Here is a 144,179-nt window from a genome sequence, read left to right on the forward strand (position 1 = left end):
AACATTCTCATTCACATATAAATACAAAATTACAGTGATGGAAAACTCATCACTATAGTGATTGGTGGTTGCTAGAGGTTAGAGTTGGTGGGAGTGAGGGAAAGAAGTGGGTGTGACTTTATGGGTAGCATGAGGGAGAGACCTTCGTAGTGATGGAATAGTTCTTTATCTTGATTGTAGTGGTGACTATAGGAATACACACATGTGATAAAATGACCTCAAAATATACATCCACATTATATCAAAATCAATTCTGTGGTTTTGGTATCGTACTATAACTATGTAAGGAGTAATCATTGAGGGAAACTGGGTGAAGGGCACAGGGACTTCTCCATATTCTTTGTGCGATTTCCTATGAGTCTATAATTATTACAAAAGAACAACCATTCATTCATTAAGTCCTTGCTCTATCTCATTTAGTCCTAACAACAGCATTATGAGGTGGGTATTTTTACCTGTCTTACATGTGAGGAAACTAAGGATTTGAAAGGTGAAATAATAGCAAAGGCCAGGTGCTAGAAAGTGACAGAGCTAGGATTCAGGTGAGTTTATCTGCTTCCACAGATCCTGTTCTGCATACCTATCCATACCTCTACATTTTATATATTAAAAAATAGTTTTTGGTACCATTTGGTTAATGGATTTTGACAAGAAAGCAAAAGAAAAACAGCAGAACTTAAAACCATTTTATGCCAGCAGGAGCTCTAGATGACACTTAATTAAGTAAAAATGGGAGGCTAATTGGCATCAGGTCCAGAATGTCTCCACAGCTCAGCGTTCCACAATAAAAACAGAACACATTTGCTCAGTCAAATTTAAGAATATTTGCTAATTAATTACGGCCCAGCTTTCCTCATCTAATATGTACATTCTGAATTTCCTTCCCTAACATGGAATTGATTTTATTTTTGCTTTACTTTTCTAGCCATATTTTATATCCAGAAGAGCACATGAATCATCTTTTTTCATAAATTTCAACAGAAAGATCATGAGAATTCAAAACAATTTCACTTCAAAAAATTATTCAAAGAAATATATTTGAGAATATAAAATGGGCTATGGGGATTGTGTGGTTTGGACATCTGAGGAGAGCTCCCCTCCGGCCCACTTGATTAGCTAGACTGGATCTGGGGGGTTTTGAAACTACATCCCATACACAGCATTAGCTGCTTCATGCTGGGCCCCAGTGCTGCCATTTGGGGGAACCCTGTGGAGTTTGGGGAGAGCTAAGCGGACTTGTTTCCAAGAGCCCCACAGAGTAAGCGATGCTGATTTTGATCATTTGCAGAGTGTAGCTATGCTGCAAGCGACAAAAATGAACAGTTACAAGGCTGAGGGCAAAAATCTACAGTAACCAAGAAATGGTGGTTTATAATTTTTAGGGAGAATAAATAAGGAGAACAACCTGCCCAGAATCCTTGCCTTTTTGTTCTGAAATTCAAAGGCCCTTTCTTGATTCTGTCCTTATTTTTTTTAACCTCTACAACTAATTTGTTAGCAAGATCCATTATTTCTATCTCTAATTTTATACGTATTTTTGAGATATTTATTTCTGTTTTCATGATCCTGGTCCATAATGTCCAGTCTGGTCTATTAATTGTTCTCCCTGCCATGACTCTTTGTCTACCTCTAATTTGTGCTACAACGTATAGCCAAAGTGGTTTTCTTAGAATGGAATTTAGTCAAATAATTCTCCTATTAAAAATCTTCCAGTGATGTCTCATTTCATTTTAAATACAATTCAAGCTTTTCTTTTTTTTTCTTTTTTTTCTTTTTTTTTTTTTTATTATACTTTAGATTTTAGGGTACATGTGCACAATGTGCAGGTTTGTTACATATGTATCCATGTGCCATGTTGATTTCCTGCACCCATTAACTCGTCATTTAGCATTAGGTATATCTCCTAATGCTCTCCATTCCCCCTCCCCCAACCCCACAACAGTCCCCAGAGTGTGATGTTCCCCTTCCTGTGTCCATGAGTTCTCATTGTTCAATTCCAACCTATGAGTGAGAACATGCAGTGTTTGGTTTTTTGTCCTTGTGATAGTTTACTGAGAATGATGTTTTCCAGTTTCATCCATGTCCCTACAAAGGACATGAACTCATCATTTTTTATGGCTGCATAGTATTCCATGGTGTATATGTGCCACATTTTCTTAATCCAGCCTATCGTTGTTGGACATTTGGGTTGGTTCCAACTCTTTGCTATTGTGAATAGTGCCGCAATAAACATACGTGTGCATGTGTCTTTATAGCAGCATGATTTATAGTCCTTTGGGTATATACCCAGTAATGGGGTGGCTGGGTCAAATGGTATTTCTAGTTCTAGATCCCTGAGGAAGCGCCACACTGACTTCCACAATGGTTGAACTAGTTTACCGTCCCACCAACAGTGTAAAAGTGTTCCTATTTCTCCACATCCTCTCCAGCACCTGTTGTGTCCTGATTTTTTAATGATGGCCATTCTAACTGGTGTGAGATGGTATCTCACTGTGGTTTTGATTTGCATTTCTCTGATGGCCAGTGATGATGAGCATTTCTTCATGTGTTTTTTTGGCTGCATAAATGTCTTCTTTTGAGAAGTGTCTGTTCATGTCCTTTGCCCACTTTTTGATGGGGTTGTTTGTTTTTTTCTTGTAAATTTGTTTAAGTTCATTGTAGATTCTGGATATTAGCCCTTTGTCAGATGAGTAGGTTGCAAAAATTTTCTCCCATTCTGTAGGTTGCCTGTTCACTCTGATGGTAGTTTCTTTTGCTGTGCAGAAGCTCTTTAGTTTAATGAGATCCCATTTGTCAATTTTGGCTTTTGTTGCCATTGCTTTTGGTGTTTTAGACATGAAGTCCTTGCCCACCCCTATGTTCTGAATGGTATTGCCTAGGTTTTCTTGTAGGATTTTAATGGTTTTAGGTCTAACATTTAAGTCTTTAATCCATCTTGAATTAATTTTTGTATAAGGTGTAAGGAAGGACCAGGGCCTGGAAGGCCCTGAAACCTGCCTGCTGCCTCTCTTCAAACTCATTGCCTGCCGGCTTCTCCTCTTGCTCAACCTGTTCTTGGCACACTGACGTTCTTGCTGTTTCTCAGTCATGCCAAACTGTTCCACCACTGGGCCTTCGCACATGCTGCTCTCCCTGAGAACTGCTCCGTGGGATCTTTACATAGAAGATTCCCTGGTTTTAATCAGCTCCCCCCAACTCAAATTTTTTCTCATAGATGCTGTCCCTCAAATATGATAAGCATACTTAAAGTGGCTTTCTTTTCATTATCTCCATCTTGTGGTTCTTATTCAGCTTTCTTTTTAGCATTTATTACTTCCTGAAATTATACACTGCTTTATTTGTTACGTATTTATTATCCAGAACTCTCAATCAAAACGAGTTCTTAATGGACAGGGACACTGTCTATTTTGTTCTCTGCTGTATCTTCAGCACGTGGTGTCTGGCTCTGTCGCCCAGGCGGGAGTGCACTGGCATGATCTCAGCTCACTGCTACCTCCACCTCCTGGGTTCAAGTGATTCTCATGCCTCAGCCTCTTGAGTAGCTGGGATTACCAGTGTGTGCCACCACACCTGGCTAATTTTTGGATTTTTAGTGGAGATAGGGTTTCACCATGTTGGCCAGGCTGGTCTTGAACTTCTGGCCTCAAGTAATCTGCCCACCTTGGCCTCCCAAAGTGCTGGGATTATAGGTGTGAGCCACTGCACCCGCCCTGAACCCCACTCTTCACTGCACACCTGGCTGATGTTGCAGTGTGGCCTTGTCCCCCTGCTCACGTGGAGTGGTCATCCTGAGCCCTTAGCTTTCATCCAAATGTTCAGTCCAGCCTTGCCCCAAGTTCATCCGCCACAGTGCTCTATCCTCCCGACTTGACTCAGCCCCTTCCCAGGGGAAGCTCTCAGACAGCGTTTGTTAAAATTTAATTTGAGCCACAAAACCTAGTGTCAGAGCAGAACAAATAAACACTGCACAGGAAAACATGACCTTATCAGCCATTGCATTCTATCAGATTTCCTTTTACTGTTTGAAAGTGAGCCTGTTGCTCTAGGCCTATGGAGATACAGCCTCCGGAGATTGTCAAATCTAATCGCAAAACCCATCTGAGGGAAATGTATGGGAAAATACCCAGATCTGAATACCGGCCCCACCCTTCAAGCTTACCCTGCTCACCAGGCTTCTCAATTCATTGCTTGAAATCAAGAATGTTGAGCTTTCCAAACCCAGGTTTCTGAAACTGAAATTTTCCATGGAAAGCTGGAAGGGTGCTCCTGGGAATATTAAGTACTGTGATGGATTAGGTAACAATGGGATTATCCATACACTTCAGACAGCCTTAGAAAATCATAATGATGAAAGACATTCAGGCAGCATGGACTCTTTTTATTACATAAGAAGGCGTGGGAACATGTGAGAGACATATTTTGGTTCCTGTCCAGAGCTCCTTCCAGAGCTTGCCAGGCCTCACCAACCGACTTACATTTGTTAAAATATTTCAGATCTTGATAATGAAGCAAAACTACAAAGTAGTTTTATTTCTACTGTAGGAACATTCTGCCAGTGATCTGTTCTGAAAGCATAAAAGTTGAAGCTGTCGCAAAGAAAAAAGGGACAGAGAATGACTGTGGAATTGTTGTAAAAGAGGCAGTTTATGCAGTGCCATTGATTTCAGTTTATTTAAATAGACTTGGGCTTTAAACTTTGAAATGAAAATAGCTTAACATGTTTAAGCCTACAATTAGGCAATTAAAAGTTATACAATATTGTCTGCTTATGAAGCTTAAATCCAATTGCTCTGATCTGGGGAATTTTTAGAAGTTATTGAATCTAAGCTCTTATTTCTAGATTTAGACAGGATTAGACCTACGGTGTGTTGGTGATAAGTGTCTACTCAAAACAAATGAGGAACAGGCCCCTGTCCCCTTTGCCATTTTCTTTATGATTCTAAAGGATTCTGACAATCCAGCTCCTTCTGGTATCAATGGAAAGTCAGAGGAAAATCACCATTCACTTTGCAATTTATATTTTTAAAGGTGATTTTCATTTCATGATGCAATACATTTTTTTCAGAGAATGAATTTAAATGGTTACCTTAAGGAGAGATTTGTCCATCATTTAGATAGCATTTTGAGATATAAAAATTTAGATGAAAAGATCTGGTCTTTAAAGTCTAAACTCTAATTATGATTTGAGAGACAAAAAAAAAATACCTGAAATTAGTAATAGTAGTCATTAGAGCAAACATCTACTGAGCACCCCATAAAAACCATTATAAGGTAGGTACAATAATCATTGCTATTTTACAGATAAAACCAAATGTCTTATTGCAGGTCAAAGGACCAGTAAGTGGAGAAGCAAGATTTGAACTTGGGTCGCCTGTGTTCCTCCTGCTGATGGGGACTGTAACAACTTTCCCCACGTGCACTCGCGTGGGAAGTGAGCCGTGAGAGACTTAAAGGCATTTAGAGCCATGGTTTTCAGACTTTATATTTTATAGACTAACATGATTTTTTTTAAAAAGTAGGGAGGAAATCAATATATAGTTGCCAGGTATTTGTTGTGCCAAGTAAAGATATTTTTAAAACTACCATCCATTTTTGCCATCTTCCCACTAAAAATAAGGATATTTTAACCTCAAAATGTATGAGGACATAATTTGAGTAAAAACCAAAAGGTTTATACAAGCTGAAGAGAAACCAAAATGAAGGACATAATTTTAGAATAAAAGAAAACCCTTCAAATTGAGAAGTTTAATTTTATGAAAACCTCACAAGAAATATGAATTTTTCTTTTTCTTTTTTTTTTTTTGAGACGGAGTTTCTCTCCTGTTGCCCAGACTGGAGTGCAATGGCGCAATCTCGGCTCACTGCAACCTCCACCTCCAGGGTTCGAGCAATTCTCCTGCCTCAGCCTCCTGAGTAGCTGGGATTACAGGCATGTGCCACCATGCCATGCTAATTTTGCATTTTTAGTAGAGACGGGGGTTTCTCCATGTTCGTCAGGCTGGTCTTGAACTTCCGACCTCAAGTGATCTGCACATCTTGGCCTCCCAAAGTGCTGGAATTACAGGCATGAGCCACTTCGTACACCCTATTTTTTTAATTCTTTGATATGACTACAGATCAGTGAAAATGTCACAGATCAGCACTGCTCTATTGACTGGCATTTGGAAAACACTAGCTCAAGGATAGTGAAGAAATTTCTGATGAAAGATGTAAAACATCTGGACAAGATAAGGACAGAAACAATTCAGCAACCACATCCAGTTCAGTGTTTGCCCGATTCTTTTGTTTGGAGTCTCTCCAGCCCTGCAAAACCTCTTCAGATGATCCCTTGAAGCACTCATCTTTAGCCACTAGAAATGCTCTGGAAGGCAGAAAAACAAGAAATAAACCACCTTAATTATATTCAGAGCTTTAACTGCACTAGATGCTCTAAGTCTTTCAAACCCAATTCATTTTACTCTCTATTTTTCAGTCTCTCACTTTTGCTCATTCTCTTGTTTCATGTTGTGCTTTAGAGTTCAATGGCTCTGTCTCTCCATCTAGAATTTGGCATCCTTCCACCGCTATTCAAATTTTCCTACAGTCTCAAATAATATAGATTGCTTTGGGCAATCCACCCCTCCCAGCTCAAACATTCCAGGAATCCTTATCTCAGGGTCACATCCTTAGCAGGCAGCTCTCTACCTATTTTACTTCTATCTCACTGGAGTGAACTAGATAATAACAAAAGCTTTTCTACATCCTGTACAAACACTGCAGAGTCTGTGTAATCTATAGCTTGTGATAAAATGATATGTAGAGAACATCTGCTGTTTTTACCTGTAAAGCATTCCTTACTCCTTGTTTTGACAGCAGCACTCCAATTTTACTGAGGGGATAACCCATACCATGTGAATATATTCTTGAAGAAACTGTCAATCAAGGTGGTGCAGACCTGCAAGCCACCTTTGCCACCATGCCAAAGGGTTGGCATAAAATTACCCATACTAGGCAGATAAGACTCTCTTCCATGAATCTGGAATTTGAACATCTAACCTAGCAGCACAGGGCAGAAAAATCATCAGAGGTGAATCATTCTGATTATGGCACTTTGAGTAGATTTTTTAATTTGTGAAATGTAGTTTCCCAGAGCATCCTTGCTTCCTATTTTTCCTGATTCAGTCTTCCTTTCTGTTCTCTGCTGCTTTATAGCTTCTGTAACTCACCTTCCTTCCCCTCTTGTTTGCTTAAGTTAATCGGAATCTATTTCTGATGCTTATAATAAAACACACTAGCTAACACATTTTGTTTATTACTATTATTCCTAATAAAAATTGCTAAGGATCTCCACCATTACCTCAGGGGATAGTTAGATTTATTGCCAATTTACCCCTGAGCACAGTTAGACTTAGCAAGACTAAGTAGTTTGCCTGAGATTATGCTACCAGGTAGAGGAGGCAGGGTTTGAACCCCAGGTCTGTTTGACCTCTCAAACTGCCTCTAGTCATGACAAGTACAGTATATATTGTTTCAATACTGTGGGTTAAGCACAGATCTTCTCAAGGAAATATATAAAGCCTGCAGTTGAAGACAATTCTGATCTTTGTATAGATAGCAATCTGAATATCTGAACTCTCCAAGTTTTGAGACACACTGAGAAAATATGCATGCAGAATTCCTTTTAAGCATTTTCATTTTTCTTTTTGCTGGATATGCCATATGTTAAATAAGGAACATATCTAGACATCTAATGCAGTCAGCTAGTGGAAAGAACGGGAGGGAAGAGGTGCGTGGTGAGCCCTGACTGTTCAGTCAACAAGTGCTAACTGAGCATCTGTTCTTTGCTATGTGCTATGCTAGGCACTAGAAGTACAGAGCAGAAAAGACACAGCTCTTGTTGCCTGCTAAATGAGAACATTATCCAAACACTTGTTAAAGATGGTAAGGCAGACTTTATTCAAGAGAACTATGGTGATAGGGTCACCACCATGGGATCTTGCAGCGGAGAGATCGGACGACTCCAACTCCAACAAGGATAAGTGGGAATTTATAACCAAGGGTGGGGTCAGTGGATGGAAAATTACTAGAGGAAACATCAAGGATAAGGAGTTCCTGATTAAAGTGACTGGATAGGATTACTCCTGAAGGCAGGCCGTGATGATAAGATATCAAAGTGGTCAGATACCAAGGGTGGGAGATTTTTTTCACTAATCTGATTTAGCAGGATTTCTGCTCAAACTAGATTCTATAAGGACACAAAGTTTCAATCCTAGTTCTCTATTTTTCTGTTCAGTAGGCTGTTATAACTCTGTATATTTTTTAAAAGTTGATTCTAACCTTGCCCCATGTATTTTACTCTAGAATAGCTCTAGTTCTGTCCAATAGAAATAAAATGCAAGCAGCAGCATGTATAATTCTAAATGTTCTAGTAGCCACTTTGTAAAAAGTGAAAACTGAAAGGTAAAATTAATGTTAACATAAACTATTTAACTCAATATAAAGTATTTTTATTTATCATGTAATCAAAATGAAAATTATTGACTATATTTTATGTTTTTTAAACAAAATCTTCAAAACCCAGTGTGTATTTTATACTTACAATATGCCTCAATTCAGATGCTAAATTTTCATCAAAATATTTTATTGGTACTTGGTTTTCATAAACTTTGGATTTGAAAAAATAGATGTACATACCCAAATTATTTGAAACGTAAGCTTTCCAATAACTGAATGAGCACCAAAAATCATTATCCTTCACATTTGCATCCCTATTGACAAAACTGGTTCATCATTTTTCAAAAAATGAATTTGATTTCAAAGCAAAAGCAGGCCAAGTTCAGGACTCAGAGTAGCCTCAGATTTTGGTCAAAGGAGAGGGTCTTTGTCAAGCCCAAAGAGCCTAAAAGATAAACAATCTGGAAAAATGTTTTAATTGTGAGATAATTAAAATAATAAATATTTCAAATTAATTACTAATTTTAATTTAGATAGATACCACTGTAACTTGTGCTCCACATATAAAATATTCTAATAAATATGTTACAATGTTACACCAGTGCATAAAAAATAAGCATTCAAACTGAATCAACCCTTTGACAATAACAAGAAATGATGCAGATGCTCAACACACACTATATAGTGACACAGGATTTTCTTCTTGGTCACTTTGCAAGCTGGGAACCTCCAGCCAGTGACACCCTGCCTGGGCACATTACCCACTGCAGGAGATGGCCCACCCACTCGGCTGCCAGGGCCAAGTCTGTCTTGCACACCAGTCCCCAAGTTCTTATCCTGCACCCAAGAAGAATGAGAATGTGTTGACAGTCTAAGAGTGAGCAAGGCAGGTTTTTAAATTTAATTTAATTTAATTTCAAGTTCCAGAATACATGTGCAGGATGTGTAGGTTTGTTACATAGGTAAACATGTGCCATGGTGGTTTGTTGCACCTATCAACCCATTGCCTAGGTATTAAGCCCAAGGCAGGGGTTTTTATTGAGTGATGAAACAGCTTTCAGCAAAGAGGGGACATGGGAGTGGTCCCCCTACCTAAAGGTGGGAAAGTGCCCCTCAATGTGACAGAGTCCTGGGCTTTCATGGGCTCAGAATGGGGGAGGGGCAGGCCATAGGTAGTTTTTGAAAAGGCAACATTCGATTGGTTAAAAGGCATTATTCAGAAAATTTAATCAGGAAAGGGTGGGCAAACAGGAACAAAAGTTCTCACTCTGGGTTGCAGGTTTCATCCAGGACCAGCGGTCTGGTCTTTCAGCCTTCAGGCTGTTTTGGGCTTGAAGGTGGGGTTTCACCAGAGACCCACCCCTATCTGCTTAGGCATTTGGCTGCCTCCTGTTGCTACAAACAGAATAAAGATGGTGTCTTACATGTTGCAGTGCTTGTAAAACTTAGAAACAATAAAGTTATATTTAACAGAAAAATAGTTTACCTAGCCTTGGTTTTAAAATTTAAATGTAAAATAATTAAAATAAAATAAAATTAAAAATTTGTCTCCTCAGATGCACTAACCACATTTCAAGTACCCAGTAACCATGAAAGGAATGCTTGCTACAGTGTCAATAATCAGTACTAAGAGGGAAGTTTATAAGTGCTTACATCAAAAAAGAAGAAAAACTTCAAATAAATAACCTAATGATGCATCTTAAAGAACTAGAAAAGCAAGAGCAAACCAAACCCAAAATTAGTAGAAGAAAAGAAATAATAAACATAAGAGAAGAAATAAAATTGAAATGAAAACAATACAAAAGATCGATGAAATAAAATGTTGGCTTTTGAAAACTTAAAATGGAGAAAACTTTAGCCAGACTAAATAAAAAAGAGAGATGATCCAAAATAAATAAAATCAGAGTTGAAAAAGGAGATATTACCAATGAGCAAAATTTTAAGTGCCAAGGAAAAGAAAAGCTTATTTATGACTTAGCTAAGACAGGTATGATCATTTATGTTGAAATTGAAACTTTCTACAATACAAACCAAAAAAACAATTTTACATGTTTTTACAATATGAATCAATACGTACAAGCTTTTAATTGTAATTGACAGAATTGTGTATATTGGCTATAAGAACCATAAGAATAATTTAAGGAATGCTTTGTTTATAATAGTATATATAGAGCTGCTTTTCAATGTCTGCAATATACCTTTGAATTTCATGTTAATAACACCGAGTTGACATAAGAATTAGCAAATTTACTAAGCTTGGACAGCTATGCTTTTGCTTCAATGTCAAATCCATTCTTTGAAAAATGATGAACTGGTTTTGTCAATATGGATGTAAATATGAAAACATAGTGATTTTTGGTGTGCATTCAATTATTAGAAAGCTTACATTTCAAACAATTTGGGTATGTATATCTACTTTTTCAAGTCCAAAGTTTATGAATCCAAGCACCAATAAAATATTTTGATGAAAATTTAGCAGATACTAAATTGAGACATATTGTAAGTATAAAATACACACTGGATTTTGAAGATTTTGTTTAAAAAACATAAAATACAGTTATTAATAATTTTCATTTTGATTACATGATAAAAAATACCTTAGCTATATTGGGTTAGACAGTATATGTTACAAAGTTAATTTTACCTTTCAATTTTCACTTTTCACAATGTGGCTACTAGAACATTTAAAATTATATATGCTGCTTGCATTATATTTCTGTTGAACAGAGCTGGAGCTACTCTAGAGTAAAATACATGGGGCAAGGTTAGAATCAACTTTTAAAAAATATGCAAAGCAATAAAAGCCTTCCAAATAGAAGAATAGAGAACTGAGATTGAAATCAAGAGAGAAAGGTGTCAGAGGAGGAAAACATTTCAGAGAAAGAATTATCAAAATGTCAAAAGCCATGGAGAGGTTGTAAGATGTAATGGAGGAAAAAATATGTGTAAAACCCCAATTGCCTTAGAAGGAGGACTTGAATTTGCCAAACAGAAATCTTTGTGGTTCTGCCAAGCTAGACTTGCGAAGCTTAATTAAGTGGGCCTAGTTTAGTGTTTGGGAGTAGAACTTGGAGAGAACTGAATGACTTTGCCTAATAGAATGAGAAGAATTTGGGATCCTAAGTGTGGAGAGGGGACAAGGACAAACTTAGGAATGAGGTAAAAGGGAGGCATCAGAGGAGAAGGAAGAAAGAGGAGCCAGCGATATGTCTTGATGCTAAACACCAAGTGGGATGAAGGAGTGAGGGGGAGGCTGAAGAGCTGCTGAAAAGTGGGATGACTAATGCCATGTTTGAAGTTGTTGAGTTTGCCTCAGCATAATTCATCTCCTCTGTATCTACCAAACTATAGTAAATTCTGCTGCCCACACACAGACCTTTCTGAGTGTAGTTTGTATAAATAATGGAAAAGGATTAAATGGCAAGTATGGATTGTTGTGGGGTAGGACAACATGCATGGGCTGTAAAATAATCCACTGCAGAACTGATAGAGTGGAGCTGTGGACCCAAGTTTGGGGTAACCATGGAAAGATTGGAAAGTGCCTTATGCTCCCACATGTCCTAGGTGGCGGCATGTAGTTTAGATCTGATCTAAATCTCCAGGGTGAAAGTAACTCAAGTTAACATTTCAGTTACAAAGATAAAGTCAGAAGAACATTCTTTGGGTTCAGCAACAAGAAGGTACTTGGGGACCTTGGAGAGTGGTGGACGGTCCTGATTCGGGAGGTGAGGAGGCAGACACAGTGAGCTTGGAGTCCTCTCTTTGGAGCTTTGCTGTGAGGGGAAGGAAGGAGAGTAAAGTGTCTAGAAAGGTTTTATTTTTCTTAAGGATTGGAGGTTGGAGCACCTCTGCATGCTAAATAGAGCAGTAGAAAGTCTATTGTTTCTATAAAATGGCTTCATATTGAGAGTACATTTATAAGGCCTTCTAATAACAAAGCAGAAGTGGCAGTGATACAAATTGGAGCAGCAGAAAGTGAATTTCAAAATTTCAGTGTGGTGCTGGTGCAAACGATGTTAATCAAGAAACTAAGACTGGTTAGCTGTGGACTCGAATGTTATATAACCTGGCTTGCACCAGGAACTGAAGGTCAGTGACACAGGGATGATTGTGAGTTGTGAGCCAGCACTGAACCAACTGGTAGATCCAAGATAGTAATATTCCCCTTCCAATCAATGCTTAGCAGGTCCTTATTAGCACCTCTTAGCCTTTGCACAGTACCTTTCCAATACAGGTGATCCTTGAACTGTATGGGTCTACTTATATGTGTTTTTTTTTTCAATAGAAGTTATACCAAGTGTGCCTTCCTCTTCTGCCTTGCCTTCTACCTCTTCCATGTGTTGCACCTCTGCTACCCTGAGACAGCAAGACCAACCCTTCCTCTTCCTCCTCCTCAGCCTACTCAATGTGAAGACAATGAGGACGAAGACCTTTATGATGATCCATTTCCACTTAATGAATAGTAAATATATTTTCTCTTCCTTATGATTTTCTTAACAACATTTTCTTTTCTCCAGCTTATTTTATTGTAAGGCTACAGTGTATAATACATGTACAAAATTCGTGTTAATGGACTGTTTCTTATTCCTAAGGCTTCTGGTCAATAATAGGCTATTTGTGGTTAAGTTTTGAGGAAGTCAAAAGTTATACATGGATTTTTTTTACTGTGCAAGGGTCAGTACACCAACCCCTGAGTTATTCAAGGGTCAACTGTGTTATTTTTATCATCTCATTTAGTAAAATACAGACTGGATGGATGGATAGATGGATGGTGTGATGGTTAATTTTAGGGGTCAGCTTGACTGAACAGACAGATGCCTGGTTGGCTGGTAAAACATTGTTTTTGGGTGTGTCTGTGAGAGTGTTTCCAGAAGAGATTGATGTGTGAGTCAATGGACTAGGAGAAGACCAGTCCTCAGTGCAGGCAGGCACCATCCTATTTGTTGGAGGTTAGGACAAATGGGCAGAAGAAGGAGGATTGCTCTCTCTCTGCTCTCTCTCTCTGCTTTCTGGAGAGGTGTGTTTCTTCTTTTCCTGCCTTTGGACATAAGACTCCAGGTTTTTCATCTTTTGGATTCTGAGACTTGCACACACAGCCTCCTGGAGGCTCTTAGGGGTCTGGTCTCAGACTGGAGGCTGCACTATCAGATTCCTTGGTTCTGAGGCTTCAGACTTGAACTGAGCCATGCTAATGGCTTTTCTGTTTCTCTAGCTTACAGACCAGCCTATCATAGAACTTCTCTGCCTCTCTGATTGTGTGAGCCAATTTTTCCCTAATAAATCTTTTTTCATATATCCTACTGGTTCTGTCTCTCTGGAGAACCCTGACTAATACAGATGGGTAATGGGGTAATGGATAGATAAAAACAGAAATATTGGGGAAAAATAACAGTGACCTTCAGGTTTGTAGGAGCTCTGTCTTAGTCCATTTGTGTTGCTATAAAGGAAGACCTAAGGCTGAGTAGTTATAAAGATAAGAGGCTTATTTAGCTCACAGTTCTGCAGGCTATACAGAAAGCATGGCACTAGCGTCTGCTTCTGGTGACGGCTCAGGCTATTCTCAGTGGAACACCAATGGCAGAGAGTGAAGGGGAGCTGGCATGCAGAGATCACATGGCAAGAGAAGAAGCAAGAGAGAGGGGAGGGAGGTGCCAGGCTTTACCAACCAGTTCTTGTGGGAATTAATAGAGCAAAAACTCACTCCTGAGATAATGGCACCAAGCCATTCATGAGAGATCCACCCCCATGACCCAAACACCTCCCACTAGGTCCCATCTCCAACACTGGAGATCAAATTTTAACATGAAGTTTGTAGGGAACAAATATCTAAACCATAGCTAGCTCCTACATGAATGATAACACAGGCTTCCATGTTCCCCAAAGGCAGAGTTAGAGGAGGCTTTGTTAACCCACAGCATAGAGTTATGGATTAGAGAGGACACAAATCCTTGTATATTAAAAATTATATACTACAGCAAATCATATAGCAAGATTTGTTTTGTTTTTATATGGAGGTCTTAAAAACGTGATAGAAATGGATATTTCTTTTTTTTTTTTTTTTTTTTTTTGAGACAGAGTCTCGCTCTGTCGCCCAGGCTGGAGTGCAGTGGCGCAATCTTGGCTCACTGCAAGCTCCGCCTCCCGGGTTCACGCCATTCTCCTGCCTCAGCCTCTCCGAGTAGCTGGGACTACAGGCACCCGCCACCATGCCCGGCTGATTTTTTTGTTTTTTTTTTTTTTTTAGTAGAGACGGGGTTTCACCATGGTCTCGATCTCCTGACCTCGTGATCTGCCCGCCTCAGCCTCCCAAAGTGCTGGGATTACAAGCATGAGCCACCGCGCCCGGCCAGAAATGGATATTTCTAAGATGTTTAAATTGTGGACCTAAAGAAACATATAGACTAGTCATCAGGGGCTGGCAACTATTAGGTTCACACACTAGTACTTACCCCCTCCACTCTCCTTTCACAAATACACATGTTAAACATTACTTACATGTCAGAGCATTTTCGTCCTTTGTGCATGGCCACAGAATCCCTAATGTAGTATCCCAGGCAGCCTCCACCAAACAATTACTATAAGCATAAGAGTTGAAATCATACTGAGATTAGATGATTTTTCAAGTCATTTCCACTACTACATTTTATAATAATTCTAGTTAATGAAAAGAATCAACTCCACTCACCCTCACCCTCACATCACCTGCATAATCCGCTGATTAGCTACATCGCCAAAGTACTTCCACAAGTATCATGTAATCTGATATATCTGCATGGATTCTAGGCATCAATTATACCTATTTTAGATTACAATGTGCCTTAATCATGAATTCTTATGCAGTTTGATTTATTTAAATAGACATTATTGATCACTTCCTGTGTGCTACATGATAGAGAAATAAAGATACATAGAAGGTAGGCAGACCCATTGAACATTAAATCAGTGGCAAGTGTTCTAGTGGTTGTTAAAAAGTTATATAATTTCAGAAAAACGGTATTCTTGCTTGGGAAGTTGTGAGCAGGCTTCACTGAGGAAGTATGGGCCAAAAGAACCTTGAAAATAAATAGAACCTTGTGGAACTAAAGATGAAAGGGCTTTATGGATAGTGGCAATATTAGGAACAAAGACCAGAGAAAAGGAACATGAATGGCACATTGGGGGAATGGTATTTAAGTCTGGAGCATGGGGCACATTGTTGAGCTGGAGGCATTGATGAGAGAGAAGATTTTTAAGGACTTAGAATGAAGTTAAGTTTGGATATTATCTTACTTGTAATGGGAATCCACTTAGGGTTTCTGAGCATTGATTTGACAAGTTAACTTACAGCAGCAGTATTGAGGATGAACCGCAGAAGGAAAAGAATAAGGGTCAAGAGATAAGACTATCAGGAATGTCCAGGCAAGAGATAAGCAGGCATGCATTAGAAGCTTGTAAGTTGAACTGAGAGTAGATAACAGATTTTGGGTGAAAGGAATCATAAATTGATTGCATGCTGAGATTGAGGGTAAGAAGGAAGAGTCAAGAATTTATTCACTATCATAAAAGAAAACAAATCCTGCCTTTCTTCACTTTTTCCTTTATCTATTTTTAGAAATTATTTTTCCCTCTTTTCAGAACCAAATCAAACCACCGAAGTGCCACTTGATTTTTCCAGCTGCAGCCCATCAGCTGACACCTGGACCCTTGCACATCCCAACCCTGATCTCTAGCAGCCTCCCACTTTTGATAAAGAGATGGGGAGGTAGACAAGTAAATAAATAATTCTGAGTCCCAACACTGAAGGTACAAAGTGTACTTAGGATCACCAACTCCTAATTTTTGCCTTTGAATTTTAGAATTATATTACCTTGCTATCAACTTACCCAAACATTCACTGACCAGTAAAAACTTGAATTCTTATTAAGAAGTAGGTGAGAAATCATATTAGGCCTATCAAAACTACTGGACCTACTCTTTGCAGGGTTCTGCAAAACTCAGTCTGTCAATTCAGAGATTCAAAGGTGAGACCCCAAAAGCCAGCCCAGTCCTGATTCTCAATTACTTGCCATTGTCGTAGACAAATGGGTTGAATTTAAGGACCTTCTGAAGGGTATGGTCTATATGAGGGTCAGAAGGACATAGGTCACTCTTTTGGTTATCCGTTAGCCTGATCAGACTTCTTTTTTTTTTTTTTGAGACAGAGTCTCGCTCTGTCGCCCAAGCTGGAGTGCAGTGGCGCGATCTGGGCTCACTGCGAGCTCCGCCTCCCGGGTTCACACCATTTTCCTGCCTCAGCCTCCCGAGTAGCTGGGACTACAGGCACCCGCTACCATGCCCGGCTAATTTTTTGTGTATTTAGTAGAGACGGGGCTTCACCATGTTGGCCAGGATGGTCTCGATCTCTTGACCTCGTGATCCACCCGCCTCGGCCTCCCAAAGTGCTGGGATTACAGGCATGAGCCAGTGCGCCCGGCCAGACTTTTTTATTTAAAAAAAAAAAAAAAAAAGTAGAGGTGATATCTTCCAAGCCTAGACTCAAGAGGAAGTCTAGTAGACTACCAAGCTATTACTGGGAATGAGGCTTGGGTGGGTCTTCCTGCCGTTTAAAAGCATGGATTGTTATAGAACTAAGATAGTCTTTGTGGACCACAGTTTCCCCAGAACATTTCCTAGGATGGAATAAGTTTGATTTCTTGTTAAGGATTATGGGCTGTTGAAGATCTTGTCAGTTTCTATTATAGACAGAATTTTGGACAAAGACTTAGAATACTTCTCTGATATTAATTATTTGTGTATCAATGAGCAAATAACAACTTTACTAAGCTGTAGTTTTCTTTTTGATAAACTGATAACTTTGGGCTATGTAAGATACAATGAATTTCTCCGAGTTTCTCTCCAAAAATTTATCCTGCTAACTTCGTCGTCTTTTGTTCTCAAACTCAACTTTCCTGTTCCTCCTTGCCCCAGTTACCTTAAAAGAGCCTATCCCTTTCCCGTCAGCTCTAATCAATAACGCACATCTGTTCCCTTGGTTACCTGCACCCATTGTTCCCCTGAAACTGCACGTCTCACATGCTCCACCTCTGTACCTCATGTCCCCCTCCCCTTCTATATTTAGAAAAATATGTACAAGTAGCCAATCAGGTCAGCTCAGATTGTGCGGTCTGACCCCAGCCCACGCCGGAAGGGACACAGAGGTAGGGATTGCATTAAGAATATAAAAACCACCTAGTCTCCTTTGTTCCCTGTGCTCTTGTGATCTTGATTGATGCAAGTGGCACCCTTCTGCAGAAATAAATTCCCTTGCTGAGAGAATTAAACTTTTGCCTGAGTGCTGGTTTTACTTTGTGGCACTGAGCATTTATTCCTGAAGTATTTTATGTCCAACAGGCTATATGCTTTATCTCGGTTCCCTTCTGAGCACAACTTTTAGAATTGTTCTCCCCCCAGTTTGTGTTCATTGTGTTGCCTCTTGCGGCTTCTCCAAGGCCTTTGCTGGGCTTCTCTTGCTACTCTTTCTCATTCCCTTAGTAAAGTGAATCAATGTGATCATCCTCAGGACTAAGCTCTGCTTTTTGTTTTTTTGTTTTTTGTTTTTTTGTTTTCTATCTTGCCCAGATTCCTATCTAAGGGGTCTGGGGAGTCATGCCCTACAAACTGTAAATTCTCATCAAGGAGGTTTTATTTAACCTTATATGTCATGACTTACCTTCCAATCTGACTCTGGTATAACATTATGTGGCAAAGAAGAAAGTCAAAATATTTTACCCCAAAACACGTTTCTTTGCCATATTTTGAAATGGCCCTGCAAAGCTGTCCTTTGTGGGGGAAAATTTGCAGCTGTAAAGAATCTCTATTAACATAGCTAGATCTTTTTCTCCTAGGCCCACCCAGTCCTCAAGAGATTAACTAAGAGTCTAGCAACTTTTAAAGGTCTGAATAGGAAACAATTTGTTGTCTCTAAGGGCAGTCAGTATAAGACTTCAAAAGAACCTTGGTCTCCGTAATCTTTCGTCTTAACCTGAACATTTCCTATCTATGGATCCCAGGTCTTTAGACAAACTCAACCAATTGTCAACCAGAAAATGTTAAATTTACCTATAGCCTGGAAACCCACACCACCCCACCCCCACTTTGAGCTGTCCTGCCTTTCTAGACCAAACCAATGTATTTCTTTCTTTCTTTCTTTTTTTATTTTTGAGACGGGGTCTCACTCAGTCACCCAGGCTGGAGTGCAGTGGCATGATCTTGGCTCACTGCAACCTCTGCCTCCCAGGTTCAAGCAATTCTGCCTCAGCCTCCCGAGTAGCTGGGATTACAGACATGCACCACCACACCTGGCTAATTTTTGTATTTTTAGTAGAGATGGGGTTTCACCAATTTGGCCAGGTTGGTCTCAAACTCCTGACCTCAAGTGATCCACCTGCTTTGACCTCCCAAAGTGCTGGAATTACAGACATAAGCCACTGTGCCTGCCCCATTGTGTTTCTTAAATGTATTTGATTGATGTCTCATGCCTCCCTAAAATGGATAAAACCAAGCTGCACCCCTACCACCTTGGGCACATGTGCTCAGGACCTCCTGAAGGCTTTGTTTAGGGTCACTCATATTTGGCTTATAATAAATCTCTTCAAATATTTTACAGAGTTTGACTTTTTTCATCGACAGTCCACTGGTAAATTATGTCAGGGCTGCCTCCTCGCAGGTCTGACTTGGAAAAACAAAAGCCAAAATTGTAGCAAAGTAGAGTCTAAGCTTCAACCATGGCAGAATAAATGGTATTGGGCTTGCCCTCTCTTCATAAACAGTTTGAAAATTTGACAAAATACATGAAACAACAGTGTTCAGACATTGGACAACACGCAGCACAAGACTATGATCCCTGAGGAAATGAAATGAAGTGAGTCATTTATTACTTGGCTTTCTGCCTTGGGACACTTTCTAGAAAGTAGTGCAGGAAGGGAGAATTTGGGGAGGGCATGGAGTTTTAAGTGTATTGAGAAGATAGAGATTAGAGTCCCAGGCTTCTGAGGGCATTAAAATTTGCAGGACGGAGGGAGTACACAGAAACAAAGAAATCTTCATGGCATCTCTTGATTCTGCTGTTGAATTCTAGGCTGTGCATACATAGACAAAGTCCACAAAGTTAGACAAAAACGGAGCTCACTAAGGCCTGATAGACCTTAAAACTACAGCCATCCAGAATGAAGAGACTTAGTTAAATAGCCAAGGCATTCAACAGAGCTCTGAAAGGGTTAGGTTTTGTAGTGGAGCTCAAATAGCTCTAGATTAAAGACTCTACCAGACTACCGCTGCAAATCTTCAAAACAAGCTTCCAAAGGATTAAGTTGATCCAGAAGTTACCTGCCACTTCAAACAAAGTCAGTACTGTTAAAATAACAAATACCTGAATTCAAACACTCAATAATGTAACACTAGTACATGTAGTACTAGGCATGTGAAGAAGGAAAATATGACCAGAAGAGAAATGAATCAAGAGACCTGAAAATGACAGAAATAATGGAATGATCAGACAAGAACTTTAAATAGTTATTAAGAATATGCTTAAGAATTTAAATAAATCAACACAATGAGGAGAAATGGAAGATAAACAAATAAATGGAATGCTTAGATATGAAAAAGTTAATGTTCAACATAAAGTTCACAGAAAAAGACACTCCAGAAGAAAATCAATTAACTTGATTATAGACAATAGAAACTGCCCAAAAATAGAAAAAAGAAAAGACTGGGAAAAATAAAAAAAGAATAGAGCCTTACTGAACTTTAGGATAACAGCAAATCTTCTAATATGTGTAAAATTAGAACCTTGAAAGAAGGGGGAGTAACAGAAAAAAAAAAGAAGACAAAATGGTCACAACATTTTTCAAGTTTGTTGGAAACCAGAAATCCACATATCCAAAAAGCTCGAGCATGAAAAACACAAAGAAAATGAACCCATGGTACATCATAATCATCAAATTGCTGAAAAGGAAAAATAAAGAAATCTTAAAAGCAGACAGATAATATCAGACATTATATACAGAGGAACAAATATAAGAATAAACTCAGAACTTCACATCAGAAACACTGTAGCCAGGAAACTATGAAACCAGCTTTAAATAACTGAAAGTAAAATAATTGCAGCTTAGAATTCTATATTCAGTGAAAATATCCTATAAAATGATAGTGAAATAAAAACACTTTTTGGATAAACAAAAGGTGAGAGACGGTTGTTTTTTTTTTTTTTTACCATAAGACCTGCCTGTAAGAGATGTCTGGAACTTTTTGGACTCAAGAAAGGCTATACCATTTGAAAACTTGAATCTACACAAAGGAATGAAGAGTGTTTAAAATAGCTGAAAGATGGGTAGACACAAAAGAATATTTTCCTTTAAATTAAAAAAAAGATCTCTTTGACTTCAAGAAAAAATTAACAAGCGTATTGAAGGGTTTCTAACATATGTTGAAGCAACATGTATAGCAACAATAGCACAAAGAGTGAGAAGAGGGAAAGGAACCACTATTTTTGTGAGTTGCTTACAATATACAGAAACTGATACGATATCATTTGAAGGTAGATGATGATAATTTGAAGAGGTATATTGTAAACCCTAGAGTAAACAATGGAAAATATAACAAGTCATAGCTAATAAGCCAATAGTAGAGATCAAATACTAAAAATTAAAAAGTACTAAATCCAAGAAGTCAGGCAGGAAGGAACCAAACAGATGGGATCAATAGGAAAAAATGGCAAGATGGTCTTGGAACCAGTCATTGAATAATTGATAATTGATAATTCCATTGAATAAAAGTGGTCTAAACACTCTAATTAGCAGACAGAGATTTATAGATGGAATAAAAAAGCAAAACCTAACTACAGATGAACAATGTGGGGGTCAGGGCCACCAACCCTCATGCAGTAAAACATCCGAACATAACTTTTCACTCCCCAAAGACTTAACTACTAATATCTTACTGTTGACCAAAGCCTTATAGATAACATAGTCAATTAACACATATTTTGTATGTTATATGTGTTATATACTGTTCTCTTAAAGTCAGCTAGAGAAAAGAAAATGTTATTAAGAAAGTCATAAGGAAGAGTACTATACTGTATTGATACTGTAAGCTCTATGCTCTGTTTACAGGATGAATTGTCTGTCTGAACTGGTGGCAACCACTGGCGGCAACCACAGCTGCAGACGTCAATCTACAGTATCTATCAAGCAATTCAACTTCTTGTAATGTCATGACTTTTCTTAGGAGCACTGCCAGCATCCCTGGTGGCACTTTGTATGGGTCCCATGATGTTACTAAAGGTTTAAGATATTGCACAAAACATGATTTAAGAAATGCACAAGGACCATGAAAGACCACTTTTTTTTTTTTTTTTTTTTTTTTTGAGACGGAGTCTCGCTCTGTCGCCCAGGCTGGAGTGCAGTGGCGCAATCTAGGCTCACTGCAAGCTCCGCCTCCCGGGTTCACGCCATTCTCCTGCCTCAGCCTCTCCGAGTAGCTGGGACTACAGGCGCCCGCCACCATGCCCAGCTAATTTTTTGTATTTTTTAGTAGAGACGGGGTTTCACTGTGGTCTCGATCTCCTGACCTCGTGATCTGCCCGCCTCGGCCTCCCAAAGTGCTGGGATTACAAGCGTGAGCCACCGCGCCTGGCCTAAAAGACCACTTTTTATTGTGATATGCTCTTTACTAGAGAGATTAAGTTGCTCAGGTGGAGTTGATTACATCACATGGCATTTTAAGCAGAGATCTACAACACTTGAGCTCGCCACAACAGCAATAGCAGGTGGCTAGGAAATTATTACAGTATGAACTACAGTTAATTTCATACACTTATGATTTAATACTGAATCTTTAAATTGTTTACATTTCTTTTGACTGCAAATGGCACCATGTATGGTCTGTGTTTGTGTAAGTTTTGATAAATTTTAATTTTTATTACAGATATGTGTATACTTTGTGGTAGTAAATGATAAAATAGGCTAATATATCTACACATATTTTAGCCACTCATGATGTACCTAACTTTTTCTTTTTTTTTTTTCAGACGGAGTCTCACTCTGTCGCCCAGGCTGGAGTGCAGTGGCGAGATCTCGGCTCACTGCAAGCTCCGCCTCCCTGGTTCACACCATTCTCCTGCCTCAGCCTCTCAGAGTAGCTGGGACTACAGGCGCCCGCCACCACGCCCGGCTAATTGTTTTGTATTTTTAGTAGAGACGGGGTTTCACCGTGGTCTCGATCTCCTGACCTCGTGATCCGCCCGCCTCGGCCTCCCAAAGTGCTGGGATTACAAGCGTGAGCCACCGCGCCTGGCCGAACTTTTTCTTAATTTTTAAAATATTTCTAGGCTATGTGTTTCACCAGTGAGTTTTTTCAAATTGTCACAAATCTTCAAAAAAAATTTCCAATAGATTTATTGAAAAAACTCCATGTATTAGTGCACCTATGTAGTTCAAATCCACATTGTTCAAGGCTCAACTGTATATGCTATCTGCAAGAAATGCACTTTAAAAAACAGTTCGATTTAGGCCGGGCGCGGTGGCTCACGCTTGTAATCCCAGCACTTTGGGAGGCCGAGGCGGGCGGATCACGAGGTCAGGAGATCGAGACCATGGTGAAACCCCGTCTCTACTAAAAATATAAAAAATTAGCCGGGCGTGGTGGCGGGCGCCTGTAGTCCCAGCTACTCAGAGAGGCTGAGGCAGGAGAATGGTGTGAACCTGGGAGGCGGAGCTTGCAGTGAGCCGAGATCGCGCCACTGCACTCCAGCCTGGGCGACAGAGCGAGACTCCGTCTCAAAAAAAAAAATAAATAAATAAATAAATAAAAATAAAAATAAAAATAAAAAACAGTTCGATTTAAAATAATGATAGAAGAATGTTGGGATTCAATCAGTATGGTGGCAGAAATATTAAAGAGAAATATTAGGGAAAGTTATAGGGAATAGTCACAGACCTTTTGGAAGGCCGAAAAGTTACATAGCTTGTAATAATTGAACAGGCTGAAGGCAGCTGGTTCTTACCTTAGAGTATTAGGTCATAGGGTAAATACTAGGGACAACAAAGGCTTCCCCAGTTAAGTCTGTTTACTCGACCTCCATTAACTAACCTTTGACCCAGATGGCCCTCTAGGGAGGAAGTCGACTAGGCATATTGCCCCCTAATGGTATTTACTTTAGACCACGGTACCTGAGCTTTAATCATTGGTAGAACTACTCTCTTAACCGTGTTAATTATCCACAAGTGTGTTGGCTCAGCTTCTGTTGTTAATTGTATATGAAATTAATGCCTGGAGTGTGAGCTGCTCAGGGCCAGCCGCAGTGACAAGCCTCTTTTGGTGTGCAGGCAGTCGGACATTCAGCTGGACTGGAAAAACAGAATATCTGTGTGTCAGTGTACGTTTTATTCATCCTTCGTTTGGGTCAAGGTCTGCGGGCAGATCCCCGCAGCTAATGCCCTGAAACGTGAGGAGCCTTACCTCAGAAGAATATATACCATGTAAATATTTATCACAAGAAAACTGGAGGGGTTATATTCCTATTATGCAAAGTGGAACTCAAGACAAGAAATATTATCCATAATAAAGAAGGACATTTTATAATGGTAAAAAGTTAATTCCTTAAGAAGACATAACAATCCTAAATATGTATGCACCTAATTAAAGACCATTAGTATGTGTGGAATAAAAACTGGAAGAACTAAAAAAAAGACAAATTTATGAGTAGATGAAGATTTTGACACCCGTCTGTCCGTCATTGTTAGAATAAGTAGACAAAAAAATGAGGAAATACATAAAATATTTGAACAATAATATTAATGAGCTAGACTTAGTTGACATTTATAGAACGCTCCACCCAATAAGGCAGATAACATCATATTTTTCAGTGCACTTAGACTGTTAACCAAGATAGACCATTTGCTAGACCATAAAACTAACTAAAAAAATCTGTGGATTTCAAAAGTGTGGAATCATGCAGAACATGTACTCAGACCACAACAAAATTAAACAAGAAATAAATTTTTAAAAATCTGGAAACTCTCCAAGTATTTTGGAATTAAATGATACTTCTCTCATTAACACATGGGTTAAAAAGTAAACAGAAGGGAAATTGGAAAATATTTTGAACTAAATAAAAAGAAAAAATACACAGAGAAATTTATGTGATAGCATTGAGACAGAAAATTGAAAGTTTTAAATGATTACATTAGAAAACACAAAAGATCTAAAATCAATCACCCAAGAAAGTTAGCAAATGAAGAGCAATATAAATCCTAAAAAAGAAAGCAAGAAATAGGAATACAAAATAAAGAACACTAATGAAACAAGAAGTTAGTTCTTTTAAAAGATCAATAAAATTGATAAATGATAGACTAGTAGTGCGAAAAAGAGGAGACATAAATTGGTAATATCGGAAATCTAAAAGGAGATATCACTACAGATCTTGCAAATATTACAAGGTTAATAGAGGCATTATGAGCAATTTTATGCTGTTTTATACACTCAATCACTTGGATGAAATGAAATTATCTAAAGACATATATTGCCCAAATTCAGAAAAGAAGAAATAAAACATCTGAATAAACTTATAGCCACTACAAAGAACAACACAGGCTGAGATGGCTTCATCTGTAAATGTTACTAATCCTACACAAACAGCTTTAAGTAAAAGAAGAACCCATCCCTACTCATTTAATAAGGACAGATTTATCATGATAGCAAAACTAGACAAAGACACTACAGCCTAAACATATGAAAATCTTTAACACAATGTGAAAATCTTTAACAAAATGAATCCAGCAACATATTAAAAGGTTAAAAAATCATTAAGAAGTAGAGTGTATCTCACAAATATAAAGTTGGTTTAACATTTGAAAATTAATCAGTGTAATTCACCATATTAGCAGAATAAAGGGAAAATATATGAATATCTTAATGGATGCAAATTAAAACCACACTGAAATACCAGAATACACCCATTAGGATTGCTAGAATTGAAAAGGCAATATCAAGTGTTGGCAAGAATATAAGGCAACTAGAACTCTCATGTTATTGGAGGGAATGTCTACGTTACAAGCACATTGGAAAATGTTTTGGTCATTTCTTATACAATTAAATATACAGCTGAACAAGTGGTCTCTTAGATATTTATATTTATGCAAAAAAGAAACACATACCCACACAAAATTTGTTTTTAAATATTCATACAAATATTATTTATAATAGCTACAATCTTTCAGTTTTTTACAACTCAAAAATCCATCAAATGGGAATTTATCACAAAAACTATTGGGTATCTTCACAATGGAAGACTATGCAGCAATAAAATGCAATAAACTGCCAATATATGCAAAAGTATAGATAAATTTCAAAAAATTAATTAAGCAAAAAAAGTCAGACTTAAAAAAAGTACATACTGTATGAGTCTTTTTACATATTAGGACAGGAAAAATGAATCTATAAGTACTGAAAGCTGATCAGAAAATGATTGGTGGCCATAGTAGAGAAAGGGGTTGAATGGAAAGGGTCATAGGAGGATTTTTGGGGGTGATGTGTCTTAAATCTTGATTCCGGCTGTGGTTACACAGATGTACATTATACAGCTGTTAAACTAATTACATGGTACATTTAAAATGAGTGCAATTCATCAATAAAGTTAACTTTAAAGATCAAAACAAAGCAGAGAGAAGGCACTAGTAGACAAATAAAAACAAGAAGATCAGGCCCGGCGCAGTGGCTCACGCTTGTAATCCCAGCACTTTGGGAGGCCGAGGCGGGCAGATCACCAGGTCAGGAGATCGAGACCACGGTGAAACCCCGTCGCTACTAAAAATACAAAAAAATTAGCCGGGCGTGGTGGTGGGTGCCTGTAGTCCCAGCTACTCGGAGAGGCTGAGGCAGGAGAATGGCGTGAACCCCGGAGGCAGAGCTTGCAGTGAGCCAAGATTGCGCCACTGCACTCCAGCCTGGGCGACAGAGCGAGACTCTGTCTCAAAAAAAAAAAAAAAAGATCTTGTCAAAGAACTTTCTGAGGAAATATAAGCTCAATTTACATTTTTAAAAAATTCACCTCTGTCAACACAAATGTAAAGGCAGAAACTTCCAGGGACTGCCTCAGCAGCAGATTTGCTCTGCATTGTTCTTCTACTTCATCTTTCCTTTGTTGATCTCTTTTATATTTCAGGTTGGAAGTTAAACTCATTTGAATTAGTGACATATATTGTTCTAAATGATGGCAGAAAAAGGAATTATGTGAAATATACAGATGGCAAACCTGCATTGTAGCTTGGTATTTATAAAAGAAACACATATTCATTGTGAAGAATTTTAGAAAAACATAAAAAATAAGAAAATAATCTTATGTATCTCATTAATCATAAATCTCAGTAATCTCATTACCAGGGAGGGAAATATACACTATATACGAACAAATATTTACTCATTGACTACGATGTGCCAGGCATTGTACTGGACATAATGAACAAAATGAAGTTTTTTCCCAGGTGGGAGAGACAGCCATTACTCCAATAATACATGAGTGCACATAGTATTTTATATAGTGTTTTGTCACATGCTTGTATACTTAATAATGTATTGCAAATATATTTCCATGTCATTTAAGCTTTTGTTCAATAGTTTTTTTCTTTTTTTTTTTCTTGAACATGGTCTCACCCTGTCACCCAGGCTGCAGTGCAGTGGCTTGGTTTCCGTTCACAGCAACCTCTGCTTCCCGGGTTCAAGCGATTCTCCTGCCTCAGTCTCCTAAGTAGCTGGGATTACAGGCACCTGCCACCACGCCCGGCTAATTTTTGTATTTTTAGTAGAGACAGGTTTCGCCATGTTGGCCAGGCTAGTCTTGAGCTCCTGACCTCAAGTGATCCACCTGCCTCGGCCTCCCAAAGTGCTGGGATTACAGGCGTGAGCCACCGTGCCCGGCCTGTTCAGTAAGTTTTAACGTATACATAGTATTCCAATGTACAGTTTTACTACTTTCTTCTTTAGCCAAATTTTCTTTTATTAACACTTTAGATAATTCTCCCTACTTCCTATTTTTATTAATAACAATACTAATGTAGCAAAATATTTGGACCTAGTTCCTGAGGATTATAAATTCTAAGAAATGAAATTCTTTTAAAAATATAGATGCTATATAATTTGAAATGTGTTGATAGATCTGTAAAAAGTTAGACATTTTCTTCACCTAGATGTTTAGGTGATTGGGTTGCCAGTGGTCTTATTGAATGCAGTAAGAAAAAATTTAATTGTTTACTGTGATTCTGCCTCCTCTAAATTTTATTCTTATAAAATATTGAAATGTCAGGGAATAAAATACAGAATCACAGGTTGTCCTAGTTTTGAATTTTCTCAATTTAACCTTTAAAACTTTACATTGTTGCAAACTAGCCCAAGTAAACAAATGTATATCCCAGAGAGTATTGTGAAAACACAATTCTGACATGAATTCTTCTTTCAACGATTCACATTCTCCATAATTTAATCTAGGGGACTACAAATGCAAAAAAATAAGAGGCTGAACTGGCTGTGACTTTTAATTCCAAAACTGGTTTCCCAGAGCTTGCTGTGGATTATTCTTGGCAAGTATTTCTATGCTAAATCTGTTCCTTAGAAAACTCATGGAGGTGATCTCATTCTGTCTATGCAATTCTTTTTGGCATTAATGGGACACTACATAAAGATTAAATACATAAAACATCAGCTAAAACACTTGCAGCAATAGAAACAGCAGTTTACACAAATATAATTTATATGAGTTCTTTCTGCCATGTTTCCAACAAATAAAGCTATAAAGCTTTCAATAGCTGAGGCATTCTAACTCATTGAAGAAAAGCAGTTTACCATAAAGGGGATTGTTTTCTTCTCTACCTCTGAAGGTAATTTCTTTTGAGATTGATAGGGGTTCTATAACACCTTAAAGAAAGGAAATTATCCTTTTTCAAAAGGTGTTTAGCCTTAAATGTAGTTAACAAGTCTTCTTTTACAAGACTGTAAAGGGCATTCTGAAGATTGCAATATGTTCACAATTATAATGCTCTATCCAACATCAGAAACTCAATAGAGCTAGGTGGTAGTAGCCAAGTGTGCTAGGAAACCGCACTAGTCCAGGGTTTTTTGTAGTTGTTGTTATAAGTTTCTTTATCCCCACTCCCGCAATCCCCACAAGTATTTAATCTAAAATTAAAGGCATGTAGGCTTAGAGAAATATTGATCTTCTGTGAAATCCACAGCGATCCCTATATTTCAATAACGATGATTTACTCGTAGCAGAGAAACAGGAAAGGATTGTGGAAAAATACAATTGTTCTTTAATAGCAGCTCAACATCATAGGCTATGTTCCTGCAACTTTAGATCTTAAGCTTAGTGATCTCTGGCAATTATAATTTCAATAATAATGTCTTCCTTAAAACAATTATAAGTAAAAGTATTTCACACGTATATCTCTCCTCTATTCAAATTATTACTTTCAGCTATAGAATGCATGCATATATATATTGAGTGAATTTAGGGTATGTTAATATTAGACCTTGTGTGACATACTATGAAATTTAAAGGTAGAATACTAACAATTCAAGAGTAAATTAGATTTTCTATTTATATAATGTAGAAGAATTCGAAGTATTTAAACCATTTGCCTTACTCTGTCTCAACATTTAAAAGAACAATATAATTGTGATGTTGGTCTATTATATGTTCCGAATATCACTGGTTGTGGCCTAATTTCCTAATTTATCTACCTATAGCCACATTTTGTATCTGCTTGGATGCTTTGGTTTCAAGTAAAAGAACACTGAGTTAAAAGTGGTTAAAGGTCAATAAAACTAAAGTAACACAATTCCAGGACAGAGGTGTCAGCAGGTTCACAGTGCAGATCTCTGGATCCACTGAGTCTGCACAGTCTCTGCTTCTACTCACCTTTGTGAGGTGGCTGTCACAGCCACACCCCGCACCCCACGTCACAGAATTCAAAGGCCACAAGACAGGAGCAGGCACTTCTCCTAGAGCATCTCCCTCTGATCAATGAAGAAAATAATTCCAAGAAGAGTCCCACCCCCGAGAATGGATTTCTTTTCCGGTCTCCTTGGCCAAAACAGATAATAAGCAAAGACTTAGTTGAAAGAAAGACTAGTAGGAAAGCAAGTTTCTGGAATTTCAGCACCAGTAGTGGGAGGCAAGCTTAGGTCTAAAAACGAAGAAAGCCTGGGCCAGAGAAAGGCTGTTGGCCAGGCAGCCACAGCACTTTATGTGTAAAGCGAGAAACGATCATCTCACTTGTGAGTCTTATTATCCTGGGACTTTGATAGTGGTTGTAGTGATAGAGAACAAAGCATTTCCTTTGCCAATTTGCTTTCCCACTTTCTAAGACAACTATTTTACAATGTCTCTTTTCCTCAAACTTCTAAAAGCTTCCTTCTCTTCGTCACTCTCAGTTTATGGCCTGGCCCCTTACCTCAGTTTAAAATCTAGAAGCATTCCTGAGAAAATTTCCAGGTGTCTCTGCCATTAACCTACTATCCTACTGGGACCCGAAGCCCTAGACTGCATTCCTCATGCAGCTGATGGACTGCCAATCTCATGCCATGTACAGGGACCCTTGCCTACTCAAGGTCTCGAGTCTCCAAATTACCTTAGTCTCTCTCCTGTATCATCATTCTTCTCTCTGTTGGAGTAATCCCGTCCACCTGCCCATATGCTGCAATCTCTCCCTACTGTCAAAGATAAACAAGGTCAGTCATTAGTCAAAACAGTGAAAACAGATCTTCTTCAGTAATTGCTGACAATAGGTGAAAGGGCTGAGCTCGATTCCAGTTTGTGCAGAGGTAACTGGGTATTGTGAAGGGAGTAGGGAGGGGGCGAGAAGATGCTCAGTAGAGTCAGGGAAGTAAAAAATTACAAGAGGTTGATCAGTGGAAGTGAGATTGAGCCAGCTGTGCACTCCACCTGGCAATTATCAAAGTTAGGATTCCATCCTCCCACAAACACTGGGAGACAGAGGCTCCATCCTTCCTGAGGGACGTTCTTGTCTTTGAGAAAGACACTCCTGAGTTATGGGAGACATATATACATCTTACAGAGAAGAGGAAGGATTCTCAGTTGTAACCCCTTTTAAGAAAAGCAGGCATTTTAATGGGGACGGGGAGGGAGCATCCAGGAGACAGGGCCTTATGCTGCTAGGAGCCGTGCTAGAGTTGGGCTGTCTCTTAGTGCAGACGTTTGGATGGAGTAATTACGTGCTGAGAGTTCTGCAGTCTTCCCTTCTTAATAAAGCAAAATAAAAGAAAACTATCCTTAACTCTTAATACCCCTCCAGGAATCACACTTTTTGCAGTCCATTGTTCTAGCCAAACATCTTGGAACAGCTGGTTCTGCTAGCTGCTCCTTCTTCACCTCTTATTTTATCTTCAGCGCATTCCTGTCAGGGTTTCCAACCCACCACTTCACTTCACCATTCTCATTATCACTGTTTACCTTGACAAATTTAGAAACAACGTCTATTTTTTTTCATTTACCCAAAATATAGTTTTTGATACAGCCGAACAATCTCTTCATCTTGAAACAATTCCTTCCCTTGGTTTCCAGGGCACTGTGCCTAATTTGGCTCCTACCCAGTGGCAGCTCCTGATCCTCTCAATGTAGAAGCATCCTGGGGCCCCGGCTGGTTGTGTTCTCTTTTTTCTCTACCAGAGGCCTGTGTTTCTCTTCAAATTTTATAGATTTAAATACTCTGACCTCCTCACCAGTTTCCAGACTTGTATATCTACCTGCCCACCTGACATATCTTCTGACAGGCAACTTAGAATCCTAAGTACAGCTATTGATTGTCCCCATGTCTTAGTTCATTTTCTGTCGCTTACAACAGAACTGAAACTGGGTAATTTATAAAGAAAGGACTGGATTTTTTTTTTTTTTACAATTATGGATACTGAGAAGTCTAAGGTTGAGGGGCCACATCTAGTGAGGGACTTGTTGTTGGTGGGAACTCTCTGCAGTGTCCTGAGGTGGGTGCAGGCCATCTCATGCTGAGGGGACTGCATGTGCTCACGTGCTAGCTCAGGTCTCTCTTCATCTTCCTATAAAACAAGCAGTTCCATTCTCATGATAACCATTCACTCATTGATCCATAAATGAGCCCTCATGAATGAATCACCTCCTAAAGGCCCCCCACTCTCAATATTGCCACATTGGGGATTAAATTTCAACATGAGTTTTGGAGGGGATATCTAACCATAGCAACCTTCACAATCAGCTCCTTCCCCAGTCTTTTCCATCTCAGTAAAGGTCATCTCTATTCATCCAGTTGTACAGGTCAGAAACAGTATTCATTCTTTCCTTTCCCTCACTCTCTGCAGCTAATCTATTAGCAAGTTCTGTCATCTCTGTTTTCAAAATGTATCCCAACCTTTTTACTTTTTCTCACTTCCATTGCTGCCTACCACCCCCTTTAGCTTCGATTATGCACTGGCCTCCTAGATGGTTTTGCTTCCACTCTTGCCTACCTATAGTATAGCGTCCACATGACTTCCTGTTTCACTCATAATAAAATCCCAAATCATGCCTGCCCTGTGTAAGACCTGCATGATGTGGCCCTTGCCTGACTCTGAACGTATCTCCTATGTGCTTCCTTTAAAGCACTTGGTTGCAGACACCAAGTCTCTTGACTGTTCTTGAAATAAAACATATTTGTATTCTCAGCATTTACTCAGTTGCTGTTCATCTTGCCAAGAAAAATGTACTTCCAGCAGACCCTCACATAACTTACCCCACTTAATTCACAACTTTATTCAGATATTGAGTACAGGAGTCTTCAAGGATCATCCTATTTAAAAGAGCATCTCTCGCCGGGCGCAGTGGCTCACACCTGTAATCCCAGCACTTTGGGAGGCCGAGGTGGGCGGCTCCCAAGGTCAGGAGATTGAGACCATCCTGGCCAACATGGTGAAACCCCATCTCTACTAAAAATACAAAAATTAGCCGGGTGTGGTGGCGCACTCCCGTAGTCCCAGCTACTCAGGAGGCTGAGGCACGAGAATCACTTGAACCCAGGAGGCGGAGGCTGCAGTGAGCCGAGATCATGTCATTGCACTCCAGCCTGGGTGACAGCGTGAGACTCTGTCTCAAAAAAAAAAAAAAAAAAGCATCTCTCACTGTCACTCCCACATCAATTTGTATTTCCCTATTCCATTGTATTTTTTCATGCCATTAACTATTAATGTCTACCTGACCTATTTAAATGACATTGTATTAAATCTAATATATTAAATTATATTAATATTAAATGACATTAAATGCTGTATTTTTCATGTCACTCATCTCTACCTTGACAATATAATAAATCACTACCTAATATTATATTAATTTGTTGTGCATATATGATATGTACTTGCTTACTAGTATGTAAGCTCTCTTGCCTATCCCCATCACTAAAACAGTGTTGACACATAGCAACAAGTACTATATCTTTGTTGAATGAATGAAAATAGTGTAATCCCTTTAACACTGTGGAAGAGAAAAGGGTGGCTTTGAGGGTATAAAATCCCTGCATTATATAAACTTTTTAATTTTAAATAATAATTACACTGGGTGATGTAATATGACCAGAGCTGTGGTGCTGTCAGGAGACTGTTGTATTTGGCAAATCTAGATAATTGACAATAAGTATGTATAGAGTCTAATTATAAACTTTTAGGATAATAGGGATCACGTCTATTTTACTCAATTTTCCTAGCTTTTGCAGAGCTAGGTCTGAGAGCCTCCTAACGGTGGTAAGGAGGACATCATTGTTATATGGCTGAACAGCAAATACTTCTTCAATACTTTATTAAGTGGTTTGCCCTGAAAATACATACTGAAACTGAATCAGGAAATATACAGATCTGGGTAAAGAAAACATCTAGATGTTCATCCAGTTGAAACTGAATGAAGTTTCTATTGGAAAGCTATTTTATCAGATGAAAACATGTCAAAAAAAAAGAAAGCTATTTTAAATATGTTTTATGTTTATATCATACAAGCATAGACAAGTAATTTTTGTCTTTATATACTAACAGGCCAGCAAGTTTTGTTCTATATGAAGCACAATACATACTTATAGCATCTCCTGCACTAACTCAAACTGAACACTGCCTTCATCACATTTTCCAAAATTACGTATCGTGAATAGCAAGGTACAGTATTACGATTTTCTTTCTAAATTCTGACTCAAATGGAAATATTTACATCGTACTTATGGTGCTTATACATCACATCCTTTCATTTTAGCAATTAGTAGCAACATTGCATAAAAAAACAGAACCAAAACTCTGGCTTAGATCTTTGCGATTTTACTAGGAGCATTTTCACTGAAAAAACAACCTCACCGCCATTAAAACAGCATTAGAATTCTTTCAAGTTCAGGCACTGACCTCAGAAATAGTAATGGGAGAGGGGGATAAATTAACCGAGCTGTAGATCATTGGACTTCAAATCCTCTTCCGCGGAACTTTACAAGATGTCCCTGGGTTGCTGGAGTGGAGCCTCACCCTTTCACTCCGTTTCAGCCAGGACAACTCCACTTTCCTCCATTTCAAACTTTGGCATGTCATGTATGATTTGGTGCTGAATTTTTTAAAAATTGAAAATCTCTGTTATCACTGTTAAATGCCTATGACAAGGTTAAGTGAAAGCCACAAGTAGAATGAAGTGGAGGAGATAAAGAATGTTTTCTGATATGCTCTTTTCCTTATGGATTTCAGAATAAAGATATTTATTCCAGCATTAATTCTTTGATTCATAAATATTTGTTGAGCATAAACTATAAACTTGGCACTCTGAGCATCCTTAGTATTAACAAAAATAGAAAAGAAAATCTGAATGTTCATCAACATGGAGATGGTTGAATATGTTGTGGTACAACAAATCTCTGGAAAACTATGCAACTTTAAAAAATTGTAAGTTGAAACTGTTGGTATTAACTTAAACACATGTTCAAAATATGTTCAATGAAAAACAAGTTATAGAGACTATGTATATATTCATATGCTCATATGTGTATATTATATATGTATATGATATAGAGAATATGACTTCATTTTTATAAACAAAGGGAAAAAATAGGAAAGAAAATCTGGATGTTCATCGACATGGAGATGGTTGAATATGTTGTGGTACAACCAGTCTCTGGAAAACTATGCAACTTTAAAAAATTGTAAGTTGAATCTGTTAATATTAACTTAAACTTTTTTATTTTAAATAATAATTACATTGCATGTGCTCACATGCTAGCTCAGGTCTCTCTTCCTTTCTTAATATAAATGGGTGTTCGTATGTGTTGACATAACAGAGAGAGGGGATGGCAGAATACATAGAAAATTGCTTCTGTTGTTTTTCTAAAAGTTTGGGAATGGGGAGGGAGGGTTGGACACACATACAGGAGAGTTAGGGACTATTTATATATGTATACATTTCTGTATTGTTTGGCTTGTCATGATGAGCACACATTATTATATTAAATCCACAATGCAGATGCCAACTTTTAAGCTAGTTTATTGTTTAGTGTTGTCATGTGAAGCTTTAAAAATTAACTGTGTGACCTTAAATAATAGATAAGAATTACTAAATAAACTTACAGTCTTTATGCTGAGGACATTAATGCATCAAATATAAAGAAAAAGTGTGATCATGTTCTCTCCACTTACTGGGCTCTAATCAGATTTGTTTGCTTGTCTTGATTAAATATTTTTCAACATTGAAAACAGCATCTATTTTTGTTTTAAATAAAATATGAGATATAGTTTACATACAATAAAATGTGATTTAGGTTTACAGTTCAATGATTTTTTAAAATAAAATATATATACTCATAGAACCTTAATCAACATGTAGTACATTTCTATAACTCCAAAAGTTCCTTTTATGCCCCTTTGCAGACAACAACCCTCTACTCTCAGATCTAAGCAATCACTGATCTGATTTCTCCATCACGGATTACTATTGCCTGTTCTATAATGCCATATAAATGAAATTATACACTATACAATCTATTGTTTCTGGCTTTTTGCTCAGTATGTTTTTGAGACTCATTCGTATTGTGATGCCATTTCTTTTTATTTCTAAGTAGTGGTCCATTGTGTAAATATATCATAATTTTTATCCATTCACCAGTTAATGGATATTTGTATTATTTTCAGTTACTAGTTACGAATAAAATGGCTATAAATGTTTGTGTCCATGTCTTTTGATGTCAACATAAGTTTTTACTTATTTGGGGCAAATATCTAGGAGTGAAATTACTGGTAAGTATGTATTTAACTTTGTAAGAATCTGCCAAAATCTTGTCCAAGGTGGTTATAACATTTTACACTTCTACCAGCAGTGTATGAGTCCTAATTGCTCCACATCTTTTCCAACACTTAGTATTATCATTTTCTATTTCTTTTTAATGTTTCCCAGTCTAGAGAGCCTGTAGCGAGTCTAGAGAGTGTCTCATGGTAGTCTGAATTTGCATTTCTCTAATGACTAATGCTATTAAACATCTTTTCATGAGCTTATTGGGCATTCTCTTCTTTTGTAAAATTGCTACTCAAATATTTTATATATTTTTTAAAAAATTAGTTTGTAATCTGGATTGAATTATTGGAGTTTTTTATATATTCTGAATATAAGAACTTTGTCAGATATATGTATTTCAAATATTAATAGTTGTTTCTCTAGGTGTGTGGCTTGCTTTTCTGCTTTTTTAACATTCTGTTTTGCAGAGCAGGTTTTAGTTTTGATAAAATTTATCAATTTATTTGTTTTATGGTTTGTGTTTATTGTGTCATAAGAAATCATTGCCTGTCATAAGAAATCATTGCCTTTCATAAGATTGTGAAAATTTATTCCAGGAATTTTCTAGTTTTAGTTTTTGTGTGTAAGACTATGATTTAAGTCAAATTTATTTCTTTGTACCGCATTCCATACAATTCAGTTGTTTTAGCACCATTTGTTGAAAGGCTATTTTGCCCCACTAAATTATATTTTGGCAATTTTGTAAAAATTTGATTGACAAAATAGTGTAGAGCAACTTAAAGATTCTTTATTTGGATTCATTGGCTTATATGTTTACTATAATGACCATATCACAGTGACCTGATTAGTGTAGCCATATAAGAAGTCTTGAAGTCAGGCAGTCACAGTCCTCAAATTTTGTTATTAAGTTCTTTCTGCTTTTTTCAAAATTCTTTTAGCTTTATTAGGTTCTTTGCATTTTCTACATAAATTTTAAAGTCAGCTTGTCAATTTCTATGAAAATATTCCATTGAGAGTTTGATTGAGATTGCACTGAATCTATAGATCAATTTAGAAAACACTGACGTTAGAACAATGCCAAGACTTCCGATCAATGAGCATGGTATATCTCTCCATTTATTTAGATCTTTCATAATTTTTCTCAGGAATATTTTGGCTGGGTGCAGTGGCTCACGCCTGTAATCCCAGCATTTTGGGAGGCCGAGGTGGGCAGACTACCTGAGGTCAGGAGTTCAAGACCAGCCTGGCCAACATGGTGAAACCCCGCTTCTACTAAAAATACAAAAATTAGCCAGGCATGGTGGCGCATGCCTGTAGTCTCAGCTACTCAGGAGGCTGAGGCAGGAGAATCACTTGAACCGGGGAGGTGGAGGTTGCAGTGAGCTGAGATGCGCCACTGCACTTCAGCCTAGGTGACAAGAGCAAGACTGTCTCAAAAAAAAAAAAAAGAAAAAAGAAATATTTTGTAGATTTTAGCATACAGATCTTGACCATATTTTGTTAAGTTTATGTAAATTTATATTGATTTTTTGAAGTTATTGAGAATATGTTATTTCTTAAATTTTTTTTCCCAATCATTTCCAGTATATAGGCATACCATTAATTCTTCTGCATTTTGATGTTTCTGTAAAGTTGCTAAATTCATTAATTAGATATAGTTGTTGTTTTGTAAATTCTTTAGAATTTTCTAATATATAATTATATCATCTGCCAATAGCTTTTTTTCTTTCTTTTTAATCTGTAAGTCTTTTATTTATTCTCTTTGCCATATTTAACTGGCCAAGAACCCTAGGACAATATTTATTAGAAGTGTTAGTAGACATTCTTGTTTTGTTCCCAATTTTAAAGGAAAAAATATTATATTTTACCAAGAAGTGTTTTTTTTTAAATTTTAATTTAGAGATGATGTTTTGCTATTTTGGCCAGGCTGGTCTCAAACTCTTGGCCTCAAGTGATCTGCCTGCCTCAGCCTACCAAGAAGTATTATATCAGCTGTAGATTTTTCATATATGGCCTTCATCAATTTGAAGTTGCTTGGGTTTTTGACAGTTTGTGACAAAGTAGGAAATTAATTTTGCCAAATGCATTTTCTTCCTATATTGAAAAAATCATATGATTTTCTTTATATTTCATTAATATATAAATTATATTGCTTGATTTTCCAATGTTGTAACAACCTCTCACTTCTTTCACAAATTCTACTTAGTTATAATATATAATCATCTATACATATTACTGGATTCTCCATGACAACTTTGTTAAGGACTATTTTGTCCATGTTCATCAGTGGTATTGTTCATAATTTTCCTTTCTTGCAATGCCTTTGTCTGATTTTGCTATCAGAGTCATGATGGATTCATAAAATGAGTCTGAAAGTGTCAAGTTATATTTTCTGAAGGAGTTTATAGAATTATATCATTTCAATTTTAAAATTGTATTGATTTTAGCTTCTACATTTATTAGTTCCTTCTTTTACTTATTTTTAAATTCAAATTGTTGTTTCTTCTAGTTCATGAAGTCAGAAGCTTAGATTATTAATGTTAGTCTTTTTTCTAACAGTAATTTAAAGCTATAAATTTTGCTTTATACTCTGCTCTACCTATCTCTCACATGTTTTGATATATTGTGCTTTCTTATCATTCAGTTTGAAATATTTTTTAATGTTTCTTGTGATTATTTGACCCATGTGTTATTAAGAAGTGTGTGTGTGTGTTTGTGTGTGTGTAACATGCTAGTGTTTCGATATATTCCATGGATCTTTTGGTTACTGATTTTTCATTTGAATCTGGTATAATCCAAAAACATTGCCTGTTTAATTTCAATCTTCTTAAATTTAGTGAAAATTTTATTTCTTTCTTCATGATTTTAATGTTTCCTTTAGACTGCTAATTCCATCACCTGTCATTCTTGGTCTGACTCTATTAACTGATTTTTCTCTTCTGTATGTGACATTTTTCTGCTTCTTCACCTCTCTACTAATTTTAATTGGGTGCTTATTATTGTTAATATAATGTTGTTTGTCTAGTTTTGTTAACTTCCTTTAAAAATTGTCACATTTTTTTCCAGTAGGCAGTTAATTTAGTTGCAGAACAACTTGACTCTTTTGAAACTTGTTTTTAAGGTTTGTTAGGATGAGTTTGGATTAGCCTTTACTCTAAAACTACTTTGGTTCTCCTCTTTTTTTTTTTTTTTTTTTGAGACGGAGTCTCGCTCTGTCGCCCAGGCTGGAGTGCAGTGGGGCGATCTCGGCTCACTGCAAGCTCCGCCTCCCGGGTTCACGCCATTCTCCTGCCTCAGCCTCTCCGAGTAGCTGGGACTACCGGCGCCCGCCACCACGCCCGGCTAATTTTTTATATTTTTAGTAGAGATGGGGTTTCACCGTGGTCTCGATCTCCTGACCTCGTGATCCGCCCCCCTCGGCCTCCCAAAGTGCTGGGATTACAAGCGTGAGCCACCGCGCCCGGCCTACTTTGGTTCTCCTCTTAAGCAATGACAGTTCTTGGGTCTCTACTGAATGTTCTGGTTGTTCAGCATGGTTGCTTTAGCTGGTTGGCTAGAACTCAATATCCACAACCAGCCCTATGTTATCTACAGTAACGTTCTGCCCTGTATAATGTCTCCTTTCTCATTCACTTGGGGTCACTCTATACCTGCAGAACTTAGTAATCAGTCAGAAAAGGAGACTCAGTGCAGATATCTGTAACTGTTTTTCTTCATCGTCTCTTTTACTTTGGACTCTTTCTTATGAATTCCTGCCACCTAACCTTCCCCAGCTCAAGGAGGACTCCACATTCTTCTTCCTCTGGGCTAACTCTGTGCCTGCATGACCCCGGCAGCAAGCATCTCTCTAAATTTTGCATCTTCTGGACCTCACTCGACTTTCCCTCATATGGCCCTATTCCTGCTTCACTCCTTCCTATGCCAAAATTCACTAAATGCCTGCAGCAGAAAACAGAGATGACTGCAAGCCTTACCTTGCTTACTTCCCTTCTTTTGGGAGTCAGGGTCATGAGCTTCTTCTTGTTGAATGTCTGAAAAGTATTATTTTTATATATTTTGTCCAGCTTTTTTTGTTGTTTAGGCAGGAGTGTGAATTAGTCCCTGTTATTCAATCTTGGCCAGAATAAATGTCTCCTAAACCCTATCTTAAAAATCTAAATCAATGATCCAAAGATTTTTCAAATGATGTTAATGAAATCTAGAAAAGCAAAATACAAAAGCATCAATAGAAACTCAAGCAATCATGAAACAAGATAAATTCTTCAAACTTATCCCCAGTCAGTAATATATAAATTTTTGTTTTAAATCCTTAATGTATTTAAACATACGTTTAATAGCAAAATTATGCAGGCATAGTTTTATCTATTTTATAACATCATTTTATGTAGCCATTATGATACTCATATAGTCTAATTTCAGTGCACTTTAACATATGTTACTTCTTGTGATCCTAATATAAAACCCATGAGATAGGTAGAGTATCGCTAAACCTGGAAAATAGGTATCTTAATTCCAAATCATTATCAGACTAAACAAATACAATAGATTTAAATGGCTCTAAAGTCTTTCTGGTTCATATAAATTACCATACTTTGCAGAAACTGCAAATAATAGGGAAAACCAGTAAAACTGAAAGAGGCAGCTGAGGGTTTACATTGAAATAATACTTGAATATCTGCCAGTTTAGGGGGTTTGTCACTTTTCAAATATAAATATAAATGCAGGACATGAGAGTAGATGAGGCTTTACAGGGAAAAACAAAAAGGGGAGTTGTCTAACACCTTAATTCATCTTTTGCAATATTCCTAAGTCAGAAAACATAATAAACATAATAAAAATAATGCTAGCTTTTAATTAGGTACCTGCTGTATGATCAGCTCTGTATTAAGCGCTCGTTATAGAATTTAATTCTCACATCAATGCACGTGGTAGCTATTATTATTAGCCACTTTTACAGATGCACAAACTAAAGCTTAGAGGGATTAAGAACCCAACTGAAGTTTATGTAGTTTAAAACTGAGTGAGCCTTCACGTGATCCAACTTGAATTTCTGACTTTAAAGCCCACACTCTTAACCATAATTATATCACTACCTCATTAGAAACAAAACAAAACAAAACCCTGCCTTATGGCTTCATGTTGAGACAGAGGTTCTTAATTTTTTCTTTGCCACATTCCTGTTTATTTTAAAGATCATAGGGTTTATCATGAAGCTCATATGACCCAAGCAATATTAAGCTGATTTTAAAAACTATCTCATGGAAAACTTGGCAAAGGGTGAAAGAAAAGTAGCCAATTCAAATGCATAAGGATATGTGTTTCACAGATTTGAAAAGATAAAAGTGATTTCTGGTTTCAATAATTTCTGAGCATGCCAATTCCCAAACCCTTATATTGTAAAGCCCCCCAGAGTTGAATAAAATATAACAATGACCTTTAATGCATATCTGAGAGATAGCAGGAGTTAAAGGAAATACCCAGAAAGGAAGGTCAATATGCCAGATTATATATGTCTATCAAGATATTAAAATCAGTATGAACTGTTGGTTCTCTATTTGAAAATCAGACCTAAAGAAACAATAGAAAGGAAAAAGAAGAGGATTTGAGAAATTAAAAAAAAAAAAGGCTGAGATCAGTCTGGACTTGTGAGTGGATGGGCAGCTACATCTTGGTTGAAGGATGGCCTCAGTCTCACAGTCTGTACCTTGGTGACAGCAGTGACAGGAAAGCTTAGTGAAAGGCTTTAAGCTATAGTCTGGTCTCTTCCTGAGCTGTCTAGGGGCAAGCATCACTTTCTGCACTCAGAACAGAAATTTAAAGACAAAAGCCCCAGATTACTGGTGTTCATAGAGTAATACCAGGGCAGTGCAAAGCCTGAGATCAGAGGTGAGCCACATCAGGCATTCTCTCCTCTAAGTGCTCTTTTCAAATCCCCAGGGAGGGTGAATCAAAACCCAGGAGATTGTCTTCTCTCCATCCATCTTGCTTATGTGTTGTCAGTGGAGTGATTGCAAATCAGAATTGCAAAGAGTGGTTCTGCGGTGCTTGGGGCTCTTTGCCTTGGCACTGATCCCCTCCTCTCTCCTTAATCTCAATGGAAGGGATCCAGACTGGGGTTTGGTCTCCTGTCCTTCCTCAAGAAACTTTGCCAGACATAGTAGCTGATACATCATATTATGATGTATCAGAATATGACTTTTTGAGCTAAAATATCTAAATACCAGATGGATACAAATACTATAAAAGAAAGACAACAAGTTGAACTACATATAATACACAAAGCAGAATTCTGGTCAATCCTAATAAATAATTAACAATATGCTTAAGGCAATAAAGAAGTTAGTACAATGAAGAAAGAATATGAGCAGTTAGTACAGAAGCTAATTAAGCAGAGACTGGTGGAGGATTATTAGACTAGAAAATGGCTGGGCATTGATATTTACATACACACAAGCGCCCTCTCATCAAGGGCTGCACTTTGGTGGCTGAGAAAAACAGCGTACTAAACTCAGGGAAATGTTTTCTTTCTGAGTTAGGGTAGAAAAAAGTTACCTTTTAAAAATTCCAGAAATGAGTATCCATACTCTCTGCATGATGTGAGAAATTCCAAGCTGAGAAATCAACGAAAAAAATGTTCCTTTATTAGTGATACTGATGGCAGCAGGGGCCATCTGGAGCGGCCACTGTCATTATGCCAGCTGCAGCAAGGAGGCGCAGCTGGGGCTGCACACTCCGTGGAGCTGGCAACAAGTGGGAGCCCCACCCCTTCCAAGTTGGTGGAGCAGGAGCTCCCAAGGTGCAGCCGCAGCCACCCCAAACACAGCTGCCGACCCAGGCCTCCCACTCCATAGAGCTGGCAGGGCTGCTGCAGCTGCCCAAACCTCAGCTGCAGACCCAGGCCTCCTGCTCCACTGAGCAGGCAGGATCCCCATCCCCCCAGGCATAGCGGCAGCTGCCCAAATTGTGGCTGCAGACCCAGGCATCCCTGCACTCTTGGGAGCTCGGGAAGGACCCCTGCCCTCGCAGGCTCAGAAATGCCTGTTCCCACTGCCTGGCTTCTCCCTGCTATCAGCACCTGTTCTGATGTCAGAGCAAAGTCAGGGCTGATCTTGGGCACTGTGACAGCCCCATGGGGTGTGCACATGCTCAGGGCAGAGCTGACATGCCAGTCCCTGCCACCTTGTCCCCCTCCAGATTTTGGGCGCCAATGAGCAGAGGAGGGAAGCCGAGGAGGGTCTGAGGGCAGCTCATACTGGCCTGCAGGCACCCCTTGGCACCTACAGCCTCAGCACCATGAACAGCAGCAGGAGACAGACAGGTTCCTGGGTAGAAGGGGGCAGGTCCCCAGTGACGCTCCACCTTCAGGCCAGGGAGGGCCTGAAAGCTGGGGCCTGGGCTGCCAGTGTGGAGATATGTGGTGCCTTTTCCAGGTCTGCCCATGACCACCCATGGGCCAATCAGTGTGCACTTCCTCCCCTCTGAGGCCGAGAGTAGCCCCAGCTCAGCCAGAGCTGGGCAGACATCAGGATGACCAGCTGCAGAGAGGAGCTACCAACTCCAGGGCCTCCTCTCTGTGGAGAGCTGCAGAGATGACTGGATGACCTGCCTGCAGAGAGATCTTCCCACTCCAAGTCTCCTTTCTGCTAGGAGCTGAACACTCATCAAGACATCCTGTCTGCGGAAAGAAGCTACCCCCTGTGGGAGGCTGAGCTGTTCCATTGCTCAATAAAGCTCTTTTTTGTCTTGCTCACCTTCCACTTGGCTGCATACCTCATTCTTCCTGGGTGCAAAACAAGAACTTGGGACCTGTCGAATGGCAAGACTAAAAGAGCTGTAACACAAACAGGGCTGAAACATGCTCCTTGCTCACCATGTTGCAGGTGAAGAGGAGAGAAGAGCTGTGGTCCTTCAGGGACCCTAGACCTGGGGGTTCCCCAAGCCAGGGCTGTGATTCCCTCTTTGGGGCCCTATGGTTCCTGGCATCTCCAAGCTTCCGGGTGCCACTGTGTTTCCAGTGCCAGTCGTGGAAGCTGCTTCCAGTGCGCCTAGTCCAGCTGCATCCTTACAGAGTGCCTGAGCCCATGCTAGCACCTGGAGTTGCCTGCCCCACTGCAGCAGCTGGCACGTCTGACTGCACAGTGGCCAGACCCCATGCTTGCTCACACACCCGTCACAACTCCATGCCTGACTCACCCTTGGCAGGTGTGGGACCCAGGCCAGTAGTATAAGCCAAGCACAGCCTGACAGGCCAAGTGGGCAAAAAAAGCCCAGGGGGCTTGAGCAAAACTTGGGCAAAGGCACCACTGGTCACAAAGGTTTCTAGCCAGAAAAATGACACCTCAAAGATCCTGTAACAACACCCCTGAAGAATCTGGAAGAAGTGAATGCAAAACTCCTCCTATAGTCCAGAGTACATGAGAATCTAATAGCCAAACCTCTACTGAAGATACACTTGAGATAAAATATTATTAAAAACTTGAGGAAACAGTCACCATGAGCAAGAGTCAGCAGACTTACCACCCCAAGGGCGTGTAACTATAGAAACAAACTAAAAAGATGATTTTAAAAGCCTATGTTGAAAATAATTTAAAATGGCTGGGCGCGGTGGCTCACGCCTGTAATCCCAGCACTTTGGGAGGCCGAGGCGGGCAGATCATGAGGTCAGGAGATCGAGACCATGGTGAACCCCGTCTCTACTAAAAATACAAAAAATTAGCTGGGCGTGATGGTGGGCGCCTGTAGTCCCAGCTACTCGGAGAGGCTGAGGCAGGAGAATGGCGTGAACCCGGGAGGCGGAGCTTGCAGTGAGCCGAGATTGCTCCACTGCACTCCAGCCTGGGCGACAGAGCGAGACTCCATCTCAAAAAAAAAAAAAAAAAGAAAATAATTTAAAATAACAGAAATATTCGAGACCTAAGAAATATTTTATTCTTTCTTATGAGATAGTTTTTAAAGTCAACTTACTGAAGTATAAAAAAGGGAAAAAAGAATAGAATGCTAGTAATAAAACACATAGCTAGTAAAATTTAAAAAATGGATTTATTAACAGCAGATTGGGCTATAAATTGATGGAATTATCCAAAATATAACCCAAGACTTGTTAGAATGAAACTATTACAGAAAGGTAGAGACTGGGTAGAGATAAGATCTATCATATATGTATAACTAGAATCCCAGAAGAAGAGGAGCAGAAAAAATAACTATTGGGTACTAGGCTTAGTACCTGGATGATAAAATAGTCTGTAAAACAAACCCCTGTCACATGAATTTACCTATATAACAAACCTGCACCTATACTTCCTAACCTAAAATAAAAAAAAATAAAAAAGAAAGCAAGATTAAAGAAAAAAAAGAAAAAATCCACATTTAGAATATGATGAAACTACAGGACAACAAAGAAGAAAAATATTAAAGAAACCAGAGTGAAAAAATAGCTTACTTATAAAGGACAAAATATTATACTTTACATAGGGCTGACTTCACAGTTTTGAGCAAGGTCTTCAAACTACTGAGGAAAAATGTCTTCCACATAGAATTATATACCTATATTCATTTGCTAGAGCTGCCATTAGAAAATACCAGTCTGGTGAATTAACCTTTCTATCGGCATCTCTCTAAGCTTGCCTGTGCTAAAGAGAGTTTAAAAAATGGATTATTAGCAAATTCAGCTATTTAACAAATATTTGATTGCCTGTTACAGACCAGATACTACTAGTTATAGGTATCACAAAGATAAATAAGAAACGTTCCTATTCTGAAGAGATTACTGGTTTAAAAGGAGAAAAATGTTGTCAGAAAAGGGCTTCTTTTTCCCTTCGTACCTTTCACTCACTGGTAGTAGACTAAGTATTCTAAGCTGGTGCCCCTCAAACTCTAGCAGGGATAAGAATCACCTAAAGTTCAAATTCTAAATTAGAAGGTCTGCATTTCTAACCGGCTCCCAAGTGATGCTGATGCTGTTGGGTCTGTGGACCATGCTGGAATAAAAAGTTCTAGGCCAGGCACAGTGGCTCACGCCTGTAATCCCAGCACTTTGGGAGGCCGAGGCAGGCGGATCATGAGGTCAGAAGACAGAGACCATCCTGGTTAACATGGTGAAACACCGTCTCTACTAAAAATACAAAAAAAAATTAGCCAGGCGTAGTGGTGGGTGCCTGTAGTTCCAGCTACTCGGGAGGCTAAGGCAGGAGAATGGCGTGAACCCAGGAGGCAGAGCTTGCAGTAAGCCGAGATTGCGTCACTGCACTCCAGCCTGGGTGACAGAGCAAGACTCTGTCTCAAAAAAAAAAAAAAAACAATGTCTAGCAGGTACTCTTTCAAGTTGCGGAGAATTTCTTTGGTATTGTGGTATTCTGATTCAAACATTTTAAAATGCTCTACTTTAGGAATCTAGTTACATATGCTGTATTTTCTAAATTGACAGTTCTGTTTGTTTTACGAAAGTATGTCTGTTAACTTTAACAGTTCACATATCCAATCGAATCGACACAATCCACAATTGGATTAACACAATGTGGATTGTGTCAGTTTGACTGGAAAGGTTAAGACATTTTCTGGAAACTATACTGTTGGCTAACAAAGAGCAAGTGATCGTCTTGGCCTCAGAGTATAGGGTGTTTTCCTAATTACAATGCAGGCCCAAGCTACAGCAAGTGTCGTTTCAATCGCAATGTTAAATCGGAAGGATGTCAGGCATATGCCAAACACATTGCAATGAAAAAAACTGTTTTGTAAAAATTGCTCTATCCATCTTCCTCTCAACTTTTCGGTCTTTCCTTTTTTTTCTTTTTTGGCAAACCCTTAGAGCCAGAGTGTCTTTTCTTAATAGCCTCTGTTTTAGACTCTTAATCATCTTCCTCCATTTAGAGCTTACTGGGGAGGAAATGCAGGCCCTTTAAATCTTATTTGAATTGTTATTCACCTATTTTTTAAAATCTTGTTATAAAACAAAAGCCATATTCAATGTTATTCACTTATGACCATGTTATAGTACCAAACCAGAATGTTTATTTCCTGCTTGTCTCCATGCTCAGAATATCCTGGAATTACCTTTTTCCTACCATTTCCTATTGTTTTCCTCTAGGCTAAACCAGCTATTTAGCAGTGAATTTTAGTGACAAATTTGGCTTATGACTCATATTGTTTGGTTAAAATGTAATCTGTATATTCCATTGTATGGAAGGTTAAATTGTATGTTAATATGCTTTCAAATGTAAGCTAAGCTGTAACAATCACACATTGTCTAGTAGGAACTTTCCCAAAGGATGAGTACATCTTCAACAAAAGAGTACTAAATTTGTTTCTATCTAGATTTCTGTATTTTGACTCTGTCCTATATCTATGCCGCATCTATATAAGCATTATCGGGGAACCTGCCCCAATAATCATGTAGGTTCTTTTCTATCTTCCTAAGCGTCAGCTGGCTTGAGAAATAAAAGGACAGAGTACAAAAGGGAGAAATTTTAAAGCTGGGCGTCCGGGGGAGACATCACACATTGGTAGGATCTTTGATGCCCCACAAGCCACAAAAACCAGCAAGTTTTTATTAGGGATTCTCAAAAGGGGAGGGATTGTGCAAATAGGTGTGGGTGACAGACATCAAGTACTTAACAGGGTAATAGAATATCACAAGGCAAGTGGAGGCAGGGCGATCACAGGACCACAGGAGTGAGGCGAAATTAAAATTGCTAATGAAGTTTCAGGCACCACTGTCATTGATAACATCTTATCAGGAGACAGGGTTTTGAGATCAACTGGTCTGACGAAAGTTTATTAGATGGGAATTTCCTCTTCCTAATAAGCCTGGGAGCGCTATGGGAGACTGGAGTTTATTTCACCTCTACAGTCTCGACCATAAGAGACAGGTATGCCCCGGGGGGGGGGGCCAGTTTAGAGACCTACCCCTAGGTGCGCATTCTCTTTCTCAGGGTCATTCCATGCTGAGAAAAGGAATTCAGCGATATTTCTCCCATTTGCTTTTGAAAGAAGAGAAATATGGCTCTGTTCTGCCTGGCTCACCGGCGGTCAGAGTTTAAGGTTCTCTCTCTTATTCCCTGAACAATTGCTGTTATCCCGTTCTTTTTTCAGGGTGCCCACATTTCATATTGCTCAAACACACATGCTGTACAATTTTGTAGTTAACACAATTATTACAGGGTCCTGGAACGATATATATCCTTCTCGGCTGACAGGATTAAGAGACTAAAGTAAAGACAGGCATAGGAAATCACAAGGGTATTGATTGGGGAAGTGGTAAGTGTCCATGAAATCTTTACAATTTATGTTTAGAGATTGCAGTAAAGACAGGCATGAGAAATTACAAAAGTATTAATTTGGGGAACTAATAAATGTCCATAAAATCTTCACAATCCACGTTCTTCTGCCACGGCTTCAGCCGGTCCCTCCATTTGGGGTCCCTGACTTCCTGCAACAAGCATTGTAATAACAAATATATTGAATAAAAGGCAGTGTTGCTCCACAAATAGAGCAGGACTGAGTGGGGGGGTCTGGCTTACCCAGGGAAGAGCTCAGATTGATGCAGATTAGAGGAGATGCAGATCAGAGGATACAAAGGAACAGATATGGAGGATAAACAAGTCTAGAGATCTAATGTATGACTTAAAGGCTTTAGGTAATACAACTACACAGTTTTAGGTTTCATACTAAATGAGTAGATTTTAGCTATTCTTGCCACACAAACGAAGGGTAACTATGTGAGATGATAATCTGCTCCACTATAATAATGGTTTTACCATCTACATGTAGTCCACAGCATCATGTTGTATACCTTAAATATGTACAATAAAATGTATTATAAATAATTAATGCAAATTAATGGAAGCCACCTGAGTATTGTATAGTGACTCTAGTTTGTAACAACTCACAAATAATTAAGAATTTAGGCTGGATGTGGTAGCTCACACCTGTAATGCCAGCACTTGGAGAGGCTGAGGTAGGAAGATTGAGTCCAGGAGTTCAAGACCAGCCTGGGCAACATGGCAAGACCCCCATCTGTACAAAAAATTTAAAAATTAGCCAGGTATGATGGCTTGTGCTTATAGTCCCAGCTACTTGGGAGGCTGAGGTGGGAGGATCACTGGAGCCCAGGAGGTTGAGGCTATAGTGAGCTATGATCATGCCACTGTACTCCAGCCTGAGTGACAAAGTGAGACTCTGTCTCAAAAAAAAATTATAAATTAGAAAGAATTTTAAGGGAAAATAATTTTCAACCCAATCAAGCTGTTATGTATAAGAGTTCAAAGCTGAAAAATGCAAGATTAAATATTTCAATAATTCAGAAATCTTAGAAGTTACCCTTTTATTAAAAGCTACAAAGCTTTTATTAAATGAGATAATTTTTCTTAAGTTCTTATCCAAGGTCTAGGTATGAATTAAATGCTCAATAAATGATAGCATTATTTATAACTAGCTAAATGCTGTTCTTCCTTTTTCTATTTACTATCTGATGTTTTAAGAAAATGTATTTTTTCATCATATATTTTTTATTATATATGAAATTATATTTAATAAGCATCAATGGAATTAGACCATATAATTCCCATGATTCTTAGATTTCTATGCATAAGCCTCTTACCGGGCTTTCTTTTTTAAGAAAAAGAAACTCATTAATAACCTAAGAGCCTGGTAACAAGAAGTAAAAGTAAAGATATAGTCTATAGCAAGAACTAACCTCACGAAGCTATAACCCAAATCTTTGAGCCATGGCTGTCATGATGCACATGTAATTAAAAAGTGATGAGTGGTAGTGGCTTGAGTGATTTTTTACATTTTGAAGAAACAGCTTCAAAATGGACTATCTATGAAGATATATTCTAGATCCATAACCCATGAGCTTATCCCTTCTGTGTACACACACACACAGGCACGCACACACACACACAAACACATATATATATATAGATAGATATATGTAGATATCTGTATCCCAGTTCCATCTGAGATTTCATTAGAATGGGCTTTACTGACCATATTTCTATCTGCATTTCGGTATGACCACTTAATCAGTCTCTAAGGAATTCCAAACTTTCCCTAGTCTTCTTGCCTTCTAGGGATCTCTCCAGAACCATCTTTAATGTTCCCTTTACAGAAATATAGGGTTTTTCTAGCCTGCTTTCCCAAATTTTTCCAGCCTCACCCCATTATCTGGTTCCAAAGCTGCTTCCATGTTTTCAGGTATTCATTTTCATCGATACCACATTTCTCGGTACCAATTTTCTTAGTTTTCTGTTGCTTCTAACAGAACACTGAAACAGAATAATTTATAAGGGACAAAATTTATCTATTACAGTTCTGCCAGCTGGGAAATCCAAGGTTGAGGGGCTGCATCCGGTGACAGCCTTCTTGCTGGTGGGGACACTCTGCAGAGTCTTGAGGGGGAGCAGAGCATCACACAGTAAGGAGGATGAGCGTGCTAATACGCTAGCTCAGGTCTCTCTTCCTCTTCTTACAAAGCCACCAGCTCCACTCTCATGATAGCCCATTAATCTATTAATTTATTAATTCATAAGTGGATTAATTCATTCTCCCCTTAAAGGCTTCACCACTCAAAACTATCACTATGGGGATTAAACTTCAACCTGAGTTTTGAAGAAGACAAACATGTGAACCATAGCATTCTGCTTCTTGCCTTGATCCCCTTTTTTCCTTCCCTCTTTCTTTTCTCTTTTTTACTTTTTCTTTCTTTCTTCTAAAAAATCAGGTTTCTCAAGGTTTCATTTATATGCAAAAATTTACCGATTTTAAGTGCTCAATCTGATAATTTTGGTAAGTGTATAGAGTCACACAGCTACCCCACAATCATGATGTAGAACACTCCTGCCACTCCAGATGTCCCTTCAGAGGCCCTTGCAGTCAATCCCCTTCTCCTAGCCTTGTCCCTGGTAAACTTGTTTCCTATCTTAAATATGAAGAGGAATGTTGACAGTCTAAAAAACAGCTTGGTAATGTAAATGTTCCCTATGGCATCTTGTTCTTAATCTACAGTGATTGCACGTTGTTGGTCATTTCCTAATTGGCATCCGGAAGAATTGGAAATCATTAAAATCTGCCTACCTTCTGTCCACTTCCATAGCCACCAGCTGGACTCATTATCTTTGTTGATTTGCTCCACGTATATCAAAGATATACTAGCTTCATGTTTCCAAAGATATGTCATGCTAATTGGCATCTCCTCAGAGGCTGAAAACACACTCTGTGCTTAAAGAGAAAGAGATGCACAGATGCAATTAAATGTAGTAAACTCCATCTCCTACTTATTTTTCTATTACCCTTTGGCTAGATTTTGATAAAGTTTTGCTTCTGAAAGATTGTTATGTTATTAACCTGTGGAAATAGGAAAAGATAAGGAATAATGAGTGGATGAGGCTCGAGCAATGCATCTAGAGGATGGACAATTGCAGTATAAATATGGTGAGATTAATAAAAATGCATTATAAACCATTTGTTGAGCATGCGTCAAGCACAATTCTGAGATATTAAACCAGAATATGCTGTGATTCTCACCCACAGGCATACATCCAAGTAGAAGAGACAGCCAGGTAATCAGGCAAAGATGATAAGTGATGCATGCAATGAGAGCAGCAACACTATTTACTATGGGAGCACACACAAAAAGCAGGCTGAGATATTCTGAGAGAATGCGCTGAAAGTGGATGGGAAGGTGACAGAGACACTGGGGCTGCAGGAGAAGGAAGCTCGGAACCCTGCACAGGGTTGCCCAAGCACTGGGACTCATTCCTGGCCCTAAACACCTTCTTTTCTTTTCTTTTTTTTTTTCTTTTTGAGATGGAGTTTCGCTCTTGCCACCCAGGCTGGAGTGCAATTGTGTGATCTTGGCTCACTGCAACCTCCGCCTCCTGGGTTCAAGCAATTCTCTTGCCTCAGCCTCCTGAGTAGCTGGGATTACACGTGTGTGCCACCATGCTTGGCTAATTTTGTATTTTAGTAGAGACAGGGTTTCACCATGTTGGTCAGGCCAGTCTAGAACTCCTGACCTCAAGTGATACACCCACCTCAGCCTCCCAAAATGCTGGGATTACAGGTGTGAGCCACCGCACCCAGCCCCCTAAACAGCTTCTAAGGAAAGGGTAAGTGAAATAACTGCAGTGTGGCTCACTCTCACCATGGACCTCTGGGATCCTAGCTGCAGGAAATCTCACAATACCCATGGACATTTGACTTGGCAGGGGGACCTGCCCAGAAAGTCAACAGAGACAGAGCTTGAGTCTGCACAAAACCTAGGAAGTTTGGTGCAGAGACAGCTGCAAAGGAACACAGCCATAGACACCCATTCCCCAAGGCTCTCCATACTCCTCTAGGTGGCTCAGGCCTCTGCTAACTGCCAGACCTAGAAACATCTGGGCTGTCTTCCTCCTGGAACTAGGGCAAATTGGAGCTACATGTCTCCTGTCTACTGACCCCTCCTAGGGTCCCTGCCTGGCTGCTTGCAATGGAGTGAGCACATAGCACAGCCTCCACTGCTCTGCTGGTGTTCTGCTGAAGACCACTGCTGTAGTGCTTTTACTGATGGCCCCCACCACTCTACTGGAGCACTTTTGCCAACAGCCTCCTGACAGTGCCCTCGCTAGCAGTCCTTACCACCCCAGGGAGTGCACCACCAGCAGCCTCTGCTGTCCCCAAAGGAGTGCTTTAGCTGGTGGCCCCCCAGTGGAGTGCTCTTGCTAGCAGCCAGAGAGCACCTCAGCACCCCTAGCACAGCTGGTACTTGACTTTGAGGGGCCAGCGAATAAAACCACAGGACTGGTGCCAGCCCTCAGGGTTAGAGAGCACAGCCTAGGAGTGTCAAGCTGAGCCAGAAACAAAGTCAGTAAACTATACCCAATTTACACCAGTCAAACCCTCGAGAGAAATAAAGAGCAGTTTTATTAAAATTGTTGCAAAAATCAAGGAGGAAGGACTCCTCTCTAATGCATTTTATGAAACCAGCATCATTCTGATACCAAAGTTGTGCAGAGACACAATGAAAAGAGAACATTTCCAGTCAATATCCCTGATGAACACAGACACAAAATTCCTTAACAAAATACTAGCAAACTGAATCCAGCAGCACATCAAAACGCTAATTCAACATGATCAAGCAGGGTTTATTCCTAAAAATGGAAGGTTGGTTCAACATACACAAGTCAATAAATGTGATCACCACATAAACAGAATTAAAACAAAAACCACAACCATTTCCATAGAAGAAGAAAAGGCTTTTGATAAAATTCAACATCATTTCATCTTAAAACTTTTCAACAAATTAGGCATCAAAGGAATATACCTCAAAATAATAAGATCCAAACCCACCACCAAGATTATAACTGATGAGCAAAAACTGGAAGTATTATCCCTGAGAACTGGGACAAGACAAGGATGCCCACTCTCACTGCTCTTATTCAGCATAGCACTGGAAGTCCTAGCCAGAGCCATCTGGTAAGAGAAAGAAATAAAAGGGATTTAAATAGAAAGAGAGGAAGTCAAATCATCTTTCTTCACAGACAATATAAGTCTATACTTAGAAATCCCTAAGCACTCCACCAAAAAGCTCCTTGAACTGATAACTTCAGTAAAGATTTAGGATACAAAATCAACATACACAAATCAGCGGCATTTCTATACACCAGTAATGAGCAAGCTGACAGCCAAATTAAGAACACCACTTACAATAGCCACAAAAAGAACAAAATACCTAGGAATACAGCTAACCAAAGAGGTGAAAGAACCCTACAATGAGAATTACAAGGCACTGCTGAAAGAAATCAGAGATGACAAAAACAAATAGAAAAACATCCCACCATTCCATGCTCATGGATAGAAGAATCAATATTGTCAAAATGGCCGTACTGTCCAAAGCAATCTATAGATTCAATGCACTTCCTATTAAACCATAAACATAATTTATCACAGAACTAGAAAAAACTACTCTAAAATTCACATGGAACCAGAAAAGAGCCTGAATAGACAAAGCGATCCTAAGTGAAAAGAACAAACCTGGAGACATCATGCTGCCTGACTTCAAACTATACTGCAAGGCTACAGTAACCAAAACAACTTGGTACTGGTACAAAAACAGATACGTAGACAAATGGAAGAGGATAGAGAACCCAGAAATAAAGCTACATACCTGCAACTATCTGATCATCAACAAAGCTGATAATGACAAGCAATGGGGGAAAGGAATCCCTATTCAATAAATGGTGCCGAGGCCAGCTCGGTCAGGGAGACCCTAACCCAGTAGTGCTAGAGAAATTAAGACACACACACACACACACACACACACACACACGGAAATATAGCATGTGGAGTGGGAAATCAGAGGACTCATAGCCTTCAGAGCTGAGAGCGCCAAACAGAGATTTACCCACATATTTATTGACAACAAGCCAGTGATAAGCATTGTTTCTATAGATTATAGATTAACTAAAAGTATTCCTTACAGGAAACAAAGGGATGGGTTGAAACAAAGGGATGGCTTCTGGCTAGTTATCTGCAGTAGAAACATGTCCTTAAGGCATAGATTGCTCATGCTATTATTTGTGGCTGAGGAATGCCTTTAAGCAGTTTTCCGCCCTGGGTGGGCCAGGTGTTCTTTGCAATCATTCCGACTCCTTTCAGCGTGGGCATCATGGCCATCACGACCATGTCACAGTGCTGCAGAGATTTTGTTTATGGTCAGTTTGGGGCCAGTTTATGGCCAGATTTGGGGGCCTGTTCCCAGCAATGGTGTTGGGATAACTGGCTAGCAGATTGAATCTGAACCTCTACCTTTTACTATATATAAAACTCAACTCAGCTGGGTGCCATGGCTCATGCCTGTAATCCCAGCACTTTGGGAGGCTGAGGTGGGTGGATCATCTGAGATCAAGAGTTCGAGACCAGCCTGGCCAACAGGGTGAAACCCTGTTGCTACTAAAAAATATAAAAATTAGCCAGGCATGGTGGCAGGTGCCTATAATCCCAGCTACTTGGGAGGCTGAAGCAGGAGAATTGTTTGAACCTGGGAAAAGGAGGTTGCAGTGAGCTGAGATTGTGCCATTGCACTCCAGCCTTGGCAACAAGAGTGAAACTCTGTCTCAAAAACAAAACAAAACAAAACACTCAACTCAAGATGGATTAAAGACTTAAATGAAGTCCTTAAACTATAAAAATCCTAGAAGAATACCTAGGAAATACCATTCTGGACATTGGCCTTGGCAAAGAATTAATGAGCAGTCACCAAAAGCAGTTTCAACAAAAACGAAAATTGACAAGAGGAATCTAATTAAACTAAAGAGCTTCTGCACAGCAGAAGAAACTATCAACAAAGTATACAGACAACCTACAGAATGGAAGAAAATATTATCAAACTTTGCAGCCAACAAAGGTCTAATATCTAGAATCTATAAGGAATTTAAACAATTCAACAAGCAAAAAACAAGCAGCCCCATTAAAAAACGAGCAAAGGACATGAATAGACACTTTTCAAAAGAAGACATACATGTGGCCAACAAAGGTATGAAAAAGTGCTCAACATCACTAATCATTAGAGAAATGCAAATCAAAATGAGATACCATCTTACACCAGTCAGAATGGCTATTATTAAAAAGTCAAAAAATAACACATGCTGGCAAGGTTGCAGAGGAAATGGAATGCTTGGCCGGGTGCGCGGTGGCTCACACTTGTAATCCCAGCACTTTGGGAGGCCGAGGCAGGCGGATCACGAGGTCAGGAGATCGAGACCACGGTGAAACCCTGTCTCTACTAAAAATACAAAAAATTAGCCGGGTGCGGTGTCGGGCGCCCATAATCCTAGCTACTCGGGAGGCTGAGGCAGGAGAATGGCATGAACCCGGGAGGCGGAGCTTGCAGTGAGCCGAGATTGAGCCACTGCACTCCAGCCTGGGGGACAAAGACAGACTGTGCCTCCTCCGCAAAAAAAAAAAAAAAAAAAAGAAAATGGAATGCTTACACACTGTTGGCAGGAAAGTAAATTAGTCACTTTGATTTTGAGATTGCTCAAAGAACTTAAAACAGAACTATCGTTTGACCCTGCAACCCCATTACTGGGTATGTACCCAAAACAAAATAAATTGTGCCACCAAAAATATACACACATTCATTTGTTCATTGTAGCACTATTCACAATTACAAAAACACAGATCAACCTAGATGCCCATCAATGGTGGAATGGATCAAGAAAATGTGGTACATATGCACTGTGGAATACTACACAGCCATAAAAAGGAATGAGCCATATAAAAGAATGAGATAACACTCCTTTGTAGAAACATGAATGGAGCTGGAGGCCATTACCCTAAATGGATTAATGCAGGAACAAAAAAACAAACACTGCATGTTCTCACTTGTTAGTTTTGAGCTAACCATTGAATATACATGGATACAAAGACGGGAACAATAGACACAGGGGACAATTAAAGGGGGTGGGAGGTGGGGGTTGAAAAACTACCTATCAGGTACTATGCTTACTACCTAGGTGACAGTATCATTCATACACCAAATCTCAGCAATACACAATATTCCTATGTAACAAACCTGTACATGTGCCCCTAAAACTAAAAAGTTAAAAGAAACAGAATATGTACTGTATTTTAATTTGAAATAAGTATTTTGTTTATTTAAATACTAAAAATGTTACACTGATTGGAGTTTTAAGACCTTTAGAATGCAGGAATTTTTTATTATATTTTATACAGAATAAAATTTGTATCTACCACACACAAAAACAAAAGCAAAACACGAAATGGTCTTGTGGTCAAGCAGGCTTCTTAAAGATTGTGATATCTAAAACCAGCCTTGAAAAATATGAGGCGTATAAAACTTGAGAATTTGTCAGGGTTGTTCATAGTAATAAGTGATTCATAAAGGAGAAATAGGAGAATATTTAAAATTAAGTTGTATCAATCAAAAGCACTCAAGAAGTGAAGAAAAATAAAAATGCAATCTGAATCATATGGAAATCAAAAGTAGTTCAAAGAAATTTTAAAAAATGAAAAAAGAAAGAATGAGAAAGAACACTCTGCACCCCACTATGGAGCTGGCACGATAGCAGGGGCTGAAAACTCGAGCTCTGCGTTTGAGGGGCTAACGCACTTACTCTGTTCCCGAGGATATTTGCATCATCCATATCTGGGCATTTGGTGGAAATCATGCTAAATGGGAACTGGGAGACCATGTTTCTCAATTTGGCCTAGCCTTCAGAAAACTCAGTTTACTCACCTATACAATCAAGAGATTGAGCTAAATTATGGCTCTAGCACTCTAACCTCTAAAATTTTCTGATTTTTTGTGCACTCAGCAGATGTTTATAACTTTGTCATGAGGTATAATCATGTTATTTCTTGAGGAATTTTATTAGAAGCATAACAATGGCCATATCGGCCACAGCCCTCTGCAAAGGAAAGTACCATCAGGCTACTACACTTCTTCAAGTTGCTATGGCTTTTCCCATGTGTGTGGAAATCAAATACAAATAACCTTGCTACTCTGGCTGAAATGATTTGGCCAGATGCAAGACAGCTATGTAAATGTATGTGAGAACTACAAAGTGATAAGGAGCTTGGGGTGAAACACGACCAGCATGAATGACCCAAAGGGAGCTCTTCATGCCAGTGTGAACATTGATACGTGGAAGAAAAAGGTTGAGTGCAGAGGCTCACACCTGTAATCCCAGCACTTTGGGAGGCTGAGGCTGGTGGATCACTTGAGGTCAGGAGTTCGAGGCCAGCCTGACCAACATGGTGAAACCCCATCTCTACGAGAAATACAAAAATTAGCTGGGCTGGTGGCACATGCCTGTAATTCCAGCTACTCAGGAGCCTGAGGCATGAGAATTGCTTGAACCTGGGAGGCGGAGGTTGTAGTGAGCCGAGATGGTGCCACTGCACGCCAGGCTGGGTGACAGAGGGAGATTCCATCTCAAAAAAAAAAAAAAAAAAGAAAAAGTGGGTCAGTAGAGTTGCTTTTGTATTCTACATGACTATGAGTCATTCTTGAGGAGCTTCAGGATCTGCCGAACATGACAGTTTTAGAAGCGCTGAGAGACAGAATGACTCTACAGTTGCTTGCCTTCCTGGGCTCCTCTTTACTACAGATATTTGTTCACAAACTCCCATCACTCAGAGAAATATGGGTGAGTCTCATCTTTTACAACTGTGAAAACCTCAGGGGCAGGCAGGAGGATGTCTCCATCTGAATGGGGCTTATACATGAAGACAGATGAGTAAGCAGCTAGTTCTTCTCAAAGAAAGGGTTATTCAGGAAGACCTTACAGCATAATACAGTTTTAGCAAGCTGATGTGGCAAAACTATATATTTTCTATTTGGTTTAAGACTAAGATAAAGAAAGAAATTGGGAAAGTTGGTTTTACCACTTAATTAATTTGGGTTGTGTTTTATTTATTGAATTATGATTAGAATTTTCTTCAAACTCATAAAAGCAAAAAAGAGGTTTTTTTTGCTATTAGAAAGACTGGCTTTATTATTAATCCTTTTTAGGTCAATTTCTGGGCATGCTAACATGAAGTATTTGAAATAACACGACAAGGAAAAATTTATCTTATAGTTCAACTTTGCTTAAAAGTTACAGGAAGTTATAAAAAATCTCTAAGTCATCTCTGAAAAAGTCTGAATTTTATTTTATTTTATTTTATTTATTTTTTTTTTTGAGACGGAGTCTCGCTCTGTCGCCCAGGCTGGAGTGCAGTGGCGCGATCTCGGCTCACTGCAAGCTCCGCCTCCTAGGTTCACGCCATTCTCCTGTCTCAGCCTCTCCGAGTAGCTGGGACTACAGGCGCCCGCCACTACGCCCGGCTAATTTTTTTGTATTTTTAGTAGAGACGGGGTTTCACCGTGGTCTCGATCTCCTGACCTCGTGATCCGCCCGCCTCGGCCTCCCAAAGTGCTGGGATTACAAGCGTGAGCCACCGCGCCCGGCCAAAAGTCTGAATTTTAAAAAAATGTCCTTTTTCATATGATTATCCTTCAATTTTCAAGTTTTTTTTTTAACTTGAGGATGTAGTGAAATCTCAATGTGGACAAAATTATAGTTCTGTATATAAACCACAGAAGTTTTTTCCAAAATGTGGGGATTGTGACTGTCAAGAGTGTGAAGCTTCTGAGACTTTACTCTGCTTGCAGCTAACAAGTGAGTCTGCTAGCCACATGGATGCTGGCAGAAGTCACTAGACTCCAGGCTGAAGACAAAGCAATTGTGGCATTTAGAGTGTCAGCATTTGCACTTGTTCCTCAAGCCCCAGCTTCCACAGGGTGACACTAAGAGGGTCTCAACTTGTGCACACACAATTGGATGCATTCCAGGAAAGGAACTCTGAGTTGAGGAATCCTAAATCTTTTATAACTAGCAATAAACCCGCCCTACCTTTGCCCCAGAGCTAGCCATCATTTACATTATAATGTAAATAAAACCAACTTGTCCTTTGCTCTAGAGGAAAACACCATCTGTGTCTTCCAAGGCTGTATAAACATCCTTGAAAAGATAACATTCTTGGCCGGGCGCGGTGGCTCACGCTTGTAATCCCAGCACTTTGGGAGACCGAGGCGGGCGGATCACGAGGTCAGGAGACGGTGAAACCCCGTCTCTACTAAAAATACAAAAAATTAGCCGGGCATGGTGGCGGGCGCCTGGAGTCTCAGCTACTCGGAGGGGCTGAGGCAGGAGAATGGCGTGAACCCGGCAGGTGGAGCTTGCAGTGAGCCGAGATTGCGCCACTGCACTCCAGCCTGGGCCACAGAGCGAGACTTCATCTCAAAAAAAAAAAAAAAAAAAGATAACATTCTTGAAAAGGGAGTCAGTCCCTCTGCAGGAAAGACATTGAGAAACACAAGAAATCACAGAGATTTGTCTCTCAACAGTGACTCATTAATGGAACCATCAAATCAGCTTGAAGGGTATAAAAATATACAACAATATGTCATGTATCAAGGTAAGTATTGTTTAGAGAAGCCTTTGTTTGCTATATCTAAATGTAAAACTTATTTTAATTCTCAAAAAGTTTGAGAAACACTTGCTAGGACATGATGGCTATATTGAGTTCTTACATTCTAGGTGACACAATTTGTCTTGTTTTGTGTCTAAATCTGTGTAATAGCAATACATATTATGTTGAGATTTTTACATAATATAAATTATGAACAAAATTTCATAGACTACATATTCTAATTATGATTGATGAATAGCATTCAAATGCTATTTTCTGCAGATGAGAAAATTTTAGATATTATATGTATATATTTTTTAGAGACAGGGTCTTGCTCTGTCACTCAGACTGGAGTACAGTGGTGGGATCTGGGCTCACTGCAGCCTCAACCTCTTGGAGTCAAGTGATCCTCCTGCCTCAGCCTCCCAAGTAGCTGGGACTATAGGCATGCACCACCACGCCCAGCTAACTTTTGTATTTTTTGTAGAGACAGGGTTTTGCCATGTTGCCTAGCCTGGTCTCAAACGCCTGAGCTCAGGCAATCTACTCACCTTGACCTCCAAAAGTGTTGGGATTACAGGTGTGAGCCATTGTGCCAGGACTATGTTTTTTTTAATAAATGAAATTTTAAGGTGATAATTTTACCTCAGGTTTTAGATAGGTAGTGAGCAAAATGTATATGTCCAGATCACCTAGAGAATAAAATATAATGTGGGAAATTTTACATTACTCACTGAATTGATGCTTTACAAGCAATAAGATTTAATGAAGACTACAAACAAAAAAGTTAACAAATATTTGATATCTTAATGGTGCCAAAGCAAATATATATATATATATTTTTTTTTTAGGCTGATTTGTATGCTGGTGAAACAAGTGTTTTGAATAAGCAAAATGAATGTTGGGTCCTTAATGTGTTTGTTAAAATCATGTTTTTTGAGAAACACTTTATTTTTTATTTTATTTTATTTTTTTTTTATTTTTTTTTTTGAGACGGAGTCTCGCTCTGTCGCCCAGGCTGGAGTGCAGTGGCACGATCTCGGCTCACTGCAAGCTCCGCCTCCCGGGTTCACGCCATTCTCCTGCCTCAGCCTCTCCGAGTAGCTGGGACTACAGGCGCCCGCCACCACGCCCGGCTAATTTTTTGTATTTTTACTAGAGACGGGGTTTCACCGTGGTCTCGATCTCCTGACCTCGTGATCCGCCTGCCTCGGCCTCCCAAAGTGCTGGGATTACAAGCGTGAGCCACCGCGCCCGGCCGAGAAACACTTTATAAAATATACAACATTTCAGCCGGGCGCGGTGGCTCATGCCTGTAATCCCAGCACTTTGGGAGGCGTCAGGAATCGACCATCCTGGCTAAACGGGGAAACCTCTCTACTAAAAAACAAAAAATTACGGTGTGGTGGCGGGCCTGATGCATCCAGGGAAAAAAAAATACAACATTTCATTAAAAAGTAGCTTTTAAAAGTCCAGTTTCATAAATACTTATTGAGTTCTTGCTATATGCATAGGATCTGAGTTAAGTCAGGAGATACAAAGATATGCAAATTACTTACCTGGCTTTATTTTGTGCCTATGGATCAGAGTGATTATAATTTCAAAGGGTTGCAACTATTTCCAGTTTTCTATTGTATATATAGTTGTCCCTCTCTATCTGTGGGTTCCACATCCATGCATTCAATCAACAAGATCAAAAATATCTGAAAAACAAAATACCAGTAAAAATAACAATGCCATGGTAAAAATAATCCAAATAAGCAATACAGTATAACAACTATTTACATACCATTTACATTGTATTAGGTATTATAAATAATCTAGAGTTGATTTAAAGTAAATGGAAGGATGTGTGTAGGCTACATGCAAACACTTATATATTTTTTATAAGGAACTTGAGCATCTCAAATGTTGGTATCTGTGGGGGTCTTGGAACCAAACCCTGCGGATACCAAAGTATGATTATACCTACAGAACTGTCTCCAATAAGAATTCAATATTACTACTGCTCGGATTGGGACCATAGTACAATGTTATAATGCTAACATAATTATTTTACATTAATTTTTTTTTTTTTTTTTTTTTTTGAGATGGAGTCTTGCTCTGTCGCCCAGGCTGGAGTGCAGTGGCGCAATCTCGGCTCACTGCAAGCTCCGCCTCCCGGGTTCACGCCATTCTCCTGCCTCAGCCTCTCGGAGTAGCTGGGACTACAGGCGCCCGCCACCACGCCCGGCTAATTTTTTGTATTTTTTTAGTAGAGACGGGGTTTCACCGTGGTCTCGATCTCCTGACCTCGCGATCAGCCCAACTCGGCCTCCCCAAGTGCTGGGATTACAAGCGTGAGCCACCGCGCCCGGCCTATTTTACATTAATTTTAAAAGTTACACATTTAATCGTTTATTTCTAAATCTGGGGGAAACAATTTTAAGAATAGATGTAGATCCTGTTTTAGAAAAAGACTATCCACAATCTTGATATATGAAAGCCACTATTTCTGAACTTCAGTTATCTGCCAAAGAGAGAACTTTAATGGCAGAAACAAACACCATATCACTGGATCTATTAAAAAACAGAATTATTGTTTCTATAGGATATAATCACTTAAGGAAAGAATATGCAAATAATAATCTTCTTGGAAGTTTTATATTTTAAACATGTAAAATGCCATCAGTTCATTGTTTTCTTTCTCAGAAAGGTAGTAAAAACACTTACTTTTTTTTTTTTTTTTTTTGAGATGAAGTCTGGCTCTGTCACCCAGGCTGGAAGGCGCTCACCACCACACCCAGATAATTTTTTGTATTTTTTTTTTTTTTAGTAGAGACGGGGTTTCACCGTGTTAGCCGGGATGTTCTCGATCTCTTGACCTCGTGATCCGCCCGCCTCGGCCTCCAAAAGTGCTGGGATTACAGGTGTGAGCCACCCGTAAAAACACTTTTAATAAGGGTTCACCTAAGCTGAATCTTTCATTAATTATATTGTACACCTCCAACGCATATTTAAAGGAGAAAATACAAGGAAACTAACTGGCAGAGATTTTTTTTTTTTTTTTTTTTTTTTAGATGGAGTCTCGGTCTGTCACCCAGGCTGCAACCTCCGCCTCCTGGGTTCAAACGATTCTCCTGCCTCAGCCTCGCAAGTATCTGGGATTACAGGCATGTGCCACCGTGCCCGGCTAATTTTTGTATATTTAGTAGACATGGGGTTTCACCATGTTGGCTAGGCTGGTCTTGAACTCCTGATCTTGTGATCTGCCTGCCTTGGCCTCCCAAAGTGTTGGGGCGTGAGCCACCATACCCGGCCAAGATTAATTTTTATAAAAAACATTTTCCAGGGTAAATTTGAGGGTCAGGAGTCATTGAAAGGAACCAAAATGTCCTTAACATCTAAGATGCTAATAATGTTTCATAAATTGATATTATTTATTCTGTACACATGGAGACTATAAGGAAAACTGGTATTTGTAGGAAAGATAGCAATATCCAGACATTTAGAAGAGGTCCTGTGTCTGATGTAATCAGAACTAGCGTGGGCCAGTTAACTGAGAAAACTGAATTAAAGTGGAGAATTACAGAAAAAAACTAGACATCTTAACAATTGAACCTAAAACAAGTAAAAATATATCCATTTGTCTATCTTTTAAGGCAGGGTTTTTCATTGGGTATAGTTTCTAGTTGCAGTTTCAAGTTGTCTTACTTGCATCAGCCTACATAATTATTTTGCTTTAATTTAAAAAGTTAATACATTTCTTCTTTTTTTTTTTGAGACAGAGTCTCACTCTGTCGCCCAGGCTGGAGTGCAATGGCGCGATCTCGGCTCACTGCAAGCTCCGCCTCCTGGGTTCATGACATTTCTTGCCTCAGCCTCCCAAGTAGATGGGACTACACATGCCCGCCACCACATCCGGCTAATTTTTTTGTATTTTTAGTAGGGACGGGGTTTCACCATGTTAGCCAGGATGGTCTTGATCTCCTGACCTCGTGATCCACCCACCTTGGCCTCCCAAAGTGCTGGGATTACAGGCATGAGCCACCTGCCTGGCCTAAAAGTTAACACATTTAATTGTTTATTTTAAAATCTTGGGGAAAACAATTTTAAGAATAGATGTAGATTATGTTTTAGGAACAGACTGTCCACAATCTTAATATGAAAGCCATGTAATTTTCATTTGTATATATGCATTGTTTGAAGCTTCTGACAACTTGATACTAAAAAAAAAGTTTCTTTTTTTTTTTTTTTTTAAGACGGAGTCTTGCTCTGTTGCCCAGGCTGGAGTGCAGTGGCGCGATCTCGGCTCACTGCAAGCTCCGCCTCCTGGGTTCATGCCATTCTCCTGCCTCAGCCTCCCGAGTAGCTGGGACTACAGGCGCCCACCACTGCGCCCGGCTAATTTTTTTTTTTGTATTTTTAGTAGAGACGGGGTTTCACCGTGGTCTCGATCTCCTGACCTCGTGATCCACCCGCCTCAGCCTCCCATAGTGCTGGGATTACAGGCGTGAGCCACCGCGCCCGGCCTAAAAACAAGTTTCTTTCAATCAAATTCCTATAAAGGTTTTCTGACATCACTGTACCACATGTAATTAATCAAATGTTTTCTTATTGTCATAACTTCTATTGTTGATTAAATGTTATCTGTTAATACCCATTCTCTATGATCAATTATCACTTGAGTGCTAGAATGCCTCTTGGAGCTACAATCTTTAAAGTGACTCCTTCTTTCCACATACCTTGGCATTTTCTCCCTCAAGTCTTAAATCTCTTTTTGGCAGTAGAAATGCTCCAGAGCTTTTAGTATTTCCCTCAGTGGTATACTGTGTATACTGCCACACTGAATGTGACCCTATATTATTCTCCAATATCCTTGGAAAATATTATTCCGTTTATTTTGGGAAACCTCAGACTTCCCAATGATGCTTTTAATATTGACATGACTACTATCCAACTCATCTTTTTGCTGCTCTCATAGTGTAGGTTGGGGTGGTTCTGTTTAACTTAAACCTTTATATTTCAACCCTCATCTTCATCTTTATCCCTGGGATGGGTTTTGAGAATTACTCTGTGACATTCACTTTTACATATTTGAAAGCAGCTTTGCTTCATTGCAAAGTTACTCTTAAAAGCTGACAAGAAAGGCAATGCTAGTTCTTTAAGTTCTGGTGCTGTCAATACTCTAGGGATTGTTCTTTCATTGATTTGTTTTTGTACTTGATTTTGTGCTGTGATTATTTTCAAGCTACTTAGATTGCTGGCAGGGAAATCAAACAATCAATAGTCAGTGCTTTCGTTGTATCTGTATAATCACATGCAAATTCTAGAGATGCCCTGAACTCTAAGTAAGTGGTAAAGGTCAGGCTCTACATGACTTGCTTAGCAATGGATGTTTAGAAGTTTGGTATACTTGCAGTTTTTCAGGTGGTTAATTGTAAAGTCCACTTAAAACCAATGCTGTTTCGCTATGAACAGTAAAACAGGCTACATTTTAAGTTGATTTTATATAGATATTTTAACATTTAAGAACAATACTATACATCTTAATATTCACTTTTAAGATTAAAGATAAACTCATGAATACTTATAAAGTATTCGCTATCATTCTAAGATCGGTGTTATAGTAGAAGGTAGTTATTTCTGTCAAATACTTCGAGAGCCTACACTGACTCAAAGATTACATGTTCTAGATTGACCATCTCCGGATAACCTCTATTTTAAGTGGACTCTATCAAGCAATTCCTCTTCTCCTTAAGCTCTGGTAGGAGAGCCAGGCTCCAGTACCCTTGGAAATGAGAGAAGCCTGGTTTGTTTTCTTTCATTATGAAAACCCGGATCAAGGCATGTTTTTCAGCTGCTTCGAGGATGGTTTATTCTGGCAGGTGGAGGAGGGAAACTCTATACACACATAAGCATTTAGGGCACGACAAAGATGTCAACAGAATAAAGAGCCAAGTACAATTCTTCCCCTCACCGCCCAGTTCCCCGTCCTGCCGGGAAGAGCGCGGAGAAGCGACTTAAAGGTACAGGCTGTCTACACCCCCGCTGGCTAAAAAAGCTTGCAAATCAATCTTTTAAAATGGTTTATTGTGTTTTCCTCCATTCCTCAATAATCTGAGAGTGATGAGAAGACTAGACTGTTACTGTGGCTTTATTACAGCCATCCATAGTCGTACAATGGGATATTTAATTTAAACATCCACAAGGCACTCAGCATAGCACACTTTCCTGCGTGGATTGCTGCTCGCCACTTCCAGTAATACCCTCCCACCCAGACCAAGGAAGGCAGCTCAGTCCAGCGCCTCCCGTCCCGCCCCGCCCCAAGGGGAGGTGCCCAGCTCTCCCCGCCCCTCGCCCTCGCCCTCGCCCCGCCCCGTCGCGTAACCCGGATACACACCCACGCTCCCCTTTCACCTCGCGGCCGTAGGCTAACGTGGAAGTCGGACCAGCCGGCCGGCGGAAGAGCCTAGACCGCGCTGCCTGGCGAGTCAGGCGCGCGGGGCGGCGTTGGTAGTCTTCGCGGCGCAACTCGGCCTTTCCTGGGAGGGAGTGATGGGGCGCACCGGGGCCGGGGAGCGGGCGCCGGTGTAGCCCGTGCGGCGCCTGGCCCGGAGCGAGGCGGCTGCGGCGGCGGCGGCGGCGGCGGCGGCGGGCGCTGGGAGGCCTGTGAGAGCCGCAGCCCGGAGCGCCCGGCTTCCCGCGCCATGGCCCCCATGGGCATCCGCCTTTCCCCACTGGGGGTGGCCGTGTTTTGCCTGCTGGGGCTCGGCGTCCTCTACCACCTCTACTCGGGCTTCTTGGCCGGCCGCTTCAGCCTCTTCGGCCTGGGCGGCGAGCCTGGCGGAGGCGCGGCGGGGCCCGCGGCCGCGGCCGACGGGGGCACCGTGGACTTGCGCGAGATGCTGGCTGTGTCAGTGCTGGCAGCAGTCCGCGGCGGCGACGAGGTGAGGCGCGTCCGCGAGAGCAACGTCCTCCACGAGAAGTCCAAGGGGAAGACGCGGGAGGGAGCCGAGGACAAGATGACCAGCGGCGACGTGCTGTCCAACCGCAAGATGTTCTACCTGCTCAAGACCGCCTTCCCCAGCGTCCAGGTGGGAGCCCACGGGCGGAGCGCCCACTGGAGCCGGGTAGCGCGTCTCGGCCCGTCGACTCTTAACAGTGTGGGGTGTGGAGCTTCTGTTTCCATTTTGTAGATGTGGAAATTGAGACGCAGAAGTTAACGTGCACAAGGTCAGACAGACAGCAGAGGAGCTGGGTGAGGTTGCACGTAGTCTGACTCAGGGCCCGTGCCCTTTTGGCTTGTCCTGGGTCGGGTGTGTGCCGTGTGTACTTGGGATCAGAAGGCCTTGAAACAAAAAGGCTGACAAAGTTAATTGCACGCGCAGCTTGAGGCTCCTCTGTAGAATTAAGGGGTTGGCTAAAATCCACCAAGACCCTCTATCCTTCCTTGATTTCATCCCTAGAAGGGTCGAAACTGGAGTACACATTTTCTGGCTGGCCTGCCAGTAGCCAGCTGAAAGACCGAGTCTTGTTGCAGAGCTGTTAGTGTGCGGGGCATTTGTGTGTGCCTGTGTGCGCGCGCGGGGGTAGGGGGTGAGTATGCTCATTTCGCTGTCGTTTTTTCAGGGCGCTCTTCAGTTTATTGTTTGCGGGCCCTTTAAGGAGGTACTTAGCAATATACCAGCTGTTGATCCTACCTGGCCTTTGATTAAAGATCCATATTTACTCCATAGAATAAGAATTAAATAACGTTTGCCTTTTCTTTGGGTAGGTTTCTAGGAAGGGAGTTGACATTTTCTTAAGGAAATCCAGACATTTTGGATTTGTTATTAATACTTTTTGAATTCATCATTTCACTGGAGCTGCTATTGAGTTGAATAAAGCGTATTTAAAATTTGCAGTTCCGGGAACTGCAAATTTTGTTGAGGAAGAGCTCAACATAGCGTAGCAGCACCTTATTAACGTATATGTTAACTCACCTAACTGTAGTTTTGGCCACTGGGAAGAAAAATTGTCTTCACTGGAATTTTATTAGATAAACAGTGATGTGCAAACCCAGGCTTCTTTGGAAGGTGACTGACCTTTACTGCTGATCTTGAAAGAGTTAGGAGAATATTGTCATTGTTTAGTTATGTATTTTGTGTAAGCCTTCTTCCAGTCTATCATAATATTGCTTTGGTTTTGTTTTTTATTCTCCTCTCTTCCTCCCTTTTCTTTTGTCTTTTTCTTTTTTCCAGTGGAAAGGAACATTGGATTTCCTATCATGAGCTACTGGATACCAGATGTAATTAACGTTAGAATTTTTTTTTTTCAAATTTCTACTTAAAACACAGAATATTTCCACTTTTTCTTCTTCCTTGCTCTGTTTTTATCATCACAAATAATACTTATCTTTTTTTGCATCTAGATGTAAGATGTGTTTATGAAATATTTTACCCCCTTTTCGAAACATATGTTTCCTTTCCCAAAAATTTATAGAGGAAACGAGATTCAGAGAAGTTGCTATTTAATGGTTATAACAGTACTAATAATAACCATATATTGAATATATTCTGCATGCCGAAATACTGGCTACACAGGACTTCATTTGATCCTTACAGCAACTTTAAGAAGTAAATTTTATTTCTGCCTACTTTACAAACGGGAAGTCTGAGGCTCGTGACACTCCAGCTTATATGAACTATCCCACATTTTAGCTAGATCTTTAGAAGGCTATTTAAAACTTATAATTGTGGAAGCTTAAAAGCAGTAATAGTGAAATACAGCAAACAGAGTTGATTTTTCTTTTTTTAAGTAAAAACAAAAGTATCTTAAATGTTGAAAACACATCTGTATGTGTGTGCATTGTCATTTATTAGCAAACAATAAGGGAATGGCTGCCAAGGGTAGTGAGCTGCATTTTATTAACACAAAAGCTAAGCTTTTGGAATTGCAGATGTTGAAGTCTCTGGCTTAATATAAAAACGTTTTGTTTTCTTGTGACTATTTGAATGTTTGCATGTGCTTCTGTAGTATTCATGTTGGGTCATGACTGAAGGAATAGAGGAGGTTTGTGCTCATTTATACAGTGTCAAAGTAGGGATGGTGTCATGTTGAGCGATCTCCTTATACCCCTGTGGTTTTTTTTTGTTTGTTTTTTTTTTGAGACGAGGTCTCACTCTTTCGCCCAGGCCGGACTGCAGTGGCACTATCTCGGCTCACTGCAAGCTCCGCCTCCCGGGTTCACGCCATTCTCCTGCCTCAGCCTCTCCGAGTAGCTGGGACTACAGGCACCCGCCACTGCGCCCGGCTAATTTTTTTTTTGTATTTTTAGTAGAGACGGGGTTTCACCGTGTTAGCCAGGATGGTCTCGATCTCCTGACTTCGTGATCCACCCGCCTCGGCCTCCCAAAGTGCTGGGATTACAGGCGGCCTCCCAAAGTGCTGGGATTACAGGCGTGAGCCACCGCGCCTGGCCTACCCCTGTGTTATGGGCTAGAGGCCAAATATTGTAGCCAACTAAGTGGAGAATCACCTAAAAGAGTCTTTCTCCTTTTTTGCCTTCCCCTCTCCTAATGCCCAGAAGTACAGTCTTAAATGCCTGCTTGATTTTGAAGCCTCACCCCAAATTTCTTGGTAAGAGATTTAAATTATATCCCACTTAGTTTACTTCCTAGTGGAAAAAGACCATTGAGAAGCAACAGATACTTCTTTCTTTTATCCTAGTGCCCTATGTAAATGTAGAAAGATCTGTTTTCTCCCACTACTTTCCTATGTAGAGTCTGAAATCTGAGCTTTCATATCTAATGTTCACTCCTCAGTAAAAGGATATACCAGGGGTTATCCTGGAACACTAAGCTGGAGACAGTTTTGTCCCCTGACATTTGACAACGTCAGAAGACATTTTTGGTTGTCACAACCAGGGGTGGGATGCTATTGGCATCTAGTAGGTAGAGGGTAAACATCCTATAATGCACAGGACAGCCCCCTATAACGAAGAATTATCTGCTTCATTTGTCAATTGATGCCCAAGTTGAGGAATCATACTCCAGATAAGTGAGTGCTGTCCTAACAAAACTCAGATGTCACCTAGGCTCCCTGGATTTCCTTTTGTCTTCAGTTTTCTTCAGGTTAGAGATCCCATAGAGTCCTCCGGGCAGCTAGTCTCCTCTTCCTAAACACTTTGGCAATGCTTGACTTCATTGTGTCAAAGTAATAGTAACTCCAGCCATTCGTAATGGCACTGTCTCTTTATCCTTGCAGGTAACAATGAAAATGAAGGCTAAAGATACTTTTGTGGAGTGAGTTTGCAGCCACAGAACAGACAAACTGAGATTTATAGTTTTGATTTAATGTACAGGGGACTATCTGTTTGAGGGGCTCCTGTCCTCAACTTAATTTGTTCAAAGTTCTGACAATGACTTATTTGAAGGTAAAGCATGGTACTCCAAGCTGGTAGCAGCCACTTGGGTCTGTGCCTTCCTTGACCTGTAAGATGGAAGTTAAGCTTCTCTTTTTCAACAGAAGTATGTCCCAGAAAAGTTTGAGAAGCACTAATATGGTGCACAGAACACTTGCATTGACATCTTGTGCACTCACCAGCCTAGGTGGTACTGGCCAGTCATTTAACTTTTTTGAGCCATAGTTTCCTCTTCTGTAAAATCAGAGTAACTAGTAATTGGTGTAGACATAAGCACTGAAAACAGAGGGAAAGAATCTAGTTCAAAGGAACAGGCCCCAAGAGAGATAGTAGGAGAGCTAATTCTTGTAATCTGATGAGTTTGAGTAAAATGCACTTGGGAGAATTATTGTGGAAGAGATTGGGAAGATAGGTAGGGGCTAGGGCATATTCCAAGCTCAAAGGAATTTGGATCTAGTCCATAGTTTACTACTAGAATACTAAAAGAAGGCCAGATTTAGCTGACTTTTCTTGAGGCCTGCAATAAGCCATACTTTGGGCTTTCGGCATTTGGAGGTAGATAGGAACTAGTTAGAGACTGTCAGAACAGGCCATGTGAGAGATGAGGACCAGGACTCAAGCAGTGGGGAAGTTATGCTGAGCTTGTTTTACTAGGTAACATTTGCATAGCCTTTTGCAAGTCACAAAAATTGAATTAAACTTCTTGACATTATTAATTTATCTTCATAACAACAAAGGAGGTTAAGTACTACAGCCTCTATTTTTCAGATAAAGGCTTGGAGAGGCTAAATAATTTGCCAAAGATTGCCCAGCTAGAATATATATATATATATATATATATATTTATATATATATTTTTTTTTGAGATGGAGTCTCGCTCTGTTGCCCAGGCTGGAGTGCAGTGGCGCAGTCTCGGCTCACTGCAAGCTCTGTCTCTCAGGTTCACGCCATTCTCCTGCCTCAGCCTCCCAGGTAGCTGGGACTACAGGCGCCACCACCACGCGCGGCTAATTTTTTGTATTTTTAGTAGAGACAGGGTTTCACCGTGAGAATAATCTTAGAGTCACTGAGATTCACTTAATGGTCAGAGAATCATCTCAGGTCTGTCTGATTCTCTATATAAGGCAGTATAGCAGATGTAACAGAAGTATACTCTTAACTGCAGTGTTAAAAATGAATGGAAGGACTCAGAGTAGTTGCTTGGAGGATGGTTTGGAGGGGAGCAAAGTAAATACTAGGAGACCAGTTAGGACGCCCTTTTTCAGGTCAGAGCTAATATCTTTTGAATTAGGGTTATGGTTGTAGAGAAGATAGATGTAGAAGGAAATGAAAGAATTTTTAGGGATATGTCAAAAATAACTCCTCTATAGCTTTCACAATTGGGGTTTTGTTGCTGGTTAAGGGGAGTGGTGGTTAAGTTGGGGGGCAGATTATGAATGCCATTTTAGACTTGCTATGTTAGAGATGCCTTTGATATGTCCAAGGGGAGCTGTCAGAGAGGCAGTTGAATATATGAGTCTGAAGCTCTGAAGAAACATCTGAACTGAAAATACAAATCTGTGAGTCGTCGGTGTTGTGATGTTAATTGAAACTAGTTGTGAACAGAATTGGTTAGGGAGAGAATATAACATGAAAGGGAATATCAGGGCCTAGAACCAAGGATAATGAAGACTGAAAATCATTTAACAAGAATAGTAGCAACCAACCTTTATTAAATGCTTACTCTGTGTTAAGCACTTTACTAAGTTTGTTTTACCTTTTCTCTTTCAGTCTTCTTAAGAACCTTACAGGGAGATAGATCATTGTCCCTTTTTACCAATGAGGTAATTGTAGCTCAGAAAGGTTAGGTGACTAGCCTAAATTATTCATATACCCAATAAATTGAGGAGTTGGCATTTGAACTCAGGCACCCTATGATTAGGAGGTGAGGAAATGGAGACAGTGAGTAAAGACAAGTCTTGTGAGAAATTGGGCTTTTAAGGAAATTGGCTGGGGTGTTAGGTGTATTATGTTTCCTAAGAGAAGGTTCTGTGCTTTCTTTTTGGTATATTTAAGATATGAGACACTACAGCGTGTTTAATTGTTTATAGAGATATATTTGAGAGATAATAGTTGATAGTAAAAGGTTTCTATAAAGGTGGGAAGAGAATAGGACAGGTAGAGGGACGTTTATTTATATGTTTAGAAAATAGTTATTGAGGCCGGGCGTGGTGGCTCACGCCTGTAATCCTAGCACTTTGGGAGGCTGATGCGGGCGGATCATGAGGTCAGGAGATCGAGACCATTCTGGCTAACACAGTGAAACCCCGTCTTTACTGAAAATACGAAAAATTAGCCGGGCGTGGTGGCGGGCGCCTGTAGTCCCAGCTACTCGGGAGGCTGAGGCAGGAGAATGGCGTGAACCTGGGAGGTGGAGCTTGCAGTGAGCCGAGATCACACCACTGCACTCCAACCTGGGTGACAGAGCAAGACTCCATCTCAAAAAAGAAAGAAAATAGTTATTGAATGCCTACTGTATTGGTCAGGGTTCTCCAGAGAAAGAGAACCAGTAGAGATTCCTTATTATAATAATTCCTTATATTATAATAGTAAGGATATTATCCATATTATATTATAATAATAAGGATATTATCCATTAAGGAATTGGCTCCTGTGATTATGGAGGCTGAGAAGTCCCTTGATCTGTCAGCTGGAAACCTGCAAGCTGGAAACCCAGGAAAGCAAGTGATGTGATTCAGTCCAAGTCCAAAGGCCTGAGAACCAGAGAGCTGGTGGTGTTAGTCTCAGTTGGAGGGCAGGAGAAGACTGATGTTTCAGCTCAGCAGTAAGGCAGAAGAAGGGGCAGAGTCTTCTCCCTCCTTTTGTTCTATTCACACTCTGAACTCTGGAAACATTGAATGCTGCCCACCCACATTAGAGGGGGCAATCTATTTTATTGAGTTCACTGATTCAAATGCTAATCTTATCCAGAAACACCCTCACAAATACAACCAGAAATAATGTTAGCCAAATCTCTGGGCATTCCATAATCCAGTCAAGTTGCCATATAAAATTAACTATCACACCTATGGTATGATAGGCACTGTGTGAGATTAGGATATAATGATTTATGGAGAAATGAAGTAAATGATCGATTCCTTCTTAAGGCATTAACCAGAAGTCCCTTCAAACCCCAAAGTAACTGAACTAGCATACTAATGGCATTGATTGTGTTTCGGGGCCTTGAACTTTGACAATACTGATGCAGAATAGTTTCCTTCCCCTTTCTGGAATTTTTTTAAAAGACTAGCCTAAATACACATATGTGTGTATATGTATTATATGTATATGTATATGTGTGTGTATATGTCCATATAATTAAATAAAATCTTTAAATAGACAAATGTGTCTTAAGAACCTTTGTACAGATGGTTCCCAACTTAAGATGGTTCAACTTAGGATTTCTTTACAATGGTGCAAAAATGATAGCACCATTCATTGTAAAGAAGCTATACTTGTAGTACCCACACAACCATTCTGTTTTCCAGTTTTAATAGAGTGGTCAATAAATTACATGAGATATTTAATACTTTATTATGAGTTAGGCTTTGTGTTAGATGATTGTGCCCAACTGTAGGCTAATGTTAGTGTTCTGACTACATTTAAGGTTGGCTAGGCTAAGCTGTGATGTTTGGTAGGTTAGATGTATCAAGTGCATTTTTGACTTCAGATATTTTCAACTTACGCAGTACAAATGCTTCTCAATTCACAATGGGTTTATCAGGACGTAACCCCATCATAAGTTGAGGACCTTTTGTATTACATAGCATTTGATTCCTGACCCCTGACTTGGTTGTACTAATTTTAAGGTATTGTTTAGCATATAGATTTAACATTTTCTGTCCTCACAATTATGGAACACTCCTACTATTCTGTACCTATTCTCATATCTAATGCTGCCTCGTTTAAGCTGTGCTTTCCCTTCAGATCTGCACCTAGCTATTACTGTTTTATCCCCTAAATTATTTTTCCTATTTCCCCTACCTCCCATCCAGTAACAACAATGTTTTTTTTTGTTTTGTTTTGTTTATTCTCAGAGTTCCTGATGCAAGGTTGAGGTTTAAAGGAAGAGACTCAAATTAAATTGATTCACACGTGTGAATTTCTTCTGGCTCTTAAACTACTTAGGAGTATTTACTTTTATAAAAGGGAAAATGCATTAGTCAGGAAAGACTGAGTAGGCAATGCTGTAGTAATGACATCCTCCAATTCTCAGAAGACTGACACTCTCCAAAGCAGTTGTCCTCCATGAAGTGACTGTGACCTAGTTGATGTTGATATGTGATTCTGCCATGTCAACATAGCAGGGAAAGAGAAGAGATTGAAGAATTGGGCAGGAGCTTTCTTTTTATTGCCTAAGCCAGAAAGTGATGCGCGTTCACATTTTTGTCCAAATTTTGTACATCTACATTTTTGTCCATATTCTACTGGCCAGAATCGCTCTCATTTGCCTATAACTACAAGGCATATGGGAAGTATAGTCTCCCAGATGTTCAGGAAGGAAAAGAAAAGTGGACATTGTGAGTACTAGAAATGCCTACACAGAAGGCAAATTAACCTAAAGAAATCCAAACTTGCTATACATAGAGGCTAACAAAAGGATCTGAGAATGTTTTGATAGTTGCCAGGTGTAGGTGGAGACTGTAAGATGAGCTATTATGTATCAGCATAGACCAAGATCAGTTTAGTGTTTTCTGATTTCTAGAACCTTTTTATGCTTACCCTTCTAAAATTATAGGTTCTCTAAAAGCTGCATTGTTCATTCCCACCATAATGGGCTTCTTTAGGAGTGATTGGCTGGGTGTCAGGAGGGGGCAGGGATTGGCCAGGGCTGTTTGTAGGTATGGGTTTTTGGAGCTTGGCTTGATTTCTTATGCTTCAATTCCCTGTTGAGGTCTTCGACAGGCAGTAAGGATGAGGAAGGAAGAGTAGGTTGAGTGGAAGAGGATTATGGGGAAGAAATGAAAAACTACAGTGGCTAAGAATAATATTGTCAGTTAAGATGTATTTATTGAGTACCTACTTTGGTTTAGACAACGGGGATGGAGCTACAGTAATGAAGAAAATTTGTGTCCTTGCACTCACAGAATTTACATTCTAGCTGATCAAGATAGTGAATGTAAACAAGTAACATGGTTTCTGATAAGGGCTTTGAAGAAGAAAAAGTCTGGTGGTCCTTCTTTATCAATGGTAGTCAGGAAAGGCCACTTTGAGGCAGTCTCATTTGAGCTGAGACCTGAATAAGAACCAGGATGTCATGCAGAGATCTGGCAAAGTGTGTACAAGCAGAAGAATACAGTAATTACAAAGGCCCTGAGGCCGAGTGACCATGAGAAGACTAGTAAGTCTGGGGTACAGTAAATAAGGGTGCAAACGAGAGAGATTACGGGATAGCACTTACTGCTGTCATTATCCAGATCATCTAGAACTTAATGTTGTAGATTATGATAAGGAGACTGGATTTTATCTCTGCATAATGAGAAACCATTGGAAGGTTTTAAACTAGAGTGCCATGGTCTGATTTAGGAAGATGGCAGGTTGCTGTGTTGAGAAGGGAAGCCCTGTAAAAGCAGTGATTTTATCTGTTTTGTTCATTACTGTATCCCAATGCCCAAAACAGTTTAGAGTATACAGCCATTAGATGTTGAATGAATGGGTGAATGAATATACTGTAGGAGGCAAGAACAATTGAGGACTATTGTAGAAATCCAGGTGAGAGATGGTGGCCTAAACTAAGATTTTCTTGGTAGACATGATGACATATTTAGAATTGGGAGGTAGAATTTCCAGGACTTACTGACTGATTGGATGTGGCATGTGAAAAAGAATTGAGGAAGACTTTCTGGTGTTGACCATAGCAACTATTGATAAGGTTTTTTACATTGGTGGGTAGTATATTTTTCAAATTTGTAGATGTGTAGTGTTTGTGGCAGGTTATAAATAGCAGTTATGCAAAAGCAGATTAGGTATTTGTGCTAATGTTCTTGTTCTCCTGCTCTGTTTCTCCCTAACCCGATTCTCAGTGAAGATCTTTTCAAATACTGTTCTATAATGTGTTCGCTTATACTCAGTTGCAAGTATATGGAGAAGCTGACTTGAATTGTGAAAATCAGTGAAGCTCAGTAGTTGCCAGACTTGGCACTGCCGTTTTTGTAAGCTATAGTGGTTAAGGCCCATAAACTACTTCGTCTTTTCTAGGAGTCACATTTCTTTTTTTTTAAAGTTTATTCCTTTTTGCATGGTGTTACTGTTACCTTCATTCATCTGAGGTAGTCTGGCATTGTTGTTAAGCGTGGTTTCTGAACCAAAGTGCCTCACCAGTGCCACACTGTCTTAATTATTCTGGTCTTGATATCTGGTAAGGTAAGTCACCACACCATGATGGTATTTTTTTTCCCCTCTTCCCAAAATGTTGTGTTGCTTCTTGACTTTTTGTTCTACCATGTAATTTTCAGAAATGGCTTGTCCAGTTTCCAAGGAGAAGGTTAAAAAAAACCAACAACAACAAAAAACACCTGTGGGGATTTTGATTGGCGTTGCATTTATCTGCAAGCTCTTTTAGATTTTCTCGGTGCTCAATAATCAACTTCATATTATGGATTGGTTTCTTTCTAAACTTTGTACCTCCCCACTTGCTCCTCTCCGCCTCCCTTTAGCTTACTGCAATGACTAGGACCCTCTGCACATTGTTAATAGCTGTTATGATGGAGGGCAACTGGCTCTGTGTTGCACCCTGCAAGGTCTTTCACCATCTGGCTTCCGTTACTCTCTGACCTCAACTCCTTAGCCTTTCTCCTTGGCTCACTCTGCTGTAGCCTTGCTGGCCTCCTTGCTGCCCTCTGAACACACCAGGCACATTCCCACCTTAGGATCTTTTCATTTGTTATTTATTGGGCTACAATGCACTTCTAGATGCCTGCCAGGCTTATTTTCTTTAGATCTCTTCACTCAGATACCACCTTTTCAGTGAGGGGCTTCTCTAGCTACGTTACCTTTTTTTCAAAACAACTTCATTGCAGCATAGTTTTTATATCTTACAATTTGCCTATTTCAAGTATACAATTCAGTAATTTTCAGAACTGCCAAATTGTACAACTATCATCATTAATCAGTTTTAGAACATTTTCACCACCCTAATAATACCCCTGTCCCCATTAACTGTTTATTCTTGTTTTTATCCCTTATCCCAGGCAACCACTAATTGGTCTTTCTCTATAGATTTGCCTTTCTGGACATTTTACATAATGGAATCAAACAGTATATGATCTCTTGTGTGTTGATGCTTTCACAAAGCAAGGGGGTTCCTCCATGATTTAGCATGATCAATACTTTATTCCTATATATGGCTGAGTAACTTTCCATTGTATGGATATACCAAATATATTTATCCATTCATCAGGATAATGGATAAACTACTAATTGATGGAATTACTAGTTTTCTGGTTTTAGCCATTATGAATAATTGCCTAGCCACCCTTTCTTAATCCTATCTACCCCTTTTTCTTAAAGAATAACCCTTCCTCTAACAGTCCTTTCTCTACTCTCCAACAACACTCTTTCTGTCCTTTTGGTCTTTATTTTCTCCTCCTTATCACTGTCCAGCATACTACATGTTTTTGCATGTGTCTTGTTTATCTATACTAGAATCCGAGTTCCACAGGGCAGAAATTTTTGTCTCACATTGATCACTGTGGTATCTTTAGGACCTGTAACTGTGTCAGTCATATAGTAGGCAATCAGTAAACATTTGCTGAATCAATAAAGACATAAGTGAATAAATTGAATGTTTACTTTGCTCTGTACTGAGAAATATTTAATGATTTGCCAGGCGCGGTGGCTCATGCCTGTAATCCCAGCACTTTGGGAGGCCAAGACGGGCAGATCATGAAGTCAGGAGATCGAGACCATCCTGGCCAACATGGTGAAATCTCATCTCTACTAAAAATACAAAAATTAGCTGGGTGTGATGGCAGGTGCCTGTAGTGCCAGCTACTCGGAGGCTGAGGCAGGAGAATCGCTTGAACCCGGATAGTGGAGGTTGCAGTGAGCTGAGATCACACCACTGCACTCCAACCTGGTGACAGAGCAAGACTCTGTCTCAAAAAAAAAAAAAAAAGAGATATTTAATGATTTAAGTGGTTTGATGTTTCTAGACTATTACTATTTTTAACCTCTCCTGTGATAATTTGGGGTGTTTCAGGGTACCTTCTGGAGATTGCTGATAGTTGTGTTATTTTTTAAAAACCTGTCTGTGTGTCTGACTTTCTGAAGACTACAGGTGAGAGATGGTGTATTGACAATACTCATGTATCGTCAGTGCTGTAATCACTCTGGCACTGTAGCATGGGGTCTAGGCATGGCATCACATGTGGCATAAACATGACCTACTCTGGAAAGGGAGCTTGTCAAAAAGCACAGGACCCAACAGCCTGTCTGCTGAGAGTGTAAGTCCCTAACTAAAATCCAAATTTTGGGGACATTTTTTCTTGTGTGTGTGTATTATGATGTGATAGAAGTCTCGTGGTGAGGCAGTATTCAAATAAGATTGATGATCTGTTCTTAACTTAATTCTTAAAGAACACTCAATTCTTAGATTTAGTCAGTTGGTATATGCCAGTTTACAAAAGTAAATGTAGCTCTAAAACTTTTTTTTATTATTATTATATTTTTTATTTTTTTGAGATGGAGTCTTGCTCTGTCACCAGGCTGGAGTGCGGTGGCATGATCTCGGCTCACTGCAGCATCCACCTCCGGGGTTCAAATGATTCTCCTGCCTCAGCCTCCCGAGTGGTTGGGACTACAGGCATGCACCACCACGCCTGGCTAATTTTTGTATTTTTAGTAGAGACGGAGTTTTACCAAGTTGGCCAGGATGGCCTCGATCTCTTGACCTCGTGATCCACCCGCCTCGGCCTCCTGAAGTGCTGGGATTACAGGCATGAGCCACCACACTTGGCCAAAACATTATTTTTAAAACACTATTTTACAAATTAGACTATATTTTAGGATGCATTAAGAAGCACACTGTTGAAAACAGTGTTTTTTACATAGGATGGGACAGGGGCATACTTGACAATGTCCGGAGACATTTTTGTTTGTCACACCTGAGGGTGTTGCTGCTGGCATCTAGTGCGTTCTAGTGGCATTTAGCCAGGGATGCTGTTAGACATCCTACAATGCACAGGACAGCCCCACAACAAAGAATTATACAGTACAAATTGTCAGTCGTGCCAAAGTTGAGCAATCTCAATTTAAAGGAATCTGTAATGTATTTGTAAATGAATACTTACATAAAGTATTATACAAACACATGTATATATATGTTATATATAGAAATAATATATTATATATAGAGAATATATATATGTAAGGGGGGTTGTGTGTGTGTGTGTGTGTATATATATATATGTCGGTATGTAAGGGTGTGGGGTAAGGAGAGAATATATTCCTCTATTCTCCTAACAACGCTTCCTCTACTTATGTTTCTCTCCTTACCCTACATCCTTACATATCTGTATGGTAAGTTAAATTTATTTTATGTTTTAATTTTGTTCCTTAGTTAAAAAAAAAAAGGGTAGAAAATTTGACTGTACCTCCCTATTCTGTGATATGTCTTTCTTCTAACTCTAGTTGCTTGTGTTGTGTTCCAGAATATTGCTTATTTTCACACTTCAGAGCTATTATCTTACATAAAGCATTGTTAAGGTTTAAGTAGCTTGTTTCTTCAATGCTCAGTTTCTCTATATTTCTCTATATCTGAATTATCTGTCTTGATTAGTCAACAAACCAGGCTTGAATATTAGATTGGGAAGCATTTAAAGACCTCATGTCATGGATTTTTTTTTTTCATTTTCATTTTGCAATATGGAGCATCAAAATAAATAAAAATAGGGATTTACTTATTTATAATTTGTAATTTTTGTCTGAAATACTTTTTCTTTTGTAGTTTATCAAATAGTGATTTTTTTCTTACTTTTTTTAACTGTCACCTGTTTTTAATGCAGATTAATACTGAGGAACACGTGGATGCAGCTGATCAGGAGGTTATCTTGTGGGATCATAAGATTCCTGAGGATATCCTAAAGGAAGTAACTACTCCTAAAGAGGTACCAGCAGAAAGTGTTACTGTCTGGATTGACCCACTTGATGCTACACAGGAATATACAGGTAATTTTTAAACTGAACTCAAAACATTTGATTGACATTTAGTAGTAGAGAACCAGAACCAAGGCATACTTCCTATAGGTGATAGTGGCTCACTGATTATTCAGTAAGGAAGCATTTTTAACAGTAGTAGCAAAATGTTTTATATTGGACACCTATAATTGAAGAAAATTCTTTAGCCAGAATTTAATGTTAACTTGGGATATTAGGAATTTAAGTTTTAATGCATGTACATCTGACTTTGGAATTCAAAATAGTAAATTTCTAGGTATCCAGAAGGCAAGTAAGTAACAAAACAGAACTACTGTCCCTCCAGTCACCTTTTTTACCTAGTCCTAGTCAGATTTTATTTTTGTAGATTCCCCTCTCAGGCCTTGTTTCTTACCCAGAGGTAGCTAGTTTCTGCCTTTTCACTCTTCATTTGGTTTATATGTTAAAGTTTATCTATTTGTCCTGCTAGATGGTAAGTTCCCTAAATGTGGAGGCTTCTACCTTTTTACCTTTGTATTTCAGTGCTTTTGCACTGAACTTGAACCATAACAATCAATACATAACTTTGGAGAACAGGGAGAAGACAGTGGATGTATATATCTAATAGTAATTAAAATTACAACACAGAACTTTTCAGGAGTAGATAATAGAAATATGGAATATCGAGAAATTTGTTCATAAAAAGTTCTTCCTAAACTGAGATTGTCCTGTTCATATAATAATAACATTTAGTGAGCACGTCCCTTGTGCAGGGACTATCTTAAGTGTCTAATTTGATTTTTTTAATTAAAAGTTATTTTAATTTATACCTAAAGATGAGTGCTTAGTTATTGTTTATATTATACAGATAAGGAAGCTGAATTTAAGTAATTTACTCAAGGACATTCAGTTAACAAAATGGTGGGCTAGGAGAATAACCCAGGTAATGCCTGTAGAACCAGAACTCTTTCGTTTGTGTGATTTTTATAATATAAAAGGGTCTTCACTCTAAATGCAATTTGTTTTAAAACTTTTAAGTTCAGGAGTACAAGTGCAGGTTTGTTACATAGGGTAAACTTGTGTCATGAGGGTTTGTTGTACAGTTTATTTCAACACCCAAGTATTAAGCCTAGTATCCATTAGTTATTTTTCCTGATTCTCTTCCTCCTCCCACTCTCTATCTGAAAGGCCCCAGTGTGTATTGTTCCCCTCTATGTGTCAATGTGTTCTCATCATTTAGCTCCCCACTTAGAGAACACGTCTTATTTGGTTTTCTGTTCCTGTGTTAGTTTGCTAAGGATAATGGCCTCCAGCTCCATCCATGCCCCTGCAAAGGACCTGATCTTGTCTTTTTTATGGCTGCATAGTATTGCACGGTGTATATGCTGCACATTTTTTTTTTACCTGGTCTATCATTGATGGGCATTTAAGATGATTCTATGTCTTTGCTATTGTGAATAGTGCTGCAGTGAACATACACATGCATGTGTCTTTATAATAGAATGATTTATATTCTTTTGGACCAGTAATGGGAATGCTGAGTCGAATAGTATTTCTTTCTTTAGGCCTTTGAGGAATTGCCACACTGTCTTCCACAGTGGCTTAACTAATTTACACTCCCACCAACAGTGTATAAACATTCCTTTTTTTCCACAACCTCACTCGCATCTGTTGTGTTTTGACTTTTTAATAATAGCCATTCTGACTGGTGTGAGATGGTATCTCATTGTGAACCAGAACTGTTAGCCACTCCTTTAAACTGGCTCTTGCCCTCGGACTCTGTTTGCTTGAAGGGATTGTTGTTTTGGAAAGACATTTCATATATATAAATGTTTTAATGAACTAAAGTGTAATACTGTATGCTGAATTTATGCACATTACTTTGACATTTGTGTGTGTTGTTTTGTTTTTTTTTCTCATAGAGGATCTTCGGAAGTACGTCACTACTATGGTGTGTGTGGCTGTAAATGGTAAACCCATGCTAGGAGTTATACATAAGCCATTTTCCGAATATACAGGTATGAAATTTGCTAGAGCTTTCAAGAATTATTGTTATTGAACCGTTTGTCTGTAGCATTTACTGTCATGTACCTAAATTTGTGTCCACTCCTGTATTAGTTTCCTAGGGCTGCTGTAACAAAAAAACACAAATTGTGTGTCTTAAACAACAAAAATGTAGTGTCTGACAGTTCTGGAGCCTAGAAATCTAAAATCATGGTGCTGGCAGAGCCATGCTCTCCCTGAAACCTGTAGGCGACTGTCTTTTTGTGTTTCTCTTAGCTTCTGGCAATTTGCCAGCATTCTGTGGTATTCATTGGCTTATAAGTGCTTATTCCAATGTCTGCCTCCATCATCATATGGCATTCTCTCTGTGTGTCTGTGTCTCTTCTCCTCTTACAAGCACACCAGTCATATTGGATTCAGCGCCCACCCTACTCTAGTGTGATGTCATCTCAATCTAGTACATCTACCATGACTCTATTTCCAAATAAAGTCAGATTTCGAGGTGCTGGGAGTGAGGATGTCAGCATATCTTTTTGGGGGACACAGTTTAACCATAACAACCCAGAAAGTTAAGGTAAGCATTGAGATAAGATTATACTGGATTAGAGAAGGTTCTTAAGCCAATTAGAGTGTTTTTGTAAGAAACAGAAAGGACACAGACACATGTGGGATAAGATGATGTGAAGGTGGAGGCAGAGATTGGAGTGATGTCTTTAATAGGCTAAGGACTGCAGTCACCAGAAGCTAGGAGAAAGCCATGGAAGTTATTTTTCCTCAGAGCCTCCAGAAGAAACTAACCCTGCTGACCCCTTGATTTTAGACTTCTGGCCTTTAGAACTATAAGAAAATATATATATTTTTATAAGCCACCAAGTTTGTGGTACAGATTGAGTATCCATTATCTGAAATGTTTGGGGACCAGAAGTGTTTCACATTGTAGATTTAATGTATTTGCATATATATAATGAGATATCTTGGAGATGGGACCCAAGTGTAAACATGAAATTTATTTATATTTCATATATAGCTTGTTTACATAGCTTGAAGGTAATGTTATACAACATTTTAAATAATTTTGTGGTTGAAGCAAAGTTCTGTCTGTGAGCTATTATGAGGTCCAGTATGGAATTTTCCACTTGTGACATCATGTCAGTGCTTGTCCTGGATTTTTGGAGCATTTCAGATTTTGGAATTTTGGATTAGGGTGGCAGCTTTAGGACATTGATACAATGAGCATCCCATACTACCGTCATTTATGCAGTCATCTCCATTGTGTCTTAAGGGCGTGACTGATAATTGCATGAAAAGGCTGTCTGTGAAGTGGTGAGAAATGGAAAGACAAAGTTAATTTTTGATTACTCTAAAATTATGTATTTGTTTTGCTGAATAAATATGAATCCCAAATTCGGGCTGCTCTGAGATTGGCTAAACATCTATTTGAGTGGTGGCTCTGTGTTTCAAAATCAAGTCCACTTTGTGCTATCTGACCTTTTTTCTTCTTTTCATTTCAAATAATTTTTAAAGTTGATGGTTTGATAAGCTACAAAAGATTTATGCCATTGCTATGACAGTATACTGTAAGATTAATTATATAATTGCTTTATGGCTTATGGATTACCTTCACATATTTTCCTTAATCCTTACTGAATTAGTTTAGGATACACACTAGGCCGTTAATTTAGACTGCTGTAATGTACACCAAAATATATGAGGTTGAATACAAAGTAGTTAATTTTTCTCTAACAGACAGTATATAAGCAGCCCATGACTGCCAAGGTAGTTCCGTGGTGCCAGGCATGCAATTCTATCTCTATTGTTGCTTTGCTGTTGTCTTCCTCTGTGTGACTGAGGATGGCTCACCACTTCAGCTGTATTTCACCCGTGGAAAGGGTAAAAGGGGAGACATGGAGGACATTGCCCACTAAGGGTTTGACTTGTGAAGTCAAACATGCATCTCTTTACCTCACATCCCATTGCTCAAAACCTATCTAGAACCCAGTCACAAAGGAGGCAAAAAAATATAGTCCTTATTTTCAATGGCCATCCAAACTAAAATTTAGGGATTCTGTCATTCAAGGAAAACAGGGAAAGTGGATGTTGGAGTACAGCATAGTACTGCTACACAGAGACACAGTTACTAAAATCAGTACTCTCACTTACAAATGAGGAAATGAGACTCAAAAATTTAATACCTTCCTCAAGGTCATTCGTGTAAATTAGTGGTAGAATCAACCATAGAAATTTTATTCAAATCAGTGTCACACCACTTTCAAAATAATAACTCCATAATTTCTAACATTTATATCATGTTTAACAGTTTGCAGTATACTTAATGTTATCTCATTTGAACCTTTCAGTAACTATGTGACAAGGAAAGACGTTATCTTTTTTCATAGATGAAAAAATGGACTTAGGAGCTCCTGTCATGAAACCATAAGTTCAAAATGTTACTCTAAGAAGTAACCACTCCTTAATAGTATCTTACAATTATTTTGTATTTTCACAGTTTATGAAGTGCATTGACATAAGTTTTTTCAGTCTTCAGTAATTCTGGAAGGAATATAAAATGGAAATTATGACTTTTTTAAATTAAAAAAACAGGCATATAAAAGTTAAATACAGAGCTTAAGTCTTTGAATCCCTCTTGTTCTTTTGACACTGTCCCTTATTATCTCACTATATCAGTTAGGATGGCATTTAGCTACACACAGTGTAAATCTGATTACAGTGGTTCAACAAGGGTTTCTTTTTCTCAACTAACAAGAAGGCCAAAGCATAGGTGTGCTTTAGTGGCTCCATAATACGTTTAAGGATCTGACTCCTCTCTTTTTGCTTTTTTTTCTTAGAAGATAGCTTTTTGTTTGCATGTTCACAAAGGTGGCTCTTCTCATTTACCATGGTTCTCTGTTCTAGGCAGGAAGAAAGGAGAAAGAAGAGAGACAAAAGGTCTACCCTAGATATTCTTTGTATGAGGAAAAAAATATCTTGAAGTCCTATCCATTAAACCTCTGCTTCATTTTGTTGGCTGAATGTCACATGACACCCTTAGCTGCAAACAGCCTGCTATTCCAAAGAGAATTGGAAGCTCAATAAAGGAAGTGAAGAGGAAATTGATATTAGATAGGCAAATAGATTTACATTCTCTGGGCATTGATTTCCACATCTGTACATATTAGGGGGAAGAATAGGGATAATAAAATGCCCCTTTTTAGAAACCTTTATTTAATAAGAATCTATATTCCTCTCTCGTCTGTAGGCTTACCCACCTTAAAGAAGCCAAACGTCCCTAACTTAGCAAAAAGTGGTTTCTAAAAATGTCTTTTTAAGTTAGTAATATAATACCCCATTCTTCTGTAATGCGGCTAACTTGCCCAATGTACTGGAACTCAAAGGTGCTTGCTAGTCTGCAAACTCTCTAAAATAATCAAAAGTTTAGAATTACATTGGGTTGACCTTCCATTCCCACACTGAATGTTTGCTTGCCTTGTGCCCTCGTCCTGGAATGTTATTTTCAGATCCAGACAGTATGTTGATGTTGGAGGAATACCAGTTAAGTATTGGTATGTTTACCAGAATTTAGCTACACTTGACTATAGTGGGAACTAGATATTATTGTTGTTGGCAGTAGTTGGAGCAAAGCTTATAAAAATTTTTATCAAATTTAATTAGAATTAATTCCTTGAGTTTGAAATTCTTAGAATCGAGATACTTGAATAGTATTTTACTGAAGTAATATATAAATGTATAAGTAAGTGTAGTACAGTAGACTCATGAACAGTACAGGGGTTGGGGCACTGACTGTTGAAAATCTGTGTATAACTTTTGACTCCTTAAAAACTTAACTGCGAATAGCCTCATTTTGACCAGAAATCTTAGCAACATAAATAGCTGATTAACACATATTTTGCATATTTATTATGTACTGTTTTCTTACAATAAAGTGAGCTAGAGGAAAGAAAATGTTACTGAGAAAATCATAAGAGCAAATATATGATTGAATAAGAGGGAAACGGCTTATCCTAAAGGTCTAAACTCTTTGTCTTCACATTGAATAGGCAGAGGAGGAGGAGAAAGAGAAAGGATTATTAGTCTTGTTGTTTCGGGTGGAGGAGGTGGAAGGAGAGGCAGGATATACTTGATGTAACTTTGTGAAAATATGTTGTAATGTCTGTTTGACTTTTTTACTTTTCATTTCTCTAAAAATTTTACTATATGGTACCAATCCTTATTTGCTTTAGTTTCAGTGACTGTATTGTAAAATGGTCCATGTCATAAAAAGTCAAAAGCAGTCTTGAATAATGAGAACCTTTCTTCCAGATTGTCTAATATCAATTTATTTTCTGGCACTGCTTCTTCTATATCTTCTTTCTCATTGTCTAGCCCTGGTTTGAAGCACTCATCTCCATCAAGTCGTCTTCTGTTAATTCCTCTGGTGTGGTGTCTGTTCACTCTTGAATGTCTCCAAGATCCCTATCTTGAAACCCTGTACCCCCCACCTTTTAAAAATAATATCTGCACTCTCATGATTTTCTTTTCTTTTTTTTTTTTTTTTGAGACGGAGTCTCACTCTTTCACCCAGGCTGGAGTGCAGTGGCGCGATCTCGGCTCACTGCAAGCTCCGCCTCCCAGGTTCACGCCATTCTCCTGCCTCAGCCTCCGGAGTAGCTGGGACTACAGGCGCCCGCCACCGCGCCCGGCTAATTTTTTTGTATTTTTAGTAGAGACGGGGTTTCACTGTGTTAACCAGGATGGTCTCGATCTCCTGACCTCGTGATCCACCCGCCTCGGCCTCCCAAAGTGCTGGGATTACAAGCGTGAGCCACCGCGCCCGGCCACTCTCATGATTTTCTTGATTGCCTCTGTTGTAAATCTTGTGGAGACATGCACAACATCTGGACAGTTTTTTCCAGCAGGAACTTATTATTTTGGGCTTGATGAATTCATGGGTTTTCTATAGCAGTGGCATCTTTAGTGGTGTAATCCTTCCAGACTTTGAATGATTTTCTCTGTCAGGGTTCTCTACTGTTAGTATTGACAATCCTTTCCATAGAGTACTTTGTATAACGAGCCTTAAAGGTCCTTATGACCTCCTGCTCTAGAGGCTGGATTAGAGACATAGTGTTTGGGGGCAGGTAGATCGCTTGATGCCTTTAGTGTTGAACTCGTGGGGTTCTGGGTAGCCAGGGGCATTGTCCAGTACTCAAAGAACTTTAAAAGGCAGTCCCTTACTGGCAAGGTACTTTCAGACTTCAGGGTCAACGCATCAGTGGACTCAATCCAGAAAAAGGATTCTTGTTGTCCAGGCCTTCTTGTTGTAGTCAGAAGACTAGCAAGCAGCTGGTGTTTTATCTTTTCCTTTCAAGACTCGGGGGTTAGCGGTTTTGTAGATAAGGGCTATCCTGGTCATAAACCTGACTACATTATACAAAACAGTAGAGTTAGCCCATCCCTTCCTGTCTTAAATCCTAGTGCTCATTTCTCTTCCTTACTAATAAATGTCTTTTGTGGCCCTTTTTTTATTATTATTATTATTTTTCCAGAATAGGACACTTGTCTGCATTGAAAACCTGTTCAAGCAGACAGAACTCAGTGACTTTCTTAATGGCATCTGGGGACTTGTCTGCTGCCTCTTGGTTGGTAGAAGCTGCTACTCCTGTTGTCTTGGCATTTTTTAAAACCCGACCTCTTTCTAAAATTATCAAACCATCCTTTACTGGCATTAAATAATCCAGCTTTAGATTCTTCCCCTTCCTTTTATTTAAAGTTGTCATATGACTTCATTTTTTTTTAATCATACTACAGTCTTTAGGCATATAGCAATTTTGTACCCACATAATAGCTGCATTTTCAATATGAGATAAAAAGGTATTTCATTAAAAAGTGTTAAGGTTTTTGCACCTGTTGATGTAGCTTCAGCAATGGCTTCATGAGTTTTCTTGTTTTTTTTTCCCACAATTATTCTTATGCTGTATTCATTTATCTTGAGATAGCAGGCAGCCACAGTTACAGACCTCGATCTGTGGTGTATATCAAGCAATTCAACTTTTTCTTGTAATGTCATGATTTTTCTCTAGGTGGGAGCACTTCTGGCATCACTAGTGGCTGTTCAAATGAGTCTCATGGTGTTACTCAAAGTTTGTATTAAACACTATGAAATTGTACTAAACGCTATGAAAAATACTCAAAACTCACAAAAGATCACTTTTGCCATGATAAGCAATTTGCCAGAGAGACAAACTTCTCACACAGAGATGATTACATCACATAGGGTTTCTTTTTTTTTTTTTTTCTTTTTTTTGAGACAGAGTCTCGCTCTGTTGCCCAGGCTGGAGTGCAGTGGCACAATCTCGGCTCACAGCAGGCTCCACCTCCCAGGTTCACGCCATTCTCCTGCCTCAGCCTCCCCAGTAGCTGGGACTACAGGTGCCCGCCACCATGCCCAGCTAATTTTTTGTATTTTTAGTAGAGACGGGGTTTCACCATGTTAGCCAGGATGGTCTCGATCTTCTGACCTCGTGATCCGCCCGCCTCAGCCTCCCAAAGTGACATAGGGTTTTAAGTGGGTGCTCATGACATTTGGGCTCACACAATAGCATGGGGGTGGGGGGTGGTACAAGATTATTTCAGTAATACATACTATAATTTTGTGCAGTTTATGATTTTACATTTGTTTACATTTCTTTTAACTGTGAATGGTGCTACGTATGTATGGTCTGTAAGTGCTTGTGTGCTTAAGTTTTGGTAAGTTTTAACTTTTTATACTTTGTGTATATTTTATGGTACTAAATGGTAAAGTAAGTTAGTACCAACATATATTTTATGCATTCGTGACATACCTAGCTTTTTCTTAAATTTTTAATATTTCTAGGCTACGTAATTTGTCTGTGAATTTTTTTCAAATCGTCACAAATCTCCAAAAATCTTAGCAAAATATTTATTGAAAAATATCTGGGTAAAAGGAGAGCTACACAGTTCAAACCCGTGTTGTTCAAGGGTCAAGTGTATATTCACTCAGTGGAAATTTTGTAGCTATTAATAATAAATTGTTAGTCTGAAGTAGGTGTAGGAACGTACCAACCACTTTTTATTTCCTACTGGGCTTTTTTTCTTTTCTTTTTTTTTTTTTTTTTTAGCATATCTTACAGGTAAAATAAACACATTTTGTAGCTGCTCTACTACCTTACCACTATACCTCATTATCATCCATCATTTATATTTAAGTACATACTGTACTAGACACTTGAAATAATTATGTCATGTAAGTGTTACTAATGTATTGAGTTTATGTAACATGAAGAACATTTTCAAAAATACTAAGTCAGCAATTCTTACATTATTCTGGCAGTATGTACTGAGATATACTATAATATTTTTATTCTCTTACACAATACTGACCTCTAGAGATAAAGCACTGTAAATTCACTTCTTAGTAAAACTGGTTTTGGAATATTTATAAAAAGAATTAAGAGGATTTTTTGTTTTTTTTCTCTTCATTTTCTTTTTACTTTTATGAATAATTTCAAACAAACATAAAATTATAATGAATACTTATATACCCCTTCATCCTGATTTAACAGTTGATAACAGTTTTACATATTTGCTTTCCTGTTTTTTGGCCTATGTACCTTAAAGAAAATTATAAGGATCATAATAAACATTTTACCCTTATACTTCAGTATGCATCTCTTAAAAAGTAAGGAGATTTTCTACAAAAGGACAGTATATTAATATAATAAAGTTAACAATTATTGCCTAATGTCATCAAATATTTACATTTCCCCAATTGCTGCTAAAGTGGATTTTACAGCTGTTTACTTCAAACCAAGATCCAGTCAACCAACAAACATTTATTTTGGTCGATAGGTTGTTAAGTTAAGGTTTCTTAATCTAGAACAACCCCTAGGCCCCTTGTGCCCCCGATGACGTTGATGTTGGGAAGCTTAAGTCATTTCTCCTTTAGAGTAGTCCATCTTTTGGACTTGTCTGATTGTTTCCAAAGGGTGTCATTTAACTTCTTTATTTTTATATCCTCTTATGAAGTGCAGGTTAGATCTGAATCCTTGATTGGGTTGAGGTTAAGCATTTTTGTCATGAATACATCATAGGTATTTTTCACGTACTTCCTACTGCATCGTATTACATAATACTTGTCTCGCCATTCATGATTCTCAGCTGATTAAAGTGTTCATGACCTGATCTCTTAGTTACAAAATTTTTATGTTTTTGCTACGAGCAGGTAATCTGGAGAGATTTTGACGTCATTTGAGATCCAGTTTTATTAAACCTTTCGCATAATAGTTTTAAGATCTATTAAAGATGTTATAAAATGAGATTTTCTATTTCTGTTGTTTCAACATATATTAGCATGAATTCTTCTATAGAGAACTTTCTCTATTAACTGGAATTAATTTGTTTATCCTGAAATGTTTCTTCTAGAAAAGCAGGATAAATGTTTAATTCTTTTACTTTATTTACCAATTTTCAGATAAGGAGTTAGAGTATAGAACCCTTCCAGCGGGAACATGTTTTTCCAGGAAGGAACAGGCTTTCTCTCTCTTCTCTGTAAAATATTCTTATGATCTTAATGAATTTTATATGTTCAGTGTGGTTCAAACAACTACTGTTATTATTTTTAAGTTAAATTTGTTCTTTTTGTTGCTTTTACTAATGCCTTTATTTATCCTTTTTTCTTTACATATTCATGCAGTCCTTTTCTTTAGACATTGGCTCATTGTCTCTTGGTTCACTACTATAAGCGTCAATGAAATTAGCATATTTCAGCCTTGACCATCATTGCATTTTAGACAGTTATATTTTTTTGATGTTTACTTTTCGACTCTGCTGTTCAGCTTGTCAGAGTTAAATGGTGTCCTTTAACTTTTATCAGCCAACTATGAGATAACCATTTATACACCTTTATTCTTTTACCTTATTCCCATCTTTGGTTTCCCGTTAAATCCACAGTTAAATTTGTTCAATGGTAACTGACAATGCATTTGCTAAGAGGTTCTCAGTCACCCCTTGGTTGGATAAAGCTTGTCCTCTAATAGATTACCTCAGAAGAGCTAACTCATGGTGTGATCTTCCCTGAGTACATGCTAACAACTTTGTCAATAGTCTTGATACTTAAAAGACTACTTGGCTAGTTAAACAGTCTTTGGTTCACCCTGTATTAGTTTCCTCGGGCTGTCGTAACAAGTTACCACAAACTTGAAACAGAAATTCTTTCAAAGTTTTGGAGGCCAGAAGTCTGGTATCATGGAGTCAGTAGGGCCATGCTTTCTCTGCAGACTTGGAGGAAGTTTTCTCTTGCAGCTTCTGGTGGCTCCAGACATTATTGGCATTCCTTAGTCAGTAGATGCATCACTCCAGCCAGTCCCTGCCTATCTTCACATGACAGTCTCCTTTCTGTCTCCTCTGCTTTTAAGGACACCAGTCATTAGATTTAGGGCTCACCTTACTCCGCTATGACCTCAGCTGAGCTAATTGCATTTGCAAAGATCCTACTTCCAAATGAGTTCACAATCTGAAGGTTCCAAGTGGACATGAAGTTTGGTAGGACACTGTTCAACCCGCTGAACTTCAATGATATAACTATGATGTCTTTTAGAATTGGCATTCTGGGCAAATTTCCCAGATACTCGGTATGTCTCTCAGTGTAGATATTTAGGTCCTCTCCTAAATTTTTTATTTTTTAGAGACAAGATCTCACTCTGTTGCCCAGACTGGAGTGCAGTGGCATGATCATAGCTCACTGCAGCCTTGAACTCTTGGGCTCAACAAGTGATCCTCCGACCTTGGCCTCCCAGAGTGCTAGGATTATAGGCACAAGCCACTGAGCCCAGACTAAGGTTCTCTTTTGTTTTTTAGGGACATTTTCTTGAATTGTAATTTTAAAGATTAGCTCTATCCCATTAATTTTTCATTTTCAGGGACTCCTTATATATGTATGTTGACTCTTTTTTTTTTTTGAATGTGTCACTTTCTCCGTGGTCCCTTTTATCTGTTTACTTGTTTCACTTTCCTTTTTGCTTTTCTCATTGCTTGCCATACTTTTGGAGAAGTCTGTTGCCCTTTGTGTGTCCTGTGATTTAGTGCTAAGCCTGCAGTGATTTTGTTCTTTTCTTTTTTTTCAGTTTCTTTTCTGTGTTATATGAGCTCCCACTTTACATCTCGTTATTGTTTGCCCATCTTTTCTGAGTTGTTGGTCTTGTGTTTCATGGCATTTATTCAATATATTGTTGCTTATTATTTTTAATCATGTTAGAATATTGGTTTATGGTTTTTCTCTGCATTGTGGAAATTTGAGTATCCTGAAATGTTTTGATCTGTGTTCTTTATGTTTTCTTTTTATATTTTTCAGTGGACATTGCAGTTTTATACTTCTTATCCCTGTTTGGGCCAGCTATTGTGGGATTGATGGAAGGTTGGTGGCAGGAAGGGAGTTTGGATGATTCTCAGTTCAGGAGATTTCATTTCTGTTAGTGTGGGAAAGGCTTTATCTTCATTATCAGTATGGTTTTTGGTTTTCAGAGCTCTTCTTTCTTGTTTGATCTGACCTTGATTCAATAAAGCCCCTATCTTAATCTCTTCCTTCTCTTCAGCTCTAGTTGCTACCTTCCAAATCCCAAAAGATGTCTTACATCATCACCCCCTCCCTTGCCGCCACCAGGGTGTTCTCAAGACTACAATTCTGGCCCTGTATCTCCTCCCAGCTGCTTCTTGATGGTTTGTTGCCAAGTTTCAGGCCTGTTTCAGTACTTCCCATTTTAGATGGAACCTCTTCCTTCTAGGGAGAAATCCTGGCTGCTATTATCTGAGTCCTACAGCTACTGAGAGTTCTCTGACCTCTTAGCACCTCTGTGAAGCTCTTGCTATAATCCCCACACCAGGGTCAGCTCCAGCGCTTATCCTGCTGATCTTCGGTGTTTACCTCCCTACTTTCTCATACGTTTGTGTTGATAGCTCTCTTCTGTCTCTTACTCTGTAGGTACAGAGCATGGGTATTTCTATTTGTTCTTCTTCTTGCTGTATATAGTTTTTAGAAGGAGGTATGAGAAGAGTCCAGGAGACTGCCATCATTCTTGGGGAACTCAGAAACCCAAACTCAGCTAATGTTTTTGATTTTTTTCTCTGCAGCCAGAAATAAGCTGGTGATGCAGCTGGTTTCATTACTAGCCATGGTGGACTATATCTTGCCCTGTAGTGAGTGACTGCTAAAACAACAATCTAATTGGGATAATTCTGAGTAAGTTTGTTCTCTTGTATAGTTTTATAGTCAGTGAAGAAAACTTCCAAACCAAGAAAATCAGCTGAAGCCATCTCTGACATCCCCTTTCCTTTTAAAAATTCTATTCTGTTTTGAAATCTAAGGCTTTTTCTTTAATACTCTGATAAAGCGGATATGTAAACCTAACTCACCTCTTTTAACTGTTTTCTGTTTATAAAGTCACTTAGGAGATTGAGCTAATATGCAAATAATTGAAACCATGAGTATATAGAAGTGGAGGCAGTATAGGAGAAAATGCGTTTTAAAATTGGAGTTAGGGAAGTTACTTGTGCTTATGTTGCAGGTTGGGTTCTCCAGGAATCAGACTTGGAGCTGGAGATTAGCTTCAGGATGTTTATTAGGGAGTGCTCTTGGGATGACAACTGTGAAAGAGAGGGAAGGAAGTGGGATAGATGCAGGGAAAAGTGGAGTTGCAGTGTCATCCCAGTGGAGCATGGGAATCCTTAAGCCAAATATTTAATAGTCGTTGTCTTTGGCTATGCAAGATAACCTGACCTTTTTTAGTTTTGTCTTAATACATGTCTATTTTACAAATACATATATACTACTTTAGTACTCTGAAAAAAAATAAAGCTTTCTGTTTTGGGGGAAAATACAAATAGTTTTTTAGAAGAGAGTTATTTTGTCAGTCATACATGGCATTTTGGGTTCTGAAGAATATAACCTTTAGTTTTAAAGCTTCAGTGCCATTAATGGATATTATATTTGCTTTTCAGCTTGGGCAATGGTAGATGGTGGTTCAAATGTGAAAGCCCGCTCTTCCTACAATGAGAAGACCCCAAGGATCGTTGTGTCTCGTTCCCATTCAGGGATGGTCAAACAGGTCGCTCTTCAGACTTTTGGAAACCAGACTACAATTATCCCAGCTGGTGGGGCTGGTATGTTCCTCTTCCTGTGTGATCCCTGGAGAATGTTCCTGGCATGGTCAAGGCTATGTTAGGAGACTAATTTGCTTGTCCATGCTTGGGAAGAAAGTGAGGAGGAGTGGTGTACTTTCAAGGCAGGCTTGGTCTCCTGTTTGGTAACCTCGAGGGTGAGATTTTAGTCACTCTGCCCTTCTTATTAGAAAGAAGCAGTCTCACAACAGTGATTTCTCTTTCTTGAATACACAAAAGCATATTCCCATTAGATCTACCACTAATTGCTTTTTATGCAATCTGATTTCAAAATAATTGTCTTACTTAACTGTGGGAATATCAGGGAGAGGAATAAAGATCAAGCACTTAAGATGCTTCATATGGCAGAAAGACGCCAGGAGTCATCATTAAGTATTATTAGAAAGGCTAATCCCTGAGTCACTTTTAACACCCCTGAACTCTTTAACCTGCGTGCCTGGGATGAGCAAGAGAGGCTAGTGCACACCCACCTTACTGTGTATTCTGTACTATTGTATTATAGTCAGCCTAGTTTTTCGGAAAATAAACCGATAATACAATTTCAAGCTTCGTGAGCCATATACAGTCTCTGTTGCATACTATTCTTTGATTTTCTTTAATGAACTTTTGAACATATTTTTTAAAAATTCTCATCTTAAGAGCCCTGCAAGAACAGGCCATGACCTAGATTTAGCTTGAGGGGCTGTTTGTCAACTCCTGTTATGAGTACTGTCTAACATGTCAGAAATGTTTTAATTCAGGTTAATAGCAAATTATGGTCAGAAAACAAATGTGTTGGAAAACCTTCTCAGCACACATAAAGGGAGAAGTAATACTTCTTAACTTTTTTTTTTTTTTTTTTTTTTGAGATAGGGTCTCATTCTGTCTCCCAGGCTGGAGTGCAGTGGTGTGATCTAGGCTCACTGCAACCTCCGCCTCCTGGGCTCAGGTGATTTTCGTGCCTCAGCCTCCCGAGTAGCTGGGACTACAGGCATGCACCACCATGCCTGCCTAATTTTTTATTTTTAGTAGAGACGGGATTTTGCCACAGGCTGGTCTTGAGCTCGTGAGCTCAGGCAGTCTGCCTGCTGTGGCCTCCCAAAGTGCTAGGATTACAGGTGTGAGCCACCACACCTGGCCGATACTTTTTAACTTTTATGCCTAATAATTTTAATTTTCTGTTCTATATATCTGCTTTCTTTCATATGGCTTCATTATTTTCTTAGAGGCTGTCTGTTAGGTTGGTTAGGAAAAGTAATGTCCAGAATACCCAGCAGGGATGAGATGACTAGGTTCTAGATCCAGTTTCTCTGCATTTGTTTTATTACTTTAATTTTTAAATTCTGCCTCATTACAAAAAGGCTTTAGAGTGGTAGTGTTACTGTTAGTTCTCTTTCACATCAGGCCTACTTAGATGTTTAGGTAAAACTTGTGTGTGTAATATGTCATTCCATAGAAAATGGCACATACTGAATGTGTCATTCCATAGAAAATAACCACAATGTAGATTTAAAATTTTTAAATTGTAGATATATATTTGGTTACATTTGAGACTAGCTTAATAAGTTACTTTGCAGGCCGGGTGTGGTGGCTCACGCCTGTAATCCCAACACTTTGGGAGGCCAAGGCAGGCGGATCACGAAGCCAGGAGTTCAAGACCCACATGACCAACATGGAGAAACCCCATCTCTACTAAAAAATACAAAAAAATTTAGCAGGGCGTGGTGGCACGCACCTGTAATCCCAGCTACTCAGGAGGCTGAGGCAGGAGAATCACTTGAACCCGAGAGGTGGAGGTTGCAGTGAGCCGAGATTGCGCTGTTGCACTCCAGCCTGGGCGACAGAGTGAGACTCTGTCTCAATAAAAAAATAAAAAATAAGTTACTTTGCAATGTGTTTTTGTTCTGAGTTTAATGTTTATACTGTTACTTTAAATTTTTTTTTAATTTGAAATAATTTTAAACTTAAGCAGTTGCAGAGACTGCAGCAAGCTCCTGCACACCCTGTCCTGTTATTTTAACAGTATGCTTAATCAGAAAAGTATGCTACTTTCTTAAAATTTTTTGAATAATAACCTAAATTCTTTGTTTATCTTTTAGGTTATAAAGTTTTAGCACTTTTGGATGTGCCTGATAAGAGTCAAGAAAAAGCTGATTTATATATCCATGTGACATACATCAAAAAGTGGGATATATGTGCTGGTAATGCCATCTTAAAAGCCCTAGGGGGGCATATGACTACCCTGAGTGGTGAAGAAATCAGTTACACTGGTTCAGACGGCATTGAAGGGGGACTCCTTGCTAGCATCAGAATGAACCACCAGGCCCTGGTCAGAAAACTCCCAGATCTAGAAAAGACAGGACATAAATAAGCATAACTGATTACAGGATACAGTTCTTCACAGCTGAAATGGTTAGCCTGAGATGCTGGAAGCTTCAAAGGATTGGTGGAGACTAGGCATGGTTAAGGCCATCCCAGACTTTTTAAAGTATTTATGAAGCATCAGAGACTTATTTTCCCTGTAATAGGATGCAAGATCAGGGAAAATGGGTTGCTTTGTGTCTCAAGTATTGTCTTTATTTTTGAGACTATTTTCATACAGTTGTCATACACAAGGGGCATATATATATTTGTGAATTAAAATCTGTAGCTGAGTCTACATTGTTATGAGTCACCATTTTCACACAACATCATGAATCTTCACTGTTTGTTAGTACTTTCATATAGAATTCGGTTGAAGGAAAGATTGATTTTTGTGTAGATGTTTAATATAACTTTACAGCTATATCTCATTGAAAATAAAGTCATTGGGGATTTTTACCTCTAATTTGGATGGAAAGCACAAGAAGCCACACATTCATTAATATGCAACAAATGTATTTATGTTACTGGATATTTCTATGGATTAAAATAGAAAAAGTTTAATTGATTTTTCCTTTGAAATTTTAATAACAGGTTCACCAGCTGGTAGAAAATAGAGATACATGATGGTTTGCATTGTAATAATTTCTGTATGTGTGTATGTTGTTTTGTTTTTATAAAGAAAAGTGTGTTTGTACCCATATGAGTTCAGCATTTCTGCCGTCTTGCTATTTTCATTTTCCCTATGGAAGATGCATGGTTGCATCCTTTTCCTTCTGACCAACGCTTAGTCTTTAACTTTGTAAGGTTCGGTTTAAGGTTTCAGGGTTAGCACTATAGTTTTGGTTCATTTTCTCATTAAGGATAAAATATGCTATAAGGCACTATAAGAATATAAATGATTCTATTACAGTTGAAAGTTACTTGACATTACATGAATTGAACTAGCTTTCATTATTTTCAGACACTTTGTTTTAGTATTTTTTTTTTAATTTGCCAGGTTTGTATATAGAAGATTCTCTCATTATCGAGAATGAGTATGGTTGCTTTTGCCATGGTTGTTTTTACTATTAATAAATGTATCTAGCCTAACCAAACTCTGAAAGTTTAGTAACTTTTGAGATTCTCTTAATTTCCCTTCAGATTAAAATAGAGAAGGTTGAAGGTACTTTTTGATGAAATTTTTTTCTAGTCTGGTTAGAAAAAAAAAGTTGTGACGTATTCATTGTGTTACCGTAACTAGAACCTTGCTTTCTGTACTTTCATTGGGATGTATGGTTTCTCTCAATGTGAAATCTGGAAACTTCATGTAAACTATCCATGCCATTATTTCATGTGACTCCAGTGCCCTTGTATTCCATAACATACTGATAAAGGAGAGGGGTTTCTCATGGTTTCTTTCTTTGCTAAATTTTTTAACCATAAAGCAGCTTTCCCTTTATTTTCCTATCTTGGAAGTAAAATTGACCAAAGAATGTACGTTCTAGCCTGGTGGAATGTACATACTTTAGGTTTGTATGTTACATTGTCCAAAGCCCTTTACTTTCTTATTAGTAAACTGAATCTAACATAACACAAATGTTTTCACCCAGTCTCTTGCAACTGGTCAAATTCGAGAAGATGGTGGGCCTCATTAGTAGGCCTTTTCAGTGAAAATTCAAAGTTTTGGTAGTTGGAACACTTGATATTTAAATAAGAGTTGAAAATTTTGAAACGAGTATCAGAGACCTCATCTTTTTTACTTTGCAATAAGCTGAAGAAACTTTCTTTTTCAGGAGAGATGGCAAAGGTATATGCTGCTGCCAGAGTCCTGTGGTATAAGCATCTGTTTTTATTATAGCATGTCAAAGTTAGGGAAATTATTATAGTATGTCAAAGTTAGGGAAATGGGACTGGCAAGTAAAAAATGGAATTTAATTTCAATGTTATATGGGAACTCTGATTTAACGGGAGGCAAACTAGCTCGTATTAGCAGGAATTATTTTATTTTATTTTATTTTTTCGAGACAGAGTTTCACTCTTGTTGGCCAGGCTGGAGTGCAGTGGCGTGATCGCGGCTCACCGCAACCTCTGCCTCCCAGGTTCAAGCAATTCTCCTGCCTCAGCCTCCCTAGTAGCTGGGATTACAGGTGCTCGCCACCACTCCTGGCTAATTTTTTTGTATTTTTATTAGAGGCAGGGTTTCTCCATGTTGGTCAGGCTGGTCTCGAACTCCCGACCTCAGGTGATCTGCCCGCCTCGGCCTCCCAAAGTGATGATTTTATTTTTATTTTTAATTGTATTAATCTGCATGTAGATAATGACTTTGTGAAGGTTGTGTGTTGTGTGCAAAACTTAAGATATTGGTTGAGAGTTAAATACATTATTTTTATAATATGTTGGGTATAGTCTAGTTACTAATGATTTTTAAGTACTTTTATAAAAAGTTCATTTTTAAAATTGTTTTTAAAAGCCAATATACATTGCAGAATTAGGAACAGTATTTATATTTATTTATACAAGACATTGTGCCAGAGTATACTAGTAAAACGTTCATGAATGAGTAATGTAATCTCCCAGAATTACATTAAAATTATTTCTAAAAAGTAGCAAAGTCATTACCTTTTACTTTTAATGATCCACACCCCACCAGCTCCTGGTCTTCTTCACTGTTGCCCTTATTTTGAGGCAATTTTTCCTTAAAATATGACTTTTATGCACCACATTTAGTAGAGGCAGTGACATCAGTGATCTCAGTACCCATCAGCTGTCCCCCTCCTCTGCCCCTCTTCATCTCTTCTACCTTGTGACCATTTCCCTTACCGGTTCATGTTCTCCTGTATCTCTGCTTTTCTTTCTTAGCCAGGATACTTCCCTCACAACTCTCACTCTCAAATTCTTTTAGATACACATTTTTCTGGATACTGGCTGCTGAAATCTGAAGCTCTGGTAAAGTTCCTAGTACCGGAGATCAATCCTGGAGGAGGCCTAGTTAACTATTACATTACAAAGACTCCTCAGAAAGTAAAGGAAAATCACCTTCAAAACCACAAACCTTTACGTTGTCAAGTCTAATATGAGTGTTTTTACAAAGTATTTCTTTCTACCCATTGTTCAAGAATGTAAATGTTAAAAAAAAAAATACAAGAGAGTTGGGTAGATGCGCATGCTTGACGAAACTTCCTTTACTGTTTTCCTACTTGTATCCCCAGTTCAGTTGAATTTACAAGGACCTACAAGATGGTCATGTTTGTCTTGGTATGTGCTACCCAATTTTAGTGTTTCTTTTTTTATTTTAAATCAGTAATTATTCAGTTGATTGTTTATACTATATAATGAAGTAACAAAAACATTTTGGTTTGTGTGTTTTAAGTAACAGTTGTGCAAATTCCTCCTGTTTGTTAGGTGCTCCCTTTGAATATTTTGTGAACTGTGTCAGAGGGAGAGGGGTGGTGGCTAGGAAGAGGGTCAGAAAGAAGCTAGAGGGAAGTCAGGGGAAGGGTAACAGGGAGGATGCAAAGCAGACATCTGCCCTGGTCACCCCAGGGTCAGGATATCTGTCCTTGTCTCATGTTGAATTAAGAAATTGGATCGCACTTAGGCTTTGAAGGTGGCAGCTATCTCTGATAGCTGAGCATAAGTAAAGAAAGGTGGAGTGCCAATGCAGAAAGGAAAATATTCAGCTTTCCTCTCTTAGATCGCACTTTGAAGATGGCCTTCTGGAGACAATCTGATGGGTTAAAACAGGAACTGTTGGAATTATTCTGGCTGTAACTACCTATCGGCTATGTGTTGATTGATCCTAGAAAGAAAAAATAATTTTTCATTTTAGATCTTGATTGAATTTAAGATGTATTTATATGCCTACAAAAAGTCTGTCTTGTAACTGTTGTATAAAATAAACCTCATCTATGGTTTCATTTTTAATCTAAAAAAAGTTGTGCCTTAACAATAGGGCATTGTATGTTAATAAGGGAAAACAATCTTTTTAGTAGATGGGGAAAATAGGAACTTTTTGCCATTAAAACTTAAGTTCTTTTGATGTTTTTAATATAGTTGGGGGAGATTCATTAAAATTAAATTGAAATAAAATTATTTTTGCATAACCTAGCATTTACAACTAAAGTATGTTTTTTATAAGAACTGGCATCTTGATGTATATAGGTCTGAAATAATATTTCACCTTTTGATTTTTAATTTTAATAATATTAGGCCAGGATAGATCACATTTTTACAAATCTTAGTTTTAAATAAATTATTTCAGTGTGCTGTTAGTCCTCTACAGTCATTTTGGTTTAAAAAGTGACTATTTATTTATGGTAGCATATCAATAATTTATTAATGTTAAAAAATACTGTGTATGACATTACAAACCAGAACAGTTCCTGGGGGAGAGGATTCTAATTGATTGGCAGTTCTGAGAGGGCAAGAAGAATGGAACTTTATACTTCAAAAGGAGGTTTTGGTTTTACCAGGTACTGCTTATGTAAATTGTTTATTTTTATTTTATCAAAGCCTGGCAGGTATATGCATTCCAATTTACCATTGGCAAAGCTTTATTTATTTTTAAGGTTGGATGTTGAATTAATTTTGTGGGAAAATGAGATTTGTAAGTAGTTTTCTTTCTAGATAAGATAACATAAACTTTCAGAAGTTAAGGATGATGAACAATATTGAAATGACTTGTTATATATTGTGTTTGTAAGGGTTCCCTTAACTATCATAATTAACAATTTGTGGAAACTGAAAAAGCATAAACTGTGTTATTTGATTAGTAATATGTTCCCTTAAAATTCATTTTGAGGTGTATGTTATACACATAGTAAATTTTTGTTCAGGAATGACTTGCTCATTCTGTGTTTTTAAAAATAGAAAATAAGGCATAGTGAGTCATCATTACATCAATTAACCAAAAAATATTTCATCCCCTCCGTCACTGAAATTGTCTGCTTTAGCCACCTTTCTTATTCTTGTGTTAGGAGAGCACATTTATGGACTTTTAATTTCCATGTGCTGTATTGTCCACTACCGGCAGTAGCCAAAGCTAGCTGTTTCAGTCCCACAGAAGAGACGGTGCTCTGCCATGATGACAGGGCACTGCTAGGGCTGGTTTTTCTTGTTTTTCCCTTTTGGCAGTGTGGACTTCAGAAACTAGATGTATATGCACAGGGGCTTGAGTTTACACTAAAACTAGGAAATTGAGTTTTCAATCTATGTTCTTGCCTCTTCATACTTTTATTTATTTTTTGTCATCTGCCTTATACTGGGCTAACAATGAGATAAAATAAAAATACCTTTGAATACTCTTTTCCCTTTCATGTATTTAAAGCCACAGAGGAACTAGACCATTAGCTGTTGCTGTCTCATGCTTAGACACCAGTTTACTTAGCATGTTATGACCTTCCTCACCCATACTACCAAATTTAAATGGGTTCCGAGTTCACCCTCTGAAAGGAAGTAAACTCTTCTCTCCCCATGGTTTTAGAGCAGTTTTTACCTGCAAGCACCATCTCTATATGTGCTTTTACTAGATTATACAGTTCTTGAGAGGGATTGCATCTTGGTGTTTTTGTATTTCCACCTCAACTCCAGCACCTAGCCCAGTCTCTTGCACAAATGTGTGTTGAACTAAATTGAATAAAGGATTATTAGCATTAGCATGTTTCGTGCCTTGGTTGTATAAGCTGGTTGTTTGTTTTGTTACCTTTGCAAATATTTATGATTATCACCCCCCCACATACTAAATTGTTTTTAAAAGTTTTGCCTTTCCTTCAGATAGTACCCCAGGCAATTTGCTGTAGATAATGTGATTGCTTCCAATGACATAATTATCCCAAACTCTCTGCCCCAGATATACTTTGCCAAACGAAATTTGAATTCTCTGAATAAATTGGTCATGTCTAAAAGAGATGGTGTGCTGCATCTCCTTTTTTGCGCGCCCTCCCCCCACCTTTTTTTTTCATTGTGGTAAAACGCACATAAAAGTTTACCATTTTAACCATTTTTAAGTATACAGTTCAGTGGCATTCAGTACATTTACAGTGTTATGCAACCACCTGGAACCAATTCCAGAACCTATTCATCATTTCTAAACAAACTATACTCATTAAATAGTAACTCTTCATTCTCCACCATCCTTACCAGCCACTGCCAAAATCCCTGCGCCCACCCCTGAGCCAACTCCTAGTAACTCTTCAGCTTTCTGTCTCTATGAGTTCATCTGATTTTGAACTCTTAAGTCATCTGTTTGAGAATGGATGTACATGACATACATATTATAAAACTTAACTATGAATCCTTTCTTAGATTTTTAAAAAGATGGAGGATAAAAAGAACAAAAGAAGAAAGGAAAAAATTGTAGAAAGGTGGTAATGTTATTGAACATAAAGGTTTTGGTCTAGGTCTGGTTGTTTGCTTCACAGAAAGCCAATCACTGAGACAATGAGTATTGCCAAGGAAGAAAGGCTTTATTTATTTGGGTGATGTGAAGTCAGGGAGTTGGGAGATAAGTCTTAAATCTCTCAAATCTGTCTCTCACTGAACCCCCCAAATTCCTGACTAAAGTTACAGGTTTATGTAGCAGAGAAGGAAAACAGGAGGGGTGAGGAAATGGAGTGGGTCAACAGGCAGCAAGTGGTTGAATGAATGGTCTGGCATCTCATTAGATGGATGGGATGATTGGGTAAGATTCAGTTCCTTGCTGTTAATACTACCTGGGAGGCCTGAAGGAACTCAGATAAGACAAATGTAAGTTTCAAGCTTTAAGCCCAGGAGGGTCAATTGCTATGTTGACTGAAAAAAATCCCATAAACATGAGTTCTGTTGTTAGTTGGGCCAGTTTCACTAATAAAGCATGATGAAAAGGCTACACAGGCTTTTGTTCTTACGTTTTGTAGGTGTTAGGCATCATCTAGCCTCTTTAAGATTTTTCAAGTTTCTTCTGAGGATCAATAAAGCAAGCTTCAAAATAGCAAGACCTCTCATTCCATCACTGGCAAACTGTTTATCTCTTTAAGTCCATTGAGAGCAACTTTTTATTACCCACAACATTAATTTCTTCAGCTATAGTTCTTAAGTATAAATTGACATTCTTTCCAATGTTGCATGACTGAAATTTTGCACATTAAATTTCCTAAGGACTTCTTGGAAAAAGTATTTATTGACTGCGGGTTAGTACTTCCCCATTGACAAAGCTGCATGTAAAGATGGCTGGGTTGGGGAGACTGTGGGCTTGCTCTGAACGCTGGTGAATTCTGCCCCAGCCTCTGTTGTCTAGGTGGCCGGTGTTCTGGAATTCACTACCACTCCTTCCATATACTTCCAAGAACACTCTCCAGGCTGCAATTGCATATAGAGGCAGAAAATACCTGAATATTACAAGAAGTTCATGACTTCTTGATGCTTTTTAGAGACCTAAGTAATATTTTACTGTCTATGAGTCCATTGGAGTATTGGGTTTATATTTTTAAAATATTGTAATTGCCTCACGCCTATAATCCCAGCACTTTGGGAGGCCGAGACTGGTGGATTGCCTGAGGTCAGAAATTTGAGACCAGCATGGCCAACGTGCTGAAACCCCGTCTCTACTAAAACCGCAAAAATTAGCTGGGCATGGTGGCAGGCACGTGTAATCCCAGCTACTCAGGAGGCTGAGGTAGGAAAATTGCTTGAACCTGGGAGGCAGAGGTTGCAGTGAGCTGAGATCATGCCACTGCACTCCAGCCTGGGTGACAGAGCAAGACTCCATCTCAATATGTATATATATATATATTTAATATAAATATATTATATAAATATATATATTTATAGTAATATATGTATTTCTATAAATATATATATATTTATAAATATAAATATATATATATTTAAGAGTCTAGCTTCTTGTGTTGGAACACCTTTGTTCATGGATTACATAAAAACAAGTAGTACCTAGAAGAGTGGTAAAAAGCAGAAAAGAGTACAGTGGATATTTGATAATTACTTGAGGAAGATTAATGTGTCCACATAAAAGGGTGGGGAATTGGATTATGTGCATCTGAGGATGGCTAGATAATTTGTATAATATTTTTACATTTCTTCTGTCAACCTTACTTACAGCCCATGGAGGGGAAGGCGAATATTCCCATATTAGAGATGGTCTTCATACTGGCCAATAGTGACTTCCCGAACTGCCTAGTGGGTTTCCTGTCTGGCTGTCTGGCTTGAACTTTGCTGTGGCTAATTAATGCTTTATGGGAACTATTTTTCCCCCTTTGATTTCAGTGACCTTGTTTTCTTCTGGTTATCCTCCTACCTCTTCAACTATTCTTTTCAGTTTCTTTACTGTGTCCTCTGCTACAATTCACACTTAAGTGTTTGTGTTTTCAAAGTTTCCATTTTTGGGTCTCCATTCATCATATTCTCCCAGAGCAATTTTCAAATACCGCCTATGTACTGATGACCACAGATTTATACATCCCTGCTTTAAATTTATCCTGTACTTCAGACCGATATTTTCAAATGCATATCTTTAATTGACTATACTGCATGCTTCTCAAATTCAGTATGTTCAAATCTAAAGTAATTATGTTGCAGTACACAACCTCTGGTAGTCTCCTTTGCTAAAGACAATAGTGTCCAAAAACCCTTCCAAACTAGGAAATTTAGAGATATGTTCATCACCTTTCTCTAATTGTCTGTGTCTATTTTCACCCCATCTTTAAGAACTTATACTCACTAATGTCTCTTGAAACTGTTTCTTTTTCCATTTGCCATTGAACAATTTTAGATTCTATCATTAAATTGGTTTAGAAGATTTAAAAATAATTGAGGGGGTAGAACTGAAAGTAATTTTTTTTTCCAAGTAAGTTTTCTTCCTGTTTTTTTGTTTTTGTTGAGACAAGGTCTCACTTTGTCACATAGGCTGGAATGGAGTGGCGCGATCTCGGCTCACTGCAACCTCTGCCTCCCAGGTTGAAGCAATTCTCCTGACTCAGCCTCTCGAGTGCACACAGGCATGCACCACCATGCCTGGTTAATTTTTGTATTTTTAGTAGACGCAGGGCTTCGCCATGTTGGCCAGGGTGGTCTCGAACTCCTGGGCTCAGGTGATCTACCTGCCTCCCAAAGTGCTGGGATTACAGGCATGAACCACTGTACCTGGCCATCTTCCTAATTTAAAACAATGCATGTTCAAAAAGAAAATGAGTAAAATACAGATAAGTGCAATGCAAAAAATAAAAACCACCCTAATCCCCCTATCCAAAGAAAACTGATTCACATTTTTATTGTTTTTTTGTCTATATTTTCCTATGGAAATATAAATTGTATTGTGTATTTCAATAATAATAGAAATATGTTTTTTCTCTACTTTTTAAACTTTGCAATATAACTGATTTCTTATGTCAGTAGATATTCATTATAGCATAAATTATAAAACATATTCAACTATACAGATGTGTATGATTTACTTAATGTATCCTCTTTTGTACAATTAGGTTATTTCCCATTTTAGCTATTACAAATAACATTACAATGATCACCCCTGGGATTACTTCCTTAAACTACTTCTATATAAAATAATACACACATTTAAAGGATTGAAGTAGTGGAAACATTCTGATAAAATCAGTAATATATGTTTATCATAGAATTATACATCAGCCAAAATTGCAGAACCCCACCCAGACAAACACTACATAATGGCTGCAAGTTCTAGAGATCCCCAAGACCACTCTTAGCTTCAACATATTAGAAGGATTTATAGAACTCAGTAAAACTATTATATGGTAATTATTTATTAAAGCAAAAGGATAAAGATTAAGATCAACAATGGGAAAAGGGTCATAGGGCAGAGTCCATAAGAGTTCTAGATATAAGCTTCTAATTGTCCTCTCCCAGTGGAGTCATGCAGACAACACTTACTTCTGTCATCAACTCTATGTGGCAACATGCATGGAGTATTGCCACCTTGGGAGCGTAACTACCAGACAGGTTTATTTTGCCCACTCCCCAGATAAAGCTAGTTTATCTAGACGGGCATTGCAATAGAGAAAGAGTTTAATACATGTAGAGCCTGTGTAAGGCTAAGTGGAAGATCAACGCTTTATTATGACTGAAATTAGCCTCCCTGAAAATTCAGAGACTAGGGTTTTTCAAGAATAGTTTCATGGGCAAGGGTCTAAGGAATGAGTGCTGCTGATTGGTTGGGGATGCAACCAATAGGGATGTGAAAATCAATCCTCGTGCATTGAGTCCACTTCTGGACAGGGGCCACCAGAGGAGTTGTTGGTCTGGGTGGGGCCATCTGGTCATCAGAAATGCAAAAGCCTGAAAAGACATCTCAAAAGGCCAGTAATCTTCAGTCTTACCATAGTGATGTTATTTATAGGAGAAATTAGGGAGTTGGAAATCTTGTGACCTCCAGAATAACAGATGGTAATCATGTAACTACTATCTGTTGCAGAATTCAAGCCTCCCTCCCCCTCCTAACCTGGTGGCCTTTTATTAGTTTTACAAAGGCAGTTAATTTTTGGAAAGGGCTATTATTTAAACTACGAACTAAATTTATCCAAAAGTTAGCTTGGCCCATGCCCAGGAATGGCCAAGGACAGTTTGGAGGTTAAAGGCAAGATGGAGTTGGTTAAAGCAGATCTCTTTCACTGTTACAATTTTTTCACTGTTACAATTTTTGCAAAGTTTGTTTCAGGAGGCTCACTCATGCCCTGGTGTCCAGGGTTTTTACTGGGATGGATTACTTAAGGATGATCGATAGGCCACATTACTGACTCTAGTCTCCAGCTCTTTAAGAGGTCAGGTTGGCCGGGCGCGGTGGCTCACGCTTGTAATCCCAGCACTTTGGGAGGCCGAGGCGGGCGGATCACGAGGTCAGGAGATCGAGACCACGGTGAAACCCCGTCTCTACTAAAAATACAAAAAAAAAATTAGCCGGGCGTAGTGGCGGGCGCCTGTAGTCCCAGCTACTCAGAGAGGCTGAGGCAGGAGAATGGCGTGAACCCGGGAGGCGGAGCTTGCAGTGAGCCGAGATGGCGCCACTGCACTCCAGCCTGGGCGACAGAGCGAGACTCTGTCTCAAAAAAAAAAAAAAAAAAAAAAAAGAGGTCAGGTTGATGCCATGTGAACCAAAGTCCCTGCCATAAATCATGTTGTTAGCCTAGACTATCTAGTGTGGCTCACAGCCCCCATGTAAACACATGCTGTCCTATCAGGGAGGGTATTTCAAGGATTAGAGGTTACTTCCTAGAAGTTAGTCAAGAGCCAAATATTCCTGGTCAAGGTTAATCCTTTACTGCATACTGGTGTTTGTCCTTCTAACCTAGATTTCTTTGTATGTCTATATACATATTGATACAGGATTTTTGCTCCTTAGTTCAGCTAAATCCAGGTTCTTGTCTCACGATGAGGAAAAATTAGGCACATGGACCCAATGAAGGGTGAGGAGGGTGGAATTTATTAAGCAAAAGAAAAGCTCTCAGCAAAGAGAGGGGTTCTTCAAGCAGGTTTCCCTGTCACAATTCAATACCAGGGCTACCATACACAAGCTTAAGAGGCCAGCCCCCTTCCCTGCATATGGCATGAATTCCTGGTTGCTCCACCCCATTCCCCTAGTGCCTGTGGGCCTCCAGTCTGCTGTGGGCCTGCCCAGGCAAGCCCCCTGTGCAGGTAAACACTTGGGAGGGTCGGAGGTTCTCCGGGGACCCTTCCCTATCTGCCTAGGCCTTTGTCTGCCTGCTGCCTCTTATCAATATGTTTCCCATTCCATTTATATTGTATTCTATTTGCTTAGTCTCTGTTTCTAGAAATGCTCAACTGAATTTTTAAAAATAATTGTTGAATAGGATTCTATCATATAAATGTGATATGGTTTGTCTCTGTCCCCACCCAAATCTCATCTTTAATTGTAGTTCCCATAATTCCCACATGTTGTGGGAGGGGCCCAGTGGGAGATACTTGAATCATGGGAGCAGTTTCCCCCATACTGTTTTTGTGGTAGTGCATGAGATCTGATGGTTTTATAAGGGGAAACTCCTTTCACTTGATTCTCATTTTCTTGTCTGCCACCATGGAAGATGTGCCTTTTGCCTTTGCTATGATTGTAAGGCATCCCCAGCCACGTGGAACTGTAAGTCCATTAAACCTTTTTTTTTTTTTTTTATAAATTACTTAGTCTTGGGTATGTCTTTAGATCAGCAGTGTGAGAACAGACTAATACAGTAAATTGAGACAAGTAGAATGGGGTGCTGCTATAAAGATACCTGAAAATGTGGAAGCGACTTTGGAACTGGGTAACAGGCAGGGGTTGGGATGGTTTGGAGGGCTCAGAATTAAAAAAGGAAAATGTGGGAAAGTTTGGAACTTCCTAGAGACTTGTTGAATGGCTTTGACCAAAATGCTGATAATGATATGGACAATAAGGTCCAGGATGAGGTCATCTCAGATGGAGATGAGGAACTTTTTGGGAACTGGAGTAAAGGTGACTCTTGCTATGTTTTAGCAAAGAGACTAGTGGCATTTTGTCCCTGCCATAGAGATTTGTGGAACTTTGAACTTGAGAAAGGTGGTTTAAGGTAGCTGGTGAAAGAAATTTCTAAGCAGCAAAGCATTCAAGAAGTGATTTGGGTGGTGTTAAAAGCATTCAGTTTTAAAAGGGAAACAGCATAAAAGTTCAGAAAACTTATAGCCTGATGGGATAGAAAAAAAGATTTTTTATGAGGAGAAATTCAAGACAGCTGCAGAAATTTGCATAAGTAAGAGGAGCCAATTGTTAATCACCAAGACAATAGGGAAAATGTCTTCAGGGTATGTTAGAGATCTTTGTAGCAGCTCCTCTCATCACAGGTCTAGAGGCCTAGGAGGAAAAAATGGTTTATGGGCTCAAGGTCCCTGTGCTCTGTGCAATCTAGGGAGTTGGTGCCCTGCCTCCCAGCTGCTCTAGCCATGGCAAAAAGGGGCCAAGGTACAGCTCAGGTTATGGCTTCAGAGGGTGCAAGACTCAAGCCTTGGCAACTTCCACGTGGTGTTGAGCCTGCTGGTGCTCAACAAGAATTGAGGTTTGGGAACCTGTGCCTAGATTTCAGAGGATGTATGGAAACGCCTGGATGTCCAGGCAGAAGTTTGCTGCAGGGGCAGGGCCCTCATAGAGAACATCTGCTAGGGCAGTGCAGAAAGGAAATGTGAGGTTGAAGCCCCGACACGAAGTCCTCACTGGGGCACTGCCTAGTGGAGCTGTGAGAAGAGGGCCACTGTCCTCCAGACCCCAGAATGGTAGATCCACTGACAGCTTGCACTGTGCACCTGGAAAAGTCGCAGACACTCAGTGACAGCTTTTGAAATCAGCTGAAAGGGAGGCTGTATCCTGCAAAGCCACAGGGACAGAGCTGCCCAAGACCATGGGAAGCCATCTCTTGCATCAGCATGAACTGAATGTGAGACACAGAGTCAAGGAGATCATATTGGAGCTTTAAAATTTGACTACCCTGCTGGATTTCAGACTCACATGGGGCCTGTAGCCCCTTTGTGTTGGTCAATTTCTCCCATTTGGAACAGCTGTATTTACCCAATACCTGTACTCCCATTGTATCTAGGAAGTAACTAACTTGCTTTTGATTTTACAGGCTCATAGGCAGAAGGGACTTGCCTTGTTTCAGATGAGACTTTGGACTGTGGACTTTGAGTTAATGCTGAAATGAGTTAAGACTTTGGGGGACTGTTGGGAAGGCATGATTGAATTTGAAATATGAGGACATGAGGCTAGGTGCGGTGGCTCATGCCTGTAATCCCAACATTTTGGGAGGCAGAGGTGGGTGGATCACCAGAGGTCAGGAGTTCAAGGCCAGCCTGGTCAATATGGTGAAACCCCATCTCTACTAAAAATACAAAAAATTAGCTGGGCGTGGTGGTGCACACCTGTAATCTGAGCTACTTGGGAGGCTGAGGCAGGAGAATCACTTGGATCCAGGAGGCAGAGGTTGCAGTGAGCCAAGATTGTACCACTGCACTCCAGTGGCAGTCCAGTGGCACTCCAGTGCACTCCAGTGGCTCTGGGTGACAAAGCAAGACCCTGTCTCAAAAATTTTTTTTTCTTATTATGAACTTTATTTTCCTGACTTTTTGCATGTGTAGTTCCTTTCGATTTCAAGAAGTCAGCATCTTGAGCAATGAAAAATTATTTCAACAAAATTTTAAATTTGTTTAAGAGGTGCATATTCTCCAGAGCAGTGGTCCTCAACCTTTTTGGCATGAGGGACCAGTGTCATGAAAAACAATTTTTCCACAGACTAAGGCAGGAAGGGGATGGTTTCGGGATGATTCAAGCACATTACGTTTATTGTGCACTTTATTTCTATTATTATTACATTGTAATATATAATGAAATAATTATATAACTCACCATAATGTAGAATCAGTGGGAGCCCTGAGCTTGTTTTACTGCAACTAGATGGTTCCATCTGGGAGGTGACAGGAGACAATGATAGATCATCAGGCATTAGATTCTCATGAGGAGTGTGAAACCTAGATCCCTCGCATATGCAGTTCACAGTAGGGTTTGCACTCCTATGAGAATCTAATGCTGCTACTGATCTTACAGAAGGTGGAGGTCAGGTAGTAATGCAAGCAATGGGGAGTGGCTGTAGATACAGATGAAGCTTTGCTTCACCCGTGGCTCACCTCCTGCTGTGCAGCCCAGTGCCTAATGGGCCATGGATTGATGTTGGTCCATGGCCTAGGGGTTTGGGGACACCTGCTCCAGAGGACATAATATTTACTAACTTATTTTTAAGCATTTTGTTGAATATCCATCTTTTATCACTTGGTTATTACAAAACATCAGAAAATGAAGAGAAAGTAAAGCATGATGTACAAATATAGTTTATTTACTATTTTTTTCCTTTAAAACCAAGAATAATTTATAATGAATGAAATTTGATGGTCAATGTCTTGAGAATTCATATGCACTTTAAGATTAAACATAGGTAGTCTAATCAAAATGTCAGGATTCCTGTAATGCTCATAATTTAAACTGCTTAGTTATTGGCGTATAAAAAAATTTAAACTCTAGACTTTAGTTTTCTGAAAATGGACATTTTCTATTTATATAATTTGCATGAACTTGAGTCATATGTTGAATTTAAAAGCTATTTATATGGTAATAAAAGCAGAATAACAGTCAAGTTAGAGCATGAGCTGTTTCATTTGTGAAGGCAATTAAAAATGTTTCCAACCAGAAAAGAATAAATTTATTTTTGCACAGAAAAGGTTTTTATCTTTAGTTCATTCAGAGACAATGTTTACTGACTCCAACAATTTCTCAGTTATTGAAGTCAGGAGGGAAATTCTTCTCTGGGTATGTGAAGAGCACTCCAGGTCTACTTCTTGGGAAAAAAATTCTGGTTTAAACGGAGAAAGAGATGAACAAAGCCTGGGATGCACTAGATCCACAAAAAAAGTGTTTAGGGCAAATATTAACACAAATATTATGGTAAAATTTGGCAAAAAAACCCAAGACATACTGTTTTGAAAAAACCTTCAAGCTGTTCTCCACTGCTCTTACACCACAGCAATCAACACAGAAGACTTATATGACCTTGTGTAGAAAAAAACTCTATGTTTTTTCTCTACCCTCACAGCATAACAATCATCAACATAGAAGACTTCTGTAACCAAATGTGTGGGGTTCTTTTTTTCCCCAGACACCAAGTAGTGGACACAGACTGGGTGTCCTCTAATTCAGTTCTGACAGTATTTGCCCAGAGACAATGTCAGAACTCACAGATTGAGGGCTCAGTCCCTAACTGCTCCTCCCCACACACCAGTCTTAATTCTGAGCCTCCAGAACTTCTGACTGACGAGCTTCAAGTTGGGGTCCCCATGTTACTGGTGGTGGAGCCATACGGGTCTGCAGCAACCTCAGTTCTTGCCTCCTCAGGAGAAAGAATTTGACCAAGGGGCATAAGGCAGAGAATGAGAGACTGAGGCAAGTTTTAGAGCAGGAGTGAAAGTTTATTAAAAAGCTTTAGAGTAGGAACAAAAGGCAGTAAAGAACACTTGGAAAAGGACCAAGTGGGTGACTTGAGAGATCAAGTGCATTGTTTGACCTTTGGTCTTATATGTTGGCAGGCTTCCAGGGTGTTGCATCCCTTTCCCACAATTCTTCCCTGGGTGTGAGCTTTCCACATGCACAATGGCCTGCCAGCACCTGGGAGGGGCTGCAGGCGCAGTGTGTTTACTGGAGTTGTGTGCCTGCTCACTTGAGGTGTTTTTCCTTACCAATCTAGCATTCGTAGAGGAAAGTCATAGAGCAGCGAAACTCCACCATTTTGCCTCTTGGTGCACATGCTTGAGCCCACTTGCCCAACTCCTGAGATTTTATCAGGAAGCTGATCACCAGTTTCAGGTGTTTCTGTCTATTGGGAGACTGTCTTTCCTTGACACTGTCTGCAACTTATTTTATTATTTATTTTATTTATTATTTTAGAGAGACAGCTTAACAATTGCCTGGCCCTCATCAGATGGGTGCCTGACACCCCTGGTGTGTGTGTCGCAGGGAGAGGGAGCCCTGTCCTGCCCTGCTAATGCCTGTCTAGCTACCCAATAACAACCCCTCTTTGGGTTTGATTAACTTGTTGAAGCAGCTCACAGAACTCAGGGAAACACTTATGTTTACTGGTTTATTATAAAGGATATTGAAAAGGATACAGATGAAGAGATCCAGAGGGCAAGGTATGGGGGAAGGAATGCAAAGCTTCCATGTCCTCCCCAGGGCACCACCCTCCAGGAACTTCCACGTGTTCAGCTATGGAAGCTCACTAAACCCTGTCCTCTTGGGTTTTTATGGAAGCTTGATGATGTCAGCATTCCTTTCCCAAGAGTATAGGGTAGGGCTGAGCATGGTGGCTCATGCCTATAATCCTAGCACTTTGGGAGGCTGAGGTGGCCAGATCACCTTAGGTCAAGAGATCAAGACGAGCCTGGCCAACATGGCAAAACCCTGTCTCTACTAAAAAATACAAAAATTAGCTGGGCGTGATGGCAACACCTGTAATCCCAGCTACTCAGGGGGCTGAGGTAGGGACAATTGCTTGAACCCAGGAGCCAGAGGTTGCAGTGAGCCGAGATTGTGCCACCGCACTGCAGCCTGAGCGACAGAGCAAGTCTTCCATGGGAGAATCTCAGGAGCCACAATCAGAAGGGCGGGGAATGTTAGAGTGAAAAAAGGCAGAAGAGGGTCAGAGGGCTGACTCTGAGGCCTAACACACCCAACTTGATAACAAAAGACTGCAACAAGGGCTATGGGAGCAATGAGCCAGGAACTGTGGGTGAAAACCAATATATATCATAACCCCACAGACCCCAAAATATGTGGGGATTTCTCCCGCATCAGAAAGCAAGCACTCAGTTCTACAGTGGACACCAGCTAGTGTTCTCCAATCTAATCCCAACACTATCTGCCAGGAGATAGCAGCAGGTCTCACAGGTTGAGGGCTCAATCTCCAAGACTTCCTCACTCCCCACAGAGACCAATCTTAGGTCTCTGGAATTTCTGGCTAACCAGCTTCAAATTGGGGTTCCCATGCCCCTAGGGCTCTTTGGGTTCAGGAGCAGCTCATAGAATTTGGGAAACACTTAGACATTTATTATAAAGGATACAGATGAAGACATGCATGGGGCGAGGTATGCAGGAAGGGGCACGGAGTTTTCATGCCCTCCCTGGGCAGGGCACCCTGCAGGAAACTATTCTACAAGTTCAGCTATTTGGAAGCTATCCAAACCAGTCCTCTTGGGTTTTATGGAAACTTCATGATGCAGGCATGATTGATTAAACTATTGGCCATTGGTAATCAATTTGACCTTCAGCACCAGCCCCCTCACCCTCCCTGGTGGTTGGGGGTGGGGCTGAAAGTCCCAACCCTTGAATCAAGCTCTTTCTTTTCCAGTGACCAGCCCCATACTGAAGCTATCTATCAACATTAGCATACAGAAAGCGCTTGGAGATTCCAAGGATTTTAAGATTGTAAGACAGGAAATGGGGATAAAGACTAAATATATATTTCACAGTATCTCACATAGTGACTTCTGGATAACAAGAAAAACAGCACATGTCAATCATTCACTGTACCAGCCAAGGGTGCCACGTCCTTTTCCTCCTATAAGGGAAGCTGCTTGCTGTGCCTCCCCATCAGATGTGGGTTGGCTGTGTCCCCACCCAAAACCTCATCTTGAATTGTAGTCCCCTTAATCTCCATAATTCCCACATGTCAAGGGTGAGACCAAGTGTGGAGGGGGCAAATTCCTCCATGCTGTTCTTGTGATAACAAGTGGGTTTCATGAGATCTGATGGTTTTATAAGCATCTGGTATTTCCCCTGCTTGCGCTCACTCAGTCCTGCCTCCCTGTGAAGAAGATGCCAACTTCTCCTTTGCCTTCTCCCATGATTGTAAGTTTCCTGAGGCCTCCCCAGCCATGCTGAACTGTGAGTCAATTAAACCTCTTTCGTTTATAAATTACTAAGTCTCAGGTGTTTCCTTCATAGCAGTATGAGAACAAACTAATACACCTCCTGAGCACTTGAAATTTTCCAAAATATTCACGTGATGTGTGCACCATAGAGATATCGATAAGTAGCATTAATTTGAAGCTATACAGTTTGGGACTTTATGTAAACAACAATGACTTGTCAAGAGTATCCTTCCACCCAATGAAACAAGAACTTCACAAGCTTTAGGTAGTGTAAGTTAACCAGGTACAGCAACCATAAATGCTATTTGGTGGGTTTCTAATTATAATTTACTATTCTACCTCTCAAGGAACTATTAAAAAAACAACAAGCCTTTGTGGCAGTTGCAGCAGCCCAGAGAGATGTTTCTTCTCAGCTGAGGGAATGTAGGGTAGTGGTGAACGCAGGCACAGAAGTCAGATGGGATAGCTTCTCACCTAGTTGAGTGACCTTGGACAAATGATTTATCCTCTGTGTGACTCAGTTTTCTTATCTGAAAAATTAGGATAATTTGTTTTCCTCTAAGGTCTAATCACAAGGCATCACATTGAGGTAGGAGAGCAGCAGGATTGTTTTCAGGGCCCTGCTGTAGGATGAAGCAGAGAAACCAGCTAAAAACAGCTAGGACTAGGAATTATAATACATTTATATGCTATAAGACACTCCTATCAGTGCCGTGACAATTCACAAATGCCATGGCAATGCCCAGAATTTACCTTATATGGTTCAGGGAACTCTCTGCCCTCTTTCCAGAAAGTTCATGAATAACTCACCCCTTATTTAGCATATAGTTAGGAGTGGGTATAAATATAGCTAGCCAGCAATTCACGAGTGCTACTCTGCCTATGTGGTAGCCCTGCTCTATCTATGGAGCAGCCATTCTGCTGTACGCTGTTGCCCTAATAAACCTGCTTTCTTTCACTATCAAGAAAACTCCTGAGCTGAGCTTCAATTTAGGGGTTTGTCTGCATCAGTGTCACCTATAAAGGTTAGCTATTCTTACTATTTTTGAGTTTTCTCATTCCACAGAGCTTCATCTGTGGGCCCTACATGGTCCATGTCTCACAGGGGCCAGAATGGCTGCACTTATTTCCCTGAATTTGTGCCTCATATTTAACTGGAGAACATTCACAGTTTCTCAGACCGTAAATAGTCAAATTCCAGACCTTACATTCAGAGCTTGCATTGACGATTTAAAGAAGGTTGCTTTCCTCCAGCCGCATGCCCACTGCCTGCTCCTCGTTGCCATTGGAATGGTTTCCTTTCATTTTCTCAGCCCTGAAGGTGTTTGTTTCTCTTTGAGGGTTCTCTTTCTGACTGTCCATTTTTAAGATCCATTTTCAGCTTTATGTTGTCACAAAAAAGGGTTTTATTTCCTTGTTTCCTGGGGGACAAAACTCCTTTCACATTGGATACCATGTTGGCTGGCCACGTGGAAGGATATAGATGCTTTTATGTTTTCTGTAGCCTGGGATTAAATGTCCTTATCTACGGCAGCTCAGCTCCAGGTCTGGTATTTAATTATTTTACAGACATCATCATAGAGGCCACACAAGTTTGTTTCATCTAAATTTGTAAGAAAAGCACTGAGTGATAAGTAATTGTACAAAGTCATAACCCATATAAATAATTGGGCATAAAAATTAAAAAGTATGACAGGAATTTGCTTATAGGTAAAATTACTTATGTTTCCACTTGCTAAGAACAATCCTCATTAATGCAAGAAGTTTAGCACCCCATTTAGTCATACGTTTTCCCTAGATTTCTAAAAATTTTTAATGAAGCATTTAATAGTTGCATTAAGATGAGTGTGGAAGGTTTTGGTAGGCCTCCACCTTTTATTTTCAGCTTCTGCTTGTCTTTTCTGATAGTATGTGACATGAATGTGCAATGAATAAAATACTCACTTTAGCATATGGCTAAATCTGAAAAACAAGTGATAACCTATCTTAGTCAGCTCAGGCTGTTATAACAAAATACCATAGACTGTGTGGCTTTAACAACAAACATTTATTTCTCACAGATCTGGAGGTTGGATGTCCAAGATTAGGGTGCCAACAGGATCAGGTGCTTGGTAAGGAGCCTCTTCCTGGTTTATAGGTAACTGTCTTTTTGCTGTTCCTCACCTGGCCTAAAGAGAGCTAGCTCAGCCTCTGGCCTCTTTTTATAAGGGCACTAACCCCACTCATGAGGGCTGTACCCTCATGAACCAATTACCTCCCAAAGGCCCCACCTCCAAATGCCATCCCACTGGGATTTAAGTTTCAGCACATGAATTTGGGAGTTACACATTCAGTTCATTGCATAACTCATTCTAATTTCCAGATTCTTTCCAGACACACATAATGAATGCCTTCTGATATGGTTTGGCTATGTCCCCACCCAAATCTCATCTTGAATAGTAGCTCCCATAATTCCCATATGTGGTGGGAGGGACCTGGTGGGAGATAATTGAATCATGGAGGTGGTTTCTCCCATACTGTTCTCATGGTAGTGTCTCACAAGTCTGATTGTCATGAATCAGTCTCATGAGATCTGATTGTTTTATAACGAGTTTCCCCTTTCTCTTTGCTCTCATTCTTTTTTGCTTGCCACCATGTAAGATGTTCCTTTGCTCTTCCTTCATCTTCTGGCATGATTATGAAGTCTCCCCAGCCATGTGGAACTGTAGGTGAATTAAATTTCTTTCCTTTATAAATTAGCCAGTCTTGGGTGTGTCTTTATTTATTGATCCAACATTGTATTTTCTCTACTCTGATTCCACACCCTGAGGATCAGTTCTCACATATATTCCTCAGGTTTATGTCAATATAAGTTGGAAAATCATGCAGTTATTTTGGTGTTCATTGCATCTCATTATAGGCCTCATTTTGAGTCTCACCCTCTGAGGCCCTCAGGGACCTGTGGTGGGAGTAGGTCCTGGAGAGCACCAGCAGCCCTTTGTAAAGCAGCCAAGTGAAAGTTATTAGAGGTTCTTCAGGCAGCAGCAGTAGAAGTGCAAAGAAGGCTTGGTGGAATTTGGGGGTACAAGGTCTCCAGATTTATCAGAATCTGTCCATATGACCTAATCCCAATTTTTAGAATCTCATTCCTTCCCAGTCATTGCCCTAATGTTGAAAAATAGACCATGCAAGTTTGAGTATTCAGTTTGCCTTGTAATTCACCCACCAGCAAGATAAAACTTTGAATTTGTTTTTCAGAATCTCAGTTCTGTAGTCACAGGATATAAGAATTTTTTTTAAGTTTTTAATTTATTTTAGAGACAAGACCTTGCCCTGTCACCCAAGCTGGAGAACAGTGGCACAATCATAGCTCACTTTAACTTCAAACTCTTGGTTTCAAGTGATCCTCCCACCTCAGCCTCCCAAGTAGCTAGGACTACAAGTATGTGCCACCACACTTGGATAATTTTTAAAAAATTTTTGTAGAGACAGATTCTCACTATGTTGCCCAGGCTGGTCTTGAACACTTGGCCTCAAGCGATTCTCCCACCTCAGCCTCCCAAAGTGCTGGCATTACAGGCGTGAGTCACTGCCCCTGACCTGTATTGTTTTTAAGGCAGTCATAGGAGCTTTTCAGGTCCTTATGCAGATATTAACTTGGGAATTTAAAGCCCTGAACTCATTTTTTTTCCCCTAAGTTCTACAGTACATTTAGAAGAAACCAACCTACCCGATTTTACTCTTCATTTTGCTAAAATGTTCTAAATGTTCTAGCGTGGTAACTACTTTGTCCCCAAGAGGATTCTCTTATGGGTAAACGTAGTTAAACATTTGCATGACTTTTGCAACTGATTGCCATGTTCTGCCCCTTTGCCGCTGGAAACAGGGTCATTAATGCCTTCAAATCTAATCAAATTGAAAACCAACTCCATATTCAATTCAAAGAACTTGTCCTTAAGATGTTGTCCCTCTGAAACTCTTTCTTGGTGCCAAATTCTGTATCAATTCAAATTCAATCAGAAAAGCAAAACCGCTAGGAATATATATTATGTACATGTATATAAAAGTATATATAAAAGGACAGGCAAGGTGGCTCATGCCTGTAATCCCAGCACTTTGGGAGGCTGAGGTGGGCAGATTGCCTGAGGTCAGGAGTTCGAGACCAGCCTGCCAACATGGTGAAACCCTGTCTCTACTAAAAATATAAAAATTAGCCGGGTGTGGTGGCAGTCACCTGTAATCCCAGGTACTTGGGAGGCTGAAGCAGGAGAATCGCTAACCTGGGAGGTGGAGAGTCGCAGTGAGCCAAGATAGCGCCATTGCACTCCAGCCTGGGCGACAGGAACGATATACTTCATCTCAAAAAAAAAAAAAAAAAGTATATATAAAATAAGGAACTTGTTAAAAGGATTTGACTTCATGTAATTGTGGTTGTTCTTTAAACAGTCTCTCTAAAGTTGCTGTCTTGTGCTGATGCTGAGTAGCAGGGTCAAGCCCTATCTAAGTCACAGCATCAAAAATTGTGAAAATCAACACTGCCATTAGCATAGGACTTTCTTCAAAAATCCCAGGGACTAGAAGGCCCTGAGGGAGCAGTCTAACTAAGGCAACAAGAGTGAAATGTTTTACAAGGCTTGGGCAAGAGGCATTCTGTGAAAGTTTAACTAGTTTAACTTGGATGATTCTCTGAGAAGGAAGGGATTGTTCTGTGGATGTGCAGCCATTGTTTGGGCAATTTGGATTTTATTGGTCAGTGTAAATCAAAGACAGTAGTGAGTCTCAATCATTTTAAAAGGCTTATTCACCAAGGTTAAGGATGCACCTGGGAAAGAGACATGGAACCACAGGAAAAACTGTGGTTCATGCTTTTTCCAAAGAGGGTCTGGGACCTCAATATTTTAAGAGAAAAGGGCGTATATTGGGAAAAGAGTAAAAAAAGTGTATAAGGGTGTGGGTAGCTAAGAGGCAAGCAGTTGCATTCTTTTGAGTCTTTGATCAGCATTTATTGAATACACATTTTACAGGTGAGAATGAAGTACAAGAATAGTCACTTATGCATTTTTCTCGCTCAGTGAAACTGCATTTTTATGTAAGATAAAATAAACATAGGGCAGAGGAAGCAATCAGATATACATTTGTCTCAGGTGAGTAGAGGGATGACTTTAAGTTCTGTCCTTTGTTCCATGCTCGTGAAGATAAATGAGCTATCAACTTACATTGTCAGGATGAAATTCAACAAAACTGTTTTAAGGTAAAGATCTTGGAGCTCATTGTGGACACATGGTGAGGGAGGTATGTAGCTCTTTTATCTCTGTACCTATCTTATTTAGGAAAAAAAAGAGAGGCAGCTTTGTGTGACTCCGTTCCCAGCTCGACTTTTCACTTTGGCTTAGTGAGCCTGGGGCCCCAAGATTTATTTTCCTTTCACACCAGCTACGGGAACAAGGACATGCAAGGGCCACAGTGAAAAACTCTGTCTCTCCACCACGTTCTCAGGCAGTGGGAAGCCCTTTTCTCCTCCCCTAGAAACGGCAGGGATGCATGTTACTCTTCTTTATATTCTCAGTGACCAGCATGATACCTGGCACAGAGGGGTGCTCCATAAATATTTATTGACTTAAAATAACGTGAAGAGAGAAGATGAAGGTGCTGGAGAAAAAGAGAAACAATTGTAGAGTAAGATGATAAAGAAGGGGAAGTAGTTTTAAAAGCACAGATGGGCTGACTTAGGAAAGGAGAAGAAATCTTATTCTCTGAGACAAGGAAGGAAGAATTCGTGTAAGAATAAAAGTATTTAATAAAAGTATTTATAAGGAAAGCTCTCATACCTGTAATCCCAGCACTTTGGGAGGCCAAGGCGGGTGAATCACTTGAGGTTGGGAGTTCGAGACCAGCCTGACCAACATGGAGAAACCCCATCTCTACTAAAACTACAAAAAATTAGCTAGGTGTGGTGGCGCATGCCTGTAATCCCGTCTACTCGGGAGGCTGAGGTAGGAGAATCGCTTGAACTCAGGAAGCAGAGGTTGCGGTGACCCGAGATCGTGCCATTGCACTCCAGTCTGGGTGACAGAGCAAGACTCTGTCTTAAAAAAAAAAAAAAAAAAAAGGAAAGCTAAACGGGAGTTATTTAACAGCCTTGGCATTTGTATTTCTTGGAGAATTGGGAGTAAGACAAAAAATTTTAGGGACAATGGTAACAATGCTATTTTCTTTTTGTTTTTTAATTATACTTTAAGTTCTAGGGTACATGTGCACAATGTGCAGGTTTGATACATAGGTATACATGTGCCATGTTGGTTTGCTGCATCCATCAACTCATCATTTACATTAGGTATTTCTCCTAATGCTATCCCTCCCCGAAGTCCCCACCTACCGACAGGCCCCGGTGTGTGATGTTCCCCACTCTGTGTCCATGTGTTCTCGTTGTTCAACTCCCACCTATGAGTGAGAATATGCAGTGTTTGGTTTTCTGTCCTTGTGATAGTTTGCTCAGAATGATGGTTTCCAGCTTCATCCATTTCCCTGCAAAGGACATGAACTCATCATTTTTTATGGCTGCATAGTATTCCATGGTGTATATGTGCCACATTTTCTTAATCCAGTCTATCATTGATGGACATTTGGGTTGGTTCCAAGTCTTTGCTATTGTGAATAGTGCTGCAATAAACATATGTGTGCATGTGTCTTTATAGTAGCATAGATTTATAATTCTTTGGGTATATACCCAGTAATGAGATTGCTGGGTCAAACAGTATTTCTAGTTCTAGATCTTTGAGGAATCGCCACACTGTCTTCCACAATGGTTGAACTAATTTACACTCCCGCCAACAGTGTAAAAGCGTTCCTGTTTCTCCACATCCTCTCCAGCATCTGTTGTTTCCAGATTTTTTAATGGTTGCCATTCTAACTGGTGTGAGATGGTATCTCATTGTGGTTTTGATTTGCATTTCTTTGATGACCAGTGATTATGGGCATTTTTTCATATGTCTGTTGACTGCATAAATGTCTTCTTTTGAGAAGTGTATTTCTTGGAGGCTTTGTTCATTTCTTTTCACTCTTTTTTCTCTAATCTTGTCTTCTTGCTTTATTTCATTAATTTGATCTTCAGTCAGTGATATCCTTTCTTCCCCTTGATCGAATTGTCTATTGAAGCTTGTGCATGCATCACAAAGTTCTCGTGCTGTGGTTTTCAGCTCCATCAGGTCATTTAAGGTCTTCTCTACACTGTTTATTCTAGTTAGCCATCTGTCTTACCTTTTTTAAAGATTGCAATGGGTTAGAACATGCTCCTTTACCTCAGAGAAATTTGTCATTACCAACCTTCTGAAGCCTACTTCTGTCAACTCATCAAACTCATTCTCCATCCACTTTTGTTCCCTTGCTGGCGAGGAGCTATGATCCTTTGGAGGAGAAGAGGTGCTCTGTTTTTTGGAATTTTCAGCTTTTCTGCTCTGATTTCTCTCCATCTTTGTGATTTTATCTGACTTTGGTCTTTGATGTTGGTGACCTACAGATGGGGTTTTGGTGTGGATGTCCTTTTTAGTGATGTTGATGCTATTCCTTTCTGTTTGTTAGTTTTCCTTCTAACAGTCAGGTCCCTTAGCCGCAGGTCTGTTGGAGCTTGCTGGAGGTCCACTCCAGATCCTGTTTGCCTGGGTATCACCAGCAGAGGCTGCAGAACAGCAAATATTACTGCCTGATCCTTCCTCTGGAAGCTTCATCCAAGAGGGGCACCTGCCTGTTGAGGCGTCTGTCGGCCCCTACTGGGAGGTATTTCCCAGTCAGGCTACACAGGGGTCAGGGACCTGCTTGAGGAGGCAGTCTGTCCATTCTCAGAGCTCAAATGCCATGTTGAGAGAAACACTGCTCTCTTCAGAGCTGTAAGACAGGGACGTTTAAGTCTGCAGAAGCTGTCTGCTGCCTTTTGTTCTACTATGCCCTGCCCCCAGAGGTGGAATCTATAGGGGCAGTAGGCCTTGCTGAGCTGTGATGGGATCTGCCCAGTTCCTGCTTCTCAGCCTTTTCGTTTACACTGTGAGCTACTCAAGCCTCAGCAATGGTGGACGCCCTTACCCCTATCAAGCTGCAGTATCGCAGGTCAATCTCAGACTGCTGTGCTAGCAGTGAGCAAGGGACCCAGTGGGCATGGGACCCACTGAGCCAGGCATGGTAGGGTATCTCCTGGTCTGCTAGTTGCTAAAACTGTGGGAAAAGTGCAGTATTTGGTCAGGAGTGTACTGTTTCTCCAGGTACAGTCTGCCACAGCTTCCCTTGGCAAGGAAAGGAAAATCACCTGACCCCTTGCACTTCCCGGGTGAGATGATGCCCTACTCTGCTTCAGCTTGCCCTCTGTGGGCTGCACCCACTGTCCAACCAGTCCCAATGGGATGAACTAGGTACCTCAGTTGGAAATGCAGAAATCACCCATCTTCTGTGTTGATCTTGCTGGGAGCTGCAGACTGGAGCTGTTCCTATTCAGCCATCTTGGAAGCGACCCCAACAATGCTATTTTCAAAGGTGGTGTGGGGAAAATGTGTTTGCAGGGGAGTGTCCTTAGGGAGAAGATAGCAAAGTTACCTATAGGAAATCCTGCTCTTTTGTTTGGAAACGCCATTCTCTTCCATATGCAGATTTTATCCTATAGGAGCTGTTATCACGTGGAGGAGTCTAATTATGGTCTCTGTCATAATATATGAGGCAGTCTTCACTGAGGCCAGAGAATATCAATAATATGAACAAGTAGGTTTAGAATTTGTGATCATGAACCTGATTTGAAAGAATGTAAATTTTTGTGTTTCTGAGCTCAATTTTAGGACATCTTTTCTAGTTAATAAAGAAAAAAACTTGACCTTGTGAGAGACAAAAACTGACAATGACAGACAATATGAAAATAGAGCTTCAACACACAATCTGAAGCGTTCTTCCCAGGAAACTACCATCCAGTCTATAATAAACAGCCCAGAAAACCAGCTTGTTGTAAGTTACACTTGCAAGTGGCCAGATTACTATGTCTAGTAATAATCCAAGAAGCTAAACAATCACTTCAGTAATAATCTGTCCAAAATAGCCAGGACTTGATCAATAACTGGCAGCTTCCTTAACTTTTGTCTCTACTTCCAATTTAGGACTAATCAGAGGAAGCTGGATGCACCCCCCTTCCAATTACATAGGACACTCCTTCTAGTCAGTCACCTCCAGCTTCCCTGGACCAGCAGCCTCCACTCAGAGCACATTCGAAGTCTTCGCTTTTTCCTCGATTAAGTTTTCCCACTCATCTGCCTGCCTTTCAGTCTCTGCCAAAACACAGTGATGGTGGTTGACTCCTTGCTATAGCAAGCTCTGTATAAATAACCTTCGTTTTTTCTATTTGGTTGGTCTTTGCTCATTTTCACACTTGCACACTCAATATAACACTGATTTATGATATAACACTGGGCTTTCTACCTGTAACCAAGTACCCCTACTTTTCTAAGAGAAAAAGTTATTTTGTATATTTTTTTCTTCTTTTATCTTTCCTCCTTTTTCCCTATACCCCACTTCCTACTTAGCTCTTTAGAGATGCAATTATAACCTTTTACCTTTCCTTCACCAGGGATACAGGGCAAGCTTATCTAACTATGTCCTTAGGAGCTCCAGAGCAGAAACCTCTTCTGCCAGGAGATTGCCTTGAAAGACAACAGTCAATTTACAACCCGAAGTATGCCTGCTACAAAACTCTCTCCCACCTGCAGAGCACCTTGGGACAGCAACCACTTTACAACCTAGTTCTGCTGGTAAAGGTGCCAGCTCGACCACCCAGTAGATAAGGCACCGAAACGAGTCACATAGACCCCCTTCCTGCTTGCCCCCTATCCTGCATGTCATTCATACCAAGTACCCCCTTAAAAACCCCTGCTTTCTGCCCCAGCAGGGAAGCAGTACCCTTAAAGTAGGAAGCCTGTACTTCTTCCTCTAAGTGAGCTATGGCATAAAAAGTTGCTTTCTTTATATCAGATCCCGCTCTTGTTAATTGGACTCTGCAAGTGGTGAGCTACTGACCCTGCAATTTGGCTGTATATATGGTGTCACACACAGAGCTCTCTCCTTCCCTTGTGCTTTCATCTTTCCCCTGGGGTGGCAGAGTTCACAGAGGCTTCCATTACTATCTTGGTTTCCAGGATAGGTGTCTGGTCCGAGTATCATTCTCTTTCTCAGAATATGGCCTCTGCTCAAGGTATTCATGCTGTAGCCTTTGGGTATTGGCCTTTTATTCTTTTTGCATCTATGCCTGAAGTGTCCCAATATCCCACAGTGGACTTCAGTTATCAGCATCTGTGTTCTGTACTCCCCTTGCTCCAACCAGGCCCTTTGGATCCACCAGCCCTCTAAGTACTCCTGTGCCCCATAGAGGCTTGTGGGACTCCTAACATCTTTCTGCTCACCTTACTGGTGTGCAAGGGACTCTGGAAGGCTGTCCTGAGGCCCATGTATCTGTATGGATATTTGTTTTGATTCCTTGCTTCACAGAACTTTGAATCACACCTCTCTGTTCACAGCTTCATCTCCACATGGTAGAACCAGAAACTCTTGTTCCCAGTCTTCTTTGCCACGAGGACACTGATACGTGGCTCAGACTCTGCAAATCTCACATGTGGCTTTAAACTTGGAGAGCACTGATGTGAAGGCAGTACGGTGTGAAGTAATGAAAGTGAAGGTGATGGTGAAAGATCAGCTTGCAGAGGAACCCTTTGAAAGGCAAACTGTTTGAAAGACAAATCTTTGAAAGGTGGTGTCTGGCAGAGGGTGTGCACAATGAGCTCAGGTGTCTGTGCCCAGAGGCAGTGGCTACAGGGTCTCTCTTGAACACAGCTATGAGAAGTAGCAAGTGACCCAAACACAAGGCTACAGGGCTGGAGCAAGAGATAACAAATAGCAACCAGAACTGATTTGGAGAATGGCTGTGCTTTCCCCAGATTCCCAGAAATCCCCACTGGTCATCTTTTACAGGCACACAGGGTGGGGCAGAGGGGACTCTGCTATTTGAGATTATAGCACAGGATGGCAACTCCTGGATCTGAAGAACTTGAAGACAGTCAGGTTCCAGAACCCACTAACATGAAGGGCTTGCTGCACAGTAGGCCTCGTTCTAAGTTTGGAATGTTCTTTAGCTCATTTAATCTTCTTGACAGCCCTCAAAAGTAGTATCATACTCTCATTGTACAGATTTAAAAATTGAGGCTTGGGCCACACAGTTGGTAAGCTGTGGAATCATGACACAGAAAGGGAGGAAAGGTGAGGAGAGAGAGCTATCTAAAGTGCCTGCCATTTGTTTAAATTAATAATATAGTTTTTCGGTTAAGAATCTCTCACTTTGTTACAAAACAATTACAAAAAAGAGAAATATGTTAATGAATGATATGGTTTGGCTGTGTCACCACCCAAATCTTATCTTGTAGTTCCCATAATCCCCACAGGTTGTGGGTGGGACCAGGTGAAGATAATTGAATCATGGGGGTGGTTTTCCCATCCTGTTCTTGTGATAGTGAGTTCTCGTGCGATCTGATGGTTTTAGAAGGGGCTTCCCCCTTTACTGGGCACTCATTTCTCTTTCCTGCTGCCATTTGAAGAAGGACGAGTTTGCTTCCTTTTCCACCATGATTATAAGTTTCCTGAGGCCTCCCCAGCTCTGCGGAACTGTGAGTCAATTAAACCTCTTTCCTTTATAAATCACCCAGTCTTGGGTATGTCCTTACGGCAGTGTGAGAATGGACTAATACAATTAAATAAAGACTCTAATATGATTGCAAGGTTGATATGCCCTTACCTGAAAACAAAAAGGGATAAGTGAGAATGGGGGCTTCCTTCCATTAGTCTGTGGCCACAAAAGAACACATGGTTCCCCCAAAAGCTATTTGTTTTTCCAGTTCTAAGGACTAGTGATTATAAAGGTATGTTCACAGTTGCTCATAAGCAACTCTCAGAGCTACACCTTGTCCTTGCTATTGTCAGCACTGTTTCAGTCGGGAGGCAGGATGGCTTTTAGTTCTGCTGACAGGGTCGTTTGACTTGGCTGACTCTCGCCGCTCTTCAGCTTTCTTTATCCTCTCAGGCATCAGCCTGTGCCAACTATAGACCACATAGAAGTAGGAGGCAGGCTTTGGTTTGTAGCAAGTGCTTTTCTTGATTCAAAAAGTTGCTGTTTTAGAGCAGTGGTTCGCAAAGTGCAACCCACAGAGCAGCAGCATCAAAATCACCCAGAAACATATTGGATATGCAAAGTTTCAGGACCACCCCAGAATTACTGACTCAGAAACAGTGAGGCTGAGGCCTAGCAATCTGTGTTTGAACACATTTCCAGGTGATGCTGATGCTTGTCTGAGTTTGAGGATCACTGATTTAGAGTCAACATTAAATATAAATCCCTAGATGTTTTTTGGAAAAAAAAATAACAGTTTTATTGAGCTATAATTCCTATACCATAGAAATCACTCATTTCTAAGTTCTCCACTGTGGCCATTAGCAGAAGCGGCCCCATGGGTGCGGAAGGCTGGCATCCAGCTGCTCCACAGCTCTGAGGGCTGGTTCCAGTGCTCAGGTATGGATAGCATGCTTGTGACCTGTGTGGGCACAGTGATTCCAGCAGTTCCCGATAAGTTGTAGCACCAAATGTTTGATTCAAATAGTTCAATAAGGTTGCCCCTAAGCCCCCTTTACTGTAGGAGGTCAACAAGGGGATTTGAAGCTTATGGGATGGGGACATGCACAGGTAGACAGGGAATTCTGAACTAAGACACTTACATATGAGAGGGATGTCAGGTATCAGGAAACAAACACTCAGAGAACTTTCCTCCCAACACTGCACGGCTGCCACAGGATCAGGTGAATAGTTTCTCTCCACAGGTTGAGATGATCTCACCGAGGGGGCCACAGAGCACCTCTTTCTCTAAGTGGATAAAATATTTATTTGTAAGCAACAGATGATAAGGGGTGCCTCCTGGAATTTATTGTTTATGAACATGAAACTCAGTTCAATGTCTCTGCATTTTGGAGATTTATGGTCTTAGAAGCACTAATGCAGAAGTGAAAAACATTAAATGAACAAATTTATAATCGTATTTTAAAAAATGCTTTTTATTTGCTCATAAATAGATAGTAAAGAATTCTATATACTTATGAGGTATGAGCATATAGACCATTATTTTATTTTATTTTATTTATTTATTTTTTTTTTTTTGAGACGGAGTCTCGCTCTGTCGCCCAGACTGGAGTGCAGTGGCGCAGTCTCGGCTCACTGCAAGCTCCACCTCCCGGGTTCACGCCATTCTCCTGCCTCAGCCTCTCCGAGTAGCTGGGACTACAGGCGCCCGCCACCACGCCCGGCTAATTTTTTGTATTTTTAGTAGAGACGGGGTTTCACCGTGGTCTCGATCTCCTGACCTCGTGATTCGCCCGCCTCGGCCTCCCAAAGTGCTGGGATTACAAGCGTGAGCCACCGCGCCCGGCCTAGACCATTATTTTAAAAATTACTTACTATCTTGAAAGTACAGACATGTTTTCAAATGGCTTGGCTCTTTAATAATTTCAAAGACTATTTTCTTACTCCTTTGAACTTTGTTGGGTGGCTTTAATCAGGACTATCATTTCAGAGTTTCCAAAGAGCTTCAACAGGGATTCAAGTTTTACTAAAAGAGTGCCAGGTATCACCTAATATTTTGGAGATGATATCTGATTTTTTATTTTTTCTAATTTCCCCAAATTTTAATTTGTCTTGCTCAAACGGTTTGGAGTTTGGAACAAATGGAGAAAAAACATGACTCACAGTGAATTCACGGACAGGGGCCAGCACCTAACACTGTCTCCATTTCCTCTCTAGAACTTTCATCCCTCATCTCAGCAGTGCTGTTTGCCAGCCAGTCTTGCTTAGGGGATTAACATGAGAACATCAGGAAACGAAGGATTCCATCTTGTCAGACAGAGAAACAGAGTGGTTTCTTTCTCAAACCAGATTTCCTATTGGGAAGCAAGATTCCCACAGCTCTGGCAGGAGTCCTTCCCAGATAATGCATGGTGTCAGATCTTATTTCTCAGTAGGAATGCAAACAGCACATTCACCCCAGTTTGCTTTCTGTTTTCAGTGAATTTCTTTCTCTAGCTGGATTAAGATCTTCGGTTACATCAGATCTCCAGCTGGCAGAGGCCCAGACCTAATTTTTCAAAGAGAACATTGTCATGGAAGATATTTTAAAAAGTGGATGTAATTTTGCCTGTAGCAGCTGTGGGAGGTGAGCCACCAAGTAACACTGAGCCGCAGGGAAATAATCTTTATCGAAACCACTTTTTCTTCTCTGGAGAAGCATTCTTCAGCATGTCAAACAGTTGTTTTGGACTACAAGCCAAATACATCGTGGAAACCTCAGTGGGTTACATAGCTCAGGAAAAGGAAACATTTAAAACTGCAAGATCTGTCAGACAACAAAATGATCCTGCCTCTAACAGTAAGGGCTAGATTTCCGGTAGCAACAGGGCACCCTCTACCTGGACCCCTGTGAGCAATGGGATGGACTGGCAAAAGCAGCGGTCTTATGCACCAGCAGTTCCCGATAAGTTGTAGCACCAAGTGTTTGACTCAAATAGTTCAATAAGGTTGCCCCTAAGATCCCTTTACTGTAGGAGGTCAATAAGGGGATTAGAAGTTTATGGGATGGGGGCATGCATGTACCTTACAGGTAGAAATTAAGCAGTGTTTAATTCAACGGTCCAAGGAATAGTTCATTCCTGAGCCTTGTCAGAGGCAGGAATTAGGAGCTTCTGGAGACAGAGCAGGACAATGAGCATGCAAGCTCACTGCAGGACACTGGTGAGGTGGGAGGGCCCTGCGAACCCCTCTGCCTACTATTAGCTGCATGGTCTTGGGCAAGATACTCAGCTGGTAACAAGCCTAAAAGCAGTGAAAATCACTTGGTTACGTGAGAAGAAAATGAGATAAAATATAGAACCACCTTGGAACAGTCATGCAGCCCTGAAAGATAGGTACTCTCTCCCCTCCCAGCCCTTGTTAATGCTTGTCTGATCCAAAGACCTTCACCCCATGCTGGACTTACTAAGCAGGACCCTCTTGCCTTCTAGAGACATAAATTAACTTAAATTAACCTAAGCAAAAAATGATTACTTGAAATGTCTGAGAAAGAGGAGATTGGGAATGAGAAGATCGACTATTAGAGTGAGGTCATCTTCTCTCCCTCCTTCTCTCTCTCCCTTGGCTTTCTCTGTCTGCTGATGTGTTATTTTTGTTCTCTCCTTCCATAGATTTTCATTCTCCATAAATGGGGAACATGTTTCTCAGAGTCCAGACCCACATTCTCCAAAGATGCCACATGCATGGAACAGTGTTCACATGAACTTTACATAAAAGTCCCATGGATTGCACACTCTGGTGACTTTCATTCAAAATTAAGATAAATAAAAATAAAAGTAAATTTAACAAAAGTCCTGCAGAACATTGTGGTTGGTCTGATTGGGATATATGCTCTCTCCTATCCAAGGGGGCAGGGCAAGGTCTTTTAGAAAAAGAAGGAAGTTAGTTCCAAGTCTTTGCTATTGTGAGTAATGAGTGCTGCAATGCACATGTACCCTAGAACTTAAAGTAAAATTAAAAAATATACATATGTTAAAAAAAAAAAGAAAAAGAAGGAAGACGGTTGGGCAGTGGAAATGGTAGCTATTAAACCCAAACAACAGGATTTACCTGTGGGGATGAGGTGCGAGGAGTCTCCCTTCACCAGTCAGCACCCGCCTGTGACAGTGAACTGAGGGACCGCCATCACCAGTGCCCACCTGTGACAGTGAACTGAAGGGACCGCCATCACCAGTGCCCACCTGTGAGAGTGAACTGAGGGACCTCCATCACCAGTACCCACCTGTGAGGATGAATTGAGGGACCCCCATCACCAGTACTCACCTGTGAGGATGAATTGAGGGACCCCCATCACCAGTATCCACCTGAGAGGAAGCTGAGGACCCCCCATCACTAGTCAACGCCCACCTGTGAGGATGAGCTGAGGACTCCCCTATTACCAGTCAGCGCCCATCTGTGAGGATGAATTGAGGGACCCTCCATCACCAGTCAGCACCCACCTGTGAGGGTGAACTGAGGGTCCCCCAGCACCAGTCAATGTTTGTGATGAAGAGGTCAGTCAGTGCCTGCCTGTGAAGACAACCTGACAACCACCATCTGCTCGGGTTTCTCACAGGGTCTTCCTGACTGGAGGCCCAGGTGTCAACAACATCCCAGCTCCACAGCCACAGACAGCCTCCTCCATTGCCTGAGGCCTGTCAGGCCACTGACCTGCACCTTGCTCTTCTGTGGGATCTTAGGCTGGGGACGGGGAGAGATTACCTCTCCACATTGGAGAGCACCCTCGTTTTTGTGCTCAGAAGTTACATCCCTACCACGTTTACTGACCCTCCCGTGGACTTCTAGAATCAAGCTAAAAGCCATGATTGCTGTTAGGGCAGTAGATGCAGTGCCTTTGACTGGCATGTAGGTGGCAGCAAGGGCACAGGCTGAGGCAGTGGAAACAGCAAATGCTGCAGGTTTGAGTGGGATGAGTACGGGGGTTCAGGGGAGTGGGTCCAAGGCTTTTGTTACTTTTCCCTAAGTGGTAGGGTGAGCAGGTTGGCCCCACCCTGGCAAGAGTAGAACGTGAGGTCCCGAGCCCATGCAGAGGCTGTCAGTACGGTGGCCTTGGTGGGGAGTGAGGAGAAATGATGTCATTTCAATAGACCAAATAAACCAAAGCTTGAGGTTTGCTGACCCCGACCCGGCCTCTCTCGGAGTAAGCCCCTGGCTCCTATTTGGCCGTTTTAGGAAGATGGGACATTTGGGAACAGCTGTAACTATTGGGAGAAGATAGGGGTTGTAAAAGAATCCAAAGCATTCCTGATTTGTCAGACCGGATAATTTAGGCTATTTTTAATCCAGAGGCAAAGTGTAACCACAAAAGGGCCCTGTGAGAACGAGTGAGAGATTTGGGCAGAAATGTCCCAGGGGCAGCCCAGTCCTTCTCTGGGAGAACTTGAATCCAGGGTCAAGCATTTGGGAATTCCATGATGATACTCCTGGGAAGAGCCACCCACAAAAGTTAAAAGGGAAGAAGTAAATAGTCCTTGAAGTTATTAAGGAGTTAAGACATCTTAAAGGTTTTTGGTGCTTTCAAAATACTATAATTTTAGGAGTGATTAAAAAATGGTCCATATTCTAAGTATCCTCTATTATAATGAGCAAATAAAAAAGCATTAAAAACCCAGTTATGAATCTGTTTATTTAATATCCTTGACTTGCACAATGTTCTCTAAGATCATAAATCTCCAAAATACAGAGCCACATTAAGTTTCACATCCATAATCAGAATTCCAGGGAAGCACCCCTTATCCTCTGTTGCTTAGAAAGAAATCTTCTGTTCAGGTCCATGGTGTCAATCCTCACACTGTCAACCTGCACCTAATCCCTTGGTTTGTGGTCTTTGCCCTGCTCCTCTGGATGAAGTGGGGAAAGTTTTACTTGCATCAGTTTTCTAGGGCTGCTGTTACAAAGGACCACAAACTGGGTGGCTTAAACAACAGGCATGTGTTGTCTCACAGTTGGAGGCTAGAAATCCAAAATTGATGTGTTGGCGGGATTTGTTCTTCTAGCGCTGTGAGGGAGAATCTTCTCCACACCTCTCTCCTAACTTCTGAGAGTTTGCTAACCATCTTGTGACATTCCTTGGTTTGTGAAACCATCAACAGGATCTCTGCCTTTATCTTCACATGGATTCTCCTTGTGTGTCTGTACCCAAACTCTCCTCTTTTATAAGAACACTGGTCATATTGGATAAGGGGCCCAACCTATTCCAGTATGATCTCATCTTAACTAATTACAATTGCAATGACCTTATTTCCAAATAAGGTACCCGTAGAAAGAAATAAGAATAAGAATGGAATGGAGATTATGAAGAAGCACTTTGAAATCTATAATAATGGCACTTAAGAATCACAGTACAACTAAAGTGATTCATTACTGTAATACTTTATGATAATTTTGTTTGCTTTTAAGAAATTTTAAGTATTTAAGAGAATGTGACATACCTGACTTTCAAAGAGTTTAAGTTTTCAAAAAGTTTTTAGATGCTTTGAGATATGTTATTTATTACAGTCATATGCTTTGATGTAGTTTTGATATAAACAGTATGAGCATATTTAGAAGAATGTCAATTTTAAAATGAGAAATTGAATATTACAAAAATGGTAGTAAGTGTTTTTCATCATAAAGCCCTGCAGATATTGATAAATGCTAAGAGGAAGCCACAGCAAAAATCCTGATGGGAAATATCCCTAAATCCTTAAATTTCCTGCCATTTTCCCAAGTATCTCAGTAAAAACAAGAGCCTCCATGTGGAATTCTGTGTTCTAGGCTAAGCACGACAGGAGATGGGCCCCGGAGGGTAGGTAGTGAACTCTCAATGTTAAGCTAAGGTCAATTTTCAACCATCTTTAAAGTGCAGAATTTTTGTGCAGCTAATATCTCACATATGAATTCAATCTATAAATCAGATGAAATCTGTTATTCTCCACTGTTATTGCGGCAGTGTTTCTTTGCATCATTCTTGCACCATTCGTCTCAGAATCACCTGGAGGTAATGGTTGAAAAAGTAGATTCAGGCTGGGTGTGGTGGCTCACGCCTGTAATCCCAGCACTTTGGGAGGCCAAGGCAGGTGGATTGCTTGAGGCCAGGAGTGTGAGACCAGCCTGGCCAACATGGCGAAACCCAGTCTCTACTAAAAATACAAAAATTAGCTGGGTATGGTGGTGCATATCTGTAATCTCAGCTTCTTGGGAAGCTGAGGCATGAGAATTGCTTGAACCCGGGAGGTGCAGGTTGCAGTGAGTCAAGATTGCACCACTGCACTCCAGCCTGGGAAACAGAACAAGACTCTGTCTCAGAAAAAAAAAAAAAAAAAAAGAAAAAGAAATTCACAGACCTACGTTTAGGCTCCCTGATTGAAAAGTTTGGCACTGGGGCCCAGGGATCTGCATTTTAACAAACTTCTCAGGCTATATCATATATACACTTAAGTTTGAGACATGCCTCGCTAGTTTTCTATATGTCTGGCACAAATTTGCTATAGCCCATGTTAGACTAAGACTTGGGGTTCAAATCCTGCTTTCTCCACCTACTAGCTCCTTGCCTGGGGCACAGGACTAATCTCACTGCACTACAGTTTCACTACCTCAATGTTGTTAACAGAGTTCAATTAAACAATGCACATAAAACCCTGAGCACAGATCCCAGCAATGCTGAGTGCCTACCAGGTGTTTATCAATATTAGTGTTGCCACTATTATCCCACTGCTATTCCTATAATGACTTCTTCCAGGTTGACTTATCGAAGATTGCTCAGGAGAATTAAAAATCATTGCTAAGTAAATGAACCCCTGCTTCTATTACCCCTGGAAGTCACTCCTTGTCCTTGGGAAACTGATCGCAAATCAGTTTGGATACTTACCTTTGTCTCTTTTATTCTGGGACTCACATTTTAACCACAGATGTTTTCTTTGACCACGACACCTCTTTCCTAATTGGGTTTTGGTTGTTCCAGTTGTTCCATCCCAGCGTTTCTCAAACACTAAAGTGCACAGGAATCACCTAGGATCATATTGAAATGCAGAGGTGGGGTTGAGATGCTGTATTTCCAAGAAGCTCACAGGGGATGCCTTTGTTGCTAGTCCAGGGAGCATACTCAGAGAAACAAGGCTCAAGACAATTCTGTGTCTCTGTGTGGATCTCCTTGGATCTCCCGCGATAAGTGCTGCTCCTGTCACGTGGCCTGTGTCTTCATTTAGGTTACCCACGAGGCCTTCCAGCCTGCCCTCTGTCTCTGGGGCTCTGAAGAGTGACATCCTAGGCAGGTGATGTTGACTCTCCTCCTGGGACTCTTCAACTTCAATTTTTTGCATGCCTTCTACACCGTTTTCTGAAGAATGGGGATTTTACTTTGTTTGCATAGATATTATCATTTTAATTTTATTTTTTATAATTATTGCGTGATAATTATGAATAATTATATCTTCTCCAGAAGATCTGGAGAGATATATGAACTTATCACTGCCTTCCCCTTGAGCACTACATAAACTTAAATAATGTTCTTTATTTTTACAGTGACTGAAGGCTACTTACTAACTTCTGAAACTTAGAAGAAAAGCAAATGAAAATTTTTCTGAGTATATTATAAAATTGCTATTGGCTTTTGGTCTAGGCTTTTTGTCCAAAAAGAAAATTACAATATGAGTTGTTTAAAATAAAAATATAAATCTTTTAACAGCGCTTGCTTCTCCCTTTTGTTTTGTCTGTAAATCTGGTTTCCACAGGGTGAAATATCAAACTCTGCCACACAGGGGAAGCATCGCTCCTTCTACACTCAACTAGAAAGGCCACATTTTGAGGTTTTGGTTGAATTTCAAAACCTTGAAGTTAGAATTGAAAACAATAGAAATTATCTCGCTAGTGGGAAACCTCTCCTGCTGGCTGAAATGTCACAGGTGTAATATTCTAACTTAAAAGTTAATTTAAAGAATTGTATCTTAAATCAACTCTCTTAAGAGAAGCAGCTCATCTCTGTCTGTATTTGGGTCTAGACCTAATGAGCCTTAAAGGGGGCTGTTAAGAGGATGAAGATGGTGTAGGTGAGCAGGGCATTGTTTAACTTAATTCCGATACAAGATATTATGAAGACGGTGGTTTCCAGCAAAAACAGGCAGAAAAAGAAGTCTGGGGGAACAAGAAGCCTTTGAAGAAAGAAAACTGATTTGGAGGAATGACGTGTCCAGAGAGCTCCAGCAGAAGCTATCTTGAAGGATCACTTCTTTCAAAATATTCACATTGAAGAATCATTTTGGAAACTATTTGGATAAGGTTTGAGCTGATATCTAAAATACCAGCTGCTCCAGAATGTGATAAGATTTTTATTTTTAAACTTTTTACTTGGTTACTTTGAGGTTAGCCTGCAAAGGCAGGCAGTTTTGAACAGGCTTCTATAAACTGCAGTTTGTTTCTCTGCAAACTGAAAAAAATTCTTACTAATCTGTGTTCGCTGGTGGAAAGTTAGGCAAAAGGGTGATGACTTGAGATTCCATAAAACACATGTGCAGTTCCTGTCATCTAGCTGTGACCTCAAGTCATAAGGAATGGCTAATTTCGGAAGAAGAAACAAGCTCTTGTTGCATTCCATCCCCTTCCTTCTTTAAGGTGAGCAGGTTGAACACGAAGGAAGGCTTTTTAGAGCAGATCCTGGGTACTGAATGGCAAAGGAGGTCCCTTCTCTGTGGGTTTATGTAGATCCCCAAGAAAGAGTCAAGGAAATGGATGCTCCTCTAGAGCTGCCAGAAACACGACCCTGATGACACACCTTGGTTGTAGCCCAGTGATACTTATCAGACTATGGAACTATGGAATATGAGATAATAAATATGTGTCGTTTAAGCCACAAAGTGTGTAGTGATTTACTACAGCAGCAATAGGAATGAACACAAGGGGTTTATCTGAGAGACATACAAAAGCTGGAAGTGGGAGAAAAACCACTTAGAGGCTCTTGCAGTTTCCTGCATCAGAATTAATGAGCTTTTACATTAGGAGAGCGGCTGGTGGGCAGAGGGAAGAGACATTTGGGAGGCAGTTTCTAGAAGCTAAGGAGCCATGATTGTAAAATTCCCAGGATGGGTGCAGGTAACTGAAGCAGGGAAGGAAGGAGCAAGAGCAGGTTTGAGGGAGAAGAAGGGAGGCTGAGCTTCTGGCACGTTACTATGGAGACACCCTGGGATGTCCAAGCAGAGCGAGCCACCAAGTAAGTTGTGAAAGGGGTTAAGAGCTCCAAAGAGAACTGAAGGCTGACACAACACAACTGGAGTTCCGGGGAGCCTTTGTGACTGGAATCAAAGAGGTCCCTCAGAGAAATGCTAAGGTCAGGAAGAGGACAGCATAGTGCTTGGGCTGAACCATACAAGGTGGCCATGGACACAAAGACCAAGGCAAAATAAAACAAATGGGAAAAGAGAGTGGAGATAAGAGGGGACTCTGAAGAGCTTGGGGTCATGGGATCCAAGAAAGGAGGGAAAGATCAATTGTGTCAAACCTGGTAGAAAGGTCAAGTAGAATGGCGGCCAGAGAGAGGGTGCGGGAGTGGCCTCTGGTACTGACCTGGAGTCCAGGTAAGAGGAAGCCTGCCCTGCACCTCAGTCTCTGTTATCAGTGGTTGTCCGAGTTGAGGCAGTGGCGCTCAGCCCTTTCTTTCCTGTGAAATGAGACACGGTCTTAGCTTCCTATTGCTACTCTAACAAATTACCATAAACTGGGTGGTTGAAAACAACCCAAATGTATTCTCTCACAGTTCTAGAGGCCAGAAGCCTGAAATCAAGGTGTGTGCAGGGCCATGCCCATCTGGAGGCTGGCGGGGAGGATTCCTTGTGGTTTGCTTGTATCAGCATCTGTAGGCCACACCTCCCGGGGCTTGTGTCTGTATCACTCCAGTCCCTGACTCCACGGGCACATTGCCTCCTGTTCTTTTCTCTGTGTCATCTTCCTCTGCCTCCTCTTATAAGGACACCTATGATTGGATTCAGGGTCCACCCTGATCACCCAGGATAAACTCCTCCTTGAAAAAGCCTTAGCTTAATCACATTTTTTTTGCCATATAAGGTTAATATTCACTCTTTTACCATATACAGTAAATATTCACAGGTTGTGGGGATCAGAACATGGACATGCATTTTTGGGGACCACCATTTAACCCACTAGCATGGGTTGGCAGACACTCAGACCAAATTGTATCACCACCATCCCTTTCAGCATGGACATTTTATGATTCACCAACAGATTGACAACATGGGAAACGAGTATTTAGGATAAATCCAAAATAATTGAGAAAATAAATGAGTTGTTATTTTCAACAAGAAGAATAGCTTACATCTGTGTTGCATTTGCTTTTATTTTTATTTTGCCCACAGAGATGGAGTCTCAATATGTTTCTAAGGCTGGACTGAAACTCCTGGATCAAGCAGTCCTTCCTCCTCGGTCTCCTGCATGGCTGGGTCTACAAGTGCTGTGCCATAGCATCCAGCTGTGTTGAATTTGTTTTTCTAAAGACTGTCCCATGCCTTATTGTAGTTGTATGTCCCTGACCCCATGCTTTGAGGCATACAGTGACATCCTTTGGTGAACTATAATGCTTTTGTTTTTTTAACTTACTCACGTGAATTGTCTTACCTTTCTAACACTAGGTTTGCAATTGTGACAAATTCTTTGCAGAGTGAAATTTGAAGACCATCAATGTGATAAAGGAAAATTTTTGATTTTAGAATATTAAGATATTTCAGTTAATTACTTTAAAGTCCATTAAGCACAGTCTGGGAAGATGCTGATGGGTAGGAAGGGGAAGGTCTTATACGAAGAAAATATTTTAATAAATGGATAATTTATGAGTATATTCAGTGTTCAGGAACAAAATTTACATATAAAGTGGTTTTCTAAATTGCCCCAAAATAGTTTCAAGACTTAAGCATTTTCCTTGCTTACAGTTTTAGATTGCTGTGTAAGCTGTTCATTTCTCAGACAGCACAAAGGTATACTTTAGCCCTGTTAGCCAGAGTTATTTTAAATTCTGATTTAGAGGCATCTTAAAAACAAATAAGATTCTCTGCCATATTTAAAAGAAACCAAGTTGAATTTTATGTGGATTTTGTGCCAAATAAGACAGGACAACCCCTTCCTCACTGCAACCACCCTTCCCTACTTTGGCTGCATGGGGAGAAATATTTTCTATTTTCCTCTCACCTGTTTTAGTCTCTCCACCTTTCTTGTTGCTCAGATTATGTATTTCTCAAAGACTAGGGATATGAAAAAAAAATCCAAACACTTAAAGTCTCCAATCACCTTGTAGCACACCATGGTTAATAAGTGTTTGTTTATGAAATGCAGGAACAGCATAAACTTTCCACTAGCATTTCTGACAATTTTCCAATAGTCTCTATTTTAGAAACCAGATATTCCTATCCATTGTGTTCCCAATATTTGGGATCTCTTCCCTACTCTGTAGGAAATGGGAAGGCAAAACCTGAGAGTCTCTAGTCCAAAGAGCTAAGAAGGAGACTGAAATCCCTTAATAAAAGTGGAATATTGGAAAACCAAAACAAAGCAAAAACCTTGCTTAATTTTGTCAATATAAATGGAAATTAACTAAACATTCCTTTTAAAAAAAGGCCATTTTCAGGAAAACTTAGAAACAAGGTCTATCTGCAAAGGATTTCTGCCAAAATAAAGGAAGGGGCCAGTGAACTGAGAAAGCGCATTGAGAGCAGTCAATGCTTGTTGCAGAGGTGATGCTTTCTGCCCCCATAACAACAATATAATATTGAGCATAAATATACCAACAAAGAGTCCTTGATCAAGCGCAAGTCAGACTCTTTTGAGCTCTCTTTCTGACTAGGCCAAACCTTGGGCTCCTGTGTACTTCCTTGAAGGGTTTAGTTCTAGCAAGAATACTGTTAGTGTAGCCAGAATTCTCTACCTGGATCATCTGATCACCCTTGATATCTGATGGGGTTTCTCACCCTCCACCATCCCCCAGGTGATGTTGGTACACCCTGGCCTCCCTTCAGCAAGAATCCAGTTAGGTCAGTTTAGCCAGAATCCCATCTTATCCCTGATGTTTCCTCTTAGTAATTTTCCATTCACCGACCCTCATCTGTGCCTTGTCTGTAAATTCCCACTTTTCCTTACTGAGAGTTGGGCCCAATCTCTCCCCTAATAGCAACTCTGCTGTAATAGCCCCACTTTTAACAACTTCCTTACCATCTCTAACAGGTTTCTTTAACAGTACCTACCAATTCATTCTCCACATTGCCTAGCATCTATTCATAGCAATACCCTATTTAAAAGTTCCAAACTCCTAGGTCTAGTTCACAAGGATGATCTGGGCCTGCTTACCTAGCCAGTGTCTTACAGCTCTCTCCGCAGCCCTCTCACACTCCACAACCCTGTCTCCTCCAAGTGCATCACAAGCCCTATTTCTGTCTTCTGGGCTCTGTCCTGTGTGTCTGTCACCCCCTTACCTCCCACCTTCAATCCTCCACCTTTCTCTGCTTCTCCTTTGCCCACCTCTCAGTGGTCACTAAGACGATTTCCACTTTTGGGAATGCATTCCCACTGCCTTTCAGCTGGCTGGCTAACTACTAGTTGTTCCTTCTCCTTCTCCTTCTTCTCCCTCCTTCTCATCCTCCTCCTCCTTCTCCTCCTCCCTCCCTCTTCCTCCTCCTCTTCTTCTCCTTCTTCTTCCTCTATCTCTTCTTCTTCCTTCCCTCCTCCTTCTCTGTCTTCTCTCAGCATAAGTGATGTTGCATCGTTTCTGGTACCTTCTCTGAATAGCACCTCCTCCCTCAGTGTTTAATTGCCCCTTCCTTTGTGTGCAATAGCACCTTTTTATGTAAGACCTATCACCACCCATTATTTCCTTTTCTGCCTAAAGTACATTTCATTTATTTAATTTTTCTGCCAATCTCATTTTACTAATCGTCTTGAGGACACAAGCTATTATACTTAATACTGCTCAATAAATATTTGTTGAATAAGAGAATGAAGGATATTTTGAGGCTTGACAATGTGGTTTTGATGAGTTAGAAAGTGCATAATACTCGTTTCTAATAAAGAAATAGCTTTCTTAATGAGTGTCATCAGTATGATTTCATGGCATCCTTTGGTGAACTGCATGCTTTTTTCTTACTCACCTGACAGAAATAACAGGTATTAACAGTTGAGTAGATAAGATTTATTTTCTCAAAGCTGGAGAGCTGTCCTCAACCTTCTGAAAATACATTATATAGGCTAAGTCTATTCTGTGTTTTTTAAAGTGTTTCAAAATTTCATTAATAATATCTTTAGATTTGGATTTAAACCTCCCCACCCCGACTCAATTTCTTCTATGTTCATGGATTTATGTCATTTTAGCTTTTCTTTTTTTTAAATTTTTTAAAATTATACTTTAAGTTCTGGGATATGTGTACAGAACATGCACGGTTGCAGCATAGGTATACACGTGCCATGGTGCTTTGCTGCACCCACCAACCCCTCATCTACATTAGGTATTTCTCCAAATGCTATCCCTCCCCTAGCCCCCCACTCCCTAACAGGCCCCAGTATGTGATATTCCTCTCCCTGTGTCCATGTGTTCTCATTGTTCCACTCCCACTTGAAAGTGAGAACACGTGGTGTTAGGTTTTCTGTTCCTGTGTTAGTTTGCTGAGAATGATGCTTTCCAGCTTCATCCATGTTCCTGCAAAGGACATGAACTCATCATTTTTTATGGCTGCATAGTATTCCATGGTATATATGTGCCACATTTTCTTTATCCAGTCCATCACTGATGGGCATTTGAGTTGGTTCCAAGTCTTTGCTATTGTGAACAGTGCTGCAATAAACATCCATGTGCATGTGTCTTTATAGTAGCATGATTTACAATCCTTTGGGTATATACCCAGTAATGAGATTGCTGGGTCAAATGGTATTTCTGGTTCTAGATTATTGAGGAATTGCCACACTGTCTTCCACAATGGATGAACTAATTTACACGCCCACCAACAATGTAAAAGTGTTCCTATTTCTCCACATCCTCTCCAACATCTGTTGTTTCCTGACTTTTTAATGATTGCCATTCTAACTGGCATGAGATTGTAGCTCATTGTGGTTTTGATTTGCATTTCTCTAATGACCAGTGATGATGAGCTTGTTTTCATATGTTCTTGGCTGCATAAATGTCTTCTTTTGAGAAATGTCTGTTCATACCCTTTGCCATTTTAGCTTTTCTATTTCTAAACTAATGATTAGTTTTTCAAGCCCTTAAATCTCAGGCCCTGGTTATTCTTATTAAAATATTATACATAAAAGCAATGTTCTAAAAAAAAGACCTAAATCACATTTACTCAGCAATTAGCTTCAGAGAAAAAAGAGAATACACAAGTATAATTTGCCACTTATGAATATAAGAATGGTTCTTATTGAAGACAACAGACTTTAATGCCTATTTATTCAATAAGCAAACAGTATAATTGAGAACAGAATGTCAATTGTTCAAGTTGACTGAGAGATCTCCTTATAAAGAACTTGAACTAGATGCCATTGTTTAGTGGCAATCTTTATAATGCATATTTTCTGCAGGAACACATGCTAAATTTAACTTCCCATTCCCAAGTTTCTCATGGTAGTAATAAGCCACATAAAGCAAAGCTTAACCCCATGAAAAACTTAGGATACTCTTTATGCTTTCTTCCTATTCTTTGAAGCAATCGATGAAATTCCAAATTATGTTATGTGACAGAAAGAGCACCCTGACCCATGTTCAGAAGGTATATCACCTTCTGAACTAAAGGACGCTCTCCTCAGAATGACAAAAGTAATTCCAACCTCAGGGCCATTAGGATAAGATGAGGGCACGTGGGGCCATTTGACCTAGAACTGGGAACGCACTTGAATTGAACATGGCGCTGCAGCTGAACTGAGTAGCTGCAGCAGATGGGAACCCCTCCTCACCAAGAGCCAAGCTCCTCAGGGTTCCCAAGAGCCAGCTGTGTGGGATCTTTATTAAAATCACAAAACTATCTGAAAATGAAAGCATCGCCATGGCTAAATTTTGGCAATGTGTGCCAAAAGCTCACATCACATAATTAATCAGGCTGGAGAATGAATATCAACAATTATTTGTGGCTGTTTCAAATTTTCCCGAAAGAGAACAAGAACCCGGAACGCACACACAAATTAGTGAAAGCAAACAAGCAGAAACAATTCCATTCCCAGCATGTGGAAAACTATAAAATATATATGAATAAATTTAACAGAAAACTTAAATGATATTTATGAAGAAAATAACAGAACTTCACTAAACAAATACAAAAGAGAAAAATTGAATGAAAGAATGACATATTGCTTTCTTGAATGTGGAAACTTAATACTATAAAAATATTACTCCATATCTATTTTAAACAATGTATTTAATGTAAATTGGATTAAGTTCTAAAACAAAATTTGGTGAGAATATAGAAATAATTACAAGGTGAGTCTGAAAGGAAAGACCAATTTTAAAGAAAGAAAAAAAAAAGCAGTGCATATTTTTACTTCCATTTGAAAAAGATATTATAAAATGTAATAATAAGCTGTGGGAGAGATCCATGAATTCAAATAGATATGGGACAAATGTTCATAAAATTTGGGAAATAATAATCTGGATTTTCAAATTAGTGAAGTAAAAACTTCATAACTGATGTTGGAACAACTGGCAAAACATTTGAAAAAAAATTCATTGAGATTCCCAGTTTCCAATGTAAACTAAAAATTTTGAAAATATCTAAATATACAAAATAGCTAAATTAAAAAATAAAAACAAATGATACCAGAGGATATATAACACTTAAAAATAAACAAATAGAAGTAAAGATATAAATATAAAAACTATTCTATATGAAAAGGAACGTAAACAAAACTGATGCTTGAATGGTAAATTAGAAAAAATGCTTGTAACATACAGGATAGATAAAAACATAATACCAAAGAAACTGGATAAAATCCTAACAAATATTATCAAAGAAAAGAGAGAAAAAGAGTAAATAAACAATATTTTGAATGATGGAAGCATATAGTTTTAGATGCAATAGAGACTCAATTTTATAGCTAATTTTTTGCCAACACTTCAAAGAGCAGAGAATCCATTTTTTGAACAAAATATTTTAGAGCTAAAAGGGGAGGAAATACAGCCAACTTATTTGTGAGATTAGTATAAGCTTAATATCCAAATAGGAAAACCAAAGCACATGAAAAGATTTGTATAAACCAACTTCATTTACAGATATAGATGTAAAATCTTCAATTACATACAAGAAGTCAAATCTACTAGTGATTACATATGTATAACTTGATCTTTTAGCAGTATCCACATATATACTATATTTTATACA

General features: G+C 39.7%; 1 protein-coding gene, 1 long non-coding RNA gene and 1 pseudogene across 2 annotated transcripts; 2 read left to right on the forward strand and 1 right to left on the reverse strand.

Moving 5' to 3' along the window:
* Nucleotides 1–4,373: 4,373 nt before the first annotated feature.
* Nucleotides 4,374–50,922, reverse strand: LOC131384304 (uncharacterized). Its single transcript, XR_009215014.1, has 4 exons — nucleotides 50,783–50,922; nucleotides 30,072–30,153; nucleotides 29,360–29,524; nucleotides 4,374–6,361 (listed from the first exon to the last, which is right to left on the reverse strand). It is a non-coding gene; the product is annotated as an uncharacterized LOC131384304 (long non-coding RNA).
* A 15,324-nt stretch (nucleotides 50,923–66,246) lies between these two features.
* Nucleotides 66,247–96,785, forward strand: BPNT2 (3'(2'), 5'-bisphosphate nucleotidase 2). Its single transcript, XM_032759734.2, has 5 exons — nucleotides 66,247–66,744; nucleotides 80,096–80,258; nucleotides 82,148–82,243; nucleotides 94,236–94,397; nucleotides 96,494–96,785. Exons 1-5 carry the CDS (start codon nucleotides 66,358–66,360, stop codon nucleotides 96,763–96,765), a joined length of 1,080 nt encoding a protein of 359 aa, XP_032615625.1. The 5' UTR covers nucleotides 66,247–66,357; the 3' UTR covers nucleotides 96,766–96,785.
* Nucleotides 96,786–98,604: 1,819 nt separating this feature from the next.
* LOC116813274 (histone demethylase UTY-like) lies at nucleotides 98,605–102,929 on the forward strand (annotated as a pseudogene).
* The last annotated feature ends 41,250 nt before the right edge of the window (nucleotides 102,930–144,179 follow it).

Source organism: Hylobates moloch, unplaced genomic scaffold (assembly GCF_009828535.3).
Source record: "Hylobates moloch isolate HMO894 unplaced genomic scaffold, HMol_V3 SCAFFOLD_9, whole genome shotgun sequence".
Lineage (NCBI taxonomy): Eukaryota > Metazoa > Chordata > Mammalia > Primates > Hylobatidae > Hylobates > Hylobates moloch.

Coding starts and splice junctions, on each gene's coding strand:
- BPNT2 (XM_032759734.2), top strand. CDS start 66,358: ATGGCCCCCATGGGCATCCGCCTTTCCCCACTGGGGGTGGCCGTGTTT. Junction 66,745..80,095: donor CCGCCTTCCCCAGCGTCCAG/GTGGGAGCCCAC, acceptor TTTTTAATGCAG/ATTAATACTGAGGAACACGT. Junction 80,259..82,147: donor TGCTACACAGGAATATACAG/GTAATTTTTAAA, acceptor TTTTTCTCATAG/AGGATCTTCGGAAGTACGTC.